Genomic DNA, 144179 nt, shown 5'->3' with positions numbered 1-144179 from the left:
AAATGACGAAATGACAAAAACGAAAGGTTATAGCCCATGTTTTTTGAAATTTTGAAAAAAAAAGTTAGCCTCGTTTCTCATCATTTTGGACCATGGGCTATAGCCCATATCGTACGGCATACTATAGCGCGCCGTTTTTCATCATTTTTGAAGATTTGAAAAAAATGACAAAATGACAAAAACGAAAGGTTATAGCCCATGTTTTTTGAAATTTTGAAAAAAAAAGTTAGCCTCGTTTCTCATCATTTTGGACCATGGGCTATAGCCCATATCGTACGGCATACTATAGCGCGCCGTTTTTCATCATTTTTGAAGATTTGAAAAAAATGACGAAATGACAAAAACGAAAGGTTATAGCCCATGTTTTTTGAAATTTTGAAAAAAAAAGTTAGCCTCGTTTCTCATCATTTTGGACCATGGGCTATAGCCCATATCGTACGGCATACTATAGCGCGCCGTTTTTCATCATTTTTGAAGATTTGAAAAAAATTACGAAATGACAAAAACAAAAGGTTATAGCCCATGTTTTTTGAAATTTTGAAAAAAAAAGTTAGCCTCGTTTCTCATCATTTTGGACCATGGGATATAGCCCATATCGTACGGCATACTATAGCGCGCCGTTTTTCATCATTTTTGAAGATTTGAAAAAAATGACGAAATGACAAAAACGAAAGGTTATAGCCCATGTTTTTTGAAATTTTGAAAAAAAAAGTTAGCCTCGTTTCTCATCATTTTGGACCATGGGCTATAGCCCATATCGTACGGCATACTATAGCGCGCCGTTTTTCATCATTTTTGAAGATTTGAAAAAAATGACAAAATGACAAAAACGAAAGGTTATAGCCCATGTTTTTTGAAATTTAAAAAAAAAAAGTTAGCCTCGTTTCTCATCATTTTGGACCATGGGCTATAGCCCATATCGTACGGCATACTATAGCGCGCCGTTTTTCATCATTTTTGAAGATTTGAAAAAAATGACGAAATGACAAAAACGAAAGGTTATAGCCCATGTTTTTTGAAATTTTGAAAAAAAAAGTTAGCCTCGTTTCTCATCATTTTGGACCATGGGCTATAGCCCATATCGTACGGCATACTATAGCGCGCCGTTTTTCATCATTTTTGAAGATTTGAAAAAAATGACAAAATGACAAAAACGAAAGGTTATAGCCCATGTTTTTTGAAATTTTGAAAAAAAAAGTTAGCCTCGTTTCTCATCATTTTGGACCATGGGCTATAGCCCATATTGTACGGCATACTATAGCGCGCCGTTTTTCATCATTTTTGAAGATTTGAAAAAAATGACGAAATGACAAAAACGAAAGGTTATAACCCATGTTTTTTGAAATTTTGAAAAAAAAAGTTAGCCTCGTTTCTCATCATTTTGGACCATGGGCTATAGCCCATATCGTACGGCATACTATAGCGCGCCGTTTTTCATCATTTTTGAAGATTTGAAAAAAATGACAAAATGACAAAAACGAAAGGTTATAGCCCATGTTTTTTGAATTAAAAAAAAAAAAAGTTAGCCTCGTTTCTCATCATTTTGGACCATGGGCTATAGCCCATATCGTACGGCATACTATAGCGCGCCGTTTTTCATCATTTTTGAAGATTTGAAAAAAATGACGAAATGACAAAAACGAAAGGTTATAGCCCATGTTTTTTGAAATTTTGAAAAAAAAAGTTAGCCTCGTTTCTCATCATTTTGGACCATGGGCTATAGCCCATATCGTACGGCATACTATAGCGCGCCGTTTTTCATCATTTTTGAAGATTTGAAAAAAATGACAAAATGACAAAAACGAAAGGTTATAGCCCATGTTTTTTGAAATTTTGAAAAAAAAAGTTAGCCTCGTTTCTCATCATTTTGGACCATGGGCTATAGCCCATATTGTACGGCATACTATAGCGCGCCGTTTTTCATCATTTTTGAAGATTTGAAAAAAATGACGAAATGACAAAAACGAAAGGTTATAACCCATGTTTTTTGAAATTTTGAAAAAAAAAGTTAGCCTCGTTTCTCATCATTTTGGACCATGGGCTATAGCCCATATCGTACGGCATACTATAGCGCGCCGTTTTTCATCATTTTTGAAGATTTGAAAAAAATGACGAAATGACAAAAACGAAAGGTTATAGCCCATGTTTTTTGAAATTTTGAAAAAAAAAGTTAGCCTCGTTTCTCATCATTTTGGACCATGGGCTATAGCCCATATCGTACGGCATACTATAGCGCGCCGTTTTTCATCATTTTTGAAGATTTGAAAAAAATGACAAAATGACAAAAACGAAAGGTTATAGCCCATGTTTTTTGAAATTTTGAAAAAAAAAGTTAGCCTCGTTTCTCATCATTTTGGACCATGGGCTATAGCCCATATCGTACGGCATACTATAGCGCGCCGTTTTTCATCATTTTTGAAGATTTGAAAAAAATGACGAAATGACAAAAACGAAAGGTTATAGCCCATGTTTTTTGAAATTTTGAAAAAAAAAGTTAGCCTCGTTTCTCATCATTTTGGACCATGGGCTATAGCCCATATCGTACGGCATACTATAGCGCGCCGTTTTTCATAATTTTTGAAGATTTGAAAAAAATGACAAAATGACAAAAACGAAAGGTTATAGCCCATGTTTTTTGAAATTTTGAAAAAAAAAGTTAGCCTCGTTTCTCATCAATTTGGACCATGGGCTATAGCCCATATCGTACGGCATACTATAGCGCGCCATTTTTCATCATTTTTGAAGATTTGAAAAAATGACGAAATGACAAAAACGAAAGGTTATAGCCCATGTTTTTTGAAATTTTGAAAAAAAAAGTTAGCCTCGTTTCTCATCATTTTGGACCATGGGCTATAGCCCATATCGTACGGCATACTATAGCGTGCCGTTTTTCATCATTTTTGAAGATTTGAAAAAAATGACAAAATGACAAAAACGAAAGGTTATAGCCCATGTTTTTTGAAATTTTGAAAAAAAAAGTTAGCCTCGTTTCTCATCATTTTGGACCATGGGCTATAGCCCATATCGTACGGCATACTATAGCGCGCCGTTTTTCATCATTTTTGAAGATTTGAAAAAATGACGAAATGACAAAAACGAAAGGTTATAGCCCATGTTTTTTGAAATTTTGAAAAAAAAAGTTAGCCTCGTTTCTCATCATTTTGGACCATGGGCTATAGCCCATATCGTACGGCATACTATAGCGCGCCGTTTTTCATCATTTTTGAAGATTTGAAAAAAATGACAAAATGACAAAAACGAAAGGTTATAGCCCATGTTTTTTGAAATTTTGAAAAAAAAAGTTAGCCTCGTTTCTCATCATTTTGGACCATGGGCTATAGCCCATATCGTACGGCATACTATAGCGCGCCGTTTTTCATCATTCTTGAAGATTTGAAAAAAATGACGAAATGACAAAAACGAAAGGTTATAGCCCATGTTTTTTGAAATTTTGAAAAAAAAAGTTAGCCTCGTTTCTCATCATTTTGGACCATGGGCTATAGCCCATATCGTACGGCATTCTATAGCGCGCCGTTTTTCATCATTTTTAAAGATTTGAAAAAAATTACGAAATGACAAAAACAAAAGGTTATAGCCCATGTTTTTTGAAATTTTGAAAAAAAAAGTTAGCCTCGTTTCTCATCATTTTGGACCATGGGCTATAGCCCATATCGTACGGCATACTATAGCGCGCCGTTTTTCATCATTTTTGAAGATTTGAAAAAAATGACGAAATGACAAAAACGAAAGGTTATAGCCCATGTTTTTTGAAATTTTGAAAAAAAAAGTTAGCCTCGTTTCTCATCATTTTGGACCATGGGCTATAGCCCATATCGTACGGCATACTATAGCGCGCCGTTTTTCATCATTTTTGAAGATTTGAAAAAAATGACGAAATGACAAAAACGAAAGGTTATAGCCCATGTTTTTTGAAATTTTGAAAAAAAAAGTTAGCCTCGTTTCTCATCATTTTGGACCATGGGATATAGCCCATATCGTACGGCATACTATAGCGCGCCGTTTTTCATCATTTTTGAAGATTTGAAAAAAATGACGAAATGACAAAAACGAAAGGTTATAGCCCATGTTTTTTGAAATTTTGAAAAAAAAAGTTAGCCTCGTTTCTCATCATTTTGGACCATGGGATATAGCCCATATCGTACGGCATACTATAGCGCGCCGTTTTTCATCATTTTTGAAGATTTGAAAAAAATGACGAAATGACAAAAACGAAAGGTTATAGCCCATGTTTTTTGAAATTTTGAAAAAAAAAGTTAGCCTCGTTTCTCATCATTTTGGACCATGGGCTATAGCCCATATCGTACGGCATACTATAGCGCGCCGTTTTTCATCATTTTTGAAGATTTGAAAAAAATGACGAAATGACAAAAACGAAAGGTTATAGCCCATGTTTTTTGAAATTTTGAAAAAAAAAGTTAGCCTCGTTTCTCATCATTTTGGACCATGGGCTATAGCCCATATCGTACGGCATACTATAGCGCGCCGTTTTTCATCATTTTTGAAGATTTGAAAAAAATGACAAAATGACAAAAACGAAAGGTTATAGCCCATGTTTTTTGAAATTTTGGAAAAAAAAGTTAGCCTCGTTTCTCATCATTTTGGACCATGGGCTATAGCCCATATTGTACGGCATACTATAGCGCGCCGTTTTTCATCATTTTTGAAGATTTGAAAAAAATGACGAAATGACAAAAACGAAAGGTTATAACCCATGTTTTTTGAAATTTTGAAAAAAAAAGTTAGCCTCGTTTCTCATCATTTTGGACCATGGGCTATAGCCCATATCGTACGGCATACTATAGCGCGCCGTTTTTCATCATTTTTGAAGATTTGAAAAAAATGACGAAATGACAAAAACGAAAGGTTATAGCCCATGTTTTTTGAAATTTTGAAAAAAAAAGTTAGCCTCGTTTCTCATCATTTTGGACCATGGGCTATAGCCCATATCGTACGGCATACTATAGCGCGCCGTTTTTCATCATTTTTGAAGATTTGAAAAAAATGACAAAATGACAAAAACGAAAGGTTATAGCCCATGTTTTTTGAAATTTTGAAAAAAAAAGTTAGCCTCGTTTCTCATCATTTTGGACCATGGGCTATAGCCCATATCGTACGGCATACTATAGCGCGCCGTTTTTCATCATTTTTGAAGATTTGAAAAAAATGACGAAATGACAAAAACGAAAGGTTATAGCCCATGTTTTTTGAAATTTTGAAAAAAAAAGTTAGCCTCGTTTCTCATCATTTTGGACCATGGGCTATAGCCCATATCGTACGGCATACTATAGCGCGCCGTTTTTCATAATTTTTGAAGATTTGAAAAAAATGACAAAATGACAAAAACGAAAGGTTATAGCCCATGTTTTTTGAAATTTTGAAAAAAAAAGTTAGCCTCGTTTCTCATCATTTTGGACCATGGGCTATAGCCCATATCGTACGGCATACTATAGCGCGCCGTTTTTCATCATTTTTGAAGATTTGAAAAAAATGACGAAATGACAAAAACGAAAGGTTATAGCCCATGTTTTTTGAAATTTTGAAAAAAAAAGTTAGCCTCGTTTCTCATCATTTTGGACCATGGGCTATAGCCCATATCGTACGGCATACTATAGCGTGCCGTTTTTCATCATTTTTGAAGATTTGAAAAAAATGACAAAATGACAAAAACGAAAGGTTATAGCCCATGTTTTTTGAAATTTTGAAAAAAAAAGTTAGCCTCGTTTCTCATCATTTTGGACCATGGGCTATAGCCCATATCGTACGGCATACTATAGCGCGCCGTTTTTCATCATTTTTGAAGATTTGAAAAAATGACGAAATGACAAAAACGAAAGGTTATAGCCCATGTTTTTTGAAATTTTGAAAAAAAAAGTTAGCCTCGTTTCTCATCATTTTGGACCATGGGCTATAGCCCATATCGTACGGCATACTATAGCGCGCCGTTTTTCATCATTTTTGAAGATTTGAAAAAAATGACAAAATGACAAAAACGAAAGGTTATAGCCCATGTTTTTTGAAATTTTGAAAAAAAAAGTTAGCCTCGTTTCTCATCATTTTGGACCATGGGCTATAGCCCATATCGTACGGCATACTATAGCGCGCCGTTTTTCATCATTCTTGAAGATTTGAAAAAAATGACGAAATGACAAAAACGAAAGGTTATAGCCCATGTTTTTTGAAATTTTGAAAAAAAAAGTTAGCCTCGTTTCTCATCATTTTGGACCATGGGCTATAGCCCATATCGTACGGCATTCTATAGCGCGCCGTTTTTCATCATTTTTAAAGATTTGAAAAAAATTACGAAATGACAAAAACAAAAGGTTATAGCCCATGTTTTTTGAAATTTTGAAAAAAAAAGTTAGCCTCGTTTCTCATCATTTTGGACCATGGGCTATAGCCCATATCGTACGGCATACTATAGCGCGCCGTTTTTCATCATTTTTGAAGATTTGAAAAAAATGACGAAATGACAAAAACGAAAGGTTATAGCCCATGTTTTTTGAAATTTTGAAAAAAAAAGTTAGCCTCGTTTCTCATCATTTTGGACCATGGGCTATAGCCCATATCGTACGGCATACTATAGCGCGCCGTTTTTCATCATTTTTGAAGATTTGAAAAAAATGACGAAATGACAAAAACGAAAGGTTATAGCCCATGTTTTTTGAAATTTTGAAAAAAAAAGTTAGCCTCGTTTCTCATCATTTTGGACCATGGGATATAGCCCATATCGTACGGCATACTATAGCGCGCCGTTTTTCATCATTTTTGAAGATTTGAAAAAAATGACGAAATGACAAAAACGAAAGGTTATAGCCCATGTTTTTTGAAATTTTGAAAAAAAAAGTTAGCCTCGTTTCTCATCATTTTGGACCATGGGATATAGCCCATATCGTACGGCATACTATAGCGCGCCGTTTTTCATCATTTTTGAAGATTTGAAAAAAATGACGAAATGACAAAAACGAAAGGTTATAGCCCATGTTTTTTGAAATTTTGAAAAAAAAAGTTAGCCTCGTTTCTCATCATTTTGGACCATGGGCTATAGCCCATATCGTACGGCATACTATAGCGCGCCGTTTTTCATCATTTTTGAAGATTTGAAAAAAATGACAAAATGACAAAAACGAAAGGTTATAGCCCATGTTTTTTGAAATTAAAAAAAAAAAGTTAGCCTCGTTTCTCATCATTTTGGACCATGGGCTATAGCCCATATCGTACGGCATACTATAGCGCGCCGTTTTTCATCATTTTTGAAGATTTGAAAAAAATGACGAAATGACAAAAACGAAAGGTTATAGCCCATGTTTTTTGAAATTTTGAAAAAAAAAGTTAGCCTCGTTTCTCATCATTTTGGACCATGGGCTATAGCCCATATCGTACGGCATACTATAGCGCGCCGTTTTTCATCATTTTTGAAGATTTGAAAAAAATGACATAATGACAAAAACGAAAGGTTATAGCCCATGTTTTTTGAAATTTTGAAAAAAAAAGTTAGCCTCGTTTCTCATCATTTTGGACCATGGGCTATAGCCCATATCGTACGGCATACTATAGCGCGCCGTTTTTCATCATTTTTGAAGATTTGAAAAAAATGACGAAATGACAAAAACGAAAGGTTATAGCCCATGTTTTTTGAAAATTTGAAAAAAAAAGTTAGCCTCGTTTCTCATCATTTTGGACCATGGGCTATAGCCCATATCGTACGGCATACTATAGCGCGCCGTTTTTCATAATTTTTGAAGATTTGAAAAAAATGACGAAATGACAAAAACGAAAGGTTATAGCCCATGTTTTTTGAAATTTTGAAAAAAAAAGTTAGCCTCGTTTCTCATCATTTTGGACCATGGGCTATAGCCCATATCGTACGGCATACTATAGCGCGCCGTTTTTCATCATTTTTGAAGATTTGAAAAAAATGACGAAATGACAAAAACGAAAGGTTATAGCCCATGTTTTTTGAAATTTTGAAAAAAAAAGTTAGCCTCGTTTCTCATCATTTTGGACCATGGGATATAGCCCATATCGTACGGCATACTATAGCGCGCCGTTTTTCATCATTTTTGAAGATTTGAAAAAAATGACGAAATGACAAAAACGAAAGGTTATAGCCCATGTTTTTTGAAATTTTGAAAAAAAAAGTTAGCCTCGTTTCTCATCATTTTGGACCATGGGCTATAGCCCATATCGTACGGCATACTATAGCGCGCCGTTTTTCATCATTTTTGAAGATTTGAAAAAAATGACAAAATGACAAAAACGAAAGGTTATAGCCCATGTTTTTTGAAATTAAAAAAAAAAAAGTTAGCCTCGTTTCTCATCATTTTGGACCATGGGCTATAGCCCATATCGTACGGCATACTATAGCGCGCCGTTTTTCATCATTTTTGAAGATTTGAAAAAAATGACGAAATGACAAAAACGAAAGGTTATAGCCCATGTTTTTTGAAATTTTGAAAAAAAAAGTTAGCCTCGTTTCTCATCATTTTGGACCATGGGCTATAGCCCATATCGTACGGCATACTATAGCGCGCCGTTTTTCATCATTTTTGAAGATTTGAAAAAAATGACAAAATGACAAAAACGAAAGGTTATAGCCCATGTTTTTTGAAATTTTGAAAAAAAAAGTTAGCCTCGTTTCTCATCATTTTGGACCATGGGCTATAGCCCATATTGTACGGCATACTATAGCGCGCCGTTTTTCATCATTTTTGAAGATTTGAAAAAAATGACGAAATGACAAAAACGAAAGGTTATAACCCATGTTTTTTGAAATTTTGAAAAAAAAAGTTAGCCTCGTTTCTCATCATTTTGGACCATGGGCTATAGCCCATATCGTACGGCATACTATAGCGCGCCGTTTTTCATCATTTTTGAAGATTTGAAAAAAATGACAAAATGACAAAAACGAAAGGTTATAGCCCATGTTTTTTGAAATTTTGAAAAAAAAAGTTAGCCTCGTTTCTCATCATTTTGGACCATGGGCTATAGCCCATATCGTACGGCATACTATAGCGCGCCGTTTTTCATCATTTTTGAAGATTTGAAAAAAATGACGAAATGACAAAAACGAAAGGTTATAGCCCATGTTTTTTGAAATTTTGAAAAAAAAAGTTAGCCTCGTTTCTCATCATTTTGGACCATGGGCTATAGCCCATATCGTACGGCATACTATAGCGCGCCGTTTTTCATAATTTTTGAAGATTTGAAAAAAATGACAAAATGACAAAAACGAAAGGTTATAGCCCATGTTTTTTGAAATTTTGAAAAAAAAAGTTAGCCTCGTTTCTCATCATTTTGGACCATGGGCTATAGCCCATATCGTACGGCATACTATAGCGTGCCGTTTTTCATCATTTTTGAAGATTTGAAAAAAATGACAAAATGACAAAAACGAAAGGTTATAGCCCATGTTTTTTGAAATTTTGAAAAAAAAAGTTAGCCTCGTTTCTCATCATTTTGGACCATGGGCTATAGCCCATATCGTACGGCATACTATAGCGCGCCGTTTTTCATCATTTTTGAAGATTTGAAAAAATGACGAAATGACAAAAACGAAAGGTTATAGCCCATGTTTTTTGAAATTTTGAAAAAAAAAGTTAGCCTCGTTTCTCATCATTTTGGACCATGGGCTATAGCCCATATCGTACGGCATACTATAGCGCGCCGTTTTTCATCATTCTTGAAGATTTGAAAAAAATGACGAAATGACAAAAACGAAAGGTTATAGCCCATGTTTTTTGAAATTTTGAAAAAAACAGTTAGCCTCGTTTCTCATCATTTTGGACCATGGGCTATAGCCCATATCGTACGGCATTCTATAGCGCGCCGTTTTTCATCATTTTTAAAGATTTGAAAAAAATTACGAAATGACAAAAACAAAAGGTTATAGCCCATGTTTTTTGAAATTTTGAAAAAAAAAGTTAGCCTCGTTTCTCATCATTTTGGACCATGGGCTATAGCCCATATCGTACGGCATACTATAGCGCGCCGTTTTTCATCATTTTTGAAGATTTGAAAAAAATGACGAAATGACAAAAACGAAAGGTTATAGCCCATGTTTTTTGAAATTTTGAAAAAAAAAGTTAGCCTCGTTTCTCATCATTTTGGACCATGGGCTATAGCCCATATCGTACGGCATACTATAGCGCGCCGTTTTTCATCATTTTTGAAGATTTGAAAAAAATGACGAAATGACAAAAACGAAAGGTTATAGCCCATGTTTTTTGAAATTTTGAAAAAAAAAGTTAGCCTCGTTTCTCATCATTTTGGACCATGGGATATAGCCCATATCGTACGGCATACTATAGCGCGCCGTTTTTCATCATTTTTGAAGATTTGAAAAAAATGACGAAATGACAAAAACGAAAGGTTATAGCCCATGTTTTTTGAAATTTTGAAAAAAAAAGTTAGCCTCGTTTCTCATCATTTTGGACCATGGGCTATAGCCCATATCGTACGGCATACTATAGCGCGCCGTTTTTCATCATTTTTGAAGATTTGAAAAAAATGACAAAATGACAAAAACGAAAGGTTATAGCCCATGTTTTTTGAAATTTAAAAAAAAAAAGTTAGCCTCGTTTCTCATCATTTTGGACCATGGGCTATAGCCCATATCGTACGGCATACTATAGCGCGCCGTTTTTCATCATTTTTGAAGATTTGAAAAAAATGACGAAATGACAAAAACGAAAGGTTATAGCCCATGTTTTTTGAAATTTTGAAAAAAAAAGTTAGCCTCGTTTCTCATCATTTTGGACCATGGGCTATAGCCCATATCGTACGGCATACTATAGCGCGCCGTTTTTCATCATTTTTGAAGATTTGAAAAAAATGACAAAATGACAAAAACGAAAGGTTATAGCCCATGTTTTTTGAAATTTTGAAAAAAAAAGTTAGCCTCGTTTCTCATCATTTTGGACCATGGGCTATAGCCCATATCGTACGGCATACTATAGCGCGCCGTTTTTCATCATTTTTGAAGATTTGAAAAAAATGACGAAATGACAAAAACGAAAGGTTATAGCCCATGTTTTTTGAAATTTTGAAAAAAAAAGTTAGCCTCGTTTCTCATCATTTTGGACCATGGGCTATAGCCCATATCGTACGGCATACTATAGCGCGCCGTTTTTCATCATTTTTGAAGATTTGAAAAAATGACAAAATGACAAAAACGAAAGGTTATAGCCCATGTTTTTTTAATTTAAAAAAAAAAAGTTAGCCTCGTTTCTCATCATTTTGGACCATGGGCTATAGCCCATATCGTACGGCATACTATAGCGCGCCGTTTTTCATCATTTTTGAAGATTTGAAAAAAATGACGAAATGACAAAAACGAAAGGTTATAGCCCATGTTTTTTGAAATTTTGAAAAAAAAAGTTAGCCTCGTTTCTCATCATTTTGGACCATGGGCTATAGCCCATATCGTACGGCATACTATAGCGCGCCGTTTTTCATCATTTTTGAAGATTTGAAAAAAATGACAAAATGACAAAAACGAAAGGTTATAGCCCATGTTTTTTGAAATTTTGAAAAAAAAAGTTAGCCTCGTTTCTCATCATTTTGGACCATGGGCTATAGCCCATATTGTACGGCATACTATAGCGCGCCGTTTTTCATCATTTTTGAAGATTTGAAAAAAATGACGAAATGACAAAAACGAAAGGTTATAACCCATGTTTTTTGAAATTTTGAAAAAAAAAGTTAGCCTCGTTTCTCATCATTTTGGACCATGGGCTATAGCCCATATCGTACGGCATACTATAGCGCGCCGTTTTTCATCATTTTTGAAGATTTGAAAAAAATGACGAAATGACAAAAACGAAAGGTTATAGCCCATGTTTTTTGAAATTTTGAAAAAAAAAGTTAGCCTCGTTTCTCATCATTTTGGACCATGGGATATAGCCCATATCGTACGGCATACTATAGCGCGCCGTTTTTCATCATTTTTGAAGATTTGAAAAAAATGACGAAATGACAAAAACGAAAGGTTATAGCCCATGTTTTTTGAAATTTTGAAAAAAAAAGTTAGCCTCGTTTCTCATCATTTTGGACCATGGGCTATAGCCCATATCGTACGGCATACTATAGCGCGCCGTTTTTCATCATTTTTGAAGATTTGAAAAAAATGACAAAATGACAAAAACGAAAGGTTATAGCCCATGTTTTTTGAAATTTAAAAAAAAAAAGTTAGCCTCGTTTCTCATCATTTTGGACCATGGGCTATAGCCCATATCGTACGGCATACTATAGCGCGCCGTTTTTCATCATTTTTGAAGATTTGAAAAAAATGACGAAATGACAAAAACGAAAGGTTATAGCCCATGTTTTTTGAAATTTTGAAAAAAAAAGTTAGCCTCGTTTCTCATCATTTTGGACCATGGGCTATAGCCCATATCGTACGGCATACTATAGCGCGCCGTTTTTCATCATTTTTGAAGATTTGAAAAAAATGACAAAATGACAAAAACGAAAGGTTATAGCCCATGTTTTTTGAAATTTTGAAAAAAAAAGTTAGCCTCGTTTCTCATCATTTTGGACCATGGGCTATATAGCCCATATCGTACGGCATACTATAGCGCGCCGTTTTTCATCATTTTTGAAGATTTGAAAAAAATGACGAAATGACAAAAACGAAAGGTTATAGCCCATGTTTTTTGAAATTTTGAAAAAAAAAGTTAGCCTCGTTTCTCATCATTTTGGACCATGGGCTATAGCCCATATCGTACGGCATACTATAGCGCGCCGTTTTTCATCATTTTTGAAGATTTGAAAAAATGACAAAATGACAAAAACGAAAGGTTATAGCCCATGTTTTTTGAATTTAAAAAAAAAAAAGTTAGCCTCGTTTCTCATCATTTTGGACCATGGGCTATAGCCCATATCGTACGGCATACTATAGCGCGCCGTTTTTCATCATTTTTGAAGATTTGAAAAAAATGACGAAATGACAAAAACGAAAGGTTATAGCCCATGTTTTTTGAAATTTTGAAAAAAAAAGTTAGCCTCGTTTCTCATCATTTTGGACCATGGGCTATAGCCCATATCGTACGGCATACTATAGCGCGCCGTTTTTCATCATTTTTGAAGATTTGAAAAAAATGACAAAATGACAAAAACGAAAGGTTATAGCCCATGTTTTTTGAAATTTTGAAAAAAAAAGTTAGCCTCGTTTCTCATCATTTTGGACCATGGGCTATAGCCCATATTGTACGGCATACTATAGCGCGCCGTTTTTCATCATTTTTGAAGATTTGAAAAAAATGACGAAATGACAAAAACGAAAGGTTATAACCCATGTTTTTTGAAATTTTGAAAAAAAAAGTTAGCCTCGTTTCTCATCATTTTGGACCATGGGCTATAGCCCATATCGTACGGCATACTATAGCGCGCCGTTTTTCATCATTTTTGAAGATTTGAAAAAAATGACGAAATGACAAAAACGAAAGGTTATAGCCCATGTTTTTTGAAATTTTGAAAAAAAAAGTTAGCCTCGTTTCTCATCATTTTGGACCATGGGCTATAGCCCATATCGTACGGCATACTATAGCGCGCCGTTTTTCATCATTTTTGAAGATTTGAAAAAAATGACAAAATGACAAAAACGAAAGGTTATAGCCCATGTTTTTTGAAATTTTGAAAAAAAAAGTTAGCCTCGTTTCTCATCATTTTGGACCATGGGCTATAGCCCATATCGTACGGCATACTATAGCGCGCCGTTTTTCATCATTTTTGAAGATTTGAAAAAAATGACGAAATGACAAAAACGAAAGGTTATAGCCCATGTTTTTTGAAATTTTGAAAAAAAAAGTTAGCCTCGTTTCTCATCATTTTGGACCATGGGCTATAGCCCATATCGTACGGCATACTATAGCGTGCCGTTTTTCATCATTTTTGAAGATTTGAAAAAAATGACAAAATGACAAAAACGAAAGGTTATAGCCCATGTTTTTTGAAATTTTGAAAAAAAAAGTTAGCCTCGTTTCTCATCATTTTGGACCATGGGCTATAGCCCATATCGTACGGCATACTATAGCGCGCCGTTTTTTATCATTTTTGAAGATTTGAAAAAATGACGAAATGACAAAAACGAAAGGTTATAGCCCATGTTTTTTGAAATTTTGAAAAAAAAAGTTAGCCTCGTTTCTCATCATTTTGGACCATGGGCTATAGCCCATATCGTACGGCATACTATAGCGCGCCGTTTTTCATCATTTTTGAAGAATTGAAAAAAATGACAAAATGACAAAAACGAAAGGTTATAGCCCATGTTTTTTGAAATTTTGAAAAAAAAAGTTAGCCTCGTTTCTCATCATTTTGGGACCATGGGCTATAGCCCATATCGTACGGCATACTATAGCGCGCCGTTTTTCATCATTCTTGAAGATTTGAAAAAAATGACGAAATGACAAAAACGAAAGGTTATAGCCCATGTTTTTTGAAATTTTGAAAAAAAAGTTAGCCTCGTTTCTCATCATTTTGGACCATGGGATATAGCCCATATCGTACGGCATACTATAGCGCGCCGTTTTTCATCATTTTTGAAGATTTGAAAAAATGACGAAATGACAAAAACGAAAGGTTATAGCCCATGTTTTTTGAAATTTGAAAAAAAAAGTTAGCCTCGTTTCTCATCATTTTGGACCATGGGCTATAGCCCATATCGTACGGCATACTATAGCGCGCCGTTTTTCATCATTTTTGAAGATTTGAAAAAAATGACAAAATGACAAAAACGAAAGGTTATAGCCCATGTTTTTTGAAATTTAAAAAAAAAAAGTTAGCCTCGTTTCTCATCATTTTGGACCATGGGCTATAGCCCATATCGTACGGCATACTATAGCGCGCCGTTTTTTCATCATTTTTGAAGATTTGAAAAAAATGACGAAATGACAAAAACGAAAGGTTATAGCCCATGTTTTTTGAAATTTTGAAAAAAAAAGTTAGCCTCGTTTCTCATCATTTTGGACCATGGGCTATAGCCCATATCGTACGGCATACTATAGCGCGCCGTTTTTCATCATTTTTGAAGATTTGAAAAAAATGACAAAATGACAAAAACGAAAGGTTATAGCCCATGTTTTTTGAAATTTTGAAAAAAAAAGTTAGCCTCGTTTCTCATCATTTTGGACCATGGGCTATAGCCCATATCGTACGGCATACTATAGCGCGCCGTTTTTCATCATTTTTGAAGATTTGAAAAAAATGACGAAATGACAAAAACGAAAGGTTATAGCCCATGTTTTTTGAAAATTTGAAAAAAAAAGTTAGCCTCGTTTCTCATCATTTTGGACCATGGGCTATAGCCCATATCGTACGGCATACTATAGCGCGCCGTTTTTCATCATTTTTGAAGATTTGAAAAAAATGACGAAATGACAAAAACGAAAGGTTATAGCCCATGTTTTTTGAAATTTTGAAAAAAAAAGTTAGCCTCGTTTCTCATCATTTTGGACCATGGGCTATAGCCCATATCGTACGGCATACTATAGCGCGCCGTTTTTCATCATTTTTGAAGATTTGAAAAAAATGACGAAATGACAAAAACGAAAGGTTATAGCCCATGTTTTTTGAAATTTTGAAAAAAAAAGTTAGCCTCGTTTCTCATCATTTTGGACCATGGGATATAGCCCATATCGTACGGCATACTATAGCGCGCCGTTTTTCATCATTTTTGAAGATTTGAAAAAAATGACGAAATGACAAAAACGAAAGGTTATAGCCCATGTTTTTTGAAATTTTGAAAAAAAAAGTTAGCCTCGTTTCTCATCATTTTGGACCATGGGCTATAGCCCATATCGTACGGCATACTATAGCGCGCCGTTTTTCATCATTTTTGAAGATTTGAAAAAAATGACAAAATGACAAAAACGAAAGGTTATAGCCCATGTTTTTTGAAATTTAAAAAAAAAAAGTTAGCCTCGTTTCTCATCATTTTGGACCATGGGCTATAGCCCATATCGTACGGCATACTATAGCGCGCCGTTTTTCATCATTTTTGAAGATTTGAAAAAAATGACGAAATGACAAAAACGAAAGGTTATAGCCCATGTTTTTTGAAATTTTGAAAAAAAAAGTTAGCCTCGTTTCTCATCATTTTGGACCATGGGCTATAGCCCATATCGTACGGCATACTATAGCGCGCCGTTTTTCATCATTTTTGAAGATTTGAAAAAAATGACAAAATGACAAAAACGAAAGGTTATAGCCCATGTTTTTTGAAATTTTGAAAAAAAAAGTTAGCCTCGTTTCTCATCATTTTGGACCATGGGCTATAGCCCATATTGTACGGCATACTATAGCGCGCCGTTTTTCATCATTTTTGAAGATTTGAAAAAAATGACGAAATGACAAAAACGAAAGGTTATAACCCATGTTTTTTGAAATTTTGAAAAAAAAAGTTAGCCTCGTTTCTCATCATTTTGGACCATGGGCTATAGCCCATATCGTACGGCATACTATAGCGCGCCGTTTTTCATCATTTTTGAAGATTTGAAAAAAATGACAAAATGACAAAAACGAAAGGTTATAGCCCATGTTTTTTGAAATTTTGAAAAAAAAAGTTAGCCTCGTTTCTCATCATTTTGGACCATGGGCTATAGCCCATATCGTACGGCATACTATAGCGCGCCGTTTTTCATCATTTTTGAAGATTTGAAAAAAATGACGAAATGACAAAAACGAAAGGTTATAGCCCATGTTTTTTGAAATTTTGAAAAAAAAAGTTAGCCTCGTTTCTCATCATTTTGGACCATGGGCTATAGCCCATATCGTACGGCATACTATAGCGCGCCGTTTTTCATAATTTTTGAAGATTTGAAAAAAATGACAAAATGACAAAAACGAAAGGTTATAGCCCATGTTTTTTGAAATTTTGAAAAAAAAAGTTAGCCTCGTTTCTCATCATTTTGGACCATGGGCTATAGCCCATATCGTACGGCATACTATAGCGTGCCGTTTTTCATCATTTTTGAAGATTTGAAAAAAATGACAAAATGACAAAAACGAAAGGTTATAGCCCATGTTTTTGGAAATTTTGAAAAAAAAAGTTAGCCTCGTTTCTCATCATTTTGGACCATGGGCTATAGCCCATATCGTACGGCATACTATAGCGCGCCGTTTTTCATCATTTTTGAAGATTTGAAAAAATGACGAAATGACAAAAACGAAAGGTTATAGCCCATGTTTTTTGAAATTTTGAAAAAAAAAGTTAGCCTCGTTTCTCATCATTTTGGACCATGGGCTATAGCCCATATCGTACGGCATACTATAGCGCGCCGTTTTTCATCATTCTTGAAGATTTGAAAAAAATGACGAAATGACAAAAACGAAAGGTTATAGCCCATGTTTTTTGAAATTTTGAAAAAAACAGTTAGCCTCGTTTCTCATCATTTTGGACCATGGGCTATAGCCCATATCGTACGGCATTCTATAGCGCGCCGTTTTGCATCATTTTTAAAGATTTGAAAAAAATTACGAAATGACAAAAACAAAAGGTTATAGCCCATGTTTTTTGAAATTTTGAAAAAAAAAGTTAGCCTCGTTTCTCATCATTTTGGACCATGGGCTATAGCCCATATCGTACGGCATACTATAGCGCGCCGTTTTTCATCATTTTTGAAGATTTGAAAAAAATGACGAAATGACAAAAACGAAAGGTTATAGCCCATGTTTTTTGAAATTTTGAAAAAAAAAGTTAGCCTCGTTTCTCATCATTTTGGACCATGGGCTATAGCCCATATCGTACGGCATACTATAGCGCGCCGTTTTTCATCATTTTTGAAGATTTGAAAAAAATGACGAAATGACAAAAACGAAAGGTTATAGCCCATGTTTTTTGAAATTTTGAAAAAAAAAGTTAGCCTCGTTTCTCATCATTTTGGACCATGGGATATAGCCCATATCGTACGGCATACTATAGCGCGCCGTTTTTCATCATTTTTGAAGATTTGAAAAAAATGACGAAATGACAAAAACGAAAGGTTATAGCCCATGTTTTTTGAAATTTTGAAAAAAAAAGTTAGCCTCGTTTCTCATCATTTTGGACCATGGGCTATAGCCCATATCGTACGGCATACTATAGCGCGCCGTTTTTCATCATTTTTGAAGATTTGAAAAAAATGACAAAATGACAAAAACGAAAGGTTATAGCCCATGTTTTTTGAAATTTAAAAAAAAAAAGTTAGCCTCGTTTCTCATCATTTTGGACCATGGGCTATAGCCCATATCGTACGGCATACTATAGCGCGCCGTTTTTCATCATTTTTGAAGATTTGAAAAAAATGACGAAATGACAAAAACGAAAGGTTATAGCCCATGTTTTTTGAAATTTTGAAAAAAAAAGTTAGCCTCGTTTCTCATCATTTTGGACCATGGGCTATAGCCCATATCGTACGGCATACTATAGCGCGCCGTTTTTCATCATTTTTGAAGATTTGAAAAAAATGACAAAATGACAAAAACGAAAGGTTATAGCCCATGTTTTTTGAAATTTTGAAAAAAAAAGTTAGCCTCGTTTCTCATCATTTTGGACCATGGGCTATAGCCCATATCGTACGGCATACTATAGCGCGCCGTTTTTCATCATTTTTGAAGATTTGAAAAAAATGACGAAATGACAAAAACGAAAGGTTATAGCCCATGTTTTTTGAAATTTTGAAAAAAAAAGTTAGCCTCGTTTCTCATCATTTTGGACCATGGGATATAGCCCATATCGTACGGCATACTATAGCGCGCCGTTTTTCATCATTTTTGAAGATTTGAAAAAAATGACGAAATGACAAAAACGAAAGGTTATAGCCCATGTTTTTTGAAATTTTGAAAAAAAAAGTTAGCCTCGTTTCTCATCATTTTGGACCATGGGCTATAGCCCATATCGTACGGCATACTATAGCGCGCCGTTTTTCATCATTTTTGAAGATTTGAAAAAATGACGAAATGACAAAAACGAAAGGTTATAGCCCATGTTTTTTGAAATTTTGAAAAAAAAAGTTAGCCTCGTTTCTCATCATTTTGGACCATGGGCTATAGCCCATATCGTACGGCATACTATAGCGCGCCGTTTTTCATCATTTTTGAAGATTTGAAAAAAATGACAAAATGACAAAAACGAAAGGTTATAGCCCATGTTTTTTTAAATTAAAAAAAAAAAAGTTAGCCTCGTTTCTCATCATTTTGGACCATGGGCTATAGCCCATATCGTACGGCATACTATAGCGCGCCGTTTTTCATCATTTTTGAAGATTTGAAAAAAATGACGAAATGACAAAAACGAAAGGTTATAGCCCATGTTTTTTGAAATTTTGAAAAAAAAAGTTAGCCTCGTTTCTCATCATTTTGGACCATGGGCTATAGCCCATATCGTACGGCATACTATAGCGCGCCGTTTTTCATCATTTTTGAAGATTTGAAAAAAATGACAAAATGACAAAAACGAAAGGTTATAGCCCATGTTTTTTGAAATTTTGAAAAAAAAAGTTAGCCTCGTTTCTCATCATTTTGGACCATGGGCTATAGCCCATATCGTACGGCATACTATAGCGCGCCGTTTTTCATCATTTTTGAAGATTTGAAAAAAATGACGAAATGACAAAAACGAAAGGTTATAGCCCATGTTTTTTGAAATTTTGAAAAAAAAAGTTAGCCTCGTTTCTCATCATTTTGGACCATGGGCTATAGCCCATATCGTACGGCATACTATAGCGCGCCGTTTTTCATCATTTTTGAAGATTTGAAAAAAATGACAAAATGACAAAAACGAAAGGTTATAGCCCATGTTTTTTGAAATTTTGAAAAAAAAAGTTAGCCTCGTTTCTCATCATTTTGGACCATGGGCTATAGCCCATATCGTACGGCATACTATAGCGCGCCGTTTTTCATCATTTTTGAAGATTTGAAAAAAATGACAAAATGACAAAAACGAAAGGTTATAGCCCATGTTTTTTGAAATTTTGAAAAAAAAAGTTAGCCTCGTTTCTCATCATTTTGGACCATGGGCTATAGCCCATATCGTACGGCATACTATAGCGCGCCGTTTTTCATCATTTTTGAAGATTTGAAAAAAATGACGAAATGACAAAAACGAAAGGTTATAGCCCATGTTTTTTGAAATTTTGAAAAAAAAAGTTAGCCTCGTTTCTCATCATTTTGGACCATGGGCTATAGCCCATATCGTACGGCATACTATAGCGCGCCGTTTTTCATCATTTTTGAAGATTTGAAAAAATGACGAAATGACAAAAACGAAAGGTTATAGCCCATGTTTTTTGAAATTTTGAAAAAAAAAGTTAGCCTCGTTTCTCATCATTTTGGACCATGGGCTATAGCCCATATCGTACGGCATACTATAGCGCGCCGTTTTTCATCATTTTTGAAGATTTGAAAAAAATGACGAAATGACAAAAACGAAAGGTTATAGCCCATGTTTTTTGAAATTTTGAAAAAAAAAGTTAGCCTCGTTTCTCATCATTTTGGACCATGGGCTATAGCCCATATCGTACGGCATACTATAGCGCGCCGTTTTTCATCATTTTTGAAGATTTGAAAAAAATGACAAAATGACAAAAACGAAAGGTTATAGCCCATGTTTTTTGAAATTTTGAAAAAAAAAGTTAGCCTCGTTTCTCATCATTTTGGACCATGGGCTATAGCCCATATCGTACGGCATTCTATAGCGCGCCGTTTTTCATCATTTTTAAAGATTTGAAAAAAATGACAAAATGACAAAAACGAAAGGTTATAGCCCATGTTTTTTGAAATTTTGAAAAAAAAAAGTTAGCCTCGTTTCTCATCATTTTGGACCATGGGCTATAGCCCATATCGTACGGCATTCTATAGCGCGCCGTTTTTCATCATTTTTAAAGATTTGAAAAAAATTACGAAATGACAAAAACGAAAGGTTATAGCCCATGTTTTTTGAAATTTTGAAAAAAAAAGTTAGCCTCGTTTCTCATCATTTTGGACCATGGGCTATAGCCCATATCGTACGGCATTCTATAGCGCGCCGTTTTTCATCATTTTTAAAGATTTGAAAAAATGACGAAATGACAAAAACGAAAGGTTATAGCCCATGTTTTTTGAAATTTAAAAAAAAAAAGTTAGCCTCGTTTCTCATCATTTTGGACCATGGGCTATAGCCCATATCGTACGGCATACTATAGCGCGCCGTTTTTCATCATTTTTGAAGATTTGAAAAAAATGACGAAATGACAAAAACGAAAGGTTATAGCCCATGTTTTTTTAAATTTTGAAAAAAAAAGTTAGCCTCGTTTCTCATCATTTTGGACCATGGGCTATAGCCCATATCGTACGGCATACTATAGCGCGCCGTTTTTCATCATTTTTGAAGATTTGAAAAAAATGACAAAATGACAAAAACGAAAGGTTATAGCCCATGTTTTTTGAAATTTTGAAAAAAAAAGTTAGCCTCGTTTCTCATCATTTTGGACCATGGGCTATAGCCCATATCGTACGGCATACTATAGCGCGCCGTTTTTCATCATTTTTGAAGATTTGAAAAAAATGACGAAATGACAAAAACGAAAGGTTATAGCCCATGTTTTTTGAAATTTTGAAAAAAAAAGTTAGCCTCGTTTCTCATCATTTTGGACCATGGGCTATAGCCCATATCGTACGGCATACTATAGCGCGCCGTTTTTCATCATTTTTGAAGATTTGAAAAAATGACAAAATGACAAAAACGAAAGGTTATAGCCCATGTTTTTTTAATTTAAAAAAAAAAAAGTTAGCCTCGTTTCTCATCATTTTGGACCATGGGCTATAGCCCATATCGTACGGCATACTATAGCGCGCCGTTTTTCATCATTTTTGAAGATTTGAAAAAAATGACGAAATGACAAAAACGAAAGGTTATAGCCCATGTTTTTTGAAATTTTGAAAAAAAAAGTTAGCCTCGTTTCTCATCATTTTGGACCATGGGCTATAGCCCATATCGTACGGCATACTATAGCGCGCCGTTTTTCATCATTTTTGAAGATTTGAAAAAAATGACAAAATGACAAAAACGAAAGGTTATAGCCCATGTTTTTTGAAATTTTGAAAAAAAAAGTTAGCCTCGTTTCTCATCATTTTGGACCATGGGCTATAGCCCATATTGTACGGCATACTATAGCGCGCCGTTTTTCATCATTTTTGAAGATTTGAAAAAAATGACGAAATGACAAAAACGAAAGGTTATAACCCATGTTTTTTGAAATTTTGAAAAAAAAAGTTAGCCTCGTTTCTCATCATTTTGGACCATGGGCTATAGCCCATATCGTACGGCATACTATAGCGCGCCGTTTTTCATCATTTTTGAAGATTTGAAAAAAATGACGAAATGACAAAAACGAAAGGTTATAGCCCATGTTTTTTGAAATTTTGAAAAAAAAAGTTAGCCTCGTTTCTCATCATTTTGGACCATGGGATATAGCCCATATCGTACGGCATACTATAGCGCGCCGTTTTTCATCATTTTTGAAGATTTGAAAAAAATGACGAAATGACAAAAACGAAAGGTTATAGCCCATGTTTTTTGAAATTTTGAAAAAAAAAGTTAGCCTCGTTTCTCATCATTTTGGACCATGGGCTATAGCCCATATCGTACGGCATACTATAGCGCGCCGTTTTTCATCATTTTTGAAGATTTGAAAAAAATGACAAAATGACAAAAACGAAAGGTTATAGCCCATGTTTTTTGAAATTTAAAAAAAAAAAGTTAGCCTCGTTTCTCATCATTTTGGACCATGGGCTATAGCCCATATCGTACGGCATACTATAGCGCGCCGTTTTTCATCATTTTTGAAGATTTGAAAAAAATGACGAAATGACAAAAACGAAAGGTTATAGCCCATGTTTTTTGAAATTTTGAAAAAAAAAGTTAGCCTCGTTTCTCATCATTTTGGACCATGGGCTATAGCCCATATCGTACGGCATACTATAGCGCGCCGTTTTTCATCATTTTTGAAGATTTGAAAAAAATGACAAAATGACAAAAACGAAAGGTTATAGCCCATGTTTTTTGAAATTTTGAAAAAAAAAGTTAGCCTCGTTTCTCATCATTTTGGACCATGGGCTATAGCCCATATCGTACGGCATACTATAGCGCGCCGTTTTTCATCATTTTTGAAGATTTGAAAAAAATGACGAAATGACAAAAACGAAAGGTTATAGCCCATGTTTTTTGAAATTTTGAAAAAAAAAGTTAGCCTCGTTTCTCATCATTTTGGACCATGGGCTATAGCCCATATCGTACGGCATACTATAGCGCGCCGTTTTTCATCATTTTTGAAGATTTGAAAAAATGACAAAATGACAAAAACGAAAGGTTATAGCCCATGTTTTTTGAATTTAAAAAAAAAAAGTTAGCCTCGTTTCTCATCATTTTGGACCATGGGCTATAGCCCATATCGTACGGCATACTATAGCGCGCCGTTTTTCATCATTTTTGAAGATTTGAAAAAAATGACGAAATGACAAAAACGAAAGGTTATAGCCCATGTTTTTTGAAATTTTGAAAAAAAAAGTTAGCCTCGTTTCTCATCATTTTGGACCATGGGCTATAGCCCATATCGTACGGCATACTATAGCGCGCCGTTTTTCATCATTTTTGAAGATTTGAAAAAAATGACAAAATGACAAAAACGAAAGGTTATAGCCCATGTTTTTTGAAATTTTGAAAAAAAAAGTTAGCCTCGTTTCTCATCATTTTGGACCATGGGCTATAGCCCATATTGTACGGCATACTATAGCGCGCCGTTTTTCATCATTTTTGAAGATTTGAAAAAAATGACGAAATGACAAAAACGAAAGGTTATAACCCATGTTTTTTGAAATTTTGAAAAAAAAAGTTAGCCTCGTTTCTCATCATTTTGGACCATGGGCTATAGCCCATATCGTACGGCATACTATAGCGCGCCGTTTTTCATCATTTTTGAAGATTTGAAAAAAATGACGAAATGACAAAAACGAAAGGTTATAGCCCATGTTTTTTGAAATTTTGAAAAAAAAAGTTAGCCTCGTTTCTCATCATTTTGGACCATGGGCTATAGCCCATATCGTACGGCATACTATAGCGCGCCGTTTTTCATCATTTTTGAAGATTTGAAAAAAATGACAAAATGACAAAAACGAAAGGTTATAGCCCATGTTTTTTGAAATTTTGAAAAAAAAAGTTAGCCTCGTTTCTCATCATTTTGGACCATGGGCTATAGCCCATATCGTACGGCATACTATAGCGCGCCGTTTTTCATCATTTTTGAAGATTTGAAAAAAATGACGAAATGACAAAAACAAAAGGTTATAGCCCATGTTTTTTGAAATTTTGAAAAAAAAAGTTAGCCTCGTTTCTCATCATTTTGGACCATGGGCTATAGCCCATATCGTACGGCATACTATAGCGCGCCGTTTTTCATAATTTTTGAAGATTTGAAAAAAATGACAAAATGACAAAAACGAAAGGTTATAGCCCATGTTTTTTGAAATTTTGAAAAAAAAAGTTAGCCTCGTTTCTCATCATTTTGGACCATGGGCTATAGCCCATATCGTACGGCATACTATAGCGCGCCGTTTTTCATCATTTTTGAAGATTTGAAAAAAATGACGAAATGACCAAAAACGAAAGGTTATAGCCCATGTTTTTTGAAATTTTGAAAAAAAAAGTTAGCCTCGTTTCTCATCATTTTGGACCATGGGCTATAGCCCATATCGTACGGCATACTATAGCGTGCCGTTTTTCATCATTTTTGAAGATTTGAAAAAAATGACAAAATGACAAAAACGAAAGGTTATAGCCCATGTTTTTTGAAATTTTGAAAAAAAAAGTTAGCCTCGTTTCTCATCATTTTGGACCATGGGCTATAGCCCATATCGTACGGCATACTATAGCGCGCCGTTTTTTATCATTTTTGAAGATTTGAAAAAATGACGAAATGACAAAAACGAAAGGTTATAGCCCATGTTTTTTGAAATTTTGAAAAAAAAAGTTAGCCTCGTTTCTCATCATTTTGGACCATGGGCTATAGCCCATATCGTACGGCATACTATAGCGCGCCGTTTTTCATCATTTTTGAAGATTTGAAAAAATGACAAAATGACAAAAACGAAAGGTTATAGCCCATGTTTTTTGAAATTTTGAAAAAAAAAGTTAGCCTCGTTTCTCATCATTTTGGACCATGGGCTATAGCCCATATCGTACGGCATACTATAGCGCGCCGTTTTTCATCATTCTTGAAGATTTGAAAAAAATGACGAAATGACAAAAACGAAAGGTTATAGCCCATGTTTTTTGAAATTTTGAAAAAAAAAGTTAGCCTCGTTTCTCATCATTTTGGACCATGGGCTATAGCCCATATCGTACGGCATTCTATAGCGCGCCGTTTTTCATCATTTTTAAAGATTTGAAAAAAATTACGAAATGACAAAAACAAAAGGTTATAGCCCATGTTTTTTGAAATTTTGAAAAAAAAAGTTAGCCTCGTTTCTCATCATTTTGGACCATGGGCTATAGCCCATATCGTACGGCATACTATAGCGCGCCGTTTTTCATCATTTTTGAAGATTTGAAAAAAATGACGAAATGACAAAAACGAAAGGTTATAGCCCATGTTTTTTGAAATTTTGAAAAAAAAAGTTAGCCTCGTTTCTCATCATTTTGGACCATGGGCTATAGCCCATATCGTACGGCATACTATAGCGCGCCGTTTTTCATCATTTTTGAAGATTTGAAAAAATGACGAAATGACAAAAACGAAAGGTTATAGCCCATGTTTTTTGAAATTTTGAAAAAAAAGTTAGCCTCGTTTCTCATCATTTTGGACCATGGGATATAGCCCATATCGTACGGCATACTATAGCGCGCCGTTTTTCATCATTTTTGAAGATTTGAAAAAAATGACGAAATGACAAAAACGAAAGGTTATAGCCCATGTTTTTTGAAATTTTGAAAAAAAAAGTTAGCCTCGTTTCTCATCATTTTGGACCATGGGATATAGCCCATATCGTACGGCATACTATAGCGCGCCGTTTTTCATCATTTTTGAAGATTTGAAAAAAATGACGAAATGACAAAAACGAAAGGTTATAGCCCATGTTTTTTGAAATTTTGAAAAAAAAAGTTAGCCTCGTTTCTCATCATTTTGGACCATGGGCTATAGCCCATATCGTACGGCATACTATAGCGCGCCGTTTTTCATCATTTTTGAAGATTTGAAAAAAATGACAAAATGACAAAAACGAAAGGTTATAGCCCATGTTTTTTGAAATTAAAAAAAAAAAAGTTAGCCTCGTTTCTCATCATTTTGGACCATGGGCTATAGCCCATATCGTACGGCATACTATAGCGCGCCGTTTTTCATCATTTTTGAAGATTTGAAAAAAATGACGAAATGACAAAAACGAAAGGTTATAGCCCATGTTTTTTGAAATTTTGAAAAAAAAAGTTAGCCTCGTTTCTCATCATTTTGGACCATGGGCTATAGCCCATATCGTACGGCATACTATAGCGCGCCGTTTTTCATCATTTTTGAAGATTTGAAAAAAATGACAAAATGACAAAAACGAAAGGTTATAGCCCATGTTTTTTGAAATTTTGAAAAAAAAAGTTAGCCTCGTTTCTCATCATTTTGGACCATGGGCTATAGCCCATATCGTACGGCATACTATAGCGCGCCGTTTTTCATCATTTTTGAAGATTTGAAAAAAATGACGAAATGACAAAAACGAAAGGTTATAGCCCATGTTTTTTGAAAATTTGAAAAAAAAAGTTAGCCTCGTTTCTCATCATTTTGGACCATGGGCTATAGCCCATATCGTACGGCATACTATAGCGCGCCGTTTTTCATCATTTTTGAAGATTTGAAAAAAATGACGAAATGACAAAAACGAAAGGTTATAGCCCATGTTTTTTGAAATTTTGAAAAAAAAAGTTAGCCTCGTTTCTCATCATTTTGGACCATGGGCTATAGCCCATATCGTACGGCATACTATAGCGCGCCGTTTTTCATCATTTTTGAAGATTTGAAAAAAATGACGAAATGACAAAAACGAAAGGTTATAGCCCATGTTTTTTGAAATTTTGAAAAAAAAAGTTAGCCTCGTTTCTCATCATTTTGGACCATGGGATATAGCCCATATCGTACGGCATACTATAGCGCGCCGTTTTTCATCATTTTTGAAGATTTGAAAAAAATGACGAAATGACAAAAACGAAAGGTTATAGCCCATGTTTTTTGAAATTTTGAAAAAAAAAGTTAGCCTCGTTTCTCATCATTTTGGACCATGGGCTATAGCCCATATCGTACGGCATACTATAGCGCGCCGTTTTTCATCATTTTTGAAGATTTGAAAAAAATGACAAAATGACAAAAACGAAAGGTTATAGCCCATGTTTTTTGAAATTTAAAAAAAAAAGTTAGCCTCGTTTCTCATCATTTTGGACCATGGGCTATAGCCCATATCGTACGGCATACTATAGCGCGCCGTTTTTCATCATTTTTGAAGATTTGAAAAAAATGACGAAATGACAAAAACGAAAGGTTATAGCCCATGTTTTTTGAAATTTTGAAAAAAAAAGTTAGCCTCGTTTCTCATCATTTTGGACCATGGGCTATAGCCCATATCGTACGGCATACTATAGCGCGCCGTTTTTCATCATTTTTGAAGATTTGAAAAAAATGACAAAATGACAAAAACGAAAGGTTATAGCCCATGTTTTTTGAAATTTTGAAAAAAAAAGTTAGCCTCGTTTCTCATCATTTTGGACCATGGGCTATAGCCCATATTGTACGGCATACTATAGCGCGCCGTTTTTCATCATTTTTGAAGATTTGAAAAAAATGACGAAATGACAAAAACGAAAGGTTATAACCCATGTTTTTTGAAATTTTGAAAAAAAAAGTTAGCCTCGTTTCTCATCATTTTGGACCATGGGCTATAGCCCATATCGTACGGCATACTATAGCGCGCCGTTTTTCATCATTTTTGAAGATTTGAAAAAAATGACAAAATGACAAAAACGAAAGGTTATAGCCCATGTTTTTTGAAATTTTGAAAAAAAAAGTTAGCCTCGTTTCTCATCATTTTGGACCATGGGCTATAGCCCATATCGTACGGCATACTATAGCGCGCCGTTTTTCATCATTTTTGAAGATTTGAAAAAAATGACGAAATGACAAAAACGAAAGGTTATAGCCCATGTTTTTTGAAATTTTGAAAAAAAAAGTTAGCCTCGTTTCTCATCATTTTGGACCATGGGCTATAGCCCATATCGTACGGCATACTATAGCGCGCCGTTTTTCATAATTTTTGAAGATTTGAAAAAAATGACAAAATGACAAAAACGAAAGGTTATAGCCCATGTTTTTTGAAATTTTGAAAAAAAAAGTTAGCCTCGTTTCTCATCATTTTGGACCATGGGCTATAGCCCATATCGTACGGCATACTATAGCGTGCCGTTTTTCATCATTTTTGAAGATTTGAAAAAAATGACAAAATGACAAAAACGAAAGGTTATAGCCCATGTTTTTGGAAATTTTGAAAAAAAAAGTTAGCCTCGTTTCTCATCATTTTGGACCATGGGCTATAGCCCATATCGTACGGCATACTATAGCGCGCCGTTTTTCATCATTTTTGAAGATTTGAAAAAATGACGAAATGACAAAAACGAAAGGTTATAGCCCATGTTTTTTGAAATTTTGAAAAAAAAAGTTAGCCTCGTTTCTCATCATTTTGGACCATGGGCTATAGCCCATATCGTACGGCATACTATAGCGCGCCGTTTTTCATCATTCTTGAAGATTTGAAAAAAATGACGAAATGACAAAAACGAAAGGTTATAGCCCATGTTTTTTGAAATTTTGAAAAAAACAGTTAGCCTCGTTTCTCATCATTTTGGACCATGGGCTATAGCCCATATCGTACGGCATTCTATAGCGCGCCGTTTTGCATCATTTTTAAAGATTTGAAAAAAATTACGAAATGACAAAAACAAAAGGTTATAGCCCATGTTTTTTGAAATTTTGAAAAAAAAAGTTAGCCTCGTTTCTCATCATTTTGGACCATGGGCTATAGCCCATATCGTACGGCATACTATAGCGCGCCGTTTTTCATCATTTTTGAAGATTTGAAAAAAATGACGAAATGACAAAAACGAAAGGTTATAGCCCATGTTTTTTGAAATTTTGAAAAAAAAAGTTAGCCTCGTTTCTCATCATTTTGGACCATGGGCTATAGCCCATATCGTACGGCATACTATAGCGCGCCGTTTTTCATCATTTTTGAAGATTTGAAAAAAATGACGAAATGACAAAAACGAAAGGTTATAGCCCATGTTTTTTGAAATTTTGAAAAAAAAAGTTAGCCTCGTTTCTCATCATTTTGGACCATGGGATATAGCCCATATCGTACGGCATACTATAGCGCGCCGTTTTTCATCATTTTTGAAGATTTGAAAAAAATGACGAAATGACAAAAACGAAAGGTTATAGCCCATGTTTTTTGAAATTTTGAAAAAAAAAGTTAGCCTCGTTTCTCATCATTTTGGACCATGGGCTATAGCCCATATCGTACGGCATACTATAGCGCGCCGTTTTTCATCATTTTTGAAGATTTGAAAAAAATGACAAAATGACAAAAACGAAAGGTTATAGCCCATGTTTTTTGAAATTTAAAAAAAAAAAGTTAGCCTCGTTTCTCATCATTTTGGACCATGGGCTATAGCCCATATCGTACGGCATACTATAGCGCGCCGTTTTTCATCATTTTTGAAGATTTGAAAAAAATGACGAAATGACAAAAACGAAAGGTTATAGCCCATGTTTTTTGAAATTTTGAAAAAAAAAGTTAGCCTCGTTTCTCATCATTTTGGACCATGGGCTATAGCCCATATCGTACGGCATACTATAGCGCGCCGTTTTTCATCATTTTTGAAGATTTGAAAAAAATGACAAAATGACAAAAACGAAAGGTTATAGCCCATGTTTTTTGAAATTTTGAAAAAAAAAGTTAGCCTCGTTTCTCATCATTTTGGACCATGGGCTATAGCCCATATCGTACGGCATACTATAGCGCGCCGTTTTTCATCATTTTTGAAGATTTGAAAAAAATGACGAAATGACAAAAACGAAAGGTTATAGCCCATGTTTTTTGAAATTTTGAAAAAAAAAGTTAGCCTCGTTTCTCATCATTTTGGACCATGGGATATAGCCCATATCGTACGGCATACTATAGCGCGCCGTTTTTCATCATTTTTGAAGATTTGAAAAAAATGACGAAATGACAAAAACGAAAGGTTATAGCCCATGTTTTTTGAAATTTTGAAAAAAAAAGTTAGCCTCGTTTCTCATCATTTTGGACCATGGGCTATAGCCCATATCGTACGGCATACTATAGCGCGCCGTTTTTCATCATTTTTGAAGATTTGAAAAAATGACGAAATGACAAAAACGAAAGGTTATAGCCCATGTTTTTTGAAATTTTGAAAAAAAAAGTTAGCCTCGTTTCTCATCATTTTGGACCATGGGCTATAGCCCATATCGTACGGCATACTATAGCGCGCCGTTTTTCATCATTTTTGAAGATTTGAAAAAAATGACAAAATGACAAAAACGAAAGGTTATAGCCCATGTTTTTTGAAATTAAAAAAAAAAAGTTAGCCTCGTTTCTCATCATTTTGGACCATGGGCTATAGCCCATATCGTACGGCATACTATAGCGCGCCGTTTTTCATCATTTTTGAAGATTTGAAAAAAATGACGAAATGACAAAAACGAAAGGTTATAGCCCATGTTTTTTGAAATTTTGAAAAAAAAAGTTAGCCTCGTTTCTCATCATTTTGGACCATGGGCTATAGCCCATATCGTACGGCATACTATAGCGCGCCGTTTTTCATCATTTTTGAAGATTTGAAAAAAATGACAAAATGACAAAAACGAAAGGTTATAGCCCATGTTTTTTGAAATTTTGAAAAAAAAAGTTAGCCTCGTTTCTCATCATTTTGGACCATGGGCTATAGCCCATATCGTACGGCATACTATAGCGCGCCGTTTTTCATCATTTTTGAAGATTTGAAAAAAATGACGAAATGACAAAAACGAAAGGTTATAGCCCATGTTTTTTGAAATTTTGAAAAAAAAAGTTAGCCTCGTTTCTCATCATTTTGGACCATGGGCTATAGCCCATATCGTACGGCATACTATAGCGCGCCGTTTTTCATCATTTTTGAAGATTTGAAAAAAATGACAAAATGACAAAAACGAAAGGTTATAGCCCATGTTTTTTGAAATTTTGAAAAAAAAAGTTAGCCTCGTTTCTCATCATTTTGGACCATGGGCTATAGCCCATATCGTACGGCATACTATAGCGCGCCGTTTTTCATCATTTTTGAAGATTTGAAAAAAATGACAAAATGACAAAAACGAAAGGTTATAGCCCATGTTTTTTGAAATTTTGAAAAAAAAAGTTAGCCTCGTTTCTCATCATTTTGGACCATGGGCTATAGCCCATATCGTACGGCATACTATAGCGCGCCGTTTTTCATCATTTTTGAAGATTTGAAAAAAATGACGAAATGACAAAAACGAAAGGTTATAGCCCATGTTTTTTGAAATTTTGAAAAAAAAAGTTAGCCTCGTTTCTCATCATTTTGGACCATGGGCTATAGCCCATATCGTACGGCATACTATAGCGCGCCGTTTTTCATCATTTTTGAAGATTTGAAAAAATGACGAAATGACAAAAACGAAAGGTTATAGCCCATGTTTTTTGAAATTTTGAAAAAAAAAGTTAGCCTCGTTTCTCATCATTTTGGACCATGGGCTATAGCCCATATCGTACGGCATACTATAGCGCGCCGTTTTTCATCATTTTTGAAGATTTGAAAAAAATGACGAAATGACAAAAACGAAAGGTTATAGCCCATGTTTTTTGAAATTTTGAAAAAAAAAGTTAGCCTCGTTTCTCATCATTTTGGACCATGGGCTATAGCCCATATCGTACGGCATACTATAGCGCGCCGTTTTTCATCATTTTTGAAGATTTGAAAAAAATGACAAAATGACAAAAACGAAAGGTTATAGCCCATGTTTTTTGAAATTTTGAAAAAAAAAGTTAGCCTCGTTTCTCATCATTTTGGACCATGGGCTATAGCCCATATCGTACGGCATTCTATAGCGCGCCGTTTTTCATCATTTTTAAAGATTTGAAAAAAATGACAAAATGACAAAAACGAAAGGTTATAGCCCATGTTTTTTGAAATTTTGAAAAAAAAAAGTTAGCCTCGTTTCTCATCATTTTGGACCATGGGCTATAGCCCATATCGTACGGCATTCTATAGCGCGCCGTTTTTCATCATTTTTAAAGATTTGAAAAAAATTACGAAATGACAAAAACGAAAGGTTATAGCCCATGTTTTTTGAAATTTTGAAAAAAAAAGTTAGCCTCGTTTCTCATCATTTTGGACCATGGGCTATAGCCCATATCGTACGGCATTCTATAGCGCGCCGTTTTTCATCATTTTTAAAGATTTGAAAAAATGACGAAATGACAAAAACGAAAGGTTATAGCCCATGTTTTTTGAAATTTTGAAAAAAAAAGTTAGCCTCGTTTCTCATCATTTTGGACCATGGGCTATAGCCCATATCGTACGGCATACTATAGCGCGCCGTTTTTCATCATTTTTGAAGATTTGAAAAAAATGACGAAATGACAAAAACGAAAGGTTATAGCCCATGTTTTTTTAAATTTTGAAAAAAAAAGTTAGCCTCGCTTCTCATCATTTTGGACCATGGGCTATAGCCCATATCGTACGGCATACTATAGCGCGCCGTTTTTCATCATTTTTGAAGATTTGAAAAAAATGACGAAATGACAAAAACGAAAGGTTAAAGCCCATGTTTTTTGAAATTTTGAAAAAAAAAGTTAGCCTCGTTTCTCATCATTTTGGACCATGGGCTATAGCCCATATCGTACGGCATTCTATAGCGCGCCGTTTTTCATCATTTTTAAAGATTTGCAAAAAAATACGAAATGACAAAAACGAAAGGTTATAGCCCATGTTTTTTGAAATTTTGAAAAAAAAAGTTAGCCTCGTTTCTCATCATTTTGGACCATGGGCTATAGCCCATATCGTACGGCATACTATAGCGCGCCGTTTTTCATCATTTTTGAAGATTTGAAAAAATGACGAAATGACAAAAACGAAAGGTTATAGCCCATGTTTTTTGAAATTTTGAAAAAAAAAAGTTAGCCTCGTTTCTCATCATTTTGGACCATGGGCTATAGCCCATATCGTACGGCATACTATAGCGCGCCGTTTTTCATCATTTTTGAAGATTTGAAAAAAATGACAAAATGACAAAAACGAAAGGTTATAGCCCATGTTTTTTGAAATTTAAAAAAAAAAAGTTAGCCTCGTTTCTCATCATTTTGGACCATGGGCTATAGCCCATATCGTACGGCATACTATAGCGCGCCGTTTTTCATCATTTTTGAAGATTTGAAAAAAATGACGAAATGACAAAAACGAAAGGTTATAGCCCATGTTTTTTGAAATTTTGAAAAAAAAAGTTAGCCTCGTTTCTCATCATTTTGGACCATGGGCTATAGCCCATATCGTACGGCATACTATAGCGCGCCGTTTTTCATCATTTTTGAAGATTTGAAAAAAATGACAAAATTACAAAAACGAAAGGTTATAGCCCATGTTTTTTGAAATTTTGAAAAAAAAAGTTAGCCTCGTTTCTCATCATTTTGGACCATGGGCTATAGCCCATATTGTACGGCATACTATAGCGCGCCGTTTTTCATCATTTTTGAAGATTTGAAAAAAATGACGAAATGACAAAAACGAAAGGTTATAACCCATGTTTTTTGAAATTTTGAAAAAAAAAGTTAGCCTCGTTTCTCATCATTTTGGACCATGGGCTATAGCCCATATCGTACGGCATACTATAGCGCGCCGTTTTTCATCATTTTTGAAGATTTGAAAAAAATGACAAAATGACAAAAACGAAAGGTTATAGCCCATGTTTTTTGAATTTAAAAAAAAAAAGTTAGCCTCGTTTCTCATCATTTTGGACCATGGGCTATAGCCCATATCGTACGGCATACTATAGCGCGCCGTTTTTCATCATTTTTGAAGATTTGAAAAAAATGACGAAATGACAAAAACGAAAGGTTATAGCCCATGTTTTTTGAAATTTTGAAAAAAAAAGTTAGCCTCGTTTCTCATCATTTTGGACCATGGGCTATAGCCCATATCGTACGGCATACTATAGCGCGCCGTTTTTCATCATTTTTGAAGATTTGGAAAAAATGACAAAATGACAAAAACGAAAGGTTATAGCCCATGTTTTTTGAAATTTTGAAAAAAAAAGTTAGCCTCGTTTCTCATCATTTTGGACCATGGGCTATAGCCCATATTGTACGGCATACTATAGCGCGCCGTTTTTCATCATTTTTGAAGATTTGAAAAAAATGACGAAATGACAAAAACGAAAGGTTATAACCCATGTTTTTTGAAATTTTGAAAAAAAAAGTTAGCCTCGTTTCTCATCATTTTGGACCATGGGCTATAGCCCATATCGTACGGCATACTATAGCGCGCCGTTTTTCATCATTTTTGAAGATTTGAAAAAAATGACGAAATGACAAAAACGAAAGGTTATAGCCCATGTTTTTTGAAATTTTGAAAAAAAAAGTTAGCCTCGTTTCTCATCATTTTGGACCATGGGCTATAGCCCATATCGTACGGCATACTATAGCGCGCCGTTTTTCATCATTTTTGAAGATTTGAAAAAAATGACGAAATGACAAAAACGAAAGGTTATAGCCCATGTTTTTTGAAATTTTGAAAAAAAAAGTTAGCCTCGTTTCTCATCATTTTGGACCATGGGCTATAGCCCATATCGTACGGCATACTATAGCGCGCCGTTTTTCATCATTTTTGAAGATTTGAAAAAAATGACGAAATGACAAAAACGAAAGGTTATAGCCCATGTTTTTTGAAATTTTGAAAAAAAAAGTTAGCCTCGTTTCTCATCATTTTGGACCATGGGATATAGCCCATATCGTACGGCATACTATAGCGCGCCGTTTTTCATCATTTTTGAAGATTTGAAAAAAATGACGAAATGACAAAAACGAAAGGTTATAGCCCATGTTTTTTGAAATTTTGAAAAAAAAAGTTAGCCTCGTTTCTCATCATTTTGGACCATGGGCTATAGCCCATATCGTACGGCATACTATAGCGCGCCGTTTTTCATCATTTTTGAAGATTTGAAAAAAATGACAAAATGACAAAAACGAAAGGTTATAGCCCATGTTTTTTGAAATTTAAAAAAAAAAGTTAGCCTCGTTTCTCATCATTTTGGACCATGGGCTATAGCCCATATCGTACGGCATACTATAGCGCGCCGTTTTTCATCATTTTTGAAGATTTGAAAAAAATGACGAAATGACAAAAACGAAAGGTTATAGCCCATGTTTTTTGAAATTTTGAAAAAAAAAGTTAGCCTCGTTTCTCATCATTTTGGACCATGGGCTATAGCCCATATCGTACGGCATACTATAGCGCGCCGTTTTTCATCATTTTTGAAGATTTGAAAAAAATGACAAAATGACAAAAACGAAAGGTTATAGCCCATGTTTTTTGAAATTTTGAAAAAAAAAGTTAGCCTCGTTTCTCATCATTTTGGACCATGGGCTATAGCCCATATTGTACGGCATACTATAGCGCGCCGTTTTTCATCATTTTTGAAGATTTGAAAAAAATGACGAAATGACAAAAACGAAAGGTTATAACCCATGTTTTTTGAAATTTTGAAAAAAAAAGTTAGCCTCGTTTCTCATCATTTTGGACCATGGGCTATAGCCCATATCGTACGGCATACTATAGCGCGCCGTTTTTCATCATTTTTGAAGATTTGAAAAAAATGACAAAATGACAAAAACGAAAGGTTATAGCCCATGTTTTTTGAAATTTTGAAAAAAAAAGTTAGCCTCGTTTCTCATCATTTTGGACCATGGGCTATAGCCCATATCGTACGGCATACTATAGCGCGCCGTTTTTCATCATTTTTGAAGATTTGAAAAAAATGACGAAATGACAAAAACGAAAGGTTATAGCCCATGTTTTTTGAAATTTTGAAAAAAAAAGTTAGCCTCGTTTCTCATCATTTTGGACCATGGGCTATAGCCCATATCGTACGGCATACTATAGCGCGCCGTTTTTCATAATTTTTGAAGATTTGAAAAAAATGACAAAATGACAAAAACGAAAGGTTATAGCCCATGTTTTTTGAAATTTTGAAAAAAAAAGTTAGCCTCGTTTCTCATCATTTTGGACCATGGGCTATAGCCCATATCGTACGGCATACTATAGCGTGCCGTTTTTCATCATTTTTGAAGATTTGAAAAAAATGACAAAATGACAAAAACGAAAGGTTATAGCCCATGTTTTTTGAAATTTTGAAAAAAAAAGTTAGCCTCGTTTCTCATCATTTTGGACCATGGGCTATAGCCCATATCGTACGGCATACTATAGCGCGCCGTTTTTCATCATTTTTGAAGATTTGAAAAAATGACGAAATGACAAAAACGAAAGGTTATAGCCCATGTTTTTTGAAATTTTGAAAAAAAAAGTTAGCCTCGTTTCTCATCATTTTGGACCATGGGCTATAGCCCATATCGTACGGCATACTATAGCGCGCCGTTTTTCATCATTCTTGAAGATTTGAAAAAAATGACGAAATGACAAAAACGAAAGGTTATAGCCCATGTTTTTTGAAATTTTGAAAAAAACAGTTAGCCTCGTTTCTCATCATTTTGGACCATGGGCTATAGCCCATATCGTACGGCATTCTATAGCGCGCCGTTTTTCATCATTTTTAAAGATTTGAAAAAAATTACGAAATGACAAAAACAAAAGGTTATAGCCCATGTTTTTTGAAATTTTGAAAAAAAAAGTTAGCCTCGTTTCTCATCATTTTGGACCATGGGCTATAGCCCATATCGTACGGCATACTATAGCGCGCCGTTTTTCATCATTTTTGAAGATTTGAAAAAAATGACGAAATGACAAAAACGAAAGGTTATAGCCCATGTTTTTTGAAATTTTGAAAAAAAAAGTTAGCCTCGTTTCTCATCATTTTGGACCATGGGCTATAGCCCATATCGTACGGCATACTATAGCGCGCCGTTTTTCATCATTTTTGAAGATTTGAAAAAAATGACGAAATGACAAAAACGAAAGGTTATAGCCCATGTTTTTTGAAATTTTGAAAAAAAAAGTTAGCCTCGTTTCTCATCATTTTGGACCATGGGATATAGCCCATATCGTACGGCATACTATAGCGCGCCGTTTTTCATCATTTTTGAAGATTTGAAAAAAATGACGAAATGACAAAAACGAAAGGTTATAGCCCATGTTTTTTGAAATTTTGAAAAAAAAAGTTAGCCTCGTTTCTCATCATTTTGGACCATGGGCTATAGCCCATATCGTACGGCATACTATAGCGCGCCGTTTTTCATCATTTTTGAAGATTTGAAAAAAATGACAAAATGACAAAAACGAAAGGTTATAGCCCATGTTTTTTGAAATTAAAAAAAAAAAAGTTAGCCTCGTTTCTCATCATTTTGGACCATGGGCTATAGCCCATATCGTACGGCATACTATAGCGCGCCGTTTTTCATCATTTTTGAAGATTTGAAAAAAATGACGAAATGACAAAAACGAAAGGTTATAGCCCATGTTTTTTGAAATTTTGAAAAAAAAAGTTAGCCTCGTTTCTCATCATTTTGGACCATGGGCTATAGCCCATATCGTACGGCATACTATAGCGCGCCGTTTTTCATCATTTTTGAAGATTTGAAAAAAATGACGAAATGACAAAAACGAAAGGTTATAGCCCATGTTTTTTGAAATTTTGAAAAAAAAAGTTAGCCTCGTTTCTCATCATTTTGGACCATGGGATATAGCCCATATCGTACGGCATACTATAGCGCGCCGTTTTTCATCATTTTTGAAGATTTGAAAAAAATGACGAAATGACAAAAACGAAAGGTTATAGCCCATGTTTTTTGAAATTTTGAAAAAAAAAGTTAGCCTCGTTTCTCATCATTTTGGACCATGGGCTATAGCCCATATCGTACGGCATACTATAGCGCGCCGTTTTTCATCATTTTTGAAGATTTGAAAAAATGACGAAATGACAAAAACGAAAGGTTATAGCCCATGTTTTTTGAAATTTTGAAAAAAAAAGTTAGCCTCGTTTCTCATCATTTTGGACCATGGGCTATAGCCCATATCGTACGGCATACTATAGCGCGCCGTTTTTCATCATTTTTGAAGATTTGAAAAAAATGACAAAATGACAAAAACGAAAGGTTATAGCCCATGTTTTTTGAAATTAAAAAAAAAAAAGTTAGCCTCGTTTCTCATCATTTTGGACCATGGGCTATAGCCCATATCGTACGGCATACTATAGCGCGCCGTTTTTCATCATTTTTGAAGATTTGAAAAAAATGACAAAATGACAAAAACGAAAGGTTATAGCCCATGTTTTTTGAAATTTTGAAAAAAAAAGTTAGCCTCGTTTCTCATCATTTTGGACCATGGGCTATAGCCCATATCGTACGGCATACTATAGCGCGCCGTTTTTCATCATTTTTGAAGATTTGAAAAAAATGACGAAATGACAAAAACGAAAGGTTATAGCCCATGTTTTTTGAAATTTTGAAAAAAAAAGTTAGCCTCGTTTCTCATCATTTTGGACCATGGGCTATAGCCCATATCGTACGGCATACTATAGCGCGCCGTTTTTCATCATTTTTGAAGATTTGAAAAAAATGACGAAATGACAAAAACGAAAGGTTATAGCCCATGTTTTTTGAAATTTTGAAAAAAAAAGTTAGCCTCGTTTCTCATCATTTTGGACCATGGGCTATAGCCCATATCGTACGGCATACTATAGCGCGCCGTTTTTCATCATTTTTGAAGATTTGAAAAAAATGACAAAATGACAAAAACGAAAGGTTATAGCCCATGTTTTTTGAAATTTTGAAAAAAAAAGTTAGCCTCGTTTCTCATCATTTTGGACCATGGGCTATAGCCCATATCGTACGGCATACTATAGCGCGCCGTTTTTCATCATTTTTGAAGATTTGAAAAAAATGACGAAATGACAAAAACGAAAGGTTATAGCCCATGTTTTTTGAAATTTTGAAAAAAAAAGTTAGCCTCGTTTCTCATCATTTTGGACCATGGGCTATAGCCCATATCGTACGGCATACTATAGCGCGCCGTTTTTCATCATTTTTGAAGATTTGAAAAAAATGACAAAATGACAAAAACGAAAGGTTATAGCCCATGTTTTTTGAAATTTTGAAAAAAAAAGTTAGCCTCGTTTCTCATCATTTTGGACCATGGGCTATAGCCCATATCGTACGGCATACTATAGCGCGCCGTTTTTCATCATTTTTGAAGATTTGAAAAAAATGACAAAATGACAAAAACGAAAGGTTATAGCCCATGTTTTTTGAAATTTTGAAAAAAAAAGTTAGCCTCGTTTCTCATCATTTTGGACCATGGGCTATAGCCCATATCGTACGGCATACTATAGCGCGCCGTTTTTCATCATTTTTGAAGATTTGAAAAAAATGACGAAATGACAAAAACGAAAGGTTATAGCCCATGTTTTTTGAAATTTTGAAAAAAAAAGTTAGCCTCGTTTCTCATCATTTTGGACCATGGGCTATAGCCCATATCGTACGGCATACTATAGCGCGCCGTTTTTCATCATTTTTGAAGATTTGAAAAAATGACGAAATGACAAAAACGAAAGGTTATAGCCCATGTTTTTTGAAATTTTGAAAAAAAAAGTTAGCCTCGTTTCTCATCATTTTGGACCATGGGCTATAGCCCATATCGTACGGCATACTATAGCGCGCCGTTTTTCATCATTTTTGAAGATTTGAAAAAAATGACGAAATGACAAAAACGAAAGGTTATAGCCCATGTTTTTTGAAATTTTGAAAAAAAAAGTTAGCCTCGTTTCTCATCATTTTGGACCATGGGCTATAGCCCATATCGTACGGCATACTTTAGCGCGCCGTTTTTCATCATTTTTGAAGATTTGAAAAAAATGACAAAATGACAAAAACGAAAGGTTATAGCCCATGTTTTTTGAAATTTTGAAAAAAAAAGTTAGCCTCGTTTCTCATCATTTTGGACCATGGGCTATAGCCCATATCGTACGGCATTCTATAGCGCGCCGTTTTTCATCATTTTTAAAGATTTGAAAAAAATGACAAAATGACAAAAACGAAAGGTTATAGCCCATGTTTTTTGAAATTTTGAAAAAAAAAAGTTAGCCTCGTTTCTCATCATTTTGGACCATGGGCTATAGCCCATATCGTACGGCATACTATAGCGCGCCGTTTTTCATCATTTTTGAAGATTTGAAAAAATGACGAAATGACAAAAACGAAAGGTTATAGCCCATGTTTTTTGAAATTTTGAAAAAAAAAGTTAGCCTCGTTTCTCATCATTTTGGACCATGGGCTATAGCCCATATCGTACGGCATACTATAGCGCGCCGTTTTTCATCATTTTTGAAGATTTGAAAAAAATGACGAAATGACAAAAACGAAAGGTTATATCCCATGTTTTTTGAAATTTCGAAAAAAAAAGTTAGCCTCGCTTCTCATCATTTTGGACCATGGGCTATATAGCCCATATCGTACGGCATACTATAGCGCGCCGTTTTTCATCATTTTTGAAAAAAATGACAAAAAGACAAAAACGAAAGGTTATAGCCCATGTTTTTTGAAATTTTGAAAAAAAAAGTTAGCCTCGTTTCTCATCATTTTGGACCATGGGCTATAGCCCATATCGTACGGCATACTATAGCGCGCCGTTTTTCATCATTTTTGAAAAAAATGACAAAAAGACAAAAACGAAAGGTTATAGCCCATGTTTTTTGAAATTTTGAAAAAAAAAGTTAGCCTCGTTTCTCATCATTTTGGACCATGGGCTATAGCCCATATCGTACGGCATACTATAGCGCGCCGTTTTTCATCATTTTTGAAGATTTGAAAAAAATGACGAAATGACAAAAACGAAAAGGTTATAGCCCATGTTTTTTGAAATTTTGAAAAAAAAAGTTAGCCTCGTTTCTCATCATTTTGGACCATGGGCTATAGCCCATATCGTACGGCATACTATAGCGCGCCGTTTTTCATCATTTTTGAAGATTTGAAAAAAATGACAAAAACGAAAGGTTATAGCCCATGTTTTTTGAAATTTTGAAAAAAAAAGTTAGCCTCGTTTCTCATCATTTTGGACCATGGGCTATAGCCCATATCGTACGGCATACTATAGCGCGCCGTTTTTCATCATTTTTGAAGATTTAAAAAAAATGACGAAATGACAAAAACGAAAGGTTATAGCCCATGTTTTTTGAAATTTTGAAAAAAAAAGTTAGCCTCGTTTCTCATCATTTTGGACCATGGGCTATAGCCCATATCGTACGGCATACTTTAGCGCGCCGTTTTTCATCATTTTTGAAGATTTGAAAAAAATGACAAAATGACAAAAACGAAAGGTTATAGCCCATGTTTTTTGAAATTTTGAAAAAAAAAGTTAGCCTCGTTTCTCATCATTTTGGACCATGGGCTATAGCCCATATCGTACGGCATTCTATAGCGCGCCGTTTTTCATCATTTTTAAAGATTTGAAAAAAATGACAAAATGACAAAAACGAAAGGTTATAGCCCATGTTTTTTGAAATTTTGAAAAAAAAAAGTTAGCCTCGTTTCTCATCATTTTGGACCATGGGCTATAGCCCATATCGTACGGCATACTATAGCGCGCCGTTTTTCATCATTTTTGAAGATTTGAAAAAATGACGAAATGACAAAAACGAAAGGTTATAGCCCATGTTTTTTGAAATTTTGAAAAAAAAAGTTAGCCTCGTTTCTCATCATTTTGGACCATGGGCTATAGCCCATATCGTACGGCATACTATAGCGCGCCGTTTTTCATCATTTTTGAAGATTTGAAAAAAATGACGAAATGACAAAAACGAAAGGTTATATCCCATGTTTTTTGAAATTTCGAAAAAAAAAGTTAGCCTCGCTTCTCATCATTTTGGACCATGGGCTATATAGCCCATATCGTACGGCATACTATAGCGCGCCGTTTTTCATCATTTTTGAAAAAAATGACAAAAAGACAAAAACGAAAGGTTATAGCCCATGTTTTTTGAAATTTTGAAAAAAAAAGTTAGCCTCGTTTCTCATCATTTTGGACCATGGGCTATAGCCCATATCGTACGGCATACTATAGCGCGCCGTTTTTCATCATTTTTGAAAAAAATGACAAAAAGACAAAAACGAAAGGTTATAATAGCCCATGTTTTTTGAAATTTTGAAAAAAAAAGTTAGCCTCGTTTCTCATCATTTTGGACCATGGGCTATAGCCCATATCGTACGGCATACTATAGCGCGCCGTTTTTCATCATTTTTGAAGATTTGAAAAAAATGACGAAATGACAAAAACGAAAAGGTTATAGCCCATGTTTTTTGAAATTTTGAAAAAAAAAGTTAGCCTCGTTTCTCATCATTTTGGACCATGGGCTATAGCCCATATCGTACGGCATACTATAGCGCGCCGTTTTTCATCATTTTTGAAGATTTGAAAAAAATGACAAAAACGAAAGGTTATAGCCCATGTTTTTTGAAATTTTGAAAAAAAAAGTTAGCCTCGTTTCTCATCATTTTGGACCATGGGCTATAGCCCATATCGTACGGCATACTATAGCGCGCCGTTTTTCATCATTTTTGAAGATTTAAAAAAAATGACGAAATGACAAAAACGAAAGGTTATAGCCCATGTTTTTTGAAATTTTGAAAAAAAAAGTTAGCCTCGTTCGTCAATCGTCATTCCAAAAATAAAATAAAAATAGGGGTCTACCATATTATTTCGCGAAAACCTGACAGAACGGTTCAGCCAGAACTGCCATTTTTGGTGGAAGGAGAAGAGAAAAACAAGACTACCTTCGGGCTTGTCCCTAAATAGACTTGTAACCCAACTGTAGAGAGTACAAACGCAGTAAAGAACCTGGGGGTTATCTATGAAAAGGCAACAATGAGCAGAAAATGAACCATGTAAATACAACAAATTGAGGGCACCGCAGGGAGTTGAACCCCATTCTGGTAAACCAGTAGTACCACACCAGTGCCTTAGTTTGTTTTGTTGTAATTTACAGGTCCAAAAGCAATCACATTCATAATCATTTGAATCATAATGGACTATAAATGATAGCCATGATTATGTCTTACAATTGAAATCGAGAAGACCACCAAGGAAAACTCCTCAGACATAAACTAAGAAAATATTTTATTTTTCCGTGCTCATAAAGAGCTGCAAAGTGCTAAAAGTGAAAAGTGCAGCAGAAAACCTTTGGGTCATAGGCCCATAGTCAATGCCTCGTCTACTGACCGGCATGAATTAAGTTTTAGCTGCAAATGGCAGCATAAATAAATCACATCAATACACACCACATAATGTGATGTGAACTAACACGATGAAGCTTCACTCGCACATTATAAAAGACATACATCACATCAATCCACATCACATACCTAACCCTAGCCCTAACCCTAAATTCATCATGTGATGTGGGGATGACGTGATGAAGCCTTACTCACCAATGTGAAATGATACGAGACATAAACACACATCACATACCGGGCCTGTGTTCATATGTGATGTGGGCTTAGATGAAGCTTTATACTCACAAATTGGATCTGATAATATAGCACAAACAATGCTCTTATGACCTAGAGGTTTGCTGCTGGACTTCTCACTTAAAGCACTTTGAGCGCTTTATGAACATGAACAAAACAAAAAGATTCTTGGTCTCCGCCCAAGCAGTCGGCCTTAGGTTTGTGGCCAGTTTTTCTAGCCAGTTGTCCCACATTTCTATTTTAATATCTACATGTTTTCAAAAGAATTGCCCACATTTAAATATACATTACAATTTATGCCATTTGTGGACGATTGACAAATTATACGAGGTGCAAATTATGCAATGGCAGAAGCATTCTTTGGACCCCAGTATTTGTCAGCAATACAGCAACACTATGAACATGAGAACACAACATACATACAACACTGAGGATGACATTAGAACACAAGAGCAATGAACAGAGTGCATGGCGTGCAACGAGCTATCCGCAATTTGTGAAATAATCACATAAAAATATCACATAAATGCACATCACATACCGGCCTGTGTTCATATCTGATGTGAACTGACGTGATGGCGCTTTACCGGCAAATGACACAACGCAAATGACGTGAAACGATACAGCTCCAATCAAATGATTAGAAACTGTATGAGAGACACGACCCGACACACCACATACACTAGTGAAGAACTAGTGATAGATAGGAAAGAAGGAAAGAAAGAAATTACTTATGAAAAATAAAGCAAAATGCGATTAAAAACTCTGAGACCAGAAAAAACTTTATTAAAGCAAAGAATAGAAGAGAAGATGAAAGGTTGGGGTAGAAACCGTGCATGTTCGATACCAATAGGTTATATTCAATAATGGATGATCTTTGCATCGTGAGCTTGTAGATCAGCTATTTGCTACTTTAGTGTGTGACACTGTAGCATGACCAAGTAAGGAAATTAATTTACAAAAGGTTGAACTATGGAGATACAAGGTTTCTGCCCGACATCAAAAGATAATAAACTACGCCCACTTACCTTCAATATCAGCACTAAACAAAACAAACTAACCAACGAAGAAAATCTGCCATAATTTTCTTCCTGTTAGTTTGGACAGATCTACAGCATAGAAGGCTGTAAACAGTGTTAAGCAGGCTACATGCTACCATAATGATACCGGAAATAAGTCACATGACGCCACATCACATTTTGTACACAGTCCACTAGTGAAGAACTAGGGCAATAGGCAAGGAGAAATAAAATACTTTTTTTTATTAAAAGAGAAAGGAAATAGAAATTCTAATAACTCGACACAGAAAACAGCACAGAAAGACTACAACAGAACATACATAATGTGATGTGACGTGACGTGACAGCTTTACCTGTAAATTATGTTAAACAATACATAAATCACATTGCGGCATGTGATGTAGAGTGGCATTATACACAAATTACATGAAACGAATGACAACCTATGGTATGGTAGCATGTAGCATGTAGCCCACTTACACAAGCATCAGGAATCAAAAGGTTCATTACTAACCTTCACTGACAACAGCACCCAGGAGTGGCAACAGCACTGTACCTTCAATACCGACGTCGCCTTGTCAGCTTCACGTTCTGAAATGACAAGAAAAATATATATATATTTAGTTGTCGGCCTACAGGATGACATTTTGGAAGTCATAACAGTCACTGAAAGCTGTGTCACCAATATCTTACTTTATTATTGTCACAAATTGTGATTAAAGCTGCTATAAGCAATAATGTCAATTTTAATGATTTTTATTTCATTCAGCAATGAGTAAAACACTCCCAAAAATGATTTAGTCTCTGCGATACATCTAGGGGCCACAATCTGCAGTCAAAGATGTTCCTAGAAGCTTTGTCATTGGTCAGAGAAAAAAAAAAGAACCCGGTCAAAATGACTGACCAATCAGGAAGTAGACAGGCAAATCGACCAATGACAAAGCTAGGAACATCTTTGAATGCAGATTGTGGCCCCAAGATGTGTCGGAGACAAGATATTGTTTTACCCATTGCTGGCAGTCTGAATACCAAAAAATAAAAAAGTAATTACATTTGACATATTGCTTATAGCAGCTTTAATGATTCAACCCATTAAACGGCGACTTCACCCCTTTTGCAACCAGAGCTTATTTTAATGATGTTTGGGAGACAACACTTTCCTGGGTTTTTTATGTGGGTAATCGTCGTTTTTAGATATGTAGTATTTCAAAAGTGTCCATGGGCTCCATGATGTCATGGACACTGGGCTCACTTCCTCCCTAGACTACATGTTGTCTCAGTAAGACAGCCCTCCCCTATGCACAAGGAGCAGTGCACCAAAGCATTATGGGAATTGTAGTCTGGGTAGGAAGTGTCCATGAAATCATGGACACATTGAAATACTAAAAACACATAAAAACCTCAGTAAGGTTTTTCACCCAAACGTATGTAAAATCAACTTGACATGTAACACAGCCCTAGTTTCTACTACATCCACATGTAATCCACGTACGTACCGTAGGGGGGCTTCCGTCGCTCGGTTGAAGATAGCCGGTATTAATAGAGCCGCGTAGGTTGTATGGCACAATACGTCCCGAGCACCGTACGCCTCGTAATCTCAGGGAGCGTTCGTTGACACCGTTATACGTTTCAGCTCAGCCGAGTAGACACTCTATTACCAATACCAGCCATCTCCTGATGACCCCATCCAAGGTCACACATGACACCAAGGTCACATGATTAACCTGCAAGACATGAATAAAAACAACATTACTCTTTATCCAGATTTCATACATTGTAAAATTCATATATTAAAAGGATATTTCACTTTATCGTCTACTCAGGCTTTGCTTGATTCAGTATTTAGATATTCGATATTCATTTTAGCTTTTTAACTGTCTGTAGTGTTCACATAAACCTGAGTAGATAATACAATGACAAAAAGTTTGTTTTTTAAAGTGAATTGTCCCTTTAAGATATTGGAGAAAAAAAAATCTAAACTTCAAAATCTACATTATATAACTTGAGTCAAAGTAAAAAATCTTTTGGCATCAAAATGTACTTAAACATTTCAAATGGGACAATCTGCATACTTGGTCATTTTGAACAGAAAAAAACCTTTTGAAAATAGCAGATCTAAAAGCTCACAATGCGTCACATCACATTCACAATGCATTGTGAGCTTATAGAACAGCCATTTTCAAATGGCCAAAATAGTCACATGGTTTGACCAAACATTTGTGTTTGATGGAGGGGCCCCAAACACAAGTGTTCGGTCAAACCATGTGCCTCCCATTGGAAAAGCATTGAGGCGGCCATCAAACACAGGCAGGGCAACAGAACATGTGTTCTTTATGTGTGAATGAGGCCTAAAAGGACAAACTGCTACAACAAGGTAGTAGCATCCTCCACATTGAGCATTGAACTTTCAAATTCAAATTCTGAGAAGATTGGAGTTTTCCACCCAGCAGAGATAAACCTTTATTTTAGATGAATCTTATGAATGCAACTGCCACAGTTACAATTTAACATCACGTATTTGAGTAAAAGTTTAACTGGCATCAAAATGTACTTAAAAATGACCAAATACTCATTGTGCAGAATGTCCCATTTCAAATGTTTTAAAAAAATAATCTGGAAAATAGCAGAACTACAAGCTCACAATGTGTTGCATCGCAAATTCGCAATTGTGAGCTTGTAGATCAGCTACTTTCAAATGGCCAAAATGTGGTTGTAGCCTAGTGGTAAATAATAATTGCAATGTAGCCAGGCCGTTTATTTTAATAATAATCTAAATCTACAAAGTAACTAGAAATTAAACGTTTCAAAATAATAGTGTAGCATAAAAGTACAATATATTTTCCACAGTAGGCTACTTCAGTAAATGTAGTGATTAACTTCCCACCCGTTTAGTTTAGTTTGTTTGCTTCTCAAAAAGGACCAAAACATTGCTCAATGCTCATATAGTGTTGTCCATTTAGTGTCACAATAAACAACCAAACAGTCCTTCTAACAACTCTAACGTTTAAACAATAACAGAGTTAATGGTGGATCAAAAACCTTACCTTGCAGCAGCACGCCCCAAACAAACACAGACCGCACCGCACTCCATTTTAAACCTAAAGCCCCGTCCACTGTATCCGGATCTGTTGATCCACGTCATTGGAAAGTCCGTCGGTCATTGGTTGGTTGTCAGAGTGAATCTCATCCGCTGCAGCTGTGTGTGTGGATTTCACAAGTCCCACGCATGCATGCACGCACGCACACACACACATCCACACATCCACACACACACACACACACACACACACACACACACACACACACAGAGGCGAGTGGAAGTACTCAAAAAACAGTTTTATATTAAATTAAATTAATATCGTAAATTAATAAACATAGCCTACTCTGTTGTAAAGTATGAAGTAACAGGCCTACATAAATAGACAGACAGACAGACGGACATTATCATGAATACATTATAAACATTTTATTGATTAAAGAACCATAATACCAAACCAAAATAAGGGAGATATAAAGCCTATATTATAATCTGTTGTAATGTATAGGAAGACAGACTGGACAGACTAGACAGACAGACACAGACACAGACAGACAGACGGACTAGACTAGACCAGACAGACAGACAAGACAGACAAGACAGACAAGACAGACCAGACAGACCAGACAGACAGACAGACAGACAGACAGACAGACAGACAGACAGACAGACAGACAGACAGACAGACAGACAGACAGACAGACAGAGTTGAGAACTTTCAGTCTTGCCGTGTCATTGGTTGATTGATTTTCAAGTATATCAGAGAAGAATAAACACTCGCAAGAGTCGCACACAGAGACAGATGCATATTTATTTATGTATTTAATCTTCTCTGCTTACCGTTTGTCGCTCAGCACCTGCCCCAGGTTGGGTTGGGGATGTGCATGCTTCTCTTTTGTCATGGTTTTCAAGTAGAGCAAGCTGTATGTCATTCGTTTCATCTGTAGCAATAGCCTAATAGTGTTGGTATAGTATAGCATTTGAAGTATCTCCGGAACCTATAATTCTAGCCTACATATTTCATATTCTGTGTATTTACATATATGTAAATAATATGTATTCAGAGGCTCAGTTTATCCTAGAGTACAGTAGCGTACACATACCCTATCCCATCCTATTCACACAGGAGGCAAATCAATTCTATTTAGGCCTACTGGCTACTATATAAAATATATTAACCATGTTAGGTTATTATTAATAAAAGTTAACTTTATATGGACAGGGTTTGAGCCACTGCAATGTCCTGACATTCGGACAGTTAAACATCACCCTCTAGTGACGTCTAGTATAGTGTCCTAGGAGGAGGCGAGGACACGGTGGAGGACCATCTAGAGGTCCTTTGTTGTCTATTCTGACACATGACACACAGCCTCTTTGGATTGATTGATTGATTGATTGAAATCTTTATTAACAGTTTGCAGAATTGCAGTACATTTCAAGCACAAACTCAATACAAAGACTGTTAACTGTGAGTGGACGACCCAATTAAGCCTTACACTTGTTTACAACAGGGTCCACATTGTTCAATTCATCAAAACATTTAGAGACAAACAAATAGACACTTCTATGTAGTTAAAGAACAGAACAGGAATTCATCATATAGGAAGCGAAAAGGGAATAAAATATATATACAGTGAGGGGAACAGGGGGATAAAAGAAAACGAAAGACAGAGTGTAGGCACCCAACACCACGTCCATACAAAAACATAGTACAATCCAGATAAAAATTCAGCTTTTACAGAGGCCAGTTTCGAATTGCAGCCATCCGTAGGTGCCCTTTGAGAGCAGTTTTGAAGGAGCCAAGGGATTCACATGTCTTAATGACTGTTGATAGGGCGTTCCACATTTTGGTCGCATAGGAGCGAAAATAATTTAGTCCCTTGTTTGTGCCGAATCTGGGTTGTACATGGTTTGTTGCACTCCCTCTGGTGTTGTGGGTGTGGACTTCGTTTACATTAAGGAAGTATTTAGACAGGTACATGGGTATCTTGGTGGTGTATCGAATCTTGTGGACCAGACCCATTGCAAGATGCTGTACTCTGTCGTCGACCCTAAGCCATCCCAGCCTGTCAAAGTGGGCAGGGGTGAGGTGGGTTCGGGGGGTGAGGCCAAGTAGGAGCCTGACCAGTTTGTTTTGGGAGGTCTGGAGCCTTGTTTTAAGGGCCTTTGAGGTGCTGTGGTACCAGGAGGTGGATGCATAGTCAAAGAAACCTTGTATGAGGGCTCCTGTTAAGGTCTTCAAGGTGTTTTTGTCGACCAGTGAGGAGATCCTGTAGAGGAATCTTGTTCTTTGATTGACTTTTTTGATTACGTTGGTGGCCATCTTATCACCGGAAAGATTGGGCTCCAGGATGGAACCTAGGTAGGTAATTTTATCCTTCCGTGTGATAATATCGTCACCCACTCTAACCAAGAAGCCTTTTTGAGATTACTATTTGATCCGAAGAGAATGGATTCAGTTTTTCCCAGGTGTAAGGATAGTTTGTTATCAGCGAGCCAGGTGCAGATTCTACCGAGTTCAGAGCTGAGGGTCTTTTCAACCTGCAGTTTGTTCCTGTCCGAGACCAGCAGTGCTGAGTCGTCTGCGAACAGGAACAAGTTGCAGTCACAAGCTGAAGTCATGTCGTTTACATATACTAGGAACAGTAAATTCCCTAGTATGCTTCCTTGTGGGACGCCACAGCTCACTGGGAGGGGGGGGGACAGTGTTCCGTTCAATTCCACCATCTGTTCTCTCCCCTCCAGGTAGGAGTGCATCCAGCTCACTGATGTGCTATCAAAACCAATAGCTTTAAGCTTGTTAACCAGTATGGAGTGGTTCACGGTGTCAAAAGCCTTTTGGAGGTCCAGCATGACCATGCCGCAGTATTTTCCAGCATCCACCTCGTGTTTGATGTGGTCGCTCAAATAGAGAAGGCATGTGTCAGTGGTGTGGGATGTTCTGAAACCAGATTAAGCCAGACACAGTTGTCAGTAGCTTCAGTGGAATTGTTCATTTGTTTACTGGACAGTGTGACAATTCATGAATTGAGTGGTAACATATATTTCCTTTTAAACATACAAGTGGACATACGGTGAGCCAGCCAGCAGCAGCGCAGGGATTTGAACCCTGATTCTAGCGATGTTAGAATTATGTACCGACGACAACTGCTTGTTTTCTGACATCACCATCCGTACTTACATGTATAGTAGCCTTAGTAGGGAGGAGTAACCTGTGTTGCAGTGGCTTGATAAAGAACCGTCCAAAGCACCAACTCTAAATATTACACTAGTTGGCAGCATGCTGAACAAACAGTATCCAATTATGTACACTACAAATAAAGGCCTACACATAACATAACACACAAACGGAATATACCCTAGTGAACAGCAAACCAGAACATAGGCTGCCCCATTTGACATTCACAGCAGTAGGCTAATATAAAATCCTAACTCTAAGAGTATACAAATGGAACCAAGTGGATCTGCCCTATCTTCTACAGAGCATAGGAGCAATACATAATTATATAAAATATCAGGTACAGTAAACATATCAGCAATGGCTGCATATTGTCTAAAACCATCAATCACTCATTTGATTTCTCACTGTTTCTTTCTTTCTTTCTTACCCATTATAAAATGCTGCCTATAAGTTAGCCATTATCTTCAGGTGAATGATGGTCATCACTGTGTAGATTTGGCTCTGTGGGCAGGTTGCCAAGTCCTGCTGGAAAAGGAAAATCAGCATCAACATAAAGCTTGTCAATGTACGCCGGAGGCGATTTACAATTTAGGCATTTAGCAGACGCTCTTGATCCAGAGCGACTTACATTAAAGGGGATTTCAAAACTATACCTAAACTTAACCCTAACGTCAGTAAAACTATACCTAAACCTAACCTCAGTAAACTATACCTAAACCTAACCTCAGTAAAACTATACCTAAACCTAACCTCAGTAAACTATACCTAAACCTAACCTCAGTAAAACTGACGCAGTGGCTGGCTGCAGGGGGCCTTTTCTAAGGGTCGATTCATACTCCTATTTTAGAGCCGAATAAAAGTCGGTTCGGCGCTGTAGAGCCTACAATTTGACGTCATTTGAGGTTCGGGGGGGGCGGGTACCGTCCTAAAGTCGGCTCTTCGGTGCTACTGAAATTTTCTGACGAGCCGAAATCATTTCGGCACTACAGCGCCGAAACAGGAGTATGAATCGGCCCTAAGAACCCGAAGACGATTCCCTCCTCACATTTAGTGAAGTGAAGTGTATATTTGTAACATATTATTTGTAAATGGTATGATGGATTGAACATGCTGGACCCTATTGTAAACAAGTGTAATGCTTTATGGTGTCGTCCCACAGTTAACAGTTTTGTATTGAGTTGTGCTTGAAATGTACTTTAATTCTCCAATCTGTAAATACATTCTTCAATCTATCAATCTATCAATCAATCAGTTTTGGTTAAAACATAACGTTTTTTGTTTTTTTTTGTCATATCCCTTACATTGTAAGGGATATGTCTGGCTCGGTGGTCATTATCCCTTGCATAGTCTTAAAGAATAGATTCTTCAATCATGAATGGTGAAAAACAAAACATGGAAGTAAAGATACAGGCCTAAAGAAAAATAAAACCAAAACCCAAACGTATCGATCCAGTTAAATCACCTACATACTCACAATAGGAAGGAGCTGTGGGACAATAAATGCAGAAACATACACATTCATCATCATGGCTATAATAAAACATAAAACGTGTAGGAATAGAATAGTAACTAGTATATGGCAAGTGATTGGATTAGTTAGAAATATAAAAACAAAGTTGATCAAAGGACAGTCAATAAATGTAGCCTATTGAAATCCATTGGCTTTGTTATTGATGAACAACTAGTGCTTTTGTATGTATGTATGTCTCTTCACTCAACCTATAGTGGAGGATACAGTACAGCTACAAATCCTTTGATGAGCTAACTTGCCCACTAGATGGCACTGCTGTCCTATCATCTGCTCTCATATTCTATCATCTGAAAGGAGGTGAGTTTTTATAAGCCAGACACATTCCTGATGGTTATTTTAAGTTACAGTACAGTACAGTACAGTACAGTACAGTACAGTACAGTACAGCACAGCACAGTACAGTACATCCGGTTGCCATTGGAGAGAAGTTTAGGAATAAGGCTATAGTTTAACCATTGCTTTACTGAGGTTAAGGTTAGGAATAAGGCTATAGTTTTATCATTTTGACGCAAGTGAACAAATAGATTCACACACCTCTTATGTTGCAACACTTCCAATTCCTGAACAAAGACATGATAATAGCCTAATAATTAATAGTTAATGCAGTGGAGAGGCTAAACACTGTTAACACAATATCCTAACCCTTACCAAAAAGCAGTTTATAAAAGTGTACTATAAGTGTAACTGCCAGTGACAGTTGGTTCTGCAATAATTTCTTTAGTTTGAAGTCTGTTTATTCTTTATTTATTGTTTGTCTTATTTTGTTGTTTGTTTGGATACTTCCTGTAATTTGGCATACTTTTACTTTGACACCTCCTGTTACCTGTCCATAGCTGAAGCCTGTTAGCTTCACTCACCTCAAACCAATAGACTCATTTCACACAGCCAGACTCCAGAGTGAGCAGAGGGAGAGAGCACCAGTGTGTGTGTGTGTGTTTGCACCAGACCACACGGTATGAAATGTTTGACTGTTTGTGACTCTTATTATGTTTGTATTCTTATTGATTAAGCAGCGTTGAAGCCTGTGACATTTGCAGTGGTAGTGAACTTGTAGTGACTAAAGTTGTCTATTGTTTACAGTGCCTGCCTTTGCTGTGTCCTGTGCCAAGTATCATTATCCCAAGATTGTTATGAAGTTCAAGGTGGCATTCGATTCAACCCTTAGCCCCTCAGTTAGCGGAGCGAGGTACATGATTTGTTTTGGGTTCACTCATTTACTTTGTCCTAATTAATTGTATTGTGGCTTAATGGTTCTGTTGTTATATTTCTGTTATGAACTTGTGGTATTTATTGGTCTGCTCTTGAAAGGAATATGTAATTTACAGATTTTATTGTTGGTGAAGACTATGAGAAAATGTCATGATTGTAACTATTTATATTTCTATTGTAGTTTTCACGGTGTACCAGTGACGATCTTCTGTACCTGAAGACAAATAAATTACACCCGTTGAGACCATCCAAATCTGATTCTTTCATAAACCGAGGGCGCTAACACTAAGTATGCTAAGTAGTTCACTTTTATATACTCAACAGATATATACTTAAGACTAGTATACTAGTATACTACTTTAAGCATGCAATGCATCAACTGTAGTTATTTAGCAACTATTTGTATTCTCTTGTTGTGCATAAAGGGAACCCTGCACATGTCTGACATTCAGGAGGCTGCATTTGCAGTCTCAGAGAATTCTCAACCTTTATAAGTCATACTGAAGTAAGGTTAATTTCTGCTATGACAAGATATGATATTTTTCTGTTTATGTAGCTCACCACAAGGCTTGGTATTCTGTGCAACAGTTCAACAGTTGACACCAGCACCAGGCTGATTGGCTGAAGCAGGCCAGGAGACTTTAGGAGGCTCCTGATGAAAGAGGTAGACGATCTGAGAGCGCCTTCCTTGGCTTCAAGGTTACACACACCTTACACTTTGATACACTCACAGCCACAGCCTCACTCCCACGGTAGTCTTAGTGAATATAGTACCAAAAATACCTCATGGATAGCATGTTGTGGAAAAGTCGAATGGCTTTCATGATAAGGTTATGCAACGGATTGTTTGTTTTCCAACACGAAGCTCATTACTGGACCTACGTAGTGTCAGTGCAGCCTACTGTTTAGAACCACTTATAGAATAAGAATTAAAGAATATATATACAGCATACTTTATAAAAAACATATAAAACTTGCTGAAAAATGGCCTTTCAACAAAACATTTAATAGCTTGGTACCTAATCTGGTGAGCGAGAAGAATCTGCTGTAACTGCCCCCTGGGCTTGGTATGGATTTGATAGTGAGACAGTAGAGTTTCATTACAGATGCTCTTTATTTTTGGTGTGGCACCGTGAAAACTAGAAAAAGCATAAAACACAAAGAATATGCATCACCATCAACATAAAATAATAAGCCAATATAAGCAAAACAACTTGACAATAAGCAAAGATATACTTATTAAAACAATGCAAGTAAGCTTAGCTATGTGAGGACCAAACACTAAACAGCATAGACAAATTAAAATCAGCCTTTGAAAACGAAAAAGTCTTTCAGGTATAGCCATGTTTTGGCTGCCAGAAATATGTTTCTGTCATTATTTTGTTTTATTTCACATTATATTGGGAAAGGTAATTTGGAATTGCGTCACGTCCGGTGCCATGTCCTTATTTGGTGTTGAATCAGCGATGGCTCGCAACATTGTTTGTCAAGCCTCCGTGTAGACGGAAGGACATGAATTGTTTGAGAGAAGCGTGTCATTAACCAAGGTTTGTTTGTTTGTTTCTGAACCAATGTTTTACGTTCTTTGTCAACATTTAAGGTGTCTGTTTGATTTGTATATGAGTTTAATTGATGCGATTTGTTTTTGTTACAGTTTGACGTTTGTTGTTGTTCATATGGGTTTCCTGTCATTCCATTCCCTTCATTCCCCTTATGCAGCCAGTGAGGTAAATCCATGTGTTCATGTATGCATTATATTGTCATGTTCGTTATGTTTATGTGCTTAAGTTTGTTCATGTACTGATCGTTGTTTATTCATTGTGTGTTCATCAGTTTTGACGTTGGTCTATTGAGAGAGTGAGAGCTCAATAAAATCATCAGTAAACAGAAACGACTGACTCGTTCATGGAGGGAGTGACACATGTGTTGCAGTGACATGACAATAGTGTTTACATTGATTAGGGCAATAAAAAACGCTCTTCTTTTAACTAAACAAACACACAACTCTTGGCACTATGAAATGTTCTTATACAGACCTCATTCCGCCTTCCAAGGGGTGTTAAGGGAAATAAAGCATATTTATTTGTGACAAACGTATAGCTGTTTGGACTGCTAACGCCATCTTGGATTTTTAGAACTCCCGCGAGATTCCCACAATGATACTATACGTGGGCGAATACACAACAAATAGATGGGCCAACGGTGCCACCTACTGGATCTTTTGTAAACCACACACACCAAGTTCTCAAAGTGTATAGAGGGAAAACAACCTGTTTTTGATTGATTGATTGAAATCTTTATTAACAGTTTGCAGAATTACAGTACATTTCAAGCACAAACTCAATACAAAGACTGTTAACTGTGAGTGGACGACCCAATTAAGCCTTACACTTGTTTACAACAGGGTCCACATTGTTCAATTCATCAAAACATTTAGAGACAAACAAATAGACACTTCTATGTAGTTAAAGAACAGAACAGGAATTCATCATATAGGAAGCGAAAAGGGAAAAAAAGTATATATACAGTGAGGGGAACAGGGGGATAAAAGAAAAGAAAACGAAAGACAGAGTGTAGGGCGCCTGCACACAACACCATGCGTTGATGCCATGTGTGCATATGTGCAGGCACCCAACACCACGTCCATACAAAAACATAGTACAATCCATAGTACAAAGACAGAGTGTAGGGCGCCTGCACACAACACCATGCGTTGATGCCATGTGTGCATATGTGCAGGCACCCAACACCACGTCCATACAAAAACATAGTACAATCCAGATACAAATTCAGCTTTTACAGAGGCCAGTTTCGAATTGCAGCCATCCGTAGGTGCCCTTTGAGAGCAGTTTTGAAGGAGCCAAGGGATTCACATGTCTTAATGACTGTTGGTAGGGCGTTCCACATTTTGGTCGCATAGGAGCGAAAAGAATTTAGTCCCTTGTTTGTGCCGAATCTGGGTTGTACATGGTTTGTTGCACTCCCTCTGGTGTTGTGGGTGTGGACTTCGTTTACATTAAGGAAGTATTTAGACAGGTACATGGGTATCTTGGTGGTGTATCTAATCTTGTGGACCAGACCCATTGCAAGATGCTGTACTCTGTCGTCGACCCTAAGCCATCCCAGCCTGTCAAAGTGGGCAGGGGTGAGGTGGGTTCGGGGGGTGAGGCCAAGTAGGAGCCTGACCAGTTTGTTTTGGGAGGTCTGGAGCCTTGTTTTAAGGGCCTTTGAGGTGCTGTGGTACCAGGAGGTGGATGCATAGTCAAAGAAACCTTGTACAAGGGCTCCTGTTAAGGTCTTCAAGGTGTTTTTGTCGACCAGTGAGGAGATCCTGTAGAGGAATCTTGTTCTTTGATTGACTTTTTTGATTACGTTGGTGGCCATCTTATCACCGGAAAGATTGGCCTCCAGGATGGAACCTAGGTAGGTAATTTGATCCTTCCGTGTGATAATATCATCACCAACTCTAACCAAGAAGCCATCTGCCTTTTTGAGATTACTATTTGATCCGAAGAGAATGGATTCAGTTTTTCCCAGGTGTAAGGATAGTTTGTTATCAGCGAGCCAGGTGCAGATTCTACCGAGTTCAGAGCTGAGGGTCTTTTCAACCTGCAGTTTGTTCCTGTCCGAGACCAGCAGTGCTGAGTCGTCTGCGAACAGGAACAAGTTGCAGTCACAAGCTGAAGTCATGTCGTTTACATATATTAGGAACAGTAAAGGCCCTAGTATGCTTCCTTGTGGGACGCCACAGCTCACTGGGAGGGGGGGGGACAGTGTTCCGTTCACTTCCACCATCTGTTCTCTCCCCTCCAGGTAGGATTGCATCCAGCTCACTGATGTGCTATCAAAACCAATAGCTTTAAGCTTGTTAACCAGTATGGAGTGGTTCACGGTGTCAAAAGCCTTTTGGAGGTCCAGCATGACCATGCCGCAGTATTTTCCAGCATCCACCTCGTGTTTGATGTGGTCGCTCAAATAGAGAAGGCATGTGTCAGTGGAGTGGGATGTTCTGAAACCAGATTGGAACTCGTACAACAATTTATTAGTGGCAAGATACTTTTCAACCTGTTCATAGACTATTTTTTCCATCACTTTCGAGATGGAGCTTAGAATAGAAATAGGGCGGTAGTTGCCGGGTTCTAATTTGCTCCCTTTTTTGTACAGGGGGGTTACTTTGGCCAGTTTAAAATCTCTGGGGACCTGTCCTTGTTTGATGGAGAGGTTAACTATGTGGGTGATGACTGGAGCTATGGAAATGGCTGAGTCTCTGAGAAATTTGGAGGGAATATTGTCATGGCCAGTGGCCTTGTGGGGTTGGAGGGCACTCAGTTTCTTAAGTACCTCCTCAGTTGTTACCATTGTCATTTTAAAATCATCTTTACAAACACCTAGGTTTTTGTAGAAGCCTTTGATGTGCTCTACACCAAAACGCCCAGAGTGGGAGGGCAGTTTGTTAACCAGCATTGTTGCAATGTTTGTAAAGAAGATGTTCAAGTGATTGGCTACATCAACCTTGTCGGTGATGAGGGTGTTATTTGATTTGATGTTTATGTTAGTAAACCTGGTTTTAAGTTTCTGACCACAGCCTAGTTGGTTGTTTAGTAGCTTCCAGAGCTCCCGAGGATTGTTTTTTATTTCCTCGGCTTTATCATTGATAAAGTTACTTTTGGCTGATTTGGTCATGGCAATTACACCGTTTCTTAGCTTGTTACATTGGGTTTTAAGGATGCACAGTTTGGTTTGGAGATCACTGTCGAAGTGCTTAGCTAGCTTGGACTTGCATTTAAGAAGTTCAGAGCATTTGTTGTCTCTGGCTTTCATTGCAGTCAGTATGTCCGAATTCATCCATGGCTCCGAGCGGGTTTTGACCCTGATGGTTCTCAGAGGAGCCATGTTGTTTAGTACTGTTGTAAATTTGGTTTTAAAGCCAAGCCATGCTTCTTCGACTAGTGAGCTCCTGAGCACATCGGACCAATCCAGTCTCTCCAGTTCTAGGTTAAAGGCCTCACTAGAGTAGGTTTTGAGGTCCCTAGATATGACTGTTTTGTGACAGTCAAATTTTAGTTTCTGTATTTTGCGGGTACAGAAAATCATAAAATGATCACTGAGCCCACATACAATAACCCCTTTCTTGGAGATTCTGGATTTGTCCGAGGTCAGAATGAGATCAATGACAGTTTGAGTAGAATCACACACTCTTGTGGGTTGGGTAATTAGCTGGCTGAAACCATGCAGATCACAGAGCCGACTAAACGATTTAAACACAGGCACTTCCTTACGATGCATGTCCGTATTCCAGTCGCCAATCAGGATTTTCTCTACAGATTCCTCCCCAGCTAAGCACCCCTCAAGAATATCATAGAACCCGTGCTGATCAGGCGGTCTATAGACGGTGCCAACTAGTACTGATTTAGCATTTTTGAAGTATTATGAAGTAAATATAGCAGCCAGCAATCAATAAAGAACAATTAAAGTATTGCAAATATCAAATAACCATTGGTTGGGGTTCATTTACATCTGCTCCCTGAACTTTTAACAGTGTAATTTTGTATTTAATACATTTGGACAATGTCTTGTGTCTCCGGGAATGTGCATCGCTGTCTAAATTGATATTGGCTGCATCGCTCCAAAATCTGTCAGGTTGGTGAACCCTATGCATGCTAATTTAAGAAGGCCTATGTTGCTACAAAGTCATTTTTTATATAATCCGTAAAACCACATTTTTTTACTTTTCCAATGTAAGTGAAATACATATTTTGTAAAAGCACTTATAAGGTGAAGTATCATTATACTGGATAATTTCACTAGTAGCCTATAATACTTTAATTTCGACTCGTCACTCAGACTTTCTTTTCGACAAGTTCATAGTATTACTCATTGGTTGCTTGATAAAGAGTAAGAAAAAAATTAATCTATGCAAGAAAACACTCTATAGGGCCTACACTTACAGAAGTAAATCACCCACAATTATAGTGATTTTATGCATTCTAACAACGCTTGTAATGCATTTTAAAATGATCATCACATTCCGCTGCATGTCTCCCCCCGTCTCTCTCTCCTGCTTTCCTGTAAATCTTAAGTTAACTTGTATCCATCAATAAAGGCAGAAAAGCCAAAAATAAATCTTAAAAAAAAGAAAAGTCCTATCTAATTGCATTAAACAACGTTAAACGACATGCCACTCGATTTAGTCACTTCATGCATACCCTCTATTGTGAAAGATCGGACCAGTAAACACCAATAAGTCACTAGTTAACTCATTGACATACTTTCTTTATTTCTAAATAAGCTTTCAGTTGCAACAATAACAGCAACTACAGTACGACTGATATTTTATTTAGTTTATTTAATTGATTACATAATGTAAATGACTGTGATCCATCTAGTGGCATAACATCATAATCCAGCATAGGCTATCCACACCTCTACACCTTGCATACAAGTATTGTTTTAACCAGTGCATATCTGATTGTTCAATGCAGCAAAGCTCCTGCTTAAAATATAGTGTGTGCTTGTAGTCTGGCTATATTTGCTATGCGTTGTACGATGACGTCTATGTGGCTTAAGAAGTTAAGAGGTTAGAGAGACACTCGAGAGGTTGTTTACTGCTCTCTCTGGGTCTGCTCAGACAGAGATCTCACAGCAGTGAAGAACGTCTCTGGTTTCTCAGTCTCCTCCAGTTGAGCCTTTCCGCAGAAGAACGGAGGATGGAAGTCCATGGGGTCTGAGATGCCCACCACCCAGTTGAAAGTACTGAAAAGACAACAAGAGTTTAGGTGGGGATTAAATATGACCTTTTTTGGGGCTTTAATCATCATAACCGTCATTAATGCATACAGTAGTTCTTTTTTTAAGTTTTCTTTTTACTTAGGAATGTCGTGTTTGTGTTGCCCAGCACCAGCATCATCCAATAAAAAAAATGAATATATTTTATACAAAAAGCTGTATATAGGGGCTTTCAAAGGTAGCTTGGCATGGCCAGACTATAACATCAGTGTGTACATATAGCCTATAATTGTATTCTGTCTGGTTTTCTAGGCTTTTTCAAAACTAGCTCATTATCTGCAGTCATCGATTTGTTAGAAAGCAGTATCATCAGTAACAGCACTATATCATCAGTCTTGCATGTGTACATTCTCACTATGTAACTTTTTTATGCATAAATTAGAACGGCCCTTTAGTCTGGGTGGTAACACCACAGTACTGTGGACTATGTTGGACTATAACACATTATAGTCCAACAAAACAGTAGGCCTATAGTAGACTACAGTAAATATCATGAAGAAGGTTCACTCACCTGACAGTGTTCCATCCAGATTCTGGAGAGAAGCTCTGCAGGGTGAGAGGGATGCAGCCTATCTCGGTGTAGACAGCCATGTACCCTCCTGCTGAACACACAGGACATGAGACATGGATTTAGCAACAGTCAAACTGATTGCAGCACATAACACATAACATTGTGTAATGATATTATTCAAGGACCGGCCAATTATTATTAGCTGCAGTGATGAAGTGCCACTAGAGCTGGTTGTTTGGGTTAGAACTCGCCACAGTGGTATCCGGTGAGAACTTAACCGGGATGCCGAAATCTCTGACACCAACGATGTCTGGGTAGTAAGGCCAGACATCGCTGAGAATATCTGGGTTCAAAGGCCAAATATGGGTAATTTATAATTAGGCTCTAATCAAACATTAAAAGTCCATAGACTTGGCTGGCATTTGACGACAATTTGATTTAAGTAGCCAATGATGAAAATAAACAGGTGACACAAGACTTAAAATAATCACCTCACTTAATGATCCCTTCAAATATTAAAGATTTACCGGTAACAGACAGTACAGACAGTACTCATGATTGTAAAAACTGACCCACAAGGACAAATACATTACCTACAGTACATGCATGATTCTACAAAATTATTAAATATTATATTTCCTCTTACCATTTTGGGGCAGCTTTCCAGTCCAGGTGTTGACCAACAAACCCATTCCCCAGCTAGAGGAGGAGCCCAAGAACGCCTGACCCATCAGTTCAGCATCTTCAGGCACCTGCATGGGGTTGAAGGAGGCATCCAGCGGCTTCTTCTTGCAGGAGAATTTAGTCCAGTCAATCTCATAGTAGACTTTCTAATGAGATTCATAGAGGGAGCAAGAAAGTGTGTGTGTGTGTGTGTGTGTGTGTGTGTGTGTGTGTGTGTGTGTGTGTTTTGTGTGTGAGTGAGTGAGTGAGTGAGTGAGTGAGTGAGAGAGAGAGAGAGACAGACAGACATGTAAAACCTTGTGGAAAGTAATAATAAAGTTGTCAGGTAAAAATGACAAAACATGTGATTTCTTAGCACTTATATTGTCCCTTTAAGGCAGCAAAACCTACCCATCTTACAGCAGGATGGCTCTGAAACTGTAGTGAAATTATACTACGAGCCATCTGGCATCAGTATGGCTGAAAGTGACGTCAAAGTACAGTTGGCTATACCTGATTAAAGAGCATCAGCTTGTCCACCACAAAGGTCTCGTTGCCAGCCATTCCAAAGCTTCTGAAACGGATCTTCTGACCAAAAGCATCATAACTTATCTTTCCATAGCCCTGCACTCCATTGCTAAGTGCCTATGAGGGGGCAGAGAAAGAGTAAGTTGTGTTAAGGAATCTCAATATGAAACTGATCTAGAATGTATTAACCTTATTCACATGGCATCCACTTTGCTCTTACTGTATGTCATACTATGAAGGAAGATCAAAATCAAGTGAATATGTTCGGTAGGATAATAGCCTACATAGTACATACATACCACAGCAAAATCTCCACTCATTAGTGCTGGTACCACTGTGGACACGAAAGGACAGAATCAATACAAAAATATAAAAGCTGTGGATATTAGCATGCAGTGCCGCTACTAAAACAAATATGATAGTAGTGGTTATGTAGGTGGAAACTACCGCAGAAACACTGCAGTCTTTAATGGATATGTTATTCATGGCAGTCTCTGTTGCTAGGATGAATTAGGCAGGCCAGGTTATGTTGGAGGGATGCACTCATTGCAACTAGAACCATGATATAAATGTCAACATTTAATTTGTAACTTTATTTTTATTTATTCTCTTTGCAACATGCCGTTATGAAATACCTGCTCGTATAGTGACATTTAGAGAAAGACTGAGATACTAGGTTTCTTTGGGACTGTCAATATGCAAAATTGCTTTACAGGACATTGTCTTGACTAATGTTTTGGAAAGGCATACACACACATATTGTCAAATAACAGATACTTTTCTGTTCAACAGTGTAGCTCACCACATGGCTTGGGTTTCTGTGCAGCAGTTGACACCAGCGCCAGGCTGACGCAGGCCAGGAGACTCAAGAGGTTCATGATGAAAGAGTGGAGTCTTCCAGGTATGAGGATCTGCGAGTGCTCTGGCTTCAAGGTTACACACACCTCCATATATACTGTACCTGCTCACACGCACAGGTGGCCTCACTCACACGGTACTCTTCACGGCCACCTGGCGCATGGCTAAAAATACCTTTCTGTCATGGATAACCTAAGGACAAAAGGTTTTCTAAGGTTATGCAATGGATCAATATTAACAGGATAACACATTTGGCCCATGTCTCGTGTGAGTTGTGATGGGCGGGTTAGCAACTTAGTTTTTTTTAACACATTTTATAGGATATTATTCAGCCATTTATCGGCTAGTATACAGAATACTGAGAACGGCCCACTCCATGAGTCTGACAGGAACACTGTCGGGTTTCTCTTGTATGTTTCTACAGAAAAAGCATTTTTCTATATATAATCTGTACTATATTTCTATTATCAAGCACTGTTAAGATGTTTGACACTCTTCCGTTATACCACATTTTGAGTCAGTGAAATATAATTATATAAATAATATAAGTCAGAACACGAAAGTTGTTCGGCATGAGGAGACACATATGTGAATCAAAGTGTCATTGCCAACGGTCAAACGGTTCATGCGGAAGGAGAAGGAGAAGGGGAAAAAGTGACCAAAGTCATTTTGTGACTTCTCAGTCCCTTGACAAGAACCGTTTGCCCCACTGACTTCAAATTCAGTCGGACCCACAGTTGTCCAGAACCGTCACAAAAGGCCTCCGCCCGGGGTTCTGGACACGGCTCCCTTTCCACAACACTCCATATTTGGGCATGCCTGACACAGAACTCCATATAGGAATAAAGGGACACAGAGAGACAGATACGGAAATCTCCATATACTGTATGGGCATAAACGTGACACAAACGGATGGGTGGAACGGGTACTCTGACACAGGTACAATGGGAATTGCATAGCCGGGTGAGGCATGGATCTCCAACTTCCATCGTTACAGACTCGGTGCTCTACAGCCAGGCACTGGTCTAGTGAATACAAATCAACAAATAAGGAAGGAAAGCTTCTAGGTTTAGTATTGAACAGACAAACATCAAATAGATTGGCACTGCAGGTATCCAGTATATGATTTACAAAGTCACAGCAACAAAATGAGATCTCTACCACAAAGTTCGGATTGTTACATATTTTAATTCTGTCCAAGATCCATGACGTCACAAACAGTTATATCACTCATTGGTCTGCTCAGACAATCTGTTCAAGGCAGCGAAGAACGTGTCAGGTTTCTTGGTCTCTTCCAGTTGAGCGTTGTTGCAGATGAAGGAAGGATGGAAGTCCATTGGGTTTGTGTTCCCCAGCACCCAGTTGACAGTACTGAAATGACAAGAGTTTGGGGGTAATTATTTGGCTGTGGCTTTTGTCCTATTCAGTAAACTGTAAAGAAGGTTGCTATACAAATAAAACAATATTATCACAACATAGAATTAGATTACACTTTGCATTCAAATGTGTTCTGGATCTGGAAATATTATCTTAATGTACAGCAATTTATTGACCAGGACAAGATCCTTTTTTCCCCTTTTTTTTAAGGAAGCCTTCCAACTTGAAGAGGCTTCATAGAATAGAGAGTTATTTGGAATTATTCCAAATCTTGTCTTGGTTTGAGAGACTATGGTTCTAAATGATGCTGCAGGTTGCATATCCAAAAAGTAAAGGTCAGGGTACCTGCTCTCAGATGTTCATTTTCTAGTAGGCAAGAAAATCTAACTGACGGGTTGAAACAATGTTTAAAACGCTTATTTAGTCAGCCAGTTCCATGTTTATAAAAGACTTTCCGGAAATCTTCTATTGTTTTCCGGTACGCTTCAGAGTAAGCCTGCATAGAATTGTGTATCGTGGAAAAAAAATATATAACACATATAGTCCAAGAGGAAACAGGGAACAGTGTTACACTGACCTGATCGAGTTCCAGCCAGACTCTGGAGAGAAGCTCATGATGCTGGTAGGGATGCAGCCAACATCGGTGTAGACAGCCATGTACCCTCCTGAATACACAGGACAAAATGAGACCGTCAGAGTGATTGCAGCACCTGACACATAGACTCAGCTAGTTATTAATACCAGAAAGACGCCCTGAGGGTGAGAAGAGAACCAACAGAGCTTTTTAATATGGCACAGTTAAAATGCAGGATTTAAACTATAAATTAATCAGGTGTCTGTGAGGACCCATAAGGATACATTTTTACACTCAGAATTAAACTACAATAGCAGCCATAACTACATGCATGATTCTACACATTTCCTTTTACCATTTTGGGGCAGCTTTCCAGTCCAGGTGTTGACCAGCACACCCATTCCAAAGCTAGAGGAGGAGCCCAAGACCGCCTGCCCCATCAGTTCAGCATCTTCAGGCACCTGCATGGGGTTGAAGGAGGCATCGAGCGGCATCTTCTTGCAGGATAATTTAGTCCAGTCAATCTCATAGTTGACTTTCTAATATGAGAAAATGAAAGGAAATTAGAAGATTGAGAACAGTCATCAGAAAATGTCATTGATCAGAAAGCATTTGAGAAAATATTTGTGTTTGAACCAGGATGGAACATCATAATTGAGATGTCAGCTAGCTATTTCTTTCACGGTACGAAATAGGTTAATTGTTTACCTTCCTAGAAAGTGTAGTCAAAAGTACAATATTTGTCATTGAAATGTATTGGAATGAAAGTCAACAATAAAAAGTACCTTACACTTTAGTTTAAATACTGACCACCACCGCTACCCAACTGGCATCAGTATGGCAGTATGGAAACGGAAGGGAAATTAGAAATTACAGTACCTTATTGAAGAGCATCAATTGGTCCACTGAGAAGGTCTTGTTGCCAACCATTCCTTGGCTTCTGATACGAATCCTCTGACCGAAAGCGTCGTAGCTAATCGATCCCTCTGCCATAACTCCATTGCTAAGGAACTAAGGGGCAAAGAGAGAGAGAGAGAGAGAGAGAGAGGGGTGGGGTGTTAAGGAATCTCAATATGAAATCTAGATATTATTGATCATTATTCTCATGGTGGCCATTTGGCCCTCACATGATATTTCTGTTAAATGAGTCCATACGCACCATACTATAGTGTCCATTCATCAGTGGAGGCACCACTATATGGACACAAAAGGACAGGACAAACATATTTTTAAACAATAATACAAAATGATTGATTCTTCAGGGTGAGTTGAGGTATTTCTATTGTACTTAATGATGTTCTATTCTAGTTTACACACAGATTTCCAAAACCACATGAATGTCTAAGATAAGATCAGTAATATCAAAACATGACAACCTTCAAATATTGTCCAATATACTGTAGGCTTAACAAGTGCAATAATTTGTGTCTGTGGATAATAAAATATAATGACATATTACATGTTTTTTTTAAATTAAAATCAGGTAATGTAAGAACAGTCTTCTAAAAATACAAAAATGGCGCCACCATTCTCAACCTGCTGCACGAGGACTGTCAAGAGTTACTGAACACGGTCTTTTGGTTGGAAATGCAGTCAAATAACAGGTACTTTTCTGTTCAACACATTGTAGCTCACCACAGGGCTTGGGTTTCTGTGCAGCAGTTGACACCAGCACCAGGCTGACGCAGGCCAGGAGACTCAGGAGGTTCATGATGAAAGAGTGGCGTCTTCCAGGTACAGTCTGAGGATCTGAGAGCGCTCTGGCTTCAAGGTTACACACAACCCCCATATCATACACAGGTGGCCTCACTCACACAGTAGTGAATATTACCTAAATGGAAAGAATGGCTTTCCTGATAAGGTCCGTTACGCAACGTATCAAGGTAACCAGAGTAGCTGGAAAATCAAATGCTTTAAAAAATATATATAGTGTGAGCGCAAAGGATCTGCTACCTGAATGGTCAGGATTTTTAACAGTTAATTGCTATCGTTTGGTTTAATTGTCATTCTCCATACAACTGCTGTTGCTACTAAAAAAGTCATTTCATACAGTTTTTCCCTTTTGAGAAACTGGATTATTTTGCTGAATACGTTTTTGTTTGTTTGTTTTTGTCAGACATTTGGGGGGCCGGGAGGACATTACTTTTTCACTTTCTCTACCCATGCATCTCTTCAAGCCCAGATTGGGAGTGGTCTTTTGAGTGCATGTTTATTAAAAAAAAAAAAATCACACCCGTGTGGAGTGAGGGGCGCTAATATATTAAAGTATCTCATGTTGATTAGGCGATGTAAAACAAACTGTGCAAACAAACATTGCCACCTGTCCAATTCTCAGCCAGACCTTTGCTTTATGCATGGCCTCTCTGGGAACTGACCAGTGGTCTACCATACTGTCCGTTCAGATTTAACCTGCAGCTGCTCCACTTCATGATGGGCCAAACAATGTTGCTCCATAGGTGATAATAACAATAGCCTATGGTGTGAGCTAGTTAATTAAGCAATTAAAAAACAGAAAAAAATAACAAAAATAAATGCTTTATAAACCTAATCTATATGCAGATTGAGTTACATCCGACTACCTTCAACATGTTTTGGAGATTTGACTGGTGTAATTTGACAATAAGCACCAACTGCTAGCTAGTGCGAAATCATCCTACGGTAGTTAGGATACACTACGGTTAGATCAAATCTAATGAATATAGACTACTGTAAACAAACTATAGATCTGATCATGCTACAATCAAATGTATGATTATGTTACACTATCTAGAAAGCACACTGGTGGCCTGGGCCATGGCTCAGCGGTCAGGGACCTTGGCTGGTAATCCAGTTTGGCAGTGTCCTGCGGGTTTGACTCCAAATCCCGACAGCCTAAATAGAAAAATGTTCGTCAACTACCTTTTTCACTGACGAAAAGTAAATAAAAACTAAGCTAAGACTAATTATCCCATTCTGAACGGGAACCCATTTTTGTGTTAGCATCATGTTATGCTTTAGCTATTGAAAAATAGCAGATCTACAAGCTCATAGCGCGCCACTCGGTGGAGATGTTTTGGACCATCTGCTGGACAACTGCAAGAACTTCAAATACGTCCCCCACCAAACTTTCCACTGAATACTTTTTCAATATACCTTTATTTTTCAAAAGGGTGAGTCTAGGCTCAGTAGGCTTTGTGCATTACCTTGTGGTCAAAAACAGTAGGGCCAGAGCACGGTGGCACAGTTGGTAGTGCTGTCGCCTCACAGCTAGAAGGTCCTGGGTTCGATTCCCGCTCGGGGCGCTGTGGGTGCTGGCGGAGTGTTTCCTCCTCCGCGTCATCAATGCCCATTGGGGGTTGGCGATAGGGCCTTTCTGTGTGGAGTTTGCATGTTCTCCCCGTGTCCCCTAGGGTAGGTACCCTCACAAAAACATGCAGTAATCCTGGTCTCTAAACTGCCTCCCCCTGGCCAGCCGGGGTGCCTGATGGAGGGGAAAGGAACTGATTGGAATAACGTGTTCCTTCCACGCGCTACGTCCAACCAGGGAAACTCCCCCCTGTCGGGTGTAAAGGAGCAACTTGGACACTCAAGCATGAAGGAAGCATGAGTTAAGTCCGTTGCTCTCCCCAGGTTGGCGGAGGGTGTGTAGAGCCCAGGATCACATTAGATGATTGACACAGGGGTGAAAAAATGGGTTACAAAATTGTGGGATAAAAAATATTAGAGGTAAAAAACAGTAGGGCCACTGCAGCACGACGCCCATGATTTGCGAGATAGATGCACTTGATGCTGCAGCATAGAATTATGAAAATCATCAAAGAAGCCTAAACAAAAAAAGCAACACAGTACATTATAATTTATATTTATTCAGTGTGCATGTTAAATTGCTAGTTTTCTGAAGTCTGAAGTTGAACATTACATCTTGTGTAATCATTGGCATCGCAAGGCGGACACTAAATAAACCAAAACATTCCATTATTCAAGCAAGGAATTATTTTAAATACTCTTTTCAGTGCAAAATAGCTAAAGCAAGGCTAATTAAATAGGAGAATGATTCCAGTTCGTTATGCATATTCAAATGGTCACTTGGATCTTCCCCCCCCCAGTGTTAAAAAAAGTAGCCATCTTAAAAAAAAAAAAAAAAAAAGGCAGTAGTTACATCAATAAATAAAAAACGAAAAGTAAAACTGGCAACCATCCAGACCACGTGAATGGTTTTTAGTAGGAAACACAACTGTAGGCTTCCTACTATTTGTGCAACAAATAATTAACAAATAACTCAACAAAATCAACAAATATACATACTGTATGCTAGTATTAACATAGTGTTATGGTACTGTAGTTGTTATGTTATGTTAAGAATTCTACACAAGTTCTAGATCACCACCATCAGGAAGAAACCTTGTATCGCGATATACAGTACAGCCATTCATTGTACCCTTCATAAATAATTGCCCCATTTTATACTTTGTTGCAGGACTGTGGTCGCACGAATGTAGTGAAGAGAATAGCCAATATTCAAGTTTACAACACATCGCGATGCACTGCGTTGTGAGCTTATATTAGATCGTCCATTTTCTAATTTTGAAAAACCTAAAGAGGCCAGCAGGTTAGGTTAGGTTATGGTTATGTTTGTCTGTGGGCTTTAACCTGGCAAGCCATATCTCCAAGTTTCACACAGTGGAAGACTTCTGGGTTTTATATAATCCTATTCCGCTTTCAAGGAATTCCGGGATGTCCGGCTGTGACTGCTCTCCGTTTAAGGATGGGATCGAGCAGGTACAGTAGATCAAGTTTTCAATTTCCTGAAAAGTAAATAGTTTTGGACATCATCTCCGTCAGGTGGATAAAGCCAAAACTGTTACTTTTCAGGATTTAAATTTAGAAATAGAAAAAGGTGCAGATCAACAAGCTCGAAGCGCGGTGCGAGGAGCGTGCAGATCTGCTACTGTTGATGCTTTTGTGTGGACGCTGTAGGGTGATCAAGCATTCATTTACGAAAAAAACACGAGACGTTAGAATATGGAGATAAAAGGTTTCTGAGCAACAGCGATGATGTACAAGTGGACGTGGTGACCATAATGGGTCCAATCCAATAGTGATTATGCAGTGGTCCAATCCGATCCGGTGGGGTCACATTGTTTAACGTGTGTGGCTCAAACTCAGGTTGAAAAGGCATCATCTTCACCTGCTTGGATCTCAAGCAAAAATAAAAATGATTTTTTTTTTAAACAAGACTTTCCCCAACTTTCACAAGCCACACTCAGTCAATAATCATCAAATATTCCATCTATAGCTCTTCACCTGAGCTCACCGTCCTTTGTCTGTTCAAAACGTATGTGCCTACATCTACAGTAAGTCACTCTACAGTACATGGATTTTTATCCAAGCCAACCCTAAAAAAAAAGAAGGGAAAAAAAGTTTCAAAATCATTCAAAAATGTTTTTGAAAATGGCAGCTGCTCTACAAGCTCACTCCATGCCGGCTAAACAATTTCTAGTTCTCATGAATACTAAATATAGTACGTCTGCTACCTCCTTCTCTTGCCCCAAACACACACACACACACACACACACACACACACACACACAGTCACACACGGACCATGGAAAACCTTTCATAAATAACGGTTCAACACAGACATTAGACAAAACCTAGAGCCATACATACATTCAAACAGTCAGACAGATCAGGACATGCAGGCTGTCTTCCGTGTTCATTGGGGAAATAACGGACTACCGAGTGAACCCGAGTCTCGAACCAATCTTACATTTCTTTGTGTTGATATCTTAAAAGATTCCCTTTCGTTTTTTGTACACAGCTCAGGCAGAGTTTATTGGCTATGGGGTAGTCTTGTGTAGAAGTCATGAGAGAAGGAGTAATAGCCCACCTCCAAACACAGGCTCTATTGTACCTGAGTCATACGTGGTTGCGTGGCGTGTCGCTTACCACAAATAGCTGATCTACAAGCTTGCAATGACTCGCAGTACGACACGTTGTGAGCTAGTAGATCGGCCATTTTCGGTGCACGACAACTGGCGTGCAACCAAGTACAAATCAGGCGTCAGGTAACAAACACACCTCATTGTTTTGACTGTGGAAGTCAGATGGCTGAGGGTAAAAGTCAATGTACTGTATTAGTCAGGAGGAAGCCAGCTTGATGTGCGCTCAAAAAGGTAAAGCTTCAAAAGATAAAGCTTTTGGTGTTCATCATTGAAAGGACCAAGGGCGATTCCTTTCGAGACAAAGAGGCTTTAGGAGTTTGGCTGCAGAGGTGCCAAACCTGTTCCGTGACTTCCGTCTTACTCCTCCTCGGTCTCCCTCTGTCAGCAGTCAGAGACCTCAGAGCAGCTTTCACCCCCCGTGGTGCTTCTCCGTTGGCGCACAGTCTTCTCTTCATCCTAAAGGAATCACGCAAATTTGAATCCTCACCTACATACTGTGTGTGTGCGCGCTCTCATTTCCATACAGAATTTGTCATTTGTATGCATGTGAGAATTTCCTCGATTTGTTAGAAAAAGTAGCATCCTACATTAGAACTAAGCACATCTATAATAGTAAGTAAACTGCCAACGGTTCCTTTGAAAAACAGAACGACCAAAACAATACATGGTTGATGATACAATATGTCGACGATATTCGTTAATTTATGGTGATACGATACAATCCAATGATTTAAATTCAATACAGTAACAATTTAGCCCCAAAAATGCCGGATAATGCCGGATTGTATGGATATGAATAAGTAAACACCATGATTCTCTGGCAAATAAAATATATATTTAAAGTTTTAACACATGGACAGACTTGCACCTTAAAATGAACACCGAGAATACACACAGACCAAGTGTAGCGATATGAAATGGAAAAGTAAAACTCCTCTTGTCTTAACATTGTAAAATATTACACACAAGTTCTTGCTAGTATCGATACAATCGATCTTTTGCATTACAAACTGATATTCGATGGATACAAAGCGAACGATGCGATAAGTTTTCATTTCATATCGATGCAGTTGAATCAATGTATTGATTTTGACTTCCAACGATACGACGACTGTATATGTCGTTACACCACTACTTCTTTCCGTAGCCCTAATTAGTACTTTACGTGGTCATTTCATGTTTGTGTGCTTGTGCTCACCGTCTGGAAGACACCATTATGGCCCCATTCTACAGGGGACTGGTCCTCAAGGTCCTCTCCATCGTCCTCCTCTTCCTCACCGTCCTCCTCCCTCACCGTGTCCATCCCGTCCTCCTCATACTCCGTCAGACAGTCGGACTCCTCTCCTTGTGCCTCACCTTCTGCAGTTACAAAGCTCGTGACTGGCTCTATCCTGGACACTATTTCAGCCAGGTCAGTGAAGTCAGCACTTGGACATGTACAGGTCTGAAAGATGAAGAAAGAAAACGTGTTGATGTAATTTACAGACAAATGACCAACAATGAGTGCAACAGAAGAACCCTAGACTAAATCCCAGATCACCAACTTCAAGTTGTGTGTGTTTGTGATGAACTTACGTCATTCCTCTTGCTGTCATTATAGTCAGCTGAGCGGTGATCTTTCAGCATGTTGTCGATGATGTCACCTCGGGCCCAGCCAGTAAACAGCAGCTTACCATGCTGGTAACCCACATCCTGACAGACAAAAGGTTTAATCAAACCATCAACAAATAATGTGATAAAAATGCTGATAGTGTTTGTTTGTTTGTCATCGTCTGCCTACGTATCATTTTATACAATGCCCAGGATGGCCATCCTTGGAACTAAATATTTTGTGATGCGGGTCAGTGGCCAAATACATATATTTTAGGGGGTCCTTGACATGAAAAGGTTTTCAAACCAATGATATAGCAACACACATTTTTCAGGACACCGTTTGTTTTTAGAAGACATTTAAGGAGCCTTAAGGGGTTAAAAATCCTTAAGGGATTAAAAATGAACTGGGATCAATCAACATTTTACTCTCAATTAGTCTTTCTCCACTTGTCATGTGACCTAGAGGATTCTCTGGGTCTTTAATCGAGGTGAGTGGGGAGAGATTCGTTCAGCACTTCCTTATGCAGTTCTTGTGTTCAAGTTAAAACGATATTAAGTTAATGTTTAAGAGTCAGTCAATTGGCCTTCTGTGTGTCTATTGGTCTTTTGGGAGACCATACATTCTTTACGGTCTTGCTCTGAAAGAGGCTAAGCCAGTGTCTGTGTGTGATGACATAGAATACACTCAAACTGACAGGCCATCTTGTGTACGCCAATATTGATATCTAAAGCTAATTCCAAAAAAAAGCTATAGCAGGCCAAAGACATGCTGTCAACATTGAGATAAAACTCACATAGATCTCGTCAAACTTGCCGAAGTCCATGGTCTTGAAGCGATCAATGGGCGGTCTGATGTACTCACAATACGCACTCTTCTTCACCAGCTCCAGCTGACGCACACACGACACATAGGCCAGCCGAGACTGGATCTCTGCCATGTCTGGCACCTGGTCACGTCACAGAACGTATGCATTAGTCAGATCCCAAACTCAATATCTCAATCACAAGCCCAAATCCCTGTGAGAGACAAACTATGCTATACACCAACATCTCTCCCACGGTTTGTTTCAAGGCCTTAATGTCCCTTTCTCCACATGTCCCCTGAGGTGGTTAAATCCCTGAGAAAAAACCCCACCTCTGCTCAATGAAAAGTACACATCCCTAAAGGAGCTTTACAAGTACCACTTATCATTGCTCAATCTGTTCCCCCATTTTGTATCCTAGGATCTATGAATTGACACGTATGATGACCCCTCTAAGAAGTTAGGTAATCCAACAGAGACATCTAACAAACACCAAACGCACCCCTGCAAAAAGATAACTCGTTTTTGTCCCTGTATACATCCTCAAAGACTAAAGATTGCCTATAGTGGGTCCTAATCTGACCTCACAGTCACAACCTGTGTCAAGTAAGCCTATCTCCAAAACTAGTTTTGGAGATAGGCAGAGCAAAACTTTTTCCAAATACAGCAGTGTGTGTCACACACGTACACAAACGGCATATTGTGCCGTCTAGCCATACTGTACCTTTACTTTCTCTGCCCACGGGTTGATGCGTTTCCACAACAACCACCAACCGGACAGGGAGTCGCCATAGTTGCAGAGGTCCGTCTCGTCCTGGCTGCCCACGTCAATGGCGATGACCGTTTTGGCACCCATGTTCCTGGCTATGTCCGCTGTAGGAGTTGAACAGAAATGCATGCACGCGAAACCCCACAACAAGAACAGTGGGAAAAAACAATGATGTATTATTATAATTGTGTGAGGAAAAATATACATATATATATATATATATTTCAGGATCATCTTGAAAAATTCTGAGATAGACTTGCACCACAGAAACAGCCTCTGTTTTTTTGTTTGCCTCATTTGTTGGGAATTTGTGGTTAATTACTTGTATCTAGCCTAATTTTTAAACATAGCCGTTTCTAGCCAACAGTGAAAGCAGGCGAGCACAAACGTTGTGTTCAACTTGCTGCTGTCAATCACTTAAGCCCTATATACTTCATTGTACGACAAATAGTCTATAGTATATAGTTTTTTGTCCGTATGCCCAAAATAGAGAGGCCAGGATTAAAGTGGTTAAAATGGCCCTTGGTGCGCTGGATGTTTCTGTGGTTTGGGTCTGAACTCAGAACCAATTCACCTCTGACACAAGAAGACATCCCACTAGCCCAAGGCTTTGATCTGAGGCCAATGATAGATCACAAACTATGGATGTCGACTAATCAAATGGGTATTCGTGACACTCAGTCAGGGCTTTGTGATATACAGGGTTGGTTTCACAATACAAGCCTACTAGACTAGTTCATATGATATCACACAGTAATACAATTCAGAGGATGTTTTGATCTTCAAACCATCATGAAAGCAGAGTACGATACAATTCTAGTATCACAAACATTATTGGAACTTGAAGGCCTACATTTGGCCTGATGCTTTTTACAAATGCCTTTGGGGGAAGTATCAAGATGCATTTAATGGTCAGCAGAGGAGAACGGCCCCCATCCAAATACAGTCATTCTTCCCCTGATTGCAATGGAGAAAACAATACAGCTTCCTTTGGTTATACCACAAACCACGGCATGAGAAACCGTACACTTTTCCCCATTTCAACCAAACGGGAAGACATCTCAAAGCAAACCAGTGTCTTGCAGGTAAAAAAAAAAAAAAAAAAGGTTTTACATCAAAACAAATTCACACTTTTAATCAAGCTTTAACCGAAGCTCACATAAAAAAAAAAGACAACTTTTTTTTTCTTTTCTTTTCCAATGACGATTCCTCCCATATTTTAACACTGCACCAATCAGACACTAGGCTCCTTGATGGACTGATGGACGGAAACACCGCCTTCCTCAATTCTGTTTTGGAAACCGGTAGACAATTGACCGTATTCACATGGTGGCCGATTTGCTCTTACTTCAGAGTATGTATGAAGTAAAAGCAAAAGGGCCACCATGTGAATGTGGTTAATGCAATAATATGCAGGCAGGTTATATATGAAGCCACCACAAATACAACACTAAACAAGTGCTGCCGTTTCCCCATCCATCAAAACAGGAAAATGAACGGCTGTGGTAAAATATACCAACACTTTTCAGATTGAATTTGGCTCTATATTTAGCCAGAGTCATATCTTCTTGTGAGCCGATGTTCCCAAACGATCTGACAAATTTAGTGTTGAGACGGGGGAAAGGCAACACACCACTCGGAGACTACCCTTCTACACAAGCCCACTGCTAGACTTAACACATAATACTATACTTACCCAACCTCTAAACATCACACCCCTTTATGGAACCACCAAAGAGCATCCCACTCCCTCGTCCCTTTGCCCCTCCTCTTCTTTGTGGAGGGGGTTAAGGCTTGGCGCTGCAGGGAGGGGCTCTGTGTGTGTTGGAGAGGGGGTGGGATGGGGGAGTTCACCACCTCTACTTGCCTGGCAGGTTGTTGATGTATCCACCATCCATTAGCAAGTTGCCATCTTTGGGGTCACAGAGTGGCGGTAGGTAACCCGAGAGGGTCATGCTCGCCCGCACATAGCGCCACAATGAGCCTGGCACACCAGGAAGGGAGGGGAGGAGGAGGAGGAGGAGGAGGGATAATATTCTCAATAATGTTGCCCAAAGGTTAGTGCTCACACAGAACACAGATGCCAGCTCCACGCAGCGTCACTTGGGAGCACTGGGAGGTACAGTAGCCCTATCCTAGTGGAGGCTGGGATTGTGATTCTGTTCTCCTCTAGGCTCTGCGGTGTGTCGCTCAAAACCTCACTACGTACCCAGAGCGGCGGCAGCAGGGGGGCTGCGTGCGGCGAGGTCAAGGAACAAACTTAACAGACAGCATATGGGCGACCACCGCAGAGCACCAGAGAGTTCTTTTGATTTCCAAACAGTGTCCCAACATCATGGCTTCTGCTCCCATGGGAGGTAGGCCAGGTAGAATTTAACGTATTGTTACTAATTGCCTACGGAACTGTGTTTACAAAAAAGGTGCAGCTACAGTAACCATTACAAAGTCAAGGCAGAGCAGGAGCAGAATGAGATGTTGCGACACCGTGTGGACATGGCTCACACACACACAGTGAACATCAGGGGGTGAATCAGGGCTGTCCCGTGCCGCCATACAGCTCATTGTCAGCAGGGGGCAGTCAGGAGCAGCCCGCATGGGTTGGAAGGATAAAAGGAGCACCACAGGTGCAGGGTGGAGGAATTTGGATTGTGAAGCGGAATCCCTCTCTCGCGGGCCAGGTAACGGAGGAGGCTTTTGCAGGAGTCACTGAACTGCCAACATATCTGAATTTTGTCCACAAAGGGCTGACTTTTATCAAAGGGACCTTGTATTTCAGAGGTAGAGGAATTCAATCGATGGTGCGTGTGTGTGTGCGTGTGTGTGTGTATGTGGGATCAACAGTAAGGTCCAGAACACTTATTCCCAAAGTAAAAAAGAAAAAATAAGAAAACAAGGAACATCACAACACGCCATCAATATATACAGTATTTTAAGAGAGAAATACAGTATATGGATGGGCACATATTGCAGTATTGACATGCACATGAAGGCAAGCAAAGCCAGGGGAAAGGACAGGTGGTATTCACACACTGTAGGAGCAAACGTTTGATGTGACGCGGGACGTGACCAAGATCTCCTCAGACTAGGCAGGAAACAAGCCATCGCCGGATCCACATCAAAGACACCTTTCATGATTCCACAAGAGAAACGAATGCATGCAGTGATGATGGCCTCGTCTAACACACTCCACCGAGGCTCATAAATTGGCTGTACCGCCTCTGAGCTAAACGACTAAGAAAGACATTAATCGGCGAGACAACCGGTTCATTGATTTCTAGCAGGCTAGCCGGGGTGATACCGATTTTTCAATACTGCTTTAGAGACATTCTGGGAACGCTGGATGCCTGGGATTCAAAAAGGGAGATGCAAAAAAGTGTGGGGGAAGGAACTTCAAAGCTCTGTGAAAGCTTACTGAAATGAGACATGGCGCGTAGAGAACACAAGCGCTTACCGGGCCGAGTGCAGAACACCACAGAGGAAACAGCATGATGCCTTATTTATGCTCCGCGGCACGACACCGTCGTCTCGTGCTGAAAACAGCCAACCTACAAGCTCACAACGTGTCGCGTCACATCACGTGCGCCACGTGTTGTGAGCTTGTAGATCGGCTATTCAGCGGCACACGACGCCACCATCGTACGATGAAGTGTAAATCAGGCTTGAGGAGAATGGCAGCAAAGCACGACAGTCACAAGGAGGACTACAATGCACCTCTCTCTCTCTCTCTCTCTCTCTCTGACCCATGGATACCGTATGATGCAAAGCCTTCAAGAAGAAGTCATATTGTGGGGCAGGGCCACAGGGGGAAGCCAATTCACCACTTATGCCCTATATAGTTTGTTGACCAGGGTCCGCCAGGGGTCTGTCTTTGGCACTCTGCTTTTTTTTTACCCCCTACACTGATCTCTTAGCTGAAAACAGCCGATGGGCAAGCTCACAATGCATCATGTGCTTGTAGATCTGCCATTTTCACCGGATGTTTGTAGAATGTTCGCCTATTATGATCATACACAGAATAGGGACGCGTGTGGTTAATGTGTGTGGTACAGTAAAGCCAATTGGAGTGTAACAATATCCCTACTGATCATTGCAACACTCAACACTTTTAGTTTTTCCTTCCAAACCATGGGTCCCCAATGTCCAACTGGTCAGGGTGGGTGGGGTTAAGGAGTGAGTGGGGAACTCACGGGTAGGGCTGGGCGATATGGGCAAAATATAATGAACACAATCCAAAAAGATTGACCAAATACATCAATAGCAATATAGTGATGATATTGTGGGGATGGCTATTGGTGCTTTCCTAAAATCTTAGTAATGCCATAATAGCTAAGAGGGTAAAGGAAAATACAACAGCTAGCAAATTGTAGAACGTTGTCAGGTAAGTTCAGGAACTTACATCACTTTACTGTAATGCACTGAAAGACAACAATTATATTATATCACACTACAGTATAACAATATCCAAAATCCCAGAGAATATTTAGTCTCATATCACAATATCAATTTAATATAGCTATATTGCCCAGCCCTACTCATGGAGAGGACGAGGAGGGTAGCCTGAGTGGTCGATTTGTGTTTTAGAGAAAAGGAAGAGTTTTGGTGGGCGGGACTTGAAGTCTGACCTGGGACATTGTTAACATAGCAACCATCCACAAGCAAGTGGCCGTCCTTGGGGTCGCAGAGGGGGGGTAAATAGGGGGTGTAGGAGGCACTGGCTCTAACATAGCGCCAGACGCAGCCTGTCAGGAAATGAAGATGAGAAGGAGGAACACATCAAACATGGGTGGAGTTCACGTCACGGACGAGAGAGAGAGAGAGAGAGAGACTGAGAGAGAGATAGAGAGAGAGAGAGAGAGAGAGAGAGAGAGAGAGAGAGAGAGAGAGAGAGAGAGAGAGAGAGAGACTGAGAGAGAGATAGAGATAGAGATAGAGAGATAGAGAGGAGAGATAGAGAGAGATAGAGAATGAGCCAGAAGGAGAAGGAAGGAGAAAGACAGCAAGGGAAGGCTGGCAAAATAGAGAAAGTGAGCAACACTGCAAAGAGCAGGACAAGGGATGGTAACAGTGGCTGTGCAAAAAACACAAACCCAAACGTGACAAATAAAACTAACACATTCCACATAGCAGCCTTATTGGCTGCACAGGCTTATTACAGTTATTGGTCTAATTTTGTCAAAATAAACTTTTTCAATAATTATTTGAATACCATTCACATAATTGATCTTGGATTAAAAAAAAATAGATAACATAAAAACAAAACACTATAATAATAATAATAATAATAAACTATGTCTCAGATGAGAGCAACTACTGTATGTCAAGCCTGTCTGGTATTTCATGTTAAGTGTTAAGAATTAGAATTAGCATTGTTAATGGAAGACTCCACCAAGCCAAAGAGGAGGGGATAGAGAGAGGGAGAAAGAGTGAGACACCTTCATTTTTATATAATTGACCTGCAAATGTCTCCAGAGAAAAAGGAGGGAAAAATAGGGGATCTAAGCAAAAGATTGTGTTGTGATGCATAAATCAAGAGTTCATAAGCTTTGTAGATGCCTATGCTTATGTAGCAGCCTTGAGTACGGCAAAAGAAAACTAAAATAAATGTATCTACAAGTAGAAATACTGTGGGAAAAGCAGTGAGTGCAAGATGCCATAGCAACAGCATAGTGTTCACATTGGGCTTCATTATTCCTCCAGTGGTCATGTTTTCATGGTCCAATAATGGAGGACCAGCATCTGCTTATGTCTGCTGATAAGCATACAAAGCTCTGTGGCATTTGTGAGCTATTTGCGCCTTTTGTGAAATACAAACTCCATGCCTCCTACAATATCCATTGGCTCATGGAAACCTTTTCCTTCGCTGGGATTTTAGATATTGTTGCATACATTCTGTGTGTATGTTTTGGGGAAATTTCTCAAACATCCTAGGAGGAGTGTGTATTTAAGTGTCGTTTAATGAGCTCTCTAGCACCTCATTTGGTGTTCATGGTCCAGTAATGGAACATCTGCCCGTGTGTGCTGAAAAGCATAGAAAATGTAACGTGTTCCTCATGAAGGGAGGCATGTGTAAAGGATGTCATAACTGTAGGTCAAATGGGGCATGAGATATGCCCGTTCAGAATTCATGATTTTGATAAATGTCTATAAAGCCCCCCCGGCCCCCGCCCCCGGTGTAAGATGTCTCTCTTTCCCTTTTGTCATGACCCTCTACCATTCTACAGTAGTTTCATAAAAAGCAACCGACGGGTTATGCCATATAACTGCAAAAATGGGTGACAATAGGGTGTCGCCACATTGCAATATGTTGTGATGAATCATTTTCAAACAAATGTTCTTATGTGACAAGCCCAGAAAAGGGATGCTATGGTTCACGTCGGTATCTATTTGGCTATATAACTAACAATTCCATCGAGTCGAAACAAACGCATGTGTGGACGCATTAAACCCAAGAAAACAAGTGGCTAAAGACAACGTGGTCAAAATGGAGCAGCGTCATTCTAGAATTGCATGAAGAGAGCATGTCAGAAAAGCTACGGTACACAGAGCAAAGGAAGTGGGGGAGAGGGGTGAAGGGGACAGGGTGGCATTAAGGAGGAGCGAAGGAGGGGGAAAAAAGCCAGGGGGGGCAAGTGTTCTGGATCCTAAATGTTGACATGGACATTTGCTAGGCGAGGTCTAGGGAATCTGCATCTAAACCAGTTACAGTGTAGCCTATGGACAGACGTATAGCTCTGCGGATATATATATATATATATATACACACACACGCGCACGCACCAGGGAACCAACATTAGGACAGCAACTACATTGTGTTCGGGGAAGTTCTTAAGACATGTTGACATAAAATGGATGGTATATGATTATGAAGAATGGAGTACTACATGTTTATCATGTTACTTCAATTAGATGGAAGGAAGGAATGAAAGACTGAGGAATGAGGAAAAAGAAAGACTAGGTTTTTTTTTTTAGAGGAAGACATGATACATGGATAGGAAGATTGAATTAAGGGGAGCTTTGCTCCAGCAGTTAGTAGATACATGCCAAGATGCAATCACAAGCATTTCTTGGAAAGACCCAGGCCAGTAAATCCATAACCCCCCAAATTCAACTGATATGAAAAGTATGAAAGAATTGTAGTTTACAATGCAGCAATTGCATCTACACTATAATATAAGTCAAATTCAGCACCGCTGGGTTTTTGGCAAGTTTGTGGATTTCTCAAATGCTGAACTGAGAACATACTGTGCATTGAATTTGGGGGTGAATGGCCTTCAATCAACTATTAGTTGATCAGAGTCATCCCAATATAGTACTATTTTAGGTAAAGTTTGGAACAGTGCATTTTATTCTATCAGTCAAAACATACACATTCCCAGAAACATATTATGGTGACAATTCATCAGGACACTAGCATGGTAAGGTAAAGTATTTTACTTACTTTCTACAGTACTTTCCTATTTTACTTCATAATGTAAACATGAGAGCATACAGTCCAGACACTCATCTATGCATACAGGTACTGTAGTCGGTTTAGAGGAGGCCTCTAGTGGCCATATTTTTGGAACAAACCATGCCATTTTCACACATTAGTTCACTGTCATTCTGGACAGGTTGAGTTGCTTAAGCTGTGGCTGGTGTCAAATGTAGAGAACACGTTATTTGGCCTACATAACTATGGTCCCCGTGTCTAACAGCTTTGGACTGACCTGACAAACAAACAAATGGCCTTGGCCTACATGCATCTATCCTAACCTTTAAAATAAAATCAGATAAAATAAAGAAATACCGGTAGATTAACCAAAAAAAAGATAGTCATAGGGGCCAGAGCTGTGAACTCAGCTGTCACTCACCATCCTGATGAACACGCATGGAGGAGGCAGTGATGTCAGTGGTCACATTAAAGTATGGCAGCCACAGATCCTGTAAAAACACACACCAGTTTAGCTTGCTATAGGTGTTTCTTGCCCATGTCTAGTCTAGAAAGTACTCTAGTTAACTACATACACTAGGTTGAATAAAAATAAACTGTCACTTCTGGTTGCATAACAATTTAAGCTGTGTTCACATTGGAACGCAAAAAAAAAGCATGACACTAAGGAAAAATGTGAAACGCTCGCCTCCATAGACATTGTATTGACATTCAGAGCTAGTCTTTTGCGTCACGCTGTTCGGTGTGAATGGGGCTATAGATCCATCCATTCCAGCAGCCTGTAATGGCGTGCCATTGTAACATGACCAGCGAGTCGTGACCACTCACCTCAGCCTGCTTGTCCTGGAACACTTTGTAGATGCTGGTGTTGAAGGCAGAGCCAGAGAACATGGACGTGATGGGATAGGTCAGGTCCAGCACCGTTTTGAACACAGAGTTCATTGCCTATGAAATAAAAAGAGACTATAATTGTTTGCATTTCCGCTTTCGCTGGTTTCCGCAGGTTTCTTTCCTGCTGCCAAAACTCAATTAATTTCCACTTTGGCAGTGCAATATTAGAATCCTATAGACATAATATTGAGGGACTGAATGGAGCACCTTGGACCACTCTCTGGCTCTCTGTTTGGTCCGCACGGCGCTCCTCTCCTCAGCGTACAGCGCTCCGATGAACGAGCCGATGGAGGTGCCGCCCACGATGTCTATGGGGATCCCTGCCTCCTCCATGGCCTTGATGACACCCACATGGGAGCATCCTCTGCATGGAGTAGAAGAACCACCACGTAAGACACTTGTTGTGACGTACCACAACCCCAATTCAGAGGAGTAAAGGCCCCAATTTATACGAGTAAAGTTGTTGCCCTCTAAGAAACAGTTTCCCAAACAGTGGGTCCTCCAGTGGGTCCTCCGTGACACAGAGGAATTTTAATGGGTCACTACTTGAGTTTTCGAAACAAATGTGGATGGAGTTCCACACGGCTTCAGATTTGCCTCCAAGTACTGACTGCACAGGGACACCATGCCATTATTAGGACCTTTAGCAGATCTACAAGCTCGTAGCGTGGCACTCGGTGCCGCGCTATGAGCTTGTAGATCTGCTATTTTACAATAGCTAAAGTATAACATAATGCTTAAAAAGACCAAAAGGGGTTCCCGCCCGCAAAATGGGTTATTCAAGATAGGCTGGGGTGGGTGGGATATTCCAATTAGAATTAAATACATTGTGGAAGTCAGTTTACTGTATGTCACACCCAAATGGAACCGAGGCCACATGGGAAAACAGAAAAATCCCAGAAGTATATTAATGACGTGATGTGACTGGGCATGAGCTGAATTTAATATGGCTTTACCAAGGCCATCTGTATTCTCCATTACAGAAGTGCCATCTTTGGTAGTGTAGGCCGCACTCACCTCGCTCCTCCTCCACCCAACACCAGGGCAATGCTGTTTCCTGTCAACACCCGGGCCAGCCGAGAGAAATCACTGTGTCTGTCTGCTGTCTTCTCAAACACCTTCTCATACACCTCCCTCTGCGCACGCACGCACGCACGCACACACACAAAAAATAAGATCATATTAAGTATCAAATTAAGTTAAATCACATCAAATCATAACCACCTACTAACTATAAGACTATAACCACCTATAGGACCAATAAGGCTAGGACAAACCGTGAAAACTATCTGTACCATTTCATGGAGAGACAGTGAACATTAGAATTAGCTCAAACGTTCCTACTTCCTAATCACAAACTGAATATAAAAAGCAGTGCATCATGACACATGAGTGCTCGGCAGGTGTTTGAGCCTTTGGGTCCACTCCTCCTACCAGCTTGCTGGGGCCGCGTCTGGAGAAGACCCTGCGGGGACACTTGAGGTGCAGGTGTCCGGAGCACCAGCTGCGCATGTTGAGCCACTCCACCGTCCTGGAGGGCCCGGGGCCGTCCTCTCTGTGCAGCAGCACCAGCTGCTTCAGAGCCCGGACCGCCGTGTTCTCCAGCATCTGTTCCAGCTAGACGCCATGATAGGAGAACAGGTGGAAAAAACACACAGAGAAAGGACGCTGAGAGGACCAGTCAAGTTGAAGCCTGAAGAAGGTCTTCGTTGCTTAAATAAAAGTATTCATATTGCTAGGATTTCTGGGAATAGTGTTTATAGCATTATGTTATACTTTAGCTATTGAAAAATAGCAGATCTACAAGCTCATAGCGCGGCACTCCTATGAACTGGTAGGTCTGCTATTTTTTTTTTAATCGTGCAAATGTGGTGCAAATCTTTGAATATATATTCTTTCAGAGTGAACGTTTTTAACTCAAATCTTTGCTTCTGTGGGGAGACAGGAGACAGAAGTCTGCGGCCAAATACAGATAATTCTGTGGGTCCTTGACATGAAAGAGGTTGAGTAACACTGACATAGAAACATAGGTTTTTCAGAAAGCTTTTAGGATTTAGAAGACTTTTTTTTAAAGAATTGTCCTCAGGCCTAAATGGGTTAAATAAAAATGTTCATATTGCTAGGATTTCTGTGAAAAGTGATAGTTTTATTACACCATTTTAATAGTTCTGTGGATGTGTTGATAATAATTAGTTTTCATTAAATTGTTATCTGTATTATACCCGTCACCACCTCTCTAGAAATGGCCCTCACCTGTCCCGGGGCAGGCTCCTGGTCCCCGAGGCCCACTATCAAGATGCAGTCTGCCTGTCGGATGCAGCGCTGGGTCCAGGGCGTCATGGTGTTGTCGGTCTGGTAAAGGACGATTCTGTTGATGTCTTCCTGCTGGGCCAGCCAGCCAGACAGCCGGTATTCATGGATACTACCGGATGGAGACAGAGGAGGAGGGTTTGAATAATTCAAAAGATGTGTCGGTGATGAAATGCAGAGAAACAGAGACGGTGACGAACGAGGGCAACTACTGGAGAAAGGTTGCATCACATGAAGGGGTTCAGGTTCAGGACGCCTGCATGGTTGTGGTTCGACAGGACTGAGTTATGTTTTGGTTCATGTCGTCTGACTGACCTGTCCAACGCCGACGCGCCCAGTCGCTCTCGGATTATCTCACTCGTTAGCAGCAACGTTGGCCCTGAAGTTTGAACAGACAAAGAAACATCCATCACCGGGACCACATTAACCCTGGCGTCCATGTTTTGGAATGTCATTACAGGCAAAGCATTTATGAGCTTGTCCTTTGGCCATTTACACAACAGAAATAGTTTAAGTAGTTAAACGCATTAGACAATAATAAGAAGGATGCTGCACATTGTCTGATACAATATTAATTTGTGACAATATACAATATACCTGTACATTTATTAGGACAAAATCACATTTGAGGAAACAAATCCCAAATTTAGATTACATTTCTCTCCATTATGTTCCAATAATACATTATATTAACTCATTTATCGCAGAGATTGCCTTTTCACACTTTTTTTTTTAATATCAATTGATTACGGTGATCAATTGTGTCCTGGATGCGCTCATAACACTCCGGTTCCGGTGCAGTGAGAAAGAATAAAAAATAAAAATCCGCTGGTCTTATGCCGTCTATGGAGACGCAGATTCTTAGAACGCCAATATCTCGGATTCTTCTTTTTAGACCAAAAACAAGCTTGATTTGCGGCTCCTTTCTCTAATCCTAGTTTACAAAAAGTATGTTTTTGGGTGGATTAAATGACAATCGCTGGACATGTTATGTTTTTACTTCCTGACTCTCAGTTTCCGGCCAAAACGGCTTTCAAATTAATGGTGCTCATGTTGAAAATACATGTGTAGGGCTCTGAGCCCTCCACCAGATGGCGCTGTGGCGCCAAATGTGGTGCCTATTTTTATTGGACAGTGCATCGCCACTTTGCTCATCATCAACTAGAGCGGTCGACTTGGAATCAGGAGGTTCCCGGTTCGATCCTGTGCTCCTCCTAGCTACCTGTCCAAGTGTCTTTGAGTAAGACAATGAACTCCTAACTGCTCCTGATGAGCAGACTGGTGCTTTGCATGGTTTCCTCCACCGTCAGGTGAACGTAAAGCACTTTACGGATTTGGATAATACTGTAAAATGCTATACTGTAAAATAAATGCAACTTTTAGCATTTTAATACTGGGAGGGCTTTCTAGACATACAGTAAGCAAGCAAACATGTCCCTGCTGCTGGGTGTGACTGCTAGTCAAATAGACATACCAATGGCACTGAGGGCATGGCTGAGCTCCAGATTGAAAGCGTTGATAGGCACGTCATCACAGACAGGCAGGACAGCCACGGTGGACAGGTTACTGGCGGGGTTGGTGACATCAGGGCTGGTTGTCACATTGGCCAGACCCAAGGTGGAAGCTGGACGACAGGAGAGGTGTGTGAATGAACATGATATGTGTTCTCACAGGCAGATGCAAACTTGATATAAAAGATTCATATTATTTGTCGCTTTACATCTGAAGTTGAAGCCAGATCAACTTATTTGTAGCTTTGTATCTTTTGTTGCAGCTACAAACTGATTTGCTTTGTTGTAATAATATGTTGAAATACTAATGAAGTTTAAATACCATATAGCTATTAGCAATTAGAACGTAATCACCTTTGCCCTGTTGCAGGTTCCCCAGGATCTTCTGGCCCAGCAAATGGATCAACCGGGTCACAACCTGAAGAACGAGATCAGCATCATTCAAACTATAGCACCTCTCAACACGGAGCACAATCTGGAACCAATGGTCTCCCACACTTTCTAGCTCCAGAGTCGAGACCCAAAAGACAAATTAGATGTTTGCAGATCTACAAGCTCACAATGTGTCACTTTAGCACCACATTGTGAGCTTGTACATCTGTATTTTCACTACTTCTTAAACATTTTTTTTATTTATGAAAACTATGGTTGAAAAAAATTCTTTTTTTTGTTTTTAGTTGCGATTTAATATTTTTTTGAAATAATATATTTTTTAAATGTAGGAAAGAAAAAATAAAACGAAAAAGTGATATTTACAACCGATACAATTGGTCTGCACTTGCCTACCAATTTAAAAAGTCTGGTTAGGTCATTCCTTAAAGATGGAGTGCCATGATTTTTTTCCGCCCTAAAACATGATCATCAGGTCGTTATATAAGGAGGAAGAATGTTTTCAAAAAAGTGTACAGTATTTGTTAAAATGTCGTTTTTATGTGGGCACCCCCGCCAGTTCATTAAGTATGCCTGGTTTGCCTGGTGGGTGGTGATGGGTGGTGATCCACCCGAACTTAAGCTGCACCCACATCTGTAGTTGTATAAGGGGGAGGGGTTAGGGGAGGGGCTGATAATGTGATGTCACTATATTACTGTTTTTTTCATTGGCACGTTTGACTGTCAAGGGTTCAGCCTCCAGAAAGAAACCCTAAATACAAAGGGAATACATCATTGCACATAAAAATTACTCCAGGGTGTCTAATGAAGTACTGTCACCTCATAGACACATGAAAAACTGGAAAAATACAAAAATTGTGGCATTCCATCTTTAACAAGGTGAAGGCACTGACCTGAGGGTATCGTCTCTTGATGTTGTTGAGTGTTCCCTCGGGCAGTTTGACCAGCTCTGTGTCTCGGACTGCGTGGACAGTTGTGGCTCTAGGCTGTCTGGTCAAGGCCTCCACCTAAAGACACCAATAGATACACTGGAAACTCAATATGGCTGACCTAAATGCACCAAAGAACCCGCCTGTTGCCATAATCAATAATAAAATGCTTTGAATGCTATTACGACTATCACATCCCCGGGGATAAGTAGGCCAGGAAATAATCCATAGTTATTCATTATGCATCAAATCAACATTAATCAATCATTCTTAGACAAAGGCAACTTTCAGGAAAACCACGCAGCGGCGCTCAGCCAGGCATTATGACGTATAGCAGCATTGGCTTGAGTAAGGCTTTAACCCATTCTGACCTGAGATCAGATTCATACGATGTTTTCACTGGACACACACTGGGTCTGATTAACCCATTCTGACTTGAGATCAGATTCTAAAAATGTCAGTCTTTCTTCGATTTTTCAAAAATAGCAGACTTACAAGCTCGTAGCGCGCCACTCGGTGGCGCGCTATGAGCTTGTAGATCTGCTATTTTTCAATAGCTAAAGCATAACATGATGCTAACACCAAAATGGGTTCCCGTTCAGAATGGGTTAATATATATATTTTTATTAGTGCATATTTCGTAGCCAATTTTATCAATTTAGCGTGCATGCTCGCACGCACACACGCACGCACGCACGCACGCACGTGCCTACCAAAATAGTGGGATGATGGGACTCCTTCATACGGCTACATAGTGGGCTGTGTGGATGTAGCCTCGGAAACCCAGACGTTTTCATTTCCAGGGAGAAAAAAAAGTCTGGGTCCGAGTCCACTTCAATGCGGCATAGAGTAGTAGCGCAAACGTCGATCACTCTCTGCTGATTTCTGATCGTCTGCACCTTTGTTAAATTGACGCACACGCACACCCGTACACACATACACACACACTCCTCTCTCTCTCTCTCTCTGTCGCTCTAATTAATTAGTCTCATGTCCAGCAGCTGCGCACAGTTTCTGCCGGCGGATCCTGCCGGGAGCTGCCTATGCCATAGAAAGCATAGGCGAGTTCCAGGCTAGTCTGGATGTTACATTATATGTTATATGTTATACAGTAGTTTACTGAGCCACAAGGAAGCCTCACGAATGCACCTTTGTATGCTAAACCTCGACAGCGGTACAATTTCATTTTGAAACATTGGACCACACCTTCTCAAACACATCTCAGACAGAAAGGAAGAGCAGTGACTCACCACTCCAATGAGGTCTCCTCTACCGTACTCCCCCACCAGCTCCTTCTTGCCGTTAGCTTTGCGGATAACCGAACGCAGACGGCCATTCAGAACAATGTAGGTGGAGTCTGACTGGTCGTCCTGCCTACATGTGGCGGAGGAAGGAGCAAGTGGTTATACAGAGTTTATGGATGACATAAATTATGTATTTATTTGTGAAAGGCTTGTATATCGGCTTTTCAGATGGGGGTCTGCGGCCAAATACATATACATTTGGAGGTTTGAGAAGCACTGATGTATACTGCACCTATAGAGGGCTCTGCCAGCCTCCACAGCCATCCAGTCAATGGCGAAGTCCATCTGCCTGACGAAAGGAGACATGCGGACGGCCACGGTGTGGGCGGCACTCAGCACCACATTGGGCTGCTCCCTCATAATCCTGCAGGGGGCATCAATGGTACAATAAAAATGGCAGGTCAGGTCACGTGGGTACTGCTGCTCAGCCCTTAAGCATTGTGTCAGACGTCTAAAGTCTGGCCAAACCTGGCTGGCACAAGGGCAGATTTTATATGTCCTCACGGCTTCCTCCCTCAAATATATTATTTATGGCCTGTGCAATGTAGTAGTATGAGTGTGTTTGGTGGTGTTGGGTGGGTGGGGTGTGCTGGTTGGATCTTTTTTTTTTTTTTTTTTCACAGCACATTTGGCTACACTGTCAACAAAAGAGTGATTCTTTTGTATGAGACTCTGTTATGGTCCAAAGGTACAGTATGACAGGAGATGCAGTCTATGCCCCCCTTTGAAAAAAAGTCTGGACAACCCACACGCACTCACTCCTGGTACACATCTTTTCAAATTAGTGGTTCCTTGACATGAAAATGTTTGAGAGGCACTGGCTTGGATCACTTTGGAAGCGGGGCGACTCACTCGTAGAAGTCAGACTTGGAGATCTTGAGGAAGCTGCAGTCGCGGATGGCCTTGATGGTGAAAATGAGGGGCTCCCCGGTGAGCACCGCCAGCTGGCCCACCATCTCCCCCGGCTGCGTGACAAACAGACAGACTGCGTCCTGTTTGCCAATCATACGCTGGTAGACATGCAGACAGCCAGACAGGACAAAGTGCAGACTCACGTCCTTGGGGGAAGGGTGGGGGGAAGGGGGGAAGAAAAATTAGTGTAGAGCAGGGGTTCCCAAACTGTGGTGCGTGCACCCCTTCTAGGGGGTGAGTGACATGAAAAGGGTAATGGTGGTTTTACAGCATCCTACTAGGGTTGAAAGAGTTAAACAAATACATTTAATCGATTAATAAAAATATATCAATTGTAACCTTTTTTGAGGTAGTTACATTGATAAATAAAGATATGGTATATACATTAAAAAAAACATGCTTCTCGATTAGATGAATCTGAAATGTAAATCAAAAGAATAATCACTAAGCATGTAATTGATAGTTGCAGTGCAGCCCTACAGTATATCCTACCCAAGGATACATACAGATAACATACAGGGATATAAGATGGATATACAGTTGGTCTCTCCAATGCCCAGTCTAGCACCACCATGTTAAAAGGAGTAGGGACGTTGGTCTTGATAAAGTACCTGGTCTCCCTGTCTGGCTAACACAGCTCCAGCTTTGGCATGGTGCAGAGACACTCTCCCATTTAGCAAGGCAGGATCCTAGAGAAAACAACAAGGACAGGAAAGTCAGATCATATCAGAGAAGCAATGGTGCATGGTGACAAAATACAGCACCTTGCAAAATTCAGCCAACATTTAACGACAGACTGTTGTAATCTAAAGTTATGTAAAGGCACCAGTTAAGCAACATGAACATAATGCGTTTCATTCTTGCATTAACATTTCTCACACACACACACACACACACACACACACACACACACACACACACACACACACACACACACACACTTATTTGAATCCACAAATTACAATTAATTTGACAAGGAAACAAATATAACGGGGTTGACAGTTAATGTTCACTTAAGGATACACATGGCACCTCCTTCTCCACACAGACAAACTGCCTATAACAGTCGAAACAGAACAGTATTTGGCAAGTTGTTTGGCTTTCCTTTTTGTCATGCCAGCTATTCTTAGGCCACTCATGGTCAGTTTATGCACATGGCCCAGGCTTCCGAATATCAGTATGGCAAATCTACAGCGATACCCCAGGTTTGTTATACTTCCAAGTAATGGTTGATACTTGGAATGCCTGGTCCATGTACAAATCAAAGACACAGCCCACCTCCAGAATCAGGACCTCCTTGTGTCTGGTGTCAACAAAGACAACATCAGGTGTATTCGGGATGTTAGCAAAGACCTCGCATGCACAGCTAAACCAATCTGGTAACTAGATGGCACATACTTTCGAACTGCATCAGACACTAGGTCAACAATCCGGTCTTGGCGAGCAATATATACGTTTTTGTATGCACTACATCCATTTGTTATGTGTGCGATGGATTCTAGGTGTTGTTCAGAATCATGATGGTTTATACACACACACACACCCACGATTTGGGGTGTTACAGTACAGTGACCCCTACACGGTAACTCAACTCCCCCCTGGGCGTGTTCCTGTGGGTCTGGAACTACATCATTTATATGTAGTCAAACCCCCCCCCCCCCCCCCCCCCCGTTTAGTTTTGAGGTGACATGCTTCTGAAGTTTAATGTTTTCATTAGGCAAATAAATGTAATAGTTGGTCCAATAGTGTGCCGATTGGTTTTTCTCGCGCCATAAAACGGTTCAAGTGATTATAAATGAAAATGTCCCCATTCAAAAATAAACAGTGACCTCATTGGAACCCTCTCAGCCAATGTGTTCATTCAGTACACAATGCAGGCCAGAAAGATGTGAGCACAAGGAAAACACATTGCCCTGCTATGCGAGGCATAGCAGGGCAATTGCCATCGTGATCGCTCACAATGCTCCTAGATCTTCCATTTTCACTATTTTGGAAAATTATCATCACAAAGGAAAAAGAGCACTGTTTTTCCTTTGTTTTGCCAATGGGTTCCCAGATTGATACGACAGTAAACTGAGCAAAGGTCGTCTGGATCGGGATTTGAATGAGATACGCCGCCAGGCATTGATTCGCCCAGACCTGCACCTGCACTTGCACTTTGTTCTGTGAGGTTTGATGTTCAAGGTGTTCATCATCTTCCACACTAACCTCAATTCTCATGAGTTTTTGGATCTCTTTCGTGGCCTCCTCGAACAGAGCCGTGTTGGGACCGCTTGGAACGGGCCCAAAAATGCTGTCAGCCAGTGCCTCTTCCTCTGGGTACAGGTAGACCCCCGAGGGGACCTCGTCCACAGTCACCCTCCTCTCCCGCTGGTCCTGGGATGTGGACTGCAGGGGAGACACAGGAAGGAAAGCCCACGAGTTTCATTCAAAAATACAACTCCATGCAATTGTAAAAGGTGTCATCCTACTAGCCCTTTAAAATCACTGCTGATATAGAAGTAAAGCTCACGATAGTAACGTTTGAGATGATGCAATCCATTGCATCATCACCAGGCCTTTAAAGTGATATTTTTGGGCGTATTCATGAATCATACTCCAGTTTTAGGTGATAAGGTGACCACCTAAAACGCCAACTCCATGTCACACTGCAGTGATAAGCGACTCACACAAACACATCTCTGACCACTGTTTTGGTGGTCCCCTTATCACACACAGTATGAATAGGCCTTTACTGTTACCATTTGTTCAGTAAAAAGGAGTCTCCCAGTCTCTCCAGGTGTAAACAGTAAATACATCTTCAGGCCAGGATACCAATTTTATCCCAACAGCAATTTCAACGAAACAGCTATTTCATCCAAACAGGCAAGAGAACCTCACAAAGCTCATTTATCAACTTCAGTTTTAGAGCCTGTTCTCTTTTTTTTGCTTGCTTCATCACTTCCAATTTCACTTGCGTATCCTGTATTGTGTGCGAGTCCTCTCTCCTGATTGGATGAAATTGGCCTCGCGACCTGAAAATGTATTTTTCTAGCTGGAGAGACACAGAAACCGTGTTACTGAAGACGCTAGTCAATGATTACCAATCAGGGCTGATAGTAAAAATGGCCACTTACTTAAAGCATCTTTAACAAAACTCCACTTTGAGAACCACCGTTCTACATTCTCTGCTCTTAACACCCCAATCGCCCAGGACAAAGTTCACCGTCCTTTCAATTAGTAACACCCAGCGCCCAAACCGCCCATAGGACGAAGTTTTATCCAAAAGACGAAGATTATTGATATCACAACCGATCGCATCGCTCCACAGCCTAGGAGCGCCTGTTTTGCGCAATACTCGATGTTGCGCAACAGTGGGACGTCATCGAAAATGTTGCCCCCGTTTAGCCGACGAGACCAAAAATCTTTAACCCATTCTGACCTGAGATCAGATTCATACGAGGTTTCCACTGGACACACACTGGTCTGATTAACCCATTCTGACCTGAGATCAGATTCTAAAAATGTCAGTCGTTCTTCGATTTTTCAAAATAGCAGACCTACAAGCTCGTAGCGCGCCACTCGGTGGCGCGCTATGAGCTTGTAGATCTGCTGTTTTTCAATAGCTAAAGCATAACATGATGCCAGCACCAAAATGGGTTCCCGTTCAGAATGGGTTAATGGATTAAATAACCCCGGGCAATCGGAGTGTTAACATGGAAACTGTAGTTAGTAGTTTACTTCTTTGTTGTTTTATTTGTTGAGACACGGTCGACTTGTCATTGTATCGTTTTGTATCGTTTTACATGACTATCCTATTACTTACTTGGCCTAGAGTATAATTCAAAATACAAGAGACCGTAATAAAAATACAATACATGCTCCTTGCATGCAAAAAAATAAAATAATGTATTAGTTCTACAAAAGCGCATGAATAAAAAACAGCACATATAAAGCAGGTGACAAACATCTAAATGGAGTCGTGTACCTGCGTGTATTATATGTAGCCATCATAGAGTTTGTATCATAGTAGTATACCGGGTTAATTGTGTGTTGCTGGGCACTGACCCGTGTGAATGTGGGTGGAGTGTTGCCATCCTCAGCAGAAACAGAAATACGGCCCCTCTCGTACGCCATGTCAAAGTCTGACTTTAAACCCTTCTGGATACCTGCATGGACCCAAACCACATTTATAGAACCTCATCTTTATGCCATCTTTCATGATTTTCATGTTTTTAGCTTGAAGTGAAAGTTTACATTAATTTATTTTAATGGGAATAAGAAAATGTGTTGTGCTATTTCAATAATCTATACAGTACATGGTTTTAAGGCAAAGGTTTTTACCTGCCGACAATAGCAAAATAAATTAATAATATTACCTTATATAAATGTAAAAATACTAATATTTCTGTAAGCCAGGTAGGTACGTTATGTGGTGATAAAAAGCTAGTGGTGCGGTTGAACTATGACAGGATAAAGACTCTGACCAGCGATGTCCACAGGCATTGAGATGGTCCTGTTAAGAGTTGGCACTGCTGTAGAGTCTTTGCCTTGCTCCCCATCTGTACCTAAAAACACAGGGTGCGGTGTTTAGCAAGCTACGCACAAAAGTCAGGGATGCAGAAAATTTTAGATGGATTTTCGAACAAATTTAAAAAAAAACTATTGCTACACAGTTTGACTCTCAAGTCAGACGTGATTAAATGATCTACAATTTCCCTTTTCTTTTTCCCGACCTGAGGGTTCTCCCTTTAGGGCGGCCTCTCTGTGCTCCTCCGTAACGGTCAAGCTGCCGAACCGCTTGCCATGTCGAACAGGGCTGGTACGCGTTGGGTGGGGGGACATGGGCAACAGACGAAGGGGCTGCATCTCCTATACCGGGGGTGGACAAACAATGTCAGGGTCCCTGAAGAAGGCCGTTTGTGCCGATACGTGTGGGTTACTTTAGTTGTAACCCAGTTCTGTGTTCACATGCAACATTGATTGTCCATATTTTGTAGGAATTTCACCATGAAATGGACATCTTAAGAAAAGTTTTGGATCTTTCTGCTTCGGGTTGAACTCCTTCATCACGCCATTTTGGACTTCTGCGCACTGTAGACCTTTTGTGGTTTTCCAATGTAGTATTTATTTATTGATAATTATTGATCTGACAATACATGGAGTGACTGCTGATTCTAATAAATAATTAAAAGCTCAAGAAATGCAAAATTATGGGCAAATGGCTTAAGCATTTGTGCACAAAAATGCAACTCCTTGCAACATGCAACTACTTCTTGCAACCATTATCCCCAATGGCTATTGCAAGGAGCTGCATTGGTGCAGTTTGGCCTTTAGGACAAACAAGCAACATGTTTTGACCAACAATTAGGCCTTCTTCAGGCAAACAAAAGTCTTTGTAATGTTAAACCAAATCCTACTCTAAAGTACACCAAAGCCTCATCTAAAAATAACTTAAATGCATGGACGACACTGTACCAATAAACATGTGTCATGTTTAAATGTGTGAACATTTAACTATCCATTACTTGGGTCATGTATTTGCATAATATTGCTGAAAACTATAAACAATTCCGTGGTCTGGGTTGTGACCACATTATTTGTGTATGAGAAATCTGCATTTGTGTGTTTGTGTGGCAGGATCGAGGGCATTTCATAAGTGATGAATTACTTATGCCATAATAAAAATCAGCATGTGGACTCTACTAACGACGTGGCATTCCTGATAAATGAACAAACTGAACTGGTCTCAGATGTTGGCATGGAGCTATTAATTGTATAGCGTGTGTGTGTGTGTGTGTGTGTGTGTGTGTGTGGTAATGTCTGGTATTGTTTGTACGTGTGCGTGTGTGTGTGCGTGTGCAACTCACATGACTGAAGAGCTCATTGGTGAGCCCCAGATAGTTGTGCAACGCCAGCACTGTAACTCTTTGGAGACGAACCATGATGATCTATCCACAGAAACGACAGGAGGAATGTAGGCGTGTCAGTTAATCCTACTAATGGATAAAATAATTGTCAAAAATACCGAAAATAGCTGATCTAAAGGCTCACACCGCGTTGCATCGCCAAGCGTTCAAGCGTTGTGAGCTTGTAGATCGGCTATATTTTTCTTAGCACAGATATATGACAAAATAATTTAAAAAGAGATGAAGTGGTTAATCAAACCAATTTCTTTAGAACTTAAGATTTACAGTTACACTATACAATTTCATATAAAAAGAAAACTCTTCTTGATTCAAATTCAATTAATCAAAAAAGTAATCGATAGAATAATTGCAAGAAGATAATCAATTGACAGTAATATAATCACAAAACAATAAAAGCAAGGTTAACAAAACATTTACAGCAAAGTCACAGATAAGCACAACTAACCAGTACAACCTGTATCATTATTATTATTATTATTATTATTATTATTACCTGTACAACCCGAACCAGGCTCTCTGGGTACTTTTCAAAAATGTTAAGGAAGGCTTCGACGGGCAGTCGTAGAACAGTGGACACCTCAGCTGCCCGTGCTGACACTGTCCTGTATGGCTTCTGGTGACCCTGGATGCACGGAACAGACAAAACACTAGGCCTGTCACAATCATTACATAACCGCCGGATCACAATTATTTAATATAATCACAATTATTTTTGCATGTAGATTGGCTATTTTTGCCATTTTTGCCAAATATATAAAAAGTATTCAATGCATGACCAGTTTTGGCCATAGTATAAAAATAAATTGTCAGTAGTTTTTACTTTTTATTCATATGTTTCTGATTTAAATTATAATCGTTAATCACAATTATTTGTATGACAATAATGATCAACTACACTTCCATGATTGCTCCACAAAACACTGTGGTTGTATGGTCTATTCTATTTTGTAGTATAGCCTAAATATAGGGTAGGAACTAGGAAGGAATAGGAAAAGCTAAATTAATCAATTATTTGTTTTATTAATTACATAACATTTTTGGCTGGGGACCCCCGAAAATGCTTTGGCCATGTTTCGCCTCCCCACCACCAATATAAATAGACTGCTACAATAGCCTTAATAATAGAGAGAATACATCATAAATAAATACTGAAACCAGATATAATCATTAAAGGAAAGTGTATGCATGTGTACTATATAAACTCAAAGTTTCCATTTTCCAGCTATTCAGTTGCAAAAAAAAGTCTTTAAATAATTTGGGGACGGCTTGAGGGGTCGCGACCCCCAGGTTGAGAACCCCTGACATAAGAGACACTTATGAAAATGAAATCACAAGAAGTGTGATTTCACAACCAGTTTATGCAAGTCATGCTCAACCGCAACGCACAACAAAGAATGGCTGAAGACTAAGAGTAGAAGGCTCAGTGAGTCACACAGGAAATCACTGATTAAGTGTTATTGCAGTCAGGGAGAAACCTTGTGTCTCCATTTTATGCTACGTATGTTGATTTCTATATTGTTCGGTTTATTTCTGTGTACCGTTTTTGTTGGTCCGTTACTTTTTTTTATGTGATGTTCTTGCTTTATTCTATTATTTAATTGTACAGCACCTTGTACTAACAATTGTTTTGAAAGTCGCTTTATAAATAAAATGACCTTACCTTACCATAGACAACCTACAAGCTCACAATGTGTAACATTGCTACACATTGTGAGCTGTTAGATCTGCTATTTACGAAGGTCTGTAGGCTTTAGAAATATTTAAGCAAACAAAATAATTAACGAGAGCTTGTGACTAAATAAGAACCAGACTGGACCCATGGAACACAGGTCATCTTTACCATTTTAGGACACAAAAGGCTTCTTGCCTGACAGCTTTGACATGAGACAGGAGGGAAAGTGGAGCAGGAAGTGGGCGGGGCTTACCGTGATGACATCTAGGATGCTGAGAAGACTATGGACGCTATCTCCCGGGTAAACCTCTTTCACAACACTGTCCTTGCCATCCTGCCGTGGAAATAGGATACATTAATGCAATAGCACTTAATTCCACTTCATATATAGTCTCGCATAGCCAGACAACTATTAGTGTCTGGAACTACACCTCCCGAAATCCAAGGAAACTGCCATTTCCGTTCACGAAAATATATTTAAAATTATTTAATTTAATTTTTTACTTTTCTGCTAAGCAGCAAGCTATACAGTATATGCTTAGATGATTTACATTTATATTAGGATACATTTGCACGACTGTAAATACGAAACGGAAGTGGGGAGGAGGCTCCACTTTATATTTTACTCATGACAGCTCTTCCGTTGCTCCAGACTGTATGATGGAAGCATTTGGAAATTGCTAGAGGCAACAGTCTGGTACTTCATCTACTGTATAATGCACTGACCTTCCATGAACCGTTCCTTCTGCTCTTTTCCCATATCAAACTTAAATGGAAGGATAACGGATCATGGATTGACACCTAATCCTGGATTGACACACTTAAAATGGATATTTCAACAGACATGATTGTATTCATAAATGATTACCTTGATGACCTCAAAACTCTCTCAATATTTAATTAACATTTGCTGATTGCTCCATATTCTTCTAAATCTTTAATGAGATTATCTATAGTCTATAGCCAAACATAAAAGGTGCTAATTAATTCATTGTTAAAAGTCAGTTTTTCCAGCTGGTGGCTGACAGTTAAGCTCCTCACTAAGAGTTTGTTTGTGAATTATTAAATATAATATGTGTTTGTTTGTTTGTTTGAATGTCAATATAAAAATTGTATTTACTTTAAAATACTGAACTTATGTTCAGTGTAAGTGCACATAAAAACATAACTTTAGCCTTGTGACATTGCGTTGTAAATGGTAAATGGTGCATTTATATAGCGCCTTTATCCAAGGCGCTTTACATAGATTGTGCATTACATTCACCCATTCACACACCGATGGCAGCGGAAACCATGCAAGGCACCAACTAGCACATCGGGAGCAATTAGGGGTTCAGTGTCTTGCTCAAGGACACTTCGACAGTAACTCTGGGGGAGCCCGGGTTCGAACTGGCAACCTTGCGGTTCCCATCCAGGCACTCTACCCCTGAGCCACCGCCGCCGCCGTTGTGTGTGCGTATATATATATATATATATATATATATGCATGTGTAGTGCACTCCTGCATCACATCCTATAGGAATTCAGTGGATTTTCAGATGTTTCACAGCATCTTGTACAGCATCATGCACTGCTTGAGCCAAATTACATTTTCAGGTAAGTTTGATTCCATTAGGATGACTATATTTCAGTTACAGTAATTAGACAAAAAAGTAAAAAATGGGAATGGTCCGTAGGTAAATTACACTAGCATTCTACGGTTCATTTCCAGTTGCATTTGTCGCTTAGCAACCTAGAACCATTCATACGTTGGCGAAGAGTGCCATCTCTTGTAAACCACTGAAAAGAGTCAAAAGACCAATGGACATAGATCACCATCTTTGGCAGTGGATGTTGTGGTGGCGAAAATGCATATAAACACTGTGGTATTGATTAATTTAATGTAGCCTACTAGTAGATGATACTTAACACTCTATAATTACCACCTGTTCTTCACTGAAAAACTCATTAGAGACTGCCGACTCATGTAAACCTATTTCAAACTGTGTGAGTTAACAATAGAATGGAGTCCATTTAAGGAATGACCATCTCTTGTTACTCCTGAAACTCTGTACACTGCTGAAAGTATAGAATATGTGTGGGACATGTGTGTAGGCGTGCTAGGGGAAGCTCTGGAGGGAGACACTAGTCTCTCTCCGGTGTGATGACATATACAATAAAATAATGGAGTTTAACCCATTCTGACCGGGAACCCGTTTTGGTGTTGGCATCATGTCATGCTTTAGCTATTGAAAAATAGCAGATCTACAAGCTCATAGCGCGCCACCGAGTGGCGCGCTACGAGCTTGTAGGTCTGCTATTTTTGAAAAATCGAAGAACGACTGACATTTTTAGAATCTGATCTCAGGTCAGAATGGGTTCATCAGACCAGTGTGTGTGTCCAGTGGAAACCTCGTATGAATCTGATCTCAGGTCAGAATGGGTTAAATCCTGATGGTTGAGTCCTGCTTCTTCCTGATGTTGTTTACTTACTAATAGTAATGTAAAAAACTGCGATTACAATGTTTTCACCTTCGAATATTCCCTATACAGACCCAAAACACACACACACACACACACACACACACACACACACACATCCCCATACCATTCCGGTAAGGCACAATTCTAGTTTTCCATCCTGGACGACGTAGATGCTGCTGTCAGGCTGGCCCGGTCTGAACACATACTCTCCTTGCTGGTACTGGACGAACACCATGTGTTTGCACAGCTCCAGGAAGAGAGGCTTCTCAAAGTGACCCAGTACACTGCAGCACAGAGAGACAATACACAAGAGAGTTTGGTATACTGTAGAACACAAAAAGAAACACTGTATGGATATCCTGTCTTTAGTCAAGTGTTTTTATTTATTTATTTATCCTGCACCTACTATAATTTAATTTGGATGTGTGAGAGTTCCCTTGGACAGCATAAAAGCATGAACACACACGCAGAATGTAACTGTATGTGATTTATGCACTGTACCTAGACATGTATATTTTTGAGCGGGGAAGCCGCTCCTATGTGCAGCTTTGTGTGTACGGTATGTCCGTTTGAGCACAGCTGTGTGTATGTCTGCTTGAGCACGGAATGTGATGATTTGATTGGCTGATGTTCTCATAATCATAATCATGATAAAAGGCACCGCTCACTGCACACAAGTGTGACTTTTGAGGAGCGCAATGCCCAAACATTGGCTTGTGATTGGCTAATCAACCCATAGCGATGATTTGATTGGCTGAGCAAAGTACATATTGAAGCTAAAAGTGAGGGCGGAAAAGTTGAGGACACAAATTGTGATTGGCCGGAATGAGATGATGTATGATGATAAGAGCACCCCTCACTTCACACTGGTGTGATATTTTTTATAAATAACTTGGTTTGACCGGAGAATTTAGTTATTGTTGTAGACAGTAAGCAGAACTGTTTGGCGACTTCCCTAACAAGCACTTCTGTGTAATGTTTTATGGTTTTATGTCTGTGCAGTGTATGTATGTACATTACCAAGTTACTATGTTTTGTGGTTTAGTTTGTCAACCATGCAAGCTAGCAAAAGCCATGTTGGTCCTTTGGAGACTGTGAGAAACACACCCAGGTATGAAATTATATCAGGTTCATCTGTGTGCGGGCATGTACCGGCATGTACACAATCATGTAATTACCCTCGGAGACCCAGGCGATTTGGTTTATTTTCGTTTGATTAAATTGGAAACACCTATGCCTGGTGATTCATCATCAGTCTCCCTCTCCCCCTTTGGGTCTGGAATTTGGCATTTTACAAGACTGCATCATATCATATACCACTGATTTTCATAATATTTTATTCTGATTTATTTGTTTTAAATAAATGATGTTTTGCAAGTGATGACATTACATTTGGGGGCTCCTTCATGATGTTTTCATAATTGTCAATTGTGTTAAAGGTTCATATTTGATGTGCAGTTTTGTACTTGGTAGTGTTGTTGCCTTGTTTGACAAAATGTGTTGACTGAATTAGAATAACCTTGCAAGACTTGAGTTCAGGGAATAGATGTGTCCTACTTGACCTCAACAAGATAACACTACATAGAGGCGCCTACTCAACAAGTTGTGCTCTTTGCCAAAACATGGCAAATCACACAATCAACATCAACCAACTAAAACTAAGTACAGGTTCAGACCAAAATGAACACGAAATATGAACATCATCGGCTAATTGTGAGGACATAGTTCCAGTCTGAACATACCGCACATTCTTCAACATGTACAGGACTTCGGAAGGGAGATGGGAGTTGGCCACATCAAATTCTGTTAAATCCGCCTCAAGCACTGAAGGAGGTGGCTCCTTGGCTTGCAGTATGGGCACCTCCTTCTTAAAGCGCAGGAACCTGTGCAGGAGAGACGCAGATTGAGAGAATGAGGGACACAGGGAAGAGAGAACACTTGTGAACTTTTCACTGCACTGATAATGGAGGCGAATTGCTCATAATTATACGTTTGTTACTTTTTGGCAATGTTGAGCATCTTCTGCTTCTTCTTTAGGCGTGGTCGGGAGGACGACGAAGTGCCCACCAGGGAGGAGGTAGACTGGGACACCTGCAAGCAAATAATGACAAACAAGGACATTTACAAGTACATTTTTATGGCATTTTCTATTGTACCCAGGCCAGGGTTGAATTTGCTGGGGAGATGAGGCAAGTCCATGCTTCCGTTTTTGATATACCCCCCTCTGGTCATTCATATCAAACGTCAGTGTTCTATCGCTGCTTCTGGTCAGGCTAAATTAATAGATTAATAGATAGCTTTATGGAATTGTAGAATGATATTTGATAATATCACAGTTTAACAATATAATTAAAAATGCACGTTAACCTTAAACCACCTTTGTCAAAGGTATATTCAGTGATTTCACTTAATTCAAATATATATTTTTATAATCATCCCTACTATAGAGTGTGCTGACCATATAAGGAGTTCCTCCCTGTCCCCAGTTAACCCCTGGGGTCAAAAAAAGGTTTCGTTTTTTTAGCCAGCCTTCATCCAATCAGGATGAGAGGAGCCTTCCTCCAATCATGATCGAGTGGGGGTGGGCCTTGGTACACGTGCTGTTGGCCTGTTGTGTGCCCCCCACCCCACTGTAGAGCGTGTGCATGTGCACATCTTGTTACCGGGGCGGACTGGGGTTTTTTCCAAATGCTGAATGCTCATTGTGAGCTTGTAGATCGGCTTTTCTTTTTAGAATTCGAACCCTGACACCAAGTAGTCGACTTGATAGGAAAGATGGGGACACAGAACAGGACAGCAAGAGACAAAAGCCACCATTCAGACTTGTAAGAGAAAGACATTCATCCCAGACTGCTGAGCCACCAATACAAATAAGGACAGCTCCAGTTACTGCGTCTCACCTTGCGCATGATCTTCCGCCCATAGAACATCACTTTGTCCCTCTTGCGAAAGCGGTATTTCGGTGCTTCCTGGGCCTCCAGGTCTGTGAAATCCAGCGGAAATGATAGCTTAGACTATGAGCTCTACTAATGAACCGACTAATTTTCTGCCTACAGCATCAGCTGTGCAAGATAACAAGGAAGACTTTTACTCACTTCGAAGCTTGATCCTGCGCAGGATGAAAAATATGAGGATGGCAATGAGGACTATGGCGATGCCCGCGCCAATCACCATTCCCATCATCTAAAAATAGTCAAATAAGACTGAATGCAAATATAGACCTATAGGCAATAAGTAAGGCCTAATAACTAAATAAATGTCCATGTCTATCCCCATTCTGGGGCCCGATCTGTATTATACGTCAGTAAGTACAGTTATCATTAAGTAGCTAAACGTAGCAATATTTCTTTGCATGCATAACACACATCGAGTAAAAACTGACCGAAGTCACATTTTAGTCATTCTTTTGCCAAATTGTCTCCAACAGTGGTCTCAACATTCTCGAAACCAACATGATTCCTCAAGTGACACATGTCACAATCAATGACTCAAGCAGTACTACTCACCATGCTCGTGTGTAGCTCCTCCTCCACGAATGACTTGAGGTTATCGAAACCCTGCTGCTGTAACAGACAACACAGCAATGCATCGTTACACTAACCTGACCATGCAGACAAGTACAAGAACCATGGCTTGCAGCACACAGTTACAGCTTACTGCAAACTCTACACCAAAGAATTTGAGCATGAGCCTCTTCATAGAAGGCCACGGCGTCAGTGAAGTGGAATAGAATGTGGGAATATTACTGGAAGCAGGAATGTTTAACTGTCAGTGCAAGGCATAGAAGAGAGAAAGAGCAGTGACGCTTGGGGCCAATTCATACTCCTATTTTACCGCTGTTTCGGTGCTGTAGTGCCGAAATTATTTCTGCTCGTCAGACATTTTCAGTAGCACCGAAGAGCCGACGTTAGGACGCACCAAATACGCACCAAATACTTGTTATTTGGGAGTCTTTGACATAAAATGTTTGAGAAATCACTGCTTTAAACAACATTAGGAAGTCCAAATAAGGAACTGCACTTTATTAACAAGCCCAAAAAACCCCACAACCACAAGTATTTACAAGCGACTTGAATCAGCTCTGTCTGAGTGAGAGCGTGTCTGAGTGGGAGTGAAGTGGCATGGGAATGTGACCTCTCCTTTCTAAACTTACGCAATTCCTTAATGTTCCCTTTCACCATCTTGCAAACTTGCTGCCAGTATACACACAGCCAATACAACTCCTGCAACTGTATACCAGGGGGCTAACCAAAAATCAATTGTAAGGACCTTACTACTTAGCCCAGGGCTAATCAACTAATTTGTTCAGGGGGCCACATTGTCAGAAACCCAATGGTCCAGGGGCCGGACTCCTCCTCATTATTGTATACTAGACCTGTACCTGCCAGTCGGCCACCGGCCTACTTGAGAACGATGAAACTAATAATACCCGTTGTCAACTTTGTGCCCATACTGTATAGGAGATATCTGTAGTATGCAATACCCATTGTCATAGCACCCATTTTAACTGTCTTTCTGTGTCCCACATGGAGATCTCTGTATCTGTCTGTCTGCCTGCCTGTGTCTAAAGAGTGCAAACTGACTGTGAAAAGTGGACTGGTTAAGTAATCCATTGGCAGGTGTGCCAACTTGCCATGGCTAGAAATTGCACAGGTGAGGGCACCTGGGCTAATTAGGCCCACTGGCAGAGCCTGACCAGAGCCTTTTGTGATGTTTGTGCTCAGCCGTGGGTCCGATCAACTCGATACCAGGCAGTGCGGTGTGGAACGTGTGTGTCGAATTTGAAGTCGGTGGGGAAAACGGTTCTCTAGTTACGTGCATTACAACCGTACACACACCCCTGGTTATCATTAATGCTTCATTCATACGACGAGGTCGCTCATCAAAATAGCAGATCTAAACTCTCAATGTGTCACATGGCAAACCGTTGTGAGCTTGTAGCCAAGTACAATGTCAGACTCACTTGATCAATACGACCTTTATCACTCAAGCCCAGTGATATCAACTTAAGAACTTATTTTCTTATAAAGCAATACTTGTGACTCATGCAAGATTCTGAGAAGCTTATTTGTGTGTGCAATAATGGAATACAATCAATGTGTGTGTGTGTGTGTGTGTGTGTGTGTGTGTGTGTGTGTGTGTGTGTGTGTGTGTGTGTGTGTGTTATCTTCATACAAAGTCAATAGGCTCTTAGTGCTCTGGCTGTGAGCCCATCATAGATTGGTATACCGTTATCAGCGGATATTGATTGAGGGGTGGGAGGGGTAAAGGTGTAATATCTCCAGCTGGAGTCTGTGTGAATATGATGAATATTAGTAGTGGGTGAACGGAATAGTCACAAGCATGTAAATATTATTACAGTCGAAGACACACACACACACACACCATTTGGGTCAGAATGTCCCTGCACTATTGGGGAATGACTGAATCAATTTGGATTTTCCAGTGAGTGTGAGAGAGTGAGAGTGAGAGTGAGAGTGAGAGTGAGAGTGAGAGAGAGATTGTGTGCCTGGGAGTCTAGATGAGTGCATGTTCAGTGTCTTATAAATTGATGGTACTCAGGCTAAGACATGTTCACAAGCTGAGTGGTAGAAATGACACTTTGTTCAACCAGCATACAATTATATATATAAAATGAATCAAGCAGGTCTGCTAACCTCAGGGGACTGAGGGGAGTCTCCATGGACCTCTTGTTCCGAGGTGCTCTGTCCCATTCTATTTCCGTCTCTTCATAGGGATGGTCCATTAATGGCCACTAGGAACAAACAGGAAGGAAGTGGTCATTAAGTATGCAAGCAAAGCACAAGGTAGAAGAAACAGTGTTTGAAACGGTGTTATGTGACATGCCACTTGACAAAACGCACAACAGTATTTAGGCTTAATGCACGTGCACTCACAGAAAATGGCTCCAGGCCACTGCTAAACTGCTGAAGTCATTTTGCTTATACAATGGCACTGTAAGAAGAGACACCAAAGCTTAATTCTGCTTGCCTTAGGAAGAGGGCTTAAACCCACATTCAAACCATTCTCTTAAAAGCATTAAGAAGGAAGTGGTTTCAACGCCCATTCCCTCCCTCCAGAAGCCAGAGACTGATGAAATTACACATGATAGGTTGATGATGCATACAGTACCCAAATGGTCAAATCATGGCCCCCTTCTCCTCATCCATTCATCCTCTCTCCATTCTTATTCCCAAGAGATTATCCTTTTACCCTACTGCATAATTTGGGTTATTTCTGAGGATTTAGCACAGAGGAGAGGCCAGCACAAATCAATATTGACCAAAAATGTTCCTACAGTATTCTGCAATGTAAGCGGTCTGCAAAACAAAATTGCAGGATCTTGTCTTTCCATTTGGGAATTGCTCAATTACTTAATGCAACTCAGAATCTTGCATTTGCACTGTGTAGCACAAATGTCAAACTAGTTTCAGATAGATACCAAAAACAAAAAGGTCATTTGTTTTTTAATTATACATTATATAAAATACACATTTTTCAAATTGATTAGAATGTTTTTAAACTTCTTGACAAAATATCATGAATCAACAGGCTCTCCAAAAATCAGGATTGAACCCAAAAATATGGCATCGGTTGGGCTCTACTTCTTAATTAACATTTTTCTGTTCCTTTCGTTTACATTTCCTGGGTGATACATAAACAAGACGGACAGGAAGGTAGATCAACTAAACAAGCCATTTCAAACTATCTAATCCCCCCCCACCCCCACCCAATTTACCGATTACTAGACATCCAGGAGAAATGGACAGAGCTAATTAAAAATTTCAGCCTTCATTTATCCAAGGAAGGATACAACCTTTCCTCCTCAGCACCACCCTCCTCCTTCACGTGCTCACAGGCATCATCATATACTGTAGACTACAACCATTGTTGGGTTGTAGGCTAGCCCAAGTCCATAGTTCCAGCCAGAGTCACAGCATAGTGCCCGTCTCTGCCACTGTCAGCTGACACAGGCACGCAAATGAGACAACAGTCATTTACTGTGCCGTGTACAGTACACTGACAAACAAAACACGGCTAGGATTTCCCTCTCCTACATTGATAAGGAACTTTGTTCAGCATGTAGACGCTCGTGTCTTTTTGGTGTGCAACGCTCGCACTCAACTCAGGCAGTAAACATGCAAAGTAGACTTTACTGATACTGACTAGTGCAGCACCAAACAGCCAGAGGTACTCTACAATGACCAACACACACAAAAGGATCTTGTCAACCATACAGGAGTACTGTGGCCTTTTGTGACGTGTTCTAAACAAACTCAAACTAATTTGGAGTCTACCATTTCATTTTTACAGTAACATTTTTATCGTTGCAATTAAACATTTGTGAGAGATTATCATCATCAATACAAAATGGTAAATGGTTAAATGGTGCATTTATATAGCATAAGCCAAATCTCCCCTCGAAAAACAAGCCAAAACAAGCCCAATAATATGGCCATATAATACTAATAAAAAAAAAACATTTGATGCATTTATCATTATAAATACTATGTACGTCTATAATAATGAAGGTAAAGCCAAAAGTTGGTGTAAATAAGCAGACTTGGCATTGGCAACCCTGCTCCCTTTGTTTGTTTGCCACATGCCACTCTACCATAATATAACGTCAGTCCCACAGCCTGCACATAATGCTGAAGAATAAATTTAAAAAAGAGACTGAAATGTAGTGTCATGTTACATAGACTCTGTGTATCTGTTACCAAACAAACCACAAAGATTTATGTTACAAGATACACAACAAGTATTCAAAAGGAGCCGAGCCATCCTGTTCCTGTTTAATTCGAAAAAGGGGACCGTTATTTGGGGATCAAGTAGCAGCTCCTCTAAAAAGTTGAGAATTCACCTATGATTGATGACTCGTCTAAGAAAAGTACATATTATAATCAAGCATCATTATAAGTTAAAACGGCAACTTAAGCTGCTTTCAATAATAATAAAAAAGACAAAACAAGCAACGAGGTCACTGCAAGTTCACAGTGTGTCTGTGTCACGACTGTATTACCACTCATACGATAAGATAGCATAGTCCTCCTTATTTGATCTTCGGAGGGAATGTGATGTCATGAAGAATCAAGCAGTCAATCAAAATGGAAGGCTTGTCAAATCCCGCACTCCCCTCTTACCATTTCACGCTTTCTATACACTCATTTCTCTCTGCTTTACTGATGAGTGCTAGTACATTGTCCAAGAAAGGGAACACAACATTCTGTACAATGATGTACACACAACTCAGCAGCAGAGAACTAATATGCTTACAGAGACAGTATATTATAGTTACATAAATAGCACAGTGAGTTACACCACACAGTGATCACGTATTTTCTTAGCCACTTCTGTATTCTGATTACATTCTTACTTACAGTGTGATTGGTGTGCAGTTTAAACAGCATGGAGTTTCATAGTAAAAGAAAATTTGATATTTTCTCGAACAAAAATCCTAGGCCTACTTCAGCCAAACTCCAGCTTGGGCTGGTCTCACAGCAGTGGCTCCATATTCCTATTGTCCTTCTATAAACAATGAAGCCAGTGTTGACATCCCCTGTCTCTAGGCACAGACCCACACTCAGGAGAGACACAGGACCCGTAGTACCAATATAAAATAGGTCCGTCTTAAATTAATACACACAAGAGAACTAAGGGATTCACACCAGTAAACAAAATCTGCATACCGTATGTTTTATGGGTTTAAACTTTAAACCATCCTCAGGCCAAATTTGTATATCCATTCATGGTATGACCTTTGCCCCCCAAGTCAAAGACAAAACATGCAGTGCCAATTATGTTCACACAAAACGCCTGCACAGCAAAGAGGTAATATTCAGTAACAAAAATAGGGCACTAAGACAATAGCATACTAATGACAGTCAAGAGTGTGTAAAGGCTTCCATGGGCCATTGTGTCCCAAGTGTACACTGTCAGGGTTAAAAAGACCAATGATGTTACTGTGAGACTTCACTGTGTGTAGAAAGAGCACCAATCTGTTCATATCTGTACAAACACATTGGTCTGTCTGACGCAGCAGGGACAGACATAAGCACGAGCCCTAAACATAAGACTACACACACACACACACAGGCCAAACTGGGTTGTAGTTGTATGCGATAGCGATACATTTAATAGATCTCGTACACCATGGTGGCATCACCAGGATGAAGACTATAGTAGGATCATTGGATTAGAATGGGACGGGTTACAACTTAAAAACGTAAATAGAGCCACAGATTCCCCTCCGGGCTCCAGTTCTAGAAAGAGGCTCTGGCTCATCTTTATCTAAATGTAAGACCGTTATCGTTATGAGCTGTTCCGGTGCGATGGTGATGATGCTCTACCAACACTGGCTAATGGTAGCTAGATGACGTTATGCTAACGGTTGTTTACAACAGCAGGAGGGACAGCAGATTATAATGTGCATTACGAGCACAATACAACTCGAAACAAAGATGTATGTAGCTTCTCCCTCGTCATTTTGACCTCAGCGTCCGCACAGGACTTGATTTAATCCCTCCCAGCCATGTACGCATCGCCTCTTTGACTGAGACTGTAACATTACAACACCTGTGAAATGTCTTATGGCATTGTTTTGATGCATTAGAGATAAATGAACGCTTAAAAATATAATGTATTACCTGATTCGTTTGACTCCGGCGGCAACCGTTACTCCAACAAGAGATTAAATCATGTTTGACGAACGCAGTCGCCTGTTACCATAATACTAGCAATTATAGTTTAATTGATCACGGTTTAAGACGCATCTGTGACAATCACACTGCGGTCTAACAAGAACCCCAGTAGAACTGTGTCACCCACCACGTGTATTGCGACATTTTTTGTGATAAAAGAAATGCCGCTTTAATAAATCTACATACATAACCTTACCTGATCTGTGTGCAACAACTCCGGTCAAACAACAGGAAATCACGTTTGTCCAAACCCCGCCCACTTCTTTAATTCCACAAAGACTTTGACCAATCACAACGCGAGAACGAAGGCCAATGGAAATGTACAAGTGAAGCTTGTGGCTACAGAACCCGCCTAGTTTTATGCAAATATTCAACCAGTAGCCAATAACCGTTGAGGGGAAACTCCTAGTCAAAGCCATGATTGACAGGTAATTATTTTCATTGTCATTCCGAATTAGATTAAACTGAAAAAAATTATGTAATTAAATTTGTTAATAAAAATTGTATCTTCAAGGTACACCATTAGTATAAAGAACACACATCTAAATAAGCTGAATGATTTATGGTTCTCAAGAAAGAGTCCTAGCACCCACACAGCCGGTCCTTGAGGGGGGGGGGGGTTACACCAGGGAATCCCCAACAAAATGAGGAAAACTTTAACCACAATTTATACTTTGCCTTTTCAAAAACAGCTGATCTACAAGCTCACAATGGCTCACAGAGTGCAACATGTGAGCTTGTAGATTGGCATTAAAGAAATAAATGTATTTAACATTTTTCCCAAACATCAAATTAGGCAGACATTTGGGGATCCTCAACATGAAAACATTCGAGAGCCACCGAATGATTTTCGTGAAACAGCCACTGCAGTGCAGACTTCAGTTGTGTTCCTCATTCACATTCATTTGACACTTTCCAACTAAAATATAGTAATTTCCCCCCCCCCCCCCCCAAAAAAAGTACAGCTGTGCAGTGTGCATACAGTGCCATCTAGTGGTGCATAATTTATACACACATAATTTCCAACGGTCACAGTACTTAATGCAGTCACTGTCATACTCTCTTCCAACTGGATCGACTGCTTTGAAAAATATTTGATACATCTGCATTTCTCTTTATTGAAGAAGCCAGCCATGACATGATTCTCATTAAATGTACATAATCTTTATTGCGGGGCAAGTGTCCAGTGAGAAGTTTACAGATCGGCAATAGGCTTGTGTGGCCAATAGGGGTATTTGACCTTGTCCAATTTGGTCTCGGGGAAAGTGTCATTCAGATCGTCAATTGTCATCTGATCGAAGGGGATCATATTCTGGAATTTAGCAAGCTGCAAAAGGAAAGCAAGGGGGTGGGGGGGGGAGACATGGTTTTAAGAGATTGAAGCGATAGTGGAATATATAGTAAGTGTGCACTAGTATGGCAGATACACATTCATCTGGAGAAGACTTTAGTGATCTCAGGCAGAAAATTCAAACATTACATTAGCCAAGATGATATATAAAAAAAGATGCACGGTTGCATATAACTTGTGGCTTATAAGGAATATAAGTATATGTTATTGTACAGATTATTTCAATTCCATACCTCTAATCAGTCTTTATTTACATATTATTTGGTACTTGAGTGATTACATAATATCAACTCAGCTCAGTGTAAGTATAATGTTAGTATACTGGTGAGTGTATACCACCAAACATCTATGTTTATATAAATGACAGCTCATCTACTATAACAAGTGAATGCATACATGTTTAAACAACATTGTTTTAAAACATTACATAAATTTTCATGTCAACTACACTGCGAAATCCTGAGTATTAAAATAGAAGCAACTGGAACTCTTGCATGTAGACTCCTAGAATTGAATTAATAATCAGGATTTTACTGTGAAACCACCTTTTTGAGACTTTAGTTTCAAACCTTTTCAGAGGTACAAGGACAGTAAACTATGTGGCCTCACCTCTGCCTCATACGCGGCAATACGGGCCTTCGACTCTTCGCCATAGGCCGCAGCACTTTTATTCTGTTGGAAAGGACAACCATTATCTCTTTTGATGTAAAGGAGAGAACACGCAAACACTACTGTGCTGAAAAATTCCTGAAAAGTGGACATGTATAGTAGCATATCGTTGCTGTCGGGCAGAAACAAACTATGTTTGTTTTCCAACTTTTATATTTTCCTAACCCTAACAAGATAACAGCCTTTATTTTAGCCTTTAAAAAATTGTAGATTCCTGAGGCAGGATGGACGGAAAATTGTAATATTATTTGTTGAGACACTTACTGCCTCTGCCTCTTGTGCGTCGATTAATGCAGTTTGTGTGTCCACAGGCTCTGGGATCGTCAGTGCGCTGAACTGTTGGAAGAACATCCGTGTGAGCCATCATTGTCACAAAAGCTTAACAAAATCCTATCTTAAAGCGGCATTTGCCATCTTGATAATCACAAGGCCTGAAAATTGTCTTCTGTATGAGGGTTTCATTAAAGACAGACCAATATGCGAATGTGACACCCATAGATGGTTTTTCCTCCTTTATAAAGCATGTTGTCAACTTGCAAGAACTAAGAGCGACTGGTCAGCTCGATCCGTGTCACCTCACATCTACAGTTCATGCCGAGCTGGAACACACCACAAAGACTCGAGCTAACTGTCAGTTTATGGACAACTTTTACACTCTCCATACCAGGAGTGGGCAGTAGTCTGCATCATGGGATATACAGTATTAGAGAGCAGCAGAGTGGAGGAAGCAATTAGCCTAAATAACTGACACTATACAGAAATAAATATTATCGGAGAACTGTCAATGATAAAAGAATACATTTAGTAGATACACTTCTGTGGCCTAATGGCAGTGTGCACAAGACATTTGGTCCAGAGTCAGATGCACGCATACACACTCAACAGCTAGCTTCCTGCAGTAAAAACAAACAGCCCATTTCCACATTACGCTCACATAAATACTGCTGCATTGTGGCCTCTTTTTATCCGTTGTTGGCTCGCCAGTCGCTGCTTACTTACTTCTTCTGGTGGTCTGATTTGCTCAAGATTAACAGCCAAACGGAGATCTCTCCCTCCTCAAGGATTCAACATGCTCAGTCGGGGGAATGGACCCTGGCTAATAATGACTGATAGTGACCAATGGCCCAGGACAGTGAGACGCCCACTAAACTACGGACGATTAACGAACACAGAGGGACCCTAGGGTTCATATAGTTATTAGCTCAAGGAATTATTTTTCCATAGCTTTGACAAGGCATTCGCCACAGTTAAAAATATATATACACAAATGTCACCTTCTGTTCAAACTCAGCCACCATCCCAGATCTGGCCACAGCACCTTGGTAGAAAGCCCAGTCAATCTTTACAGGGGTCTCTGAAAGTGTCGCTAGCCTGGTGAATAAAAAAAATACAATGACAGTAAGATGTTAAGTGTTGATGTTATAAGTTAACCCAAACTACTCCAGCATTTATTGATAACTGATATAAGTTAAGTAAATGAGAGACGATCCAACTAAACTATGAGAAAGGTTTTTAGAGGAGAGAAAGTGGTCAAGCCTGACCTGTTCATAAAACCAGGGTAACTCATGAGTATTTTCTAATTATTTAAATAAACTAATATACACAATGCAATATGATGCCACAAGATAGCTTAACTATGCATACAAAAAAACACTATAGGTGCACTTCGGTGGCCCGGCATATTACTCAGTCTGCTTTAGATGTTTTTCAGGAAAGCACACAGGAACTTGCATGTTATGTGTAAGTATAAATATTCAAAGTTGTATTCATCACATGCCAATACAAATAAGAACAACTAATTCCACCCACTTAACCCATCATTATGTGACAAATAGTAATTCTACGATCTGTTAGGGATGTCCAACCATTATCCGTTAAGATTTGTAACCGATAAACTAACAGCTAACTATGAACCGATAAAAAAAAATAACGGTGAGTTCCACCCAAAACAACTTAGAACTAAACACAAAATAAAGCGTGTAAAGAAAAAAGTGGTGTTTGGGTAAGCTTTTCCAAAAGAATGATAATGAGGTTACTTGTAACTTGTCCTTGTGCAATGTATAGATGAAATATACCTCGAGTACATTCGCAATGCAATATCACCTGGCCTGGCTGGCCAGTAAACATCCAATGGCATCATTGTCTGGCTCAGGCAGTAGAGTACAACAAACTTTGCCAAATATGATATCACGTCTTTTTTATGGGTAAAATAGTAATAATAATTTATTTAACACATTTCCTTAACAGCTAACGATTGGGGGGCAGCTGTGGCTAAGGAGGTAGAGCAGGTCATCCAATGATCCATGGGTCATCGGTTAAAATCCCGGCTCCTCCTGTCTACATGTCGAAGTGTCCTTGGGCAAGACACTGAACCCTGCATTGCCTCAAAGGAGTCAGTCGGTGATACTGTGAATGTGGGCAGTGAGGACGCTGGCAGCAACTGTTCCCCGCTTCACCTCCCAATGTATGCAGTTTATGCACTTGGAAAAGCGCTATAAAACGGTAATCATTTGCTATTCATTAATAAAACGGTAAGGCCTAATGGTTAATAAAATGTCTCCAAATGGCCATCCCTGTTGTCTGTGCAGTATATGGTGGGTGTGTGTGTGTGTGTGTGTGTGTGTGTTAAAGTCTAATGTGAGCAGTACTAACTTGCCACCGATGGCATCGCTGCGAGTCTTCAAGGCATTGAACATGCCCCTCTGGTTGGGTGGCACCCGCTCGGCAAATGCCACCCAGTCTAGGGCCTTCGTTGCAAAACGGCGAGCTGCCATGGTAATCTGAAAGAAATAGTTTATATGGTCATACGACACACCATCAGAAAATACTCATTGTACAATTATGATGATTATGAAGTGAGGACTGTTAAGACAGTATATCATTATTAAGGCCATATTTAGACAAGTTAGTGCATAACGTGTTTACAAGCAAAACAAGTACAAAGTAAAGTAAAGTGTGTCACTGTGTGTACTGTGTTAACTTGTAACCCCTCTACGTGTATTCCTTTGAGTGACATTCATGCGTCAGATTGAATGCTGCGCTGCCGCTGTCAGTTTATGTAACTAACAACAGCCATGTAAACGTTCATGGCGAAGGCTTGTTGGATTAAAAAAAAGAACAGCAGGGGTAAAGAAGCTTCAACACAGTTTATGTAATTCAATTGCAACTAGATTGAGGTCATTTTTAATTTAACTCGCAGCTAAAGTAAAGACGGGCTAACAGATTAGCTAACGAACGTTAGCCTCCTGCTAACGTCATTTCCAACCAAGGTCAGAATGCGTGGTGTTTGTTGCCATGCTTGTGTTTCTCGATCAAATTGCCGCACGGAAACCGCGTTTGCTTTTTGCATACGATGCATGCGTGGGGAGTCCCTGGTGCATCGTTAAAATAAACGCGTACATTGAGTTAAATGAACAGATTGTTCTTTTGACACACTCACCTCTCAGTAGCTCTTCTCTTCTGGACAGAGAGAATGAATGATGCGCACGCGCAGTCAGGACAGAGGATGAGAGGAAATAACTGCTTCTTCCCCGCTTTCAAGACCTGCAGCGAGTCGCCTACTACTGCCCTCTCGTGGTGGTGTGCTGTATAGTGTACGGACCCTACTGACTGTACTGTCAAATGTTTCAAACATATTCAAGGTTTTTGAGGGGCGCTAGGCCGCTAGTGTGTTTGTGTGTACCCCATAGCAATTATTATTATTGGTTGAGCAATGTGTGTATAGTAGGCCTACCGCACAGCGATCATTTGATTGGCGGAATATGATGATAAGATGCGCGAGCGCCCCTCACTTCACAGTTCACACGAGTGTGTTTTTTCATATTTTTTTCTAGATTTGTGGAGGGGACAAACAGATCTACAAGCTCACAACGAGACTGTTGTGAGCTTTACAAATAGCCAATGAGGGCTCTATATATCCAGGGATAAAGTTATTACATTTTGATGCAGCTATTATCAACTTATAATTGTGCTGCATGGAGACCCCGTAAGTAGCCTGCCCCTGGGGGTCCTCCTCGGAGTCCTGGACGGTTGGACTTAGTCTTATGCATCAATGCATGGACAGAGTTATGTTGGACGGGGACCCCACTTTGAGAACCACTGGCATCTTCAAATAAAGCATAAAGGCTTAACAGATCTATGTTAGGCTACAACTGCACTGAAAGCTCCTATTGAAGATTATATATTCTATAATAAACGTTTGTTTGTATTGGCTAGTTGAAGAGATGCTTGGCCAAACCACTTTCCTCAACACAGGCTATATAGTGGTTCTCAAAGTGGGGTCCGGGGACACGTGCAGGACCAGGAGTTCTTATTTTACACCAAAGGAGGAAATTAACAGTTTATATTTCAATATTTTCACTCACTCTCTAACGTTGTGATGTCAAGCTGCGTCGTACTAAATCTAATCTTATCTAACAAAAACCGTCTATTACGGTGGTCCCCGCATGGCACACAATATTTCCATGCATTATTACCCATATTGTAAACATGGTGGACACATGCATGGTGTCGTCCACAGTTAACAGTTTTTGTATTGAGTTGTGCTTGAAATGAATACATTACATGTCATTCTGCAAACTGTTAATACATATAGGCCTACTTCAATCAATCAAAAGAGGACCGTGCAGGGATCCTTGACTGGAACCATGCATTGACTCAACGAAATAAACCATTGTTTTAATTATGCAATGATCACCAGGCCAGCTATAGGCTATATACAGTTGAAATGTATAGCCAAAAAAAGTGAACTTGAATTAACATTATATTTTACTTGAATTAACATTATATTTTACCATGTGGGCTTAAGTCGCTCATTTGGCTTACATGCATGCCCGTGTAGGCTATAGCAAAATCAAAAAGCAATTATTAGACCAGCCCTGTTGTAATAGACTATAAAATTAGATCATACATTGATAAAAATAGGTTTAATTGATTTGATCATTCAATTAGGCTATATATGCAAAGTTGCAAACGCATGTGCCTCAGGCCTAAAAGCTGATTGATCTGCAATGCATTGCACACGTTGTATACTTATAGAAGACTGGAATTTCTATATACAATAGCCTATTTCAATTTAACGCCATGCAGAGAACATTTTTGACATATAGATTAAAGATATGCACTTCTGATTATATAGCAGCTATTACCCATTAACTGTTAAAAAAAACGTATAGGCTATATGACAAATTCGTTACGTAAAAAAAACAAAACTGCATTTCAATGAGAAGTCATTTATTTTGTTTATTTGCTGAAGTCAGTCTTTTACAATAACTGACAATTTAGATAGGTGTATGTACACAGTACAGATACAAGAATACTTAATAAATACAAATTTCCTGCGTTTTCTTCAAACAGTGTTGCAGGGCATATAAACAATACACATTTTATTTACATTATTGTTACAGCAACATTTCTTGGAAAATAATCTATTTATTCTTATATACCACTCAAAAAGGCCACGGTGTGAGTAAGAGATCCACTTAATATCTAAGACATGTGTTTAATAAAAAAATCTCCACATGTTGATAGAATAGAAATAATGAGAAAATACATTTTGCAAAGAAATAGACATTCAAACAGTTATGCTCATGGGAAACTGCAATTTTAAGGACAATGGAATGATAAATAAACTGTCAACGTCCAATGTGAAGAAACAATTCAAGTCATCAGAGAAAACACATTGGTCTTAAGGCACTATGGCGCCATTTAAGTACTTTTACGTTGCTTAACTATTACTTTCTATATGCACTACTATGTTATTGCATTCATGTCTTTGACCATGCATTTCAAATGCCCCTTTCTTTCCCCACACGAGCAGGAACATTTAGGTCATTAATATTGGGCTCACGAAATGTGGTAAATATTTGGAATTAGATATCTATTAGGCATATCGCTTGAAAACATTATGCATTTATGGTTGAACTTGATGTCTGAAAATACCGCAAATAATTCGATAGAACTTGTTTTTGACTCAATTATATATATTTTGAGATATCTCGGCCTACTAATAATCTTCATGTAGAACAATCCCAAATAGATTTTTTTAAAACGCCTCATCCTCATATCGGCCTGTTTCAACCACCATTTCAAAATCCTCAGTTTTAATTAATCAATTTGTAACTCTGTGTCGTACAAATGTAGGCCTACATCTTTGTCTGTTCTTGTATACGGGTCCATTTGATTTGGTTACATTTATGCAAGGAGTTAACTGCACTCGAACCCCAGCATCCAAAGTCTATATATTAGCCTTAGCACAAACACAAAAAATAAAGTAAAAAAATAAGGCAGATTACAAGCTCACAGCACATCACCTTGTGAGCTTATTATACAGTCTGGGCGAAGACATTTTGTGTAAAAGGGAAAACGTGGCCCGAGTCAATTTGTTATACAATAGAGCTAGCTGGTTTAAGACTAAGATGGATCATATATACTTGTGACTGTTTCAACGTTCAACCATGAACAAATAGACTCTTTTTTTAAGGCAAAGAGGCATTTTAAGACAGATAGTACATTCCATAAGTGACAGGTCCACTGAACAGTCCGGGAACAGGCAGGGTGGGCCTGGGGAAGTGGCTGGTGTGTCCGTACAGGGATGGAGAGCCCATGTGCGCCCCGAGAGGGAACGGCAGCGCGAAGGCAGGCAGCACGGGCTTCGAGGCCAGTTTATACTTTTCCAGCTCCGCTTCTTGGAGTCTCTTGGCTTTGGCCCTCCTGTTCTGGAACCATATTTTCACCTGGGTCTCCGTCAGGTTGAGGGAGTTGGAGAACTCGGCTCGCTCCGCGATGGAGAGGTACTGTTTCTGGCGGAACTTGCGCTCCAGCGCCAGCAGCTGCGAGGTAGTGAACGGGGTTCGAGGTTTTCTGTTGTTTTTGTGTTTCCTTAAAGGACACGCAGGTGGACTTGAGCTTCCTATAGTGAATAAATAGGCAGAAAACAAAATAATGTAGCAAGCATGTGTATAAGGCACAAATAGGCAAATTATTATAGCCTACCGGTATGTCAAATACTGCGTCCTGAGTGGTTTTTACAAACATATATTGCACTGCCATATTAACATGGAATATGATAAGCTATATATGATGAAGTCCAGGCTATTTCATAGGCTATACTATTTGCTATATAGGCTATAAATCCACACAGGCAAATTATGGCATAATTGACGCAGAATATAACAATTTCCTTATTTCCCTTATGGCGTGATCATTATTCATCGCTACAATAACTGACACGCATGCAGTATCTACTCTTATTTCTTTCAGTTTTGCCAAACATGTCAAGCTGTCAACTTCGGAGGGAAGGACTTACTGGTAGGAGTAGAAAAGGAGGACGTCTGGAACCAAGTGCTGTGATCTTTCTCACAAAAGGGAGGACTGTCGTCGTTCGGATCGCTGGATCCACATTGAGAACTCTCCGCGGAAACTTTCCTCTCCGCGTAAAATGTCTTTGGGGAAAACTGTGCGCTTTGGGCTGCTGCTGCTACCGACTTCGGGTGGACGGGACTCAAGTCCGAGGGGGAGTAAACAGTCCGACAGGTGGTCTTCTTGGCGATCAGCGACTCAACGCTAAAGGGAAGACTGCTCCGCTGGCTTTTGTATCCTTTGTCGGTTGTCATATCTTTAGGTTGGAGTTCCTCGCCCTCTGTATCCGTGTCTTCTTTCTTTTGCATTAGTTTATTGTCACTGGACGGCGACCCCTGTATATGATTCATCATTGCAACAACGGGGTTTGGGGGGGCCATACACCTCCGTGCTGGCCGGTACAGGACAGTGGGTTGGAGAGTAGCCTGTGTGTGTGTGTGTATTAGCCTATAGTGTCCAATGTTTTCTGCGCTGTCAGAACGTCTCACAGTAGCTTAACTCACTAGACGGGGTCGTCTATAAAAGGGCAGTGACTGTTCCCCTCCCGAGCGGACCAATCGGCTCGCCACGTTGTCCCCGTGACGTCTCCGACCCTGGTTTCTATTGGCCCACTGCCTTCCGAGAGACATCAAGGGGCCTTTGAAAGGAACGAGAAGTTAATCATACAGACCCCATGCTGTGCTGGGGTATTGATGGCTCAAGGGGTTTTGTCTCCACTGCTCACAAAGTAGACCAATTTTAGCGCAATTACCCAGTGGGGAGGACTTTTTGAGCATTTAGCCTCTATCCATTTGTAGGTAGGACACTATTTGGAACTTGAATTAGCCTATAGGCAACTAAACACGAGGCCTACTGTAAAAACTAGCCTACTTATAAAAAGAAAGCCACCATATGATTTCAGAACATGACCACACTCTATATTATTATCCCATATAGGCATGCGGTCATATTTTTGCCTATATGACCGACCAAAATAGACCAAAATTCAAATTAATATTTTTTTTAACTCGCGATTTATCATGAATTAATTCTGAAACAAAACCTGATTCGAAACGACCTTTAGGCGCATGAAAGGAAGACGCGCAGGGGAAACGTGCATAATGAGGAGAGAAATTCATTAAGTATGACTGTTGGTCACACAGCATTACAGCAATTTAAGGCCTGTCATGGGCCCTTTTTGTTCCACTGCAGCCTCAGTTGAGAAGCAACAGGCGTTTTTTCTCTCCAGGTCAAACTATTTAATAAGCCAGACAAGTTGTGTTTTGGAAGGCGCCAGGCTCGGCAGGATCAAAAAGGAAGATACCTCGGGGAGAAAAGGCAATGGTTAACTCCACTTAACCAATTGTCCTCTAAATATTTCATAGTCCAGTGAATATAGCTGGAAGGAAGCGAGTTCTGACAGTTAACCGTTTCACGTCTAAACCTGAAGTTGATGACGGTATAACATCACAGAATGTTTCTGCAGGGGTTTTTCCCCTGACATCCATAGACAGAGATACAGATGAAGGGGGGAAAAAAAGTCAGACCATTAGTTGTAATTGATTTTCAACTAAAGAGCAATTTGGAAGGAATCACGTTAATTGGTTTGGTGAATATAGTATTATAGGGTTGGCCTTATTATAGTTCACTGGCATGGCTTATCAATTTAATATTAGCCTAACCACTTAGTTACTTCTTAGGAATTTAGTAATGGAGTCATTTAACATAATTGTTTCCCTGGGTAGACATATAAACATCAGCACTTCAGGTGAGGTGGCAATTAAGTACCATTTATTATTTAATGTCAATCCTTTCTCTCATGCTTTCCCAACCTGACACATGCCTTCAGTCAGCACAAGATGGTTTGTGCGCCTTAGTTTATGATATCCATCCAACCCAACCCATGCAAGAGCCCATGTGAATGACTGACAGTCATCATGCAGTATCAAATACACAATTAGGACTTAGGGAGAGAAGATAGATGGTTCTCAGAAGACAGATTTCTGTTTAGCTTAATTGGTTTAACCCATCTTTCTAGAATTGCCAATGAGAAAATAGCTTGTGGTCAGTCCGAGCACACAAGATCTCCCTCTTCCCACCCTACTTTGCTCCGCAAATAACTTTATCATTTTTTCGAGATGATTACTGCCTAAATAGATTAAACAACATTAACATCATCGAATAGTTTACTAATTTGAATTTCACTGTAACCTTGTGTAGTTTGCTATGTTTTATGGTCCCTCACTGTCATATGACCCAGATAATTGAAAATTATATTTTTTCTAACAAAAACATGAAAATAAAAATCCCAACAGCATTAGATTGATTGACCAAACCTTTTGGTTGTCTGTTTCTTTAAAATGATCATTTGGAGACTTATCTCTCATCCAGGTAACCATAACTTTGCTTCATCATTTGACTGGCGTGAAGTCTGATTTTCAAGCCATTCTTTCATTTCCTATCTGAAAAGCTGCCTCTCTGTCCCCTCATACAGCGGGGCCTCTTGTGACCCAGCTGGTTTACGTTTAAATCCCATACCCTCAACTCTATCTAATCTCCATAGTGTCGTGCAAGATGGGGATGAGAGTCGAATAGTAGAGTGCCCAAACCCATGCCGAGATTCATCCGATACAGGTACGCTGAGAGAAAGCTACACACAAAGTGCAGTTACCTCTCCCCCCTGATGTTTGGCTGAGTGTATTTAGTTTTAGACTCCCTCTCCCCTACCCCAAAAGACATTTCTGTAACAGCATGCAGGCGAGTGAACTGTGTCAGAAGTTGTTACTGAGTCTGAAAGCAGATCTGTCCTTCAAGGTCAGCTTGAACTCCATGGGAAGCACTTTCCCCTCAGCCGGCACCAGAAATGAAAACTGTTTTTGCATTTATGTATATTATATGTTATATGTGTATGTATGTATGTATGTATGTATGGAGCCATTTTATTTACTCTCATGCTTCAGAGAAACCACTTAACCAGTTCATAAAGTGTATTCGTGGCCAAGGTTCAACACATTAAGATATGAGAGAGAATAAAGTGAGTCATACTTTTAAAAATCAAGTCCGTATTGTAGCTTGTTCACAATCCAGGAATGTTTTTTTGGAAGCCTCTCTTGTTCGAATCCTGGGTATCAGGGTAGGAAAGACAGGGATCAAATCGAGACTGTCCAGAGTCTCGATGCTTGGACTAACCATTGAAGCCATACTTTGTGTGAGTCCAGATGAGTCGAGCTGTCCACCACCAACAATGTGTGAATTCCCTGCTGAAGTGGGGCCCTCTCTGACAAACAAACCGATCATTTACAGGAGTGAGGGAGTCATGGAACCCAATACCTGTGAGATGTGTTGACAGTGACACAAAGAATCGCAGGTATAAGGGCCTACAGTAAAGGTAGACATTTGCTGACACCACAGAGTATACGGACGGGGCCAAAGTGTCATCCTCAGCAACATCGCCACACGTCACTCTCGCCCTGTTTGTTATCGCTTCTCACATGAAGTTTACGCAGTCTGAGGATGGAATGTGTTGCCAGAGTCATCCTGCTCCGGGTAATCAGATGTTGAGCAGTGATGTGAGATATAGGATACGCAGGCATGCCTGCCAGCAGAACCAAACTCCAAGGGAGAAATTCATATTACCATGAAACCAAGAGGTAACTATCTATTTTTCCATGCATCATGTGAGTTTGTACCTAATTCCACATTTTCTGCTTTAATCTTACATCTAGCCTCATTGGGCCCTTTTCACATAAGGTCACCCGCATAGACATGCCATGCACTTAAGAGCAGTTTAAATATTATTGGGTTGCACTGCAGTGCCGTGGAAAATATCTTGACCTTTCATTTGACTTAACAAGTTGATCCAATCCACATCAGAACGGCTTCGAGCCTGCATTTAAATGCTGGTTTAACATTTCCTGCCAAAGCTACTTCCTCTTATGGCTACACGGAACCCTGTATTTGAATGCAGGGTAATGAGAGACAAATATTCTTGCTGTACTCAAGTGAAAGGAGTAAAGGAAATGCCATTCCTCATGGCTCCTTTTCCAACAATGATTTAGCAGTCACCTTGTCATCTTTGACCAAACAAACAATAAATATACCATTTTATTACAATTAAGGGTGCCATAATTTGAATAATCATTGACTTGAATTCTTAACCAAACAACCTTCGATGCCATATATGTTTAATGCTAAATGCGTTTTTAAAATCATCATTATAGTGTTCATTTATCAATTTGGACCCTCATGGGTCCATTTGGTTACATTTGTACAGTCCCAGAGTTAAATCAACACTGAGGAGTTTACTGTCAGGTTTACTTTACCAGGTTCACAAACAGACGCTTTTTTTTCTTTTGCCTTGAGAGGATTTCTCCTGACAGTCTGCTGCCAATAGAAAGTGTTTAAGAGAAAAGCCACGAGAGGTGACAATGCAATTGGCAATTTTGTCTGGACTGTATTTGGCCATATAAGTCAGCATTCTTGAGGAAAGTCGAGAGACAATGCAAGTGGGCGAGTTAGGTTGAGGGCTTGGGACGAGGAACTTTGTGCGGCCACGCTGTGGTCTCATTCACAAACCCAAGAATGTCACCACAATCTCATACGCTCTTAGCAGCCAAAGTTGTGATGCACTATATTTGAGAAAACCCTCGGCAGCAGCATCAATTTTCTCTTTTACTGTTGGCTTGAAATCCACCGAGGCCAAAACCAGTAACTATTGTATAAATTACAGCAATTTGGTATATATTATATGAAATGTTATTTTTCACATCATAAAAAAAAAGAAGCATTGGCTGAGAACTGAGCAGTCTGCAGTTTGGGACAGCGTAAAATGTGTCACAATCAATTTGCGTGTTAATTATAATAGGCTCTAATATAAAGAGGTTGTAAGTGAGAGGATCTATTTTGAATTCATTCACTGTGTTGGACCTGCGTGCAAGTTGTCTGTCTGACATCCGGCAATGGAGGCAACGTGTGACAACAGATTAGTACAATCTGGTTCCACTAAACAACAAAGACATAGATAGACGTGTAGAACGTTCCAGTCACATGTTTCTATTTTTTTTTTTTTATGAACAGGAAATACAATTAATTCATCTAACACAATATGCTATTTTGTGTACACACATTGCATCACTTTACACAGCAATGTTCCTATCATCAACTGAAAAGGCATAACATATTTGTGCGATTTCTTCTCTGGACATGTCATGCCCTTCCCTGACATGATGATTAGATTTCTCACAAGATCAAATTTGACTTCATGATTGAGCATAAAGATGCTGTGTATGATATGAGGTATTGTCTTTTGAAAATAAGTTCCAGTTATGGAATGTTACAAAGATACTTCCCCTCTGAATACAGAGAGAACAGAACATTTACGGTTGGCAATTGGCAATTTAGGTAGTATTTTTTTTATTTCAGATTGGTAGTTCTTCTGTCGAGTCATTGAATAAATGTTGATTTGTGCACTGCAATTTCATTATATTTCACCATATACGTCTGATTTCTGATTCGCATGTCTTTGATTAAATGCCAGTGGACTTATCCCAATTTAAATAAACAATTTAAAAAATCCACAATTTAAATAGAAACATTAATAAATACTATTGCAATTAATTTTTTTGATTGAAGTCACAGTGGATCAGTGTCAAATTCCTTCAAAACCATGCCTTCCATAAAGAGAATCGCTGATTCCTCCCAGACACCATGTTTACTATCGGGCAACAGTTGTCAGATAGTAATAATGTTATTGCAGGCACTAAAGGTCAGTGCAAATTGTGTGTGTGTGTGTGTGTGTGTGTGTGTGTGTGTGTGTGTGTGTGTGTGTGTGTGTGTGTGTGTGTGTGTGTGTTTGAAACTTTGAATGTCCCGAGATTACAATTTCAAAGCCCTCCCCATGAAAAAGACAAACAATGGAATGGGTGGGAAGTTAAAGGAGGGGGGTCCTTTTCAAACAAACAAGCATGGATTTCTCCTGAATAGTGCTGATGCAGAGCAGCCGGATTGGTTCTCAGAAGATTGAGAGGGCCTACTACATTGTAGGCTGTCCTACTCCTTAAAGCTCAGAATGAAAGCTGTGGCTGCTGCCTGTAGAAAGCACAACAACTCTGAAACTGTCTCACAACTTTAATTCAACACGTCACCCTAATTTCTCTATCCCTCCTCAATCTCTCTTCTCTTTCTCTCCAGCTGAACAGAGGGTGGACACGGGAAAGCTCCCTTATTGCTTAATGAGCCTGAAAATACAATTGCACTTCTCTGACTGTGAAGGCAGCCTGCAGGCTAGTGTAAATGAGCGGCGTTGAGGAAGCCCCGAGGGCCGCGTCTTGCTGAGCGGCGAGAATAGAACGATGTGGAGTGGGGTTAAATCCTGTTAGGGCATGGCATGTGGTGGAATCGCGGTGGCTTTCAGGCCCAACAGAAGCTAGATAGAGCCACTTGTTGCAGCAGCATGCAGCAGCTTCAGATGTGTGGCAGTCTCTCTCAACTGTGATGATGTGTGAGATTTATTGAGGCTGTGCCTCGGTCGTGTGTGTATACCGTTCTTGGCATTCATTAGCTGTGCGAGATGTCGGTTGTTTGTCACATCTCGAACCTATCATTTCAGCCCGTCCCACACAATGGCTCTTTTTGAAGCCTTGGTACAATCATCATTCAATTTTAATTTTCCATTCTTCTGTGGATTCCAAGGCAAAGGCGAGCTGAGGCGAAAGTCTCCCACACTGCATATGTCCTCCTCCTATGAGCTTTGGGTGCTCTTTTGACCGCTCCGCTAGGCATCTGCTGCTCGTAGCCTGCCCATATCTGCATTCTAATGCACATATCCTGCTGGGATGTTAACTTTAGGTCCTCAGTAATTGATGGCTTCCACACTTCAGCCGAGCCCCCTCCTTTCTTCATCCTTCGATTGTTGGTATATCTCAGTGGTTTGGGGGTCTTTCAGGGAGCCATTGTCCTTTTATGGAGGAATTATAATAGACTAAAGGAGAGAGAGGAAAAAAGAGAAAAGAGAGCAGGGTGGATCGGGGGGGTTTATAAAAGAGAGTTGCTGCTGATATTTAGTGAACTCCAAAGGGGGACCTTTCATTCTTATTCTGCAAGTTTGGCACATGCCTCCTGTTACTAAGTGGCATTGCATTGAAGAAAGGGCCGTGCATTTCCCATTCTCCGGCACTGCTAGGTGCCTAGACTTACAACCCTGGCAGCTGTTGGGTCTTCTATAGACTTCTCTCCACAGGTGAGCTCCCCCTACCAAATTCCCAGTCTCCACTTCTGGCACTAGGGCTTTTTCAAATATTTCATTGGTTAAGAAAGAGAGAGAGATATACAGACACAGAGAGAGGTAGAGAGAGAGAGAGCTCTCAAAGATAGAGCGAAAGAGATACAGAGAAAGAGACATCATTCTGTGCTACAATTTAAATTCTTGGAACCACTTTTAATATACTCAATGTTTACTCTGTGTACTAGTAGTATTCATGCACTCTCATTGTTCACTCTCATCATTGTTCCTCCAATACGCCTTGCCATGAATAGTGTTCCTGAGTCTGGTGTGATTCGAACAGTAGCTGAAGTGGGGGTGTGTAGCTTTAGTCCGACGTCCCAATAATCCAACACCCATAAATCCGACTATACCCAATATTTTGACTATAGAGCCCCATACTAACCCTAGACCCAAACCCTAACCACACACGGGAGCCACGGGTGAATGTTAACCGGCCTCGTAGTCGGACTAACGAGATGTCAGACTAGCACGTGCCCCACCAACCCTGAAGGGGCTACAGGCTAGCACTCTGGGCCTGGTTGTGTACAGTGAAATCTTGAGTGTTTACTTACAATACTCACAGACCCAAATTAACCTGGTGTTCTGTGATGCCACTGCCACCTTGGAAGCCATCAAAACGGCTGGACATATAAACCAATTTAATTATGTTTTGGTTTTGGATGGCGTCAAACAGCCCCATTTATTTTCTCCCGCCACCAGTGGCAGAGCGCGTTCCCCCTTTCGCTTCTATTTTTTTGCTTTGTGATGTGAGCTGTTACATATTACTCCTGAGGTGTGGTGCCTCTTCTTCCCCTCAAAGGCTTCCAATGTTTCCCCCCAAACTGCTGCCAAGCTGGGCTATCTATTCATTTGGTTACTTAAGTGTAATTGCTCCCCTTTGAAGCTTCAGAGAGGCAAATCATTCGCTTTGGCCCCGGGGCAGTACCGGTCACCGAGCCAGCGACCCCCTCCCGGCCCGATAGCGCTGGAGAGCCTGCGAGAGACCAGCTCCCATACGGAGAAGAAATAATATGGCCAGGGCCGCTCAATTTCACCTCTCTTTTCATCCCATTCTTTGAAAACTTTTTATTAACAACAGCTTTTCTCTCTCATACTGGGGCGCCAGAGGAGGGGGGGTGGGGTGGATGGGGGTGGAAGAGGAGTTTGGGGGTGGTTGTCCCTCTGTAGATGTCTGTCAGTCTCTCTCTCTCTCTCTCTCTCTCTCTCTCTCTCTCTCACACACGCACGCACGCACACACACATTCACACCCGAGCGCATGCATATATACACACACATCATCAATAGCGACAGGTCAAGGAGGCATGGAGAGAACAGCCTCTCCCCTATGGTTCACACTGCAATACAAGGACTTATGTTTCATATACCACAGGCCTCAGATTCCTGTCTGTTCCATAGCACTTTTTCTATATGTATGCATGTCGGTACTGTAACTCTGAGAGCCCTATTCTGCGCGGTGTCTTATGCCTTCGAGTGAGAGAGAATCTTATTAAGCATTTTTTATTTATTTAGAAAAACATTTTAAAATTGTGAAAATAGCCGATCTTCAGCAACGCATTGTGAGCTTGTATGTAGAACGGCTATTGTCACTATTGTAAAATGTAAAAAAAGAAAAAAAAAGCCATGCCATAAAACATAAGACACTGTGCAATAAAGTGGACCCATTGTGTCTGTTTTGATGTTACTGTACCTTAAAGAATTTGATTGAAACATGACAGGCAGATATTCAGGTCAAGAGGCGAGAAGAAAACGCGTCTCTTCCGGGTTTTTAAACAGCTGGTTCGCGTGCGGCGATTTCACCATTTTCATTTTTTCCCCTCTGTACAGGCTTAAGGTGACACGTTGTGAATGCATGTGTAGATCAGATACTTTAGCTATTTTTGAAGGAATTTGAAAATGTTAGAACTAGAATTTTTTTTAATTGAAAAATTGTGAAAGATGTTGACGAGGAAGAATGTCCCTTATACAATGACACACGCCAAATAGAAAGTGGTTAAAGATAGAATGTGTTCCTTCGGGCACGGTGGAGCAGTCGGTAGCACTACAGCCTACAGCTAGAAGGTCCTGGGTTCCATTTCCTTATGGAGACGCTATGGGCACTGTGGGCGTGTCCATACCCCTAGGTGGGGTTGGCAAAAGGGCCTTTCAGATTGGAGTTTTCATGTTCTCTCCTTGTCCCCTAGGGTAAGTAGTAGGTACCCTCACAAAAAACATGTAATAATCCTGGTGGGGGAAATAAGGAACTGGTTGGAATAATGTATTCCTTTCACGTGCTATACGTCCAACTGGGGAAACTCACCCTGTCCGGTGAAAAGAAGCGTCTTGGACTCGTCAGGCATAGAAGGAAGCATGAGGTCAGTCCATTGCTCTCCCCAGGTTGACAGAGGAAGTGTAGCGCCCAGGATTACGTTGGATAATTGACACTGGGTGAAAAAAACGGGTTGCAATTATTACAGTCTGCGGGAATATAGAGCTGCAAAGTACACAAAGAGCCGATTTTATGGTAAAAATTACCCCCACCACTTACTATTATTGTCACGATAGTGAGCAAACTGACGTTGTAATCTCATAATAAGGTAATGGGCGTTGGTGAAGCTGTGTAAAGGGCTGCGATTAGATGGGTGGAGTTTACGGAAAGAGGCTGAAATGAAAGGTCCTGCCATTTACTGATCTACACACAATACTTCTATAGCAATATGCAATGCCATCCGAGGACAGTGATAAAACACTGTTTTCATGAAAGCATTTAAGTAGCAAGGAAGGAGTCACCCTTCTGTAACCCAAACAACTACTTCAACAGCAATTAAGCCCTACCCTTGAAGGGCATTGATGAATCCAGGTACAAATCCCCCCCCAAAAGAAAAACCTGATAAATTTCTAAATAGCACAACTCCTCCTTAGGGCACCGTAGAGCTAAATTGATGTAGACGGGTGGCCATAAAAAGCCAACCTGGTTATGAATGCTGCGTTTTAGTTGTATCATTTTGACTTTGAGGTTTTTAAGAGAGAAGCGTTCCCTGCAGTCAAGCCAGATGGTAACAATTCTAAGACATATTATGAGCTGCTCTCTGCCAAACAGCATACCTTTGGGCTATGTTTTCAGTGCACTATAAAAGCCAATAATGTAATTTTGATCTAGTTTATCAGATATCACCCGACTGGCTCTGTTTATATAAGACACAGTTTAAAACAGGACAGGAGTTTCCTTCCCCCCCCCCCCCCCCCACCCCTTAGGGGGAGTGTTCGTTCACTATTTTCAATATCAGACCTGGTGCTCTGCCTTTGCCTGTTTGACTTTTGCATTGGAGTCGAATGTGGAACGGCCAGCAATGGCGGGTTTAGCTTCCACATTGTCAGCCGTAGTGTCAGTAGATAAAAATACACGGCTATAAGTGTGTGGTTGTCCACAGAATGACTTGCGTCCCCGAGGAAAGAGAATGGGGCTATTCTTTGTGTAAGTATGTACAAAGTATGACCTTGACACCACTTAATGTAAAGATGACACAGTAGCAGACTATCCCGGCATCACACCACACTCTCTCCAGTGGTCTGCCATCAGCCCACTGACTCACAGCTGACCTCGCTGGAACATTCCAAAAGTTTGCCCATTTAGGAAACCTGGAAAAAATGTCAGTATCCAACAGGTGAAATATAGACACTTGATAGTGTGACGCTAAACATGCACACGTACACTCTGGCCTACAGACAGACACCTTTATAGCACATACACACATGCACACACACCCATGCACGCACACGCAAGCATGCACGCACGCACATGGGTGTTTCAGGGCATTAATGGAGCCAGGAGATTATATGCCATCTGTGGGTGTTTCTCTCCCATAACGTCCAAAGAATGTAATTGGCCCAGTACTCAACCACAACAAGGTGGGACAATCAGGGACATTAACTCAGGTTTTCCATTGTGGGGAGTGTTGTTTTCTTCTTGTCCTGAACTGATCACATGCACAACTGGAGACCTGCTGTGTGAAATTACTCGCACTAATGGCACTACACACTTTTGTTGCAGGAAATCGGACAGCCGCACTGTAACTGCTAAAACGGTGATAAAAAAGCCCAAATTGCATCATGATGTTGAGCAATTTAATCCCTCTAATCACAGAAAAAAAACTCTTACCCAAATGAAGCAAATGGCGATTGACCAGTTATGGGATGTGTAAACGTTGTTGCTGGTCGGTCTCTTGGATGTCTTTGGAAAGAAATAAGAGTTAAAAATAAGTTTTCCAAATGTGAAGGTGTCATTAAAGATGTGTAATTAAAGATCACAATATTAACTCTGTAATTTGCTCGTCTATAAGGTCATTACGTGTCTCCACACTTTGGTTTAATGGGATATAAAGTGCAGTAAACGAGACAGTTAGCCATGTAGTTATGCCTGGCTGACTGTTGGCTGAGAAGCTGTGAAGGTTAAAAGCCTGATTTATACTGTACTTGGACGTGCATCTTGTCTCGAACAATATTAGCTGACCTACAAGCTCACAACAGATCGCAGCATGACGTGCTGTGAGCTTGTAGATCTGTTATTTACTGTGCAAGACACCGGGCGCAACTAAGTAGGCGTAACAACTTTTGAGATGGCTCAGTACGACTCATTCTGATGAGACACATTTTAAATGATGTGTTCCAGTCTAGAAGAGTTAGAGGTTTTACTGCAGTGAAAATATCTGCTGTAGACATTTAAAATGTGTAAATATGACTTCATAAGTGAACTTAAAAGAGGACAAGGTCTTACTGATAAAAATAAATAAATCAAGGTCTTTAGGCCTACTTGAATATTATCAACAAAACATTTCATTATTCCACAATCTACCCAATATGGGAAAGAAATACACATGTAAGACCTTGTAGTCAAACAGCCTTTAAGTCTTTCTGACCTTTTTAATAAAAAAGCATGGTCTCAATCTAAGCACAGAGGGAGGAAAAGTCCTGTACAGTGTGTGGTTGTTTTGAGGTTTTATCCCCTTACATTCATATCCTTTCCAAATCCCGTCATTGCTCATGGTGCTTGTTAACAGCCGCCGTTGATAACAAACAAACATCTTCCCGTGATAAAGTGGCTGAGACAGGGGAGACTTGCGAAGCAGTCTGCACAGAACTGTCTTTGTCTCTCTCGTCTCCAGCGGCCAGTTATGAAGACGAAGTTCCTTGTGAGTGAAGTCTAAGTTAACTAAACATTTTTTTTCTTATTCCACCGCCCCCCCCCCCAAATGTGTGGTTGTGTGCAATCTTTTAACGAGCTCCATCTTTGACCTGGGTTGTATGTTTCCAGAGATGTCATGTCTTGTAAGTCAAGAGAAGACTTTAATGTCCACATGATTTAACATTAAAGGGAAAGATCCCAAAAAGGGGGCTCTGTGCCAGTGAGGTAATAATACCCCCGTAAAAAAGAAATTGTAAATGCTAAATACATCCCGCAGATCATGGCAGTAGATTGGGAACAGCTACCATGCTCATGTGGTTTTTTAAACCAAGGCAGAATGGGCCTAACTCATAGCTGTGCCTCACTGACTTGTCTTTCTCCTCAGCACTCCTAAGCACCTAAATCTCTAGGTTATCTTTTAGTTTTTGACTGTAGTCGAACCCTTTCAGATGATTTGCGAAGAGGGATTTTCATAAATTCATCCTGACATGAGAGAAGACGAGGGACTCACTGAACCCGTGCACGCAAGTTCACAGACTCTTCGAGATTAGGTTCCAAAATGCTGTTTTTGTTTACCGTTGTTAAAATCAGCCGTTGTGGGTTTTCCCATGATTTTCCCCCCCTCTGTAAATTTGTATGGTATGTTTCCCGTTAAAAAAACAACACACATTATGTCCTTATCCCTTATTTCAGATCAAAAAAGATGAAAAAACACAAAACAAACAAACAGAGCAGGAGTTTGGCTTGTGACATTCTGTAAAGCGACAAGCTTTGCCACGGCATTGTTTGTGGTTTTTGCAGACCTGTAATCAGATTTGAAGAGGTTTGGAAGCCTATCGACATGGTAATTCTTTAAACCTTTGAGTGTGCTCTCCAAGACAGGACGATGTCCAGTAAAAAAATAAAGAAAAAAGAAGGGAAAAAAGTGAAATCTCGAAATGCTTCCCCACATAGGCTACACCCCGCTGTGCAACAGCAAAAAAGAAAAGAAACGAAATAGGCACGGTCATCTTTCTTCCACGCACCATGAAAAATGGTTACATTACACATACAGTTGTTATGTCCTTAAATATGTTTGTTTTTGTTATATTGCTCTAGGGGTGTTTTGTTTTTTCTCTCCCGCTCGAAACCCTGTTTCCATTAAATGTGATGGAACACATGTGTCCCTTATCAGGGCCAGCATCTTCTACCGTTGGTCTTTGAAACGACTGTGGCTCCATGGGATAATTGGTCTTAAAAGGTGGATTCTCCCAGTGTGCCGCGCGGTGTGCCTGTTGGCGTGGATCACCTGACACCTTGTGTGTCCATAGACTCGTTATAAGTGGTTGTAAGTGGTCATGCATGTGGTAATAGCCGCAGGGATGATAGCGATCCTTGGACACGACACTCTTTCATTTTGTGGCCTCTGGCGCACACAGTACACACAAGCAAACACACACACACATGCGCGGGTACGCGTGCACACACAAACGTGCGCACCCGCCCGCGCGCGCACACACACACACACACACACAGGCGTACAAGACAGACATGCCGGTCATAGGTGTGTGTTAGATGTGATCAGATTATACAGTTGTAACTGGGTGCAGGTTGATCTTTTGAAGTGAGGTGAACAGAACACACAGAGCTGTAGACAGCACCAAGTTACTTCTATAAGATGATGCTGCTGACAAGCAGGGTTCCATTTGAAAAAAGAAAAAAAAGGCCTTATATACTTTAAAAAAAAATCTTTGAATTTATTTATATTAAAATGTGAAATATTATGACACAATTTGAAAACGTGCACCAAAGGGATGCCAGGTTTAACCCATTCTGAACGGGAACCCATTTTGGTGTTTTAGCATCATGTCGTGCTTTAGCTATTGAAAAATAGCAGATCTACAAGCTCATATCGCGCCACCGAGTGGCGCGATACGAGCTTGTAGGTCTGCTATTTTTGAAAAATTCGAAGAACGACTGACATTTTTAGAATCTGATCTCAGGTCAGAATGGGTAAATCAGACCAGTGTGTGTCCAGTGGAAACCTCGTATGAATCTGATCTCAGGTCAGAATGGGTTAATGTGGTCAAGAATCAAGAAGCAAATTGAAATTTAGTGCATGCTCCACAACGTATTGTGCTGTATACCATCAGCAAGGAGGCACAATTATTATTAAATTGTGATATTATTATGAAACATAAATATCAAAAATATCAGACAGCCTAGCCTCACTATACTATACAGCCACAATATATAAGATAGTACATGATAGACAGTAAAGTCCTGTGTTCAAGGTTTTTATGGACATGTTAAGTTAAGGAGTACATTTGCACTTTCTCTGAGTCGAAGAAGATGAAGATTATTATGATTAACACAAGCTGTTAGGGAGAATCAACTACAACTACACGCATACGCGCGCACGCGCACACACACACACATACACACACACACACACACACACACACACACACAGCTATAGTGATTGGGTTATTGCGCGGCCGGCGAGCCCTCCACAGTGAGCAGAGCTCTGCCCCCTCTGACTTGACATCCCATCATGATGAAGCTGTGTGTTTACCATTCTGCTCTGTCTGCGTCACGTCACCAAAACAACAATTTGCAACCCTGACGAGAACAAAAGACTTCATAATAAAAGCTTGTGACAATGAACACCCGCCCCCCCCCCCCCCCCCCCCTCACTTTGCCCTATAGCCTTTTGACTGGGAAGGGAACGAGAAGATGAAAACAAAGAGAAGAAAGAAAGAAAAAGCTTATCCCCTCCAATCTTACAAAATAGGTTTTCTTCCATGCATTGTGGAGTGGAAAGCAAAGAGCAGAACTGAAAATTGATTCCCTGCAATCATCTTCTGTCATCTTTTGTCTATCTCCAGACTCCACTTTTGTCTAAACTCCAATCATGCTGTTGCTCTTTCAGGCTGATCTGAACGTATAAACCTCCTTTTGAACCTTTTTTTGATTTTGTTTATTCTGTAAGTCTTTTTTTTGTTCCGAGTCCATAATCACTACATTTCCCCAAATAACCCGTCTGCCGCGGGTATAGTTGCAGAAGCACACATACTTTTAACGTTTTCTTTTTCACATGCAACAGTTTCTTTTTTTTCTCCGACAGTAATTCAGCTAACTATGCAGATTTCCAAAAGAGCTCTCATCATCATAATAGAGAGGGCCGAGCTCAGAATAAGGTTTTACACCCGCACGGCAGTGAGATGCCAGCCTGCCAGGGGCCTAGAATAACTGCATTCAGGCCCGGCTGGCGTCAACAGGAAGGAGCATACAGCTAGCACGACGACTGCAAAGCCTGCATAGTGCAGCTTAATTGGCCGTCTGCAGGAATTTCTGGTGTGGCAAACTAATTGACCCGCAACTCCCCAGTGCTTTATCAACACAGGGAAATGCCACTGGGCCAATAACCAGCCAGCCTCGTAAACGGATCTATAACCAATGGCCAATTTGAAACACATGTTATTGGCTATTTTACAACAGGTCCCCCCCGCCCCCCCTCCCATTTAAGTGAGATATTCCGGTGTGTGCACCAAAAAGGCTGTCCACGTTCAGACAGGCCAAACCTCAGGGTTCGTAGTTTGACATGCATATAGGAGTGATGGTAACATGCCAACACAAATGGGACTGATTATGATTGACATTGAATGCGCCGTTTTCATTGATCTGGATCACCTATTTACAATTTTTTAACATAATCTATTGCAATATAGTATATAGTGCATGTACAGAAATGTGTATATGCAATATATAATTTATTATATAAATAAAATACATGATCCAAATGTTACTGTAGATTCATGGACATACTGAGAATGATACATCTTTGGCTATCACACACACACAAGAGTGTACAAAACTAGTGTTTGATGTACAAATGTGTTTTCAAATTTGACGAATAAAATGATGACATAAAAAAAACTCCGCTTTCGGTGAGTGAGTGTGACAGGTTTCAGATCAAAACCAGCTGCCAATTAACTTAATGACTGAATCCGTCACATTCAATTAGGGGGAGCCTACGATCTGTCAATCCTACCTTCGGACTGCTCGTTAAACAAAAACACTGGCAGATAATGATCACTTTAGGAGGCGTGTGATCCTTATCTGACAGGTCCTGCTCCTTATTGGACGCAGTCTGCACTGACAGCTCCTGTGGATAGACCGCTATATGAAAGAGATCCCTCTCCACCTCTGGAATCCATCCTCAACTTTGTATCTTGCTCAACTGACAAATAGTTTCAAACGGCAGACTGTTGAGAAAGAAAGGCACCTTTTTGTCTTTATCTCAAAGTCATACCTTAAGAGATGGACCAAGAGAGGGACGTGCGCACGCACGCACGCACGCACGCACTTGTACACGCGCACGCACACACACACACACACACACACACACACACACACACACACACACACAAACTAACGGAGAAAAAAAAGAAAGAAAGAAAAAAGCCAGAGAAATGAAACAAAACGAACATGAAATGAAACAAAAAACAATTCAACCAAATCAAAACAAAGAAACAACACAGCAAACCACTTTCTCTCTCTCTCTCGCTCTCTCTCTCTCTCGTCCCTCTTTTCTTGAGCAAAGGGCCTACTGTAATCCCCTGGAGGTCAGCTATCTGGCAGCAGTGTGCTCTGTCAGAGAGCCCAGCTCTGCGGTCAGTGTCTTTAACCCCAGATGATAACACTTAGCCCGGCCGTAAAGAATAGGCCCCTTTAAGTGATCCATTAGCGTCCTATCCCCGAGAGTGGACCCACTGGTGTCTACTGAAACTTACCAGGAAGCCTTGAAGGAAAACAGCATGGCAGACATGTACTGAGATCAAAGACAAACCCCTCCACTCCACCCCGCCCCCCTCTCCCCTTCCTCTCCTCCTCCTCCTCCCCGTTCATCCATCCGTCCGTCCGTCCGTCCATCCATCCATTCAGCCATCTCTCCCTCTCTCTCTCTCTCTCTGACTCTCTCTCTCTCTCTCTCTCTCTCTCTCTCTCTCTCTCTCCTCTCCCTCTGTATCTCACTCCAACTTCCTCCTTGGATTAGGAGACCTTTCATCCTTCTCCTCCCTCTGCTTCTTCCAAACCACCCATCTCCCCCTTTCACTCTCGTCTCCCTCCGTGTCTCGCTCCAACCTCTTCCTTCCTTCTGCTCCCCTGACATCCTGATTTCCCCTTCCTTCGCATCCATCCCCGAACCTTCTTCTTGGGAGAATGATGCCTAATCTATATTCTTCGGGGCACAATTTTTCTCGCATTGTTTCAAGCAAACAATTCGATGGAGGCACGGAGCGACAAGGCATAAATTTGCCTTCACTCACTCCCTCACTCCTATATACCAACGTCCTACCCTGCGTCGTCCCCCTTCCCAACCACTGTTTTCAATTTAGGGCCGCACTGAAGCAGTGCAGATTGTAACGCTATCAATTAGTCAGCGAGTCCGGCACGTTTATTTAATGGCTCCAGGAGTAAGGTATGGTGATTTAGAGGCTGCGAGGGAGATGTAAGGGAGCGGGACGTGCAGACATACCATGCAGGGTTGATATGGGTTTGAAGTCCGTGGGAACAGAATATATACCGTGTGTGTACCTTGTGGATTCTGCTGTACAGCTTCCTGTGGTAAATGCGGTGAAAAAATTCCTTAAGATGAAAAGGAGAAAAAAAAAAGAAATCTGAAAAAAAATAGTCTCTATTAGGTTATATTTTTTTGACCCCAGCACTCTTCCATTCCAATGTGACTGCGAAAGATCTGAGAGATTGGGAGATTGGGAAATGCTATGGTCAACTCTGTCAAAATACTGTAGGTTAATCCGTCCAATTGTGCTCAAACATCAGTTTGTATGATAGCTTGCTTGCATTACATAGCAGTGGAGCAGTATATAGCATATAGCATGTAGTTCGAAAACCAGGAAACAAGTTGGGCATTTTTGCACTTCCGGGTTACCTCGTCTAGAGAAGTAAGGTTTTTGAATGGGTTTTTGGTTAGATGTCTGAAAGAACATGTTGAATTTAACACAAGATAAAGAATGTTTGTGTTGTTTTGCAAAACAAAGTATTTCATTCAGTGAACACCCCACTGCTGAATTTTAAAGCTTTTATGTCTTTAAAAAAAAGGCAGCTCATGATGACGAGTGGCTGTAAATGGCTGTTGGGGACATCACACATCATCACGCCGAACACAGGCATTTGCGGGTAGTGACGTTGAAGTCATGCAACGTACGTGGTGCAGTTTATTTATAGTATAATTTGTGAAGATTATCTTGCTGAACATGTAACTATCATGAACGTTTATCTGTCCCGGAGGTTGCTTTTGGCAATAATCAAAAATTAAAGATCAAATTAAGATCCCGTACACGTTTTTGTCTAGGGAACCAGGAAGATGAAAACTTCTGCCTATACAAAAATACGTCATCCCTGCATTGACCACACTAGAGCGCCATAATATAATGTACATTCACTGTTATCATTCATGGAGATATGGGGGACAGTGACAGTGTAAGGTTGCCTAGGGCCATCATTTGATATGGAACACATGAGTGCCTTGTCTTTCTAATAGGACAGCTCCCCCCTGCAGTCTATGGCTCTGCAACATGTGAGACATTCTCCTATCAAAGACCCTTGTTTGTGCTCGTCTGTTCAGCTAATGTGGAGGACCAGAGAATTACATAGAGACAGAAAGAAAGAGACAGAAAGAAAGAAAGAAAGAAAGAAAGAAAGAAAGAAAGACGAGAGAGAGAGAGAGAGAGGGAGGGAACGAGATGGGAGAGTGAGAGGGACAGGTGGAGAGAGAGAGATAGATAGATAGAGAGAGAGAGGTTTGACCACACAATGAAGTCCTGAGTGTTTTTGAAACGGTCCATTTTGGCTTCCTCAGAGTTAAACTAACACTCAGGGTTTCCCATAGGAGAGGAGTTGTCAGTGCACGCAGCCAATGGCCTAGTCGCCTGTCACCGAGTCCTCGCAGCATCTCTCACTGTCCTCCTCTTAATTACCCATCATTCCCCTCGCAGTATGGCCCCTCACAAATTACGGCACATTGTCCCTCGCCGATCGGCCTGTCATCACGCGGCTCCACATTTCAGAGCACGGTCCATTGTGGACTGAGAGGGGGGATGCACTGGGCCTCACACACACACACACACACACACACACGGTCGCATGCGTGCACGCACAGGGCTGAGCCATTAGCTCTGGTGCCAGCTGACTCTGTGACCCAGACGCCTTTCTGTTGAGTCAGCACGGCCAAAATGACGCGCGCGCGCGCGCGCACACACACACACACACACACACACACACACACACACACACACACACGCAAGTAGCAGTGCAGTAAGGCAGATGAAGGTGAAGCAGCAGGGAGATCTTATACAGGGGGAGACATTTTTCTCTTTAATATCTTCTCTGTGCAGTATTAAGCACAGAGAGACGTGTGGCGGAAAGCTCCCTCATAATAGATATTTATGGACACATTTGTGGTTTATCATGACAAATCTATCATGAAGACAAAATCAGCAGGCTAGATTTATTACAGTTATATTTAAAAAACATTTCCGTTATCCAAGCCATGAATGCAGGCAAGTATAGGTTAAGTAAGTTGACTTATTCAGTTAGGCAGGCTAGAGATAAATGCAAAAACAGAAAAACTGTGTGTGAGCGTGTGCCTGCACGTACGCATGTGTGTATTTGATTCTGTTAATTACCTTGCAGTGGAGCAGTTCTGTCCTGTTATGTCACACACTTCAATGAATGACTGACTCCATATCAGTGTGGTTTGATTTGTTCATTTTACTGGACGTTCTGGAACGTTCTGGAACAAGACAGTTAAACACATAATGATTAAGACACACATGTCTGTCCAGCCTGCATCATTCATAATGCTGTATTGGCTTCCACGTTCACTGACAAAAGACTAACTGGACATAAACAGAAATAGCACCACACACAAATTAGTTTCAAACAAAATAACAAAAATGCATGGCACCAAATAGTTCCGTTTCCAAAATAGCATAATACTATTACAGTGAGTTGAAATTAAGGAATAACACCATAGAGACACACGATAGCAGCTTGGGCCTCTGCAGTCACTTAGCTTTAGCTGCTAAGTTCACCTGCTACTGCTAGGCTAACTTTGTGGCGCTCTGGGCCTTTAACACTCGCAGAGCGCCACAACCTTAGCTCTGGTCCATAGTGGTAAGGACTTTAGAAGAGAGCTAGGCTAAACTGCTAAGCAGGACTTATTACTACACCAAACATTGTGGAGACACATGGCCAACTTTTTGATATCTCACCTGCAACAAGACAGTACTTAAGTTATAACAATGATTAAGACCGTTGCCCCCTTGTGGCGCAGTAGAGCTATATACCTCTGTATGTGTTTGTCTTTGGCAGGCAAGGAACACACAGTGGCTATATTTTAGTAGAAAACACTATCAAACAATGAAATACAAAATGAAATACACTTTTGCAGGAACTTTGATCTTTTTAACTTGTAACCCCATTAACTCTACTATGAACTTGAGTAGGAATGAATTATAATGAAATAAACAATACAAAATTGGGGTTGGCTTAGGTTCATATATTTACCTGGCAGTGGATCAGTTGTGTTGTTTACCACGTAGAGGAGCAGTTAAATGGTGCACATGGTAAACGGGGCTTTCATCCAAAGCGATCCATCCATACACCGATGGCGGAGGAAAACATGCAAGGTATCAACCTGCACATAGGGAGCAATTAAAGGTAGAGTCAGTGATTTCACTTAATTCAAATATCACTACTTTTTTTGTTTTGTTGTGATAATCCTCTCTACTATAGAGTGTGCTGACCATATAAGGAGTTCCTCCCTGTCCCCAGTTAACCCCTGGGGGGGGTCAAAAAACCTTAGGTTTCGTTTTTGTTCTCTATCCTGATAGGATGAAAGCTTGTGTCCCAAGGCAAAAACGAAACCTAAGGGTTTTTGACTGAAATCACTGACACCCCCTTTAAGAGTTCAGAGTCTTACTCTGGGGGAGCCTGTGGGATCGAACATCCAGCCGCTCTAGCGGCCACTCTACCCATGAACCACTGCCGCCCCATGGTCCGTTTACCTGGCAGTGGGGCAGTTATGTTTACCTTGCAGTCCCTCGAGACAGACTGTTGACGCCAATTCAAAGGAAAAGAGGGTGCTGTTTTTCCTGTCTTTTTTTGACGATGGGTTCTCAGATTGACCTGGCAGTGGAGCATTATACATTTCTGTTTAGGAACAGTTATGTTGTTTATCTTGCAGTGGAACAGCCCTGAGCCCATGTCTGCCAAGGCATTGCATCAGCCTAAAGTTAAGTAAAAAAAAAAAAAAATAACTATTGAAAAACAAACACATAGTAAATTTTAATTGTACGCCTTTGCCTTGGGTATCAGAGCCTTACATTTTACTAGTCCTCTCTCTCTCTGGTTATTACCTAAATGCAGGCAAAACACTAATTAATAATCACTAGCATATGCTGGGCGAAGTGTGGAATTCTTTTACTGTGGTATGAGGTGTAAATTAGATTAAAAGGGTTTGCAGAACATTCTGCAGCTGATTTTAAAACATATTCTTATCATCTCCAATTTAACATCTCAGATTCAATGCTTAGTTACCTTTGTAAATATCTTAACAGGGTCTACAGTACACATACTACTACAGGTATCATATGTAGACAAACCGTATATTCGTCACATATGATTTAAAATATGTGACGCACCATGCAGCTTCCAAACAAATACCTCTTAATTATATGCAATTGGCCCTCCTTTGCGTACCGACCACTAACTGGGACACATGAAAGCACTGGTAACTGTAATATGCTGTGTGTGTGAGAGAGAGTGTGTGTGTGTGTGTGTGTGTGTGTGTGTGTGTGTGCATGCACGGTGTGTGTGTGTGTGTGTGTGTGTGTGTGTGTGTGTGTGTGTGTGCGCGCATGCATGCGTGTGTGTGTGTGTGTGTGTCAGTGTGTGTGTGTGTGTGTGTGTGTGTGTGTGTGTGAGGGAGGCAGGGGAGCATTGGGGGGTATAGCAGAATATGACGTGGCAATAAAAAATGAAAATGGAAGGCTCTCATTGAAAACAATGACTTCCTTCCTGTCTCACTATATTGCCATGCTGGGAAAAAAGGGGCTCATTTGGCATTGATTAGGAAAGACGCAGATTTGAGGGGGGGGGGGATGGGGGGGCAGGAGACCACAGGGGTTACACACATGTATCTGTATAGCCGCGACACTCCAGGCCCCCTCTAACCCATTCTGACCGGGCACCCATTTTGGTGTTAGCATCATGTTATGCTTTAGCTATTGAAAAATAGCAGATCTACAAGCTCATATCGCGCCACCGAGTGGCGCGATACGAGCTTGTAGGTCTGCTATTTTTGAAAAATTTGAAGAACGACTGACATTTTTAGAATCTGATCTCAGGTCAGAATGGGTTCATCAGACCAGTGTGTGTCCAGTGGAAACCTCGTATGAATCTGATCTCAGGTCAGAATGGGCTAATTTGGATGTCTAAGAATTCGCTGTATGTGCTGCCACATGCCAGTAAGTCTCAAGCTCACTGTAAATAAACGGTGTCGGCACGACGCAGTCGCATGGGTACCGTCGCCCCCCATTTGTAAGTCATTAAAATATTTTCCCTGTGACATATTAATTAGGGTGTTTGCAGTCGTGTCCTGTCGTCTGTCTGTGCATAAGGAGCTGCACGCGGCACAGCCCAGGCTCACAGGCGTTTTGCACTTCTGATTATGATCGAAGCGTGCATGCATTTTCTGAAAACTTTTAATCATCTCTGTTTACCACATGCACCCTATATGGCATCCATATTCTGGGCATGTCATTATAGGCAAAAATAATAAAAATAGACGTAGCCTATACGCATTTGGTGAAGGCAGATCTACAAGCTCACTATGCATCACATTTTGTAAAGCTATCAATTACATTTTGACATGTTGTGAGCTTGCAGATCAGCCTTTTTCCATATTTGATATACAACAAAGTATACAGCGCAGTGGTTCTCCAACTTTTTAACTTCAAGAACACACGTAACTCTAAGGGCTGTATTTTGCGTGTCTTAAGTACCAGGTCTTATTACCTAACTTGAGTAAACTAAAGACCTGGAGGCGTGGTCAATGCTCTTCGGCCACTCAGAATAGCCAAATGGCATTGATCACGCCTCCAGGTCTTTAGTTTACTCAAGTTAGGTAATAAGACCTGGTACTTAAGACACGCAAAATACAGCCCTTTAAGAGTTACAGACGTGATGGTCCATTTAAAACCCCATCAAGGAACCCTGAGGGTCCCGGCCTGGACCCCACTTTGAGGGTTTAAGTGGTTAAGAGGTCAAAGTCTTGTTTTGGGATAAACCTCTTCTAATACAGTAAACAGTCTATTGCCGTCAGACAAGCAAGCCACTCCATGGAAAGGTTAAGCAAATACGTTGCATTTCCATGGTATATGCATTCATTGATTTTAAGAAAATAAAGGCAAAACGAAAAGAACAAAATCAATGCACTAACAAGAATATGAAAAAAATCAGTTTAGGCTTTACTTTGGTTTAACCGTGGCTAATTAAAAGCTAATTGGTAAATCAATGAATGCCCTACTGTCAGAACCACTAACACAAACACAATGTTAGTTTCCTTCAGTGCATCCTCCTCCCTTCATGTGGATTATCTCCATATCTGTTGGCCCTCTGGGAGAATTAGGCCTCTAATGACTTTCATTCCGAGCCCCTGTAGCATCAGTAAAATGTTTACTGCAAGAATGCAGAAAGGTCTTTGGTGAAGCCATGCATTCGTTACAGGGCCTTTGACTCAATTCTATGTGTATAAATATATCCATTTCATTATGGAGGCCAGTCAAATATTTGTTTCAGCGGTTTTCCCCCCATATAACGTAAATTGCTGCAAGCTGTTGCACTTGGAAAATGTTTTCTCATAATGCTTTTCTCCCTTCACATAAATCACAGCTAAATGTTGCATCCAAATGGCTACAGACAGACAATTTATTCTTGGCTTCCTTCTTCCCCCTTGAGGGAGGCTTGCGCCAATGGGGTCGCGTCGCAGTTTAATGGTGACTGTCATTATTTGTTGACAGTTGTTCATCATCGTTTCCACTTTTATTGTTTCCCATTTAACGTGTATTTTTTCTCTCTCTCTGGTTGTGACCGCTGGCAAATTAAGTGAGGGGTGAAAACATGTCAAGAATCAGGCCCTACCGTGGGGCAATGGAGGGACGGCGGCATGGCCTTTTTTATTCATAGATATTTATGTCGAGGTTATAGGAGATTCTTATAACCAATTTAACCATAGCTGCACATTGCCAAAACTCTTACTGGAGTTATACTCTCATAAATATCAATGCTTTATTTGATTGCATGCTCTGCATTTTACTATGCTCTTTTGTCTCAGATTTGACTACTTGCAACCAGTGTTCCGTACTGTATCCCATAACCACAGAGACCTAGGAATACCAGATCAAATCTGTGCTGACATTTTAATTCCCCTTTTTACGGGACGGATAACTTTGGGTGATCTACAGTGCTCATCATCTACAGTGGTGAAATTCAAGTTTATAATAGATATTTAAAACAAACGGTCCTGTTCAGTTGGGAGTCCGCGCGGCAATGCACTGTACGGTATGTTGCCCATCAGCTCTGTGTCAGTTCTAAATGGGTCTCAGCAGGTGTTCCCTGCGGTGCAGTCAGCGTGGTCAGGAGTGTGTTGTTGGGCCCATGAGTAGCTGATCACTGGGGGAAGTGGCATCTTTCAACAACTACAGGGGAGCAGCAAGTACCATAGTCACTGAAAAACGATTAAAAACGAGACTACTTCCATTAGTGGGGG

At 39.7% G+C, this 144179-nt stretch overlaps 4 protein-coding genes across 11 annotated transcripts; all 4 read right to left on the bottom strand.

Annotated features, from left to right (window-relative positions):
- Positions 1-64307: 64307 nt before the first annotated feature.
- Positions 64308-66025, bottom strand: LOC308312480 (ependymin-1-like; the record flags this gene model as incomplete). Its single annotated transcript, XM_080759087.1, has 4 exons — positions 64308-64452; positions 65036-65123; positions 65388-65571; positions 65912-66025. The coding sequence occupies 4 exons, from the start codon at positions 66023-66025 to the stop codon at positions 64308-64310; spliced, it is 531 nt and encodes a 176-aa protein (XP_080615213.1).
- A 2832-nt stretch (positions 66026-68857) lies between these two features.
- pnpla6 (patatin-like phospholipase domain containing 6) lies at positions 68858-109778 on the bottom strand. Of its 8 annotated transcripts, none has more exons than XM_080760340.1 (36): positions 109739-109778; positions 105499-105596; positions 103348-103404; positions 102937-103024; positions 102742-102824; positions 101841-101932; positions 101584-101724; positions 99966-100125; positions 97632-97712; positions 96200-96328; positions 95647-95727; positions 94513-94648; positions 94264-94344; positions 93845-93945; positions 92006-92185; positions 90409-90486; positions 89738-89943; positions 89118-89249; positions 88832-88955; positions 87546-87659; positions 86617-86680; positions 86226-86375; positions 85067-85130; positions 84695-84863; positions 83876-84058; positions 83459-83577; positions 82649-82805; positions 82379-82495; positions 81972-82041; positions 78744-78860; positions 75989-76105; positions 74077-74225; positions 73344-73496; positions 72532-72648; positions 72155-72400; positions 68858-71412 (listed from the first exon to the last, which is right to left on the bottom strand). In XM_080760340.1, the coding sequence occupies exons 2-36, from the start codon at positions 105553-105555 to the stop codon at positions 71338-71340; spliced, it is 4188 nt and encodes a 1395-aa protein (XP_080616466.1). In that variant the 5' UTR covers positions 105556-105596; positions 109739-109778; the 3' UTR covers positions 68858-71337. The 8 variants fall into 8 exon arrangements, with proteins under 8 accessions (XP_080616466.1, XP_080616469.1, XP_080616467.1 ...); XM_080760343.1 differs by having other exon boundaries at positions 103348-103401; XM_080760341.1 differs by lacking the exon at positions 109739-109778 and adding an exon at positions 109489-109725.
- A 906-nt stretch (positions 109779-110684) lies between these two features.
- Positions 110685-115091, bottom strand: LOC308313496 (ATP synthase subunit d, mitochondrial-like). The gene is made up of 6 exons (XM_080760644.1): positions 115002-115091; positions 114215-114342; positions 112837-112933; positions 111827-111898; positions 111503-111565; positions 110685-110869 (listed from the first exon to the last, which is right to left on the bottom strand). The coding sequence occupies exons 2-6, from the start codon at positions 114334-114336 to the stop codon at positions 110738-110740; spliced, it is 486 nt and encodes a 161-aa protein (XP_080616770.1). The 5' UTR covers positions 114337-114342; positions 115002-115091; the 3' UTR covers positions 110685-110737.
- A 1686-nt stretch (positions 115092-116777) lies between these two features.
- On the bottom strand, positions 116778-119388 carry msx1b (muscle segment homeobox 1b). Its single transcript, XM_080759532.1, has 2 exons — positions 118869-119388; positions 116778-118472 (listed from the first exon to the last, which is right to left on the bottom strand). The coding sequence occupies exons 1-2, from the start codon at positions 119299-119301 to the stop codon at positions 118057-118059; spliced, it is 849 nt and encodes a 282-aa protein (XP_080615658.1). The 5' UTR covers positions 119302-119388; the 3' UTR covers positions 116778-118056.
- Positions 119389-144179: the final 24791 nt, after the last annotated feature.

Source organism: Protomyctophum bolini (assembly GCF_963924005.1).
Source record: "Protomyctophum bolini genome assembly, chromosome: 3".
Taxonomy (NCBI): Eukaryota; Metazoa; Chordata; class Actinopteri; order Myctophiformes; family Myctophidae; genus Protomyctophum; species Protomyctophum bolini.
This window is presented reverse-complemented; position numbering and strand designations above follow the sequence as displayed.

What these genes read in the sequence shown, in the direction of transcription:
- msx1b (XM_080759532.1), bottom strand. Translation starts at nt 119,301, where the DNA reads ATGGCCCCCCCAAACCCCGTTGTTGCAATGATGAATCATATACAGGGG. An exon ending in CTCCTTTTCTACTCCTACCA is followed by an intron (nt 118,473 to 118,868) that starts GTAAGTCCTTCC and finishes TATTCACTATAG; the next exon opens with GAAGCTCAAGTCCACCTGCG.
- pnpla6 (XM_080760340.1), bottom strand. Translation starts at nt 105,555, where the DNA reads ATGGGACAGAGCACCTCGGAACAAGAGGTCCATGGAGACTCCCCTCAG. An exon ending in ATGCTCAACATTGCCAAAAA is followed by an intron (nt 101,725 to 101,840) that starts GTAACAAACGTA and finishes TCTCCTGCACAG; the next exon opens with GTTCCTGCGCTTTAAGAAGG. An exon ending in GAACCTGCAACAGGGCAAAG is followed by an intron (nt 86,376 to 86,616) that starts GTGATTACGTTC and finishes CCTGTCGTCCAG; the next exon opens with CTTCCACCTTGGGTCTGGCC.
- LOC308313496 (XM_080760644.1), bottom strand. Translation starts at nt 114,336, where the DNA reads ATGGCAGCTCGCCGTTTTGCAACGAAGGCCCTAGACTGGGTGGCATTT. An exon ending in TGGCTGAGTTTGAACAGAAG is followed by an intron (nt 111,899 to 112,836) that starts GTGACATTTGTG and finishes TTCTTCCAACAG; the next exon opens with TTCAGCGCACTGACGATCCC. An exon ending in TTGCCGCGTATGAGGCAGAG is followed by an intron (nt 110,870 to 111,502) that starts GTGAGGCCACAT and finishes TTCCTTTTGCAG; the next exon opens with CTTGCTAAATTCCAGAATAT.